Raw genomic sequence first — 144179 nt, forward strand, 5'->3', positions numbered from 1 at the left:
AATGGATGCTGCCACCACAGACGCGAGTCTGACCCCCTGCAGCTGGGAGTCCTTCCAGCGAGGGGAGCTTGGACAAAGGGTTTCCTTTCAGGGGCGGTGCTAGCACCATCCCAGACAGGGTTTTGTGTATCCTGGGTAGGCAGGGCTTTTCAGGAAGGTGACTGCAAGTGGCACCCCGGTGCTCACTACGCATCTGCCGGCTAGAACCAGTTCCAGGGGCACACCAGCCCCTGGCCTGGGGAAAGACTTTGTCCCGCATCCCGCGTGAGAGTGCACACTCTGCACCCGAGTCCCCTAGGCCTCCTATTAGTAATCTGAAGGTTCAGTAGTCAAGTCCTAGCGATTCCAAAGCCTATTAGTACAGTACTTACCTGCTAGTAATTTCCCATTCCACTTTCATAGTATATGGTTTTTCGTGCCCCTCGGGCATTTGTGTAAATTGTGCAACTTAAAGTATTTTCGTAAAAGTTTTGTTGTGTGCTTAGTACCCTGTCCTCATAAAGAGTACAGGGCTGTTGTGATCTAAATAAATACACTGTTTATTTTCATAACACTTGTGTGGTGTCCTTTCACTTGGTGTTCAAGGGGTATATGTGATGGTATAACAGCTGGCTTAACACCCCCTCTAGAGTTTAGCCCGAAGACTGCTCGTATCCACACTACTAGGATAGCTGGTCTATAAGGTTGACTTACAACCAATCACCATAAGGGTTGTTTGGACTGATACATAGTGATCACTAGAATAGTGAACACTGATTATCAGGCCAACTTTTCACAATGGTATAATTTGCTCTCCTATAAATTTTGACTGTATTGTTGACACTGCAGCCAACACTGAGAGGAGTGCAAACTGTGTACTGCATGTATCATAATGCAAAGAAGCAAACATTTCTGGGTTATGATGTAGTGTCTGGCCGTACCCTTTTCCCTGCCACACTATTTTTTAGACCTCCTCTACAATTTATCACACATTCCTAATGTTCCGTTTTGTAAAAAATGCATTCCAGCCCATTAATTATACTTTATCGGGCTCGATCCGGAGAGTACGGTCCGGGTGCGGAGAGTCCAGTCCGGGTGTGAAGATTACGGCCCGAATGCGGATGTAAAATTAGGAGTTGTAAGTGGTTTCTGTGAATACAAAAAAACGTAAGTGCCTTCTGTGAATACCAGAAGTAGTAAGTTTAATATTTTGTCTCAGATTAGTTCTGTGAATCGACCCCCAGTGTCTTACTCTTCGCTCTACGTTTTTGCTTTGTTTACTTTGTTTAACATCTGAGAAGAACTAGAATTAGAAGTAAGTTTGTTATTTAGATCAGGAAAGTGTATTCCTCCTAAAGGCATGCAAGATATCATACTTAATATAGCTCATAAAAGTCATCCTGGCATCTCGTCTATGAAACGGTTGGTCAGAAGTTTCTTTTGGTGGCCAGGCATGGATAAGTTCATAGATCGCATTGTTAGGGAATGCAATAAAGGCGAATCTAGTGAGAAAATGTTAAAAGAATGTGTGCATGATACAGCAAAAAGAGTTGCAATGAAACTGCGGGGAATGAGATTTTGATATCAATTTATGATCAATTTAATAACTTATCTCATTCATCTATTTTGGACCGCTAGTATCTGTCATTGAGTAAAAGACAACCCCCGCATAGGTTAGACAAACCCCATTAACTGACGCCACTCTGAAGAACCACTTACAACTGATAAAGTTTGAAAGTTTTATATAAAAGTCAATTTTGAATGCAAATACAATCCTCGCAGGATCAAAGTATACAAAAGAATACAAAATCAATTCCAAAATCAGTAATTTAAAGCTTCGATGTGAAGTGGTTCCTTGGCGTCATCTACAGAAAGAGAAAAGTATCACGTTAAATCTGTCCCTACTCTATGCTATGTGACATCCCTACTTCGCAAGTTCCTAACCTAAAAAGGTGTCAGCAGTTTGACTCCCAAAGAAGTTCAAACTCTCTTAGCCTCTAAAGGTAACTTAAGTTTAAGAAGCAGTACCCTCTCTGCCTACCCATCCGCTCTCTAAGGGTCCTCGGCCTACTGCTCTCTTGCGCTCTGATCTCTCTCAGCGCATCTGCTCAAGTCATCTACCCTTCGCCCTTCTCTCTGAGCTGTTCCCCTGCTGTTCCTAATCTCCAATTGCTCTCTTCACCCCGGGGTGCTGTCCCTAAATACACAATCACAGTGTGGGTGGAACGCCCCTTGACGCCCACCACGGACTTTCCCCGATGATGTCAGCTTCTAGCTTCGTCCGTTGCTTCATCTCTTTCGCCGTCCGTTAAGTTGACCTTTCTTCTTTAGATGTCATCTTCATCTTCTTATTGGCGACTTCAACTGACACTTTCAGATCAAAAGTCATATGAACTTAAACAAGACTTTAACTTACAACTGCTATTCTTGACCCTTCTAGGTCCTGTGAATGGTCGTTCAAAAACAAGTTTCAAATTCTACGCGCTTCTTATCACGTTCAGGCCATAAACCTTGTCCAGCGTTGTCACCTTAAATCTAACAAGTGCTAGACTTCTTGGCTCTCACGTCCACATCAAACTATTCACGACTCCTGTGAGTCCTCTAAATTACACACATTGAACTGTGCTCCTGCTAACCCTTGGTCAGTCAGGTTAGAATCACAAATGACCTAAACCTTTCTAACATTCTTACAAAAAGCCTTCTACACAGTATAACCTTTAACATATATTTTCGTATTTAGCAAAAGTCTGTTACATATCTGTGAATACATTGTACATAGAATATAGACTACGTAAAGTATAACTTTATATTCTCATTCGCTATATCGTTTTATACATGTTCTACACATTTCTTCACGTTTCATTTCTCGCCGCTTCTCCGTTTTAAAGGTTACACACGTACATGAATTCTACCTTGCACGTTCTACATTTCTTAAGCATTTCTACACCATTTCTACATCAGCCCACTACGTATACGGGCCTTCTAAATCTAATACATGTCCTAAAGTGAATACAATTACATTTCCTATATTATTTTGGATTATATCGGTTATCTATATGCTATAAGTGTCAACTTCACACTACGATATACATTTCATTCCTACGTTATACAATGTGCTTGTAAATATGGCCTATACATAATTTTTATTCAAATTTGCGCTCTCTCAGTCCCCCCTTTGATGACTTCTAGGAGTCATCACTAAATGCAATTTGAATAATATCTCTAAACAGAACTAGTCACAATATTCCCTCTTTTCATCGTTTCGAGAGCTCTTAAGCTTTTGTACTGTTGATCTTGTAAAGCAGCTAATCTCCTTTCTTGCTCTCTCATTGTTGGTTGTAACCGGTTCGACCTATACCATTTATATAATTTTACTAAACCTAACAATGTGATTATACAAATTAATACTATCAATACAGGCTTTATTATGTACCATACTATGCTTTTCCCAAGGTTGGCAAACCAACTCCCAACCTTTCCTACTCCATGACCAACTTTTTCCCAAACATTTATTTTTGATAAATCTTCGATCTCTTGATGAATCTGTGTAATGTTCCGTATGACTTTCTCAAGTGGTTTTGAATTATCAGGAATATAAGTACAACATTCCTGAACCTTCAAAGCCTTACAAACTCCGCCTTCTTTTGCTAGCAGTACATCTAAAGCAAGTCGGTTCTGAAGAACCATTGCTCTAATCGACTGCATCTCGCCTTCTACCAACATTAATGACCTTGCAGTACTTGCAGATAATCTATCCACAACTGTAGCCAGTCTCCTGATCTTAACATCGTTAAGTATTAAACCTAACATAGGAAACATTGCTCCAAATACATCTCCTACTACTTCTGCATCTCCTACTTCTCTTTTCGCTCTCCTCGAAGCCTTTCCTTCTATTATCGCTACATCCTTTGCATGATATATTTTGGGGAAGACAATTGCCAAGTAACACGAACCGTACCAATTGTCAGGTAGTTTTACATAGGCATTTCTTCCACATACAAAATACACATTCGGAATAACTTGCATCTCTTTCATAAAGTCTTTCGTATAGTACTCCAATCTAAAAGCATGTTCGCAATTTACTTCACCTACAAATACATTCTCGTAATACGTTTTGCTTCGAGTTAAACATAACTTTCCTTTCTGCGTTCTATCCAATGCTATTGGGCCATTGCTACCCTTCTTTTTATGTGCTTTCTCTTCTTCGGTCCAATCCGTTTTCCACTGTCCTGACATTTTTAGAATCTTCTGCCTTCGATATCTATCATCTACTTGTCCTATGAACTTCTTCTCAACCTCTGATACTTTGCAAGTTAAATTATTTCTGCGTGCATATGATGTATCTAGTGTATCCCAAGGAAGAAAGAATTTGGCTAGTCTATCCTCCTTTTTGTAATAGTCCCACTTATTCATTTGCTTATAATTCGGAACTTCAGGCAGTACCGAATCATAATTTGAAAAGTAGTACTCAAATCCTTCCCTACCATAAAATATACTAAGCAGTAAACTACATGTTATCCCATAAGTCAATGGGAGATGATGATATCTAATGCCTTCGTCTACAGAAGCCGGCAATTGCATACAAACATAGCAATCTTTGGCCTCCATGGCATCGATATATTCGTATAACAGTTTAGCATATGCGTTTGACCTAAAATTTCCCTGTGACTCGTCTACATGTAATCTACGAGCTTCATCTGCCAATAACGCCTTTTCACGTATAACATTGCTCTCCTCGTTCTTCCCCACAAGAGCAGGTCGCAAAGTCGTTACAGGCTTTACATTTGCTGTTTCTTTATCGCTTTCATGTCCTATTATGTATGATATGGTCACTACCGTAATTATGAGAAAAATTACTACCGCTATTAGTGTACCTACTATACATCTAGCTTTTCGGTTTGGGTTGCCGTTCTCTATGTTATCAAAAACAGCGTAGCTCCTTCTTTTGCGAAAAAGTTTTTCCTTCTGCAGTCTTTGTTTGAAAGTGCTTTTTATCAACAAAGTCTCTTTTTCGCAACAATGTCTTTTCTCTTTTAGCAACAGACAACCCTAACCCTTCTCCGTCCTCTAACTGTAATCCCTAATTTTATTCTTCTTTCCACTCGGCGCTAGGTTATCTTCTTCGTTATAGCTTATATACAAAAGTCTCTTATGCATCAACGATTATTCTCGCACCTGCAGCTTTCACAACAATTTCTAATAATTCAAAACGAATAACTTTTTCTTCTTCTTCTGGCATTTGCTGGCCAAAAGTTGGAAATTGTAATCTTTTCAGCACTAGATCTTGAATTTGACTCAAATATGGGGGTATGGGAAGTGTGAAAGTCAGTAACCCCTCAGTCTCGAGTCCAGGCGTCAACATCCATATCTCCACTGCCACAAATGGATCGTGATCGATTACTTTCACTTTCTTCACTCTCCCAGATTTCTGTCCCCAAGACATCTGCTAGGTAAGTCCACTCTGGGGTGGCGTACCTTCTGCAGGGCACGCGTACCCTTCTCGATCTCCTTGGACTTTCAGTTCCTGAGTCTGTAGTTTCCTCCTCCTGGTCTGATTCTTCTGCAATCGGAACAAGAGTTCTTTCTTGCTTTTCTTCCGAGCTTGGCCTTTTCCTTCTCTCCGGCCAACTGGCTTCGTCTCTCTTTGTCCTTCTGCTCCTTGTTCTTGGACCAGTCTCTTGGTCACTCTCAATTTGTTCGATATCTGTGTCGGACTCCCAATTACTCTCTTCTCCTGAGGCGACTTCGGTCTCGCTAGTGTCCTGACCTTCGTCGTCCTATTCCAACACAGTCTCAGTTCCCTCGATCACCTCCACAGCTTGGCTTTCCCCCTCTATGGCTTCTCCGCTTTCCGCTGGATTCTCATCCGAGAGAGGAGCTGTTTCTTCTAGAGGTGTTGGCACTCTTCGGGTGTGTGAGGCATGTATCCAGTTTGGCAGACCTCCACACTTTACTGCAGTATTCGTCACAAGTATGACTTGGAACGGTCCTCTCCAGCGCACTTCTAAGCAGTTCTTCCTGACATGCTTCTTCACCAGGACCCAGTCCCCCGGACTCAGGTCATGGCACAAATCTTGTGCTGATGGAACCTCTGCAGCCTGGACCTGGAGGGACACAGAATTAACGGCATCAGATAGTCCCTTACAGTAGTCCAAGATCAAATCGTCTGTGATGTTCACTAGAGCTGCAGTCGGAACCGATTGCAATCTCATAGCTCTCCCCATTAGCACTTCATGAGGAGAGAGACCTGTTTTTCTATCCGGTGTGCTTCGTATGCTCATAAGAACCACTGGAAGTGCGTCTGGCCAACTCAGGGATGTTGCTGAACAAACTTTGGCAAGTCTGGACTTTATCGTGCTGTTGATTTGCTCTACAATCCCTGAAGCTTCTGGTCGATAGCTGCAATGAAGTTTCTGATCGATATTTAAAGCTGAACATAGCATTTTCACTATTTCGCTGTTAAAATGAGTTCCTCTGTCCGATTCCAAAGAGGATGGCACCCCAAACCTCGGTATCAACTCTCTAAGTAACAATTTTGCTACTGTAAGTGTATCGCACCTACGTGTAGGGTAAGCCTCAACCCATCTAGAAAATATGCAGACAATCACTAAAACGTATCTGAGTCTATTGCATTTAGGCATTTCTATAAAATCAAGCTGCATTCTATTGAAAGGCCCCCCAGACCTCCCAATGTGACTCAATGTGACTGGCGTTCTCTTTCCCACGTTTAGTTGCTGACAGATCGTACATCGCTGACACACTGCTTCTGCCGCTACTCTAAATTTGGGATTAAACCACGTTTGTCTGAATACTCTCACCATAGCATATCTACCTATGTGCGCTAATCCATGCAAATTCCTTGCCATTGGACTAATAAGTTCATTTGGTAAAACTGCTCTCCCATCGGCGGAGATCCAGAAATTCATCTCGCTTCTGGAACAACCCGCTGTTTCCCAACTCTTTTTCTCATCATCTGGTGCATTTTCCTGAACACTTCTTAATTCATCCCACGTATCTACAGTATCCAACAACATTGTCAATTCAGTTCTTTCCTGGATTCCCCCCACTTTTACATCAGTGTGAGAATATCCCTGCTCTGCGCAATAACGTGCTACTTCATCCGCATAGCGATTACCTAGTGATACAAAGTCTACGTTTTTCGTATGCGCTGCACATTTGACCACTGCTATAGCTGTCGGGCCTTGCAATGCCTCTAACAAAAGTCTCACGAATTCTCCATTCCTAATGGGAGAACCCGAGGAGGTCATGTAACCTCTTTGAGACCACAGCTGCCCGTAATCGTGAACTACCCCGAAACCATACTGGCTATCGGTGTATATGGTGACTCGAAGTTTGTCGCCCGCTAAGCAAGCACGAGTCAAAGCAACAATTTCAGCTACCTGAGTGGAGTGTACTCCTTCCAGGCAAGCGGCTTCTATTACTCTCGTAATTGTGCAAACTGCATAAGCTGCTCTCAGCTGACCGATATTGTCTCTTACACATGAACCATCAACAAAGAAAATTTCATCGGGGTCAGTCAATGGCTCATCCACAATATCGGGTCTCGGTTTGGTGCATAGTTCAGTCACATCAAGGCAGTCATGATCTGTACAAATTTCGTCATCAATCTCGTTTGGAAGTGGCATCAAAGTTGCAGGATTCAAGACGGAGCATCTTTTTAGGGTCACATTCTCGGCAGCCAGTATGACTTGCTCGTAGCGTGTGAGCCTGCTATTTGTCAGATGCTGAGTCTTAGTCCTGGTCATTAACAATTCTACAGAATGTGGTACATACACCACTAACTGATGTCCCATGACTACGCTTTCAGAACGTTCAATGCTGACACCCGTTGCAGCTACGGATTTGAGACATCCGGGCAACGCTGCGGCTACTGGATCTAATGTAGCCGAAAAATACGCTACTGGCCTGCGCGCATCTCCATGTATCTGGGCCAAAACTGCTAACGCGCATCCCTCTCTTTCGCAGCAGTAAAGCAAAAACGGTTTTGTGTAATCGGGCATTCCTAAAGCCGGGGCACGACATAAGTCCTCCCTCAGCTGCAAAAACGCCATCAAACAATCTTTGTCCCATGGTACCGGATCACTTACTCCTTTGTGCGTCAGTTGTAATAACGGTTTTGCCTTCAGTGAGAAGTTGGCTATCCACTGTCGACAGTAACCGACCATACCTAGAAACATCCTGACTTCTCTTTGTGTTGTAGGCGCGTTCATTTTCATGATCGCCTCTATTCTGTCTGGAGACACCTTCCGCTTTCCCTTTTCAATCCTATGGCCCAAGTATTGCACCTCAGTCTTACAATATTGCAATTTACTTGGAGACACCTTGTATCCGTTCTCGGCCAAGTGATTTAACAAGGTTATGGTGTCTTCTCTGCAAGCTTCCTCAGTTTCTGACGCAACTAGGAGGTCGTCTATGTACTGGACTAGAACCGAATTCTTGGGCAGTACTAGACTTTCAAGATTTCTTTTTAATAACTGGTTAAAGATCGATGGGCTTTCTGTATACCCCTGAGGGATACGACACCATGTTAAGACGCGATCTTCCAGCTTAAAAGCGAAAAGATACTGGCTCTCTTCATCTAAAGGTATCGAAAAGAAAGCCTGGCACAAATCTATCACTGTAAACCATTCAGCTTGGAACGGTATCTGAAATAAAATCACTGATGGATTCGGTACCACTGGACAACATGAGACAACAATATTATTAATCTTCCGAAGATCCTGCACTATTCTGTATTTTCCACTAGGCTTCTGCAAACCCATAATCGGGGAGTTACATGGACTTCCCACGATCTCCTTCAGTATTCCCTGTTTAATCATGGATTCGATCACAGGCTTTATTCCTGCGATCGTCTCTGGAGTCAACTTGTATTGTGGGGTTCTTGGATACTCAGCATTGGGTCTTACCAAGATTTTTACTGGTTCTACTCCTTTGATCAGTCCTATTTCTTCTCCAGTAAAATCCCACACCTCAGCTGACACTTTCTCCCTCAAATCCTGTGGAAGTTCTTCCACTGTTAAGGTAGGATATAGTTCCACGCACTCTTGCGAGTTTACGACCTTAAAATCGGCATCCTCATCATTGGTCTGTACTTCTACTCCTTCAGGTGTGCAATGTATTGTGCAATTCAGTTTACACAATAGATCTATTCCTAGCAAACACACAGGACTAGAATCACAGATCACAAACTGATGTTCGTCACTGTAATTCCCTATCTTTACTGACACTGGTTCGGTCAGAGGATTAGTCATCCTCTTGTTTGCGACTCCTACCACCTGAATCGTCTCTCCCGATATTGGCAAACCTGGGACTACCGCTGATCTCAACGTGGATCGAGTAGCACCCATATCTACCAAAAAGGTTGTAGGACATCCAGCTACTTCAGCCTCTACGTATGGTCCTCTCTGATCTACCTCCAAGGCTGCTCCTAGAGTACAGTCTTCCTCCCTGTTTACTCGTTGCCCTGTAAGAGGATCAACGTAATAGCATTCTTCTCCTCCTACAAACAATGGCATTTGTCTATAGGTTTTCCCTCCGTTTGTGATGCGAGGTGGTTGAGGAAACGGGGCTCGAGGAGTCTGAGTCCCCCCTTTGATAAACTTTCCCTTCGGGGCTGCGGCTCCCTTAACCACGTTATTCTGTACCTCTTCCTCCTCTTGTTCTAATTCCCCTGTCTCAACATTGTAAGGACACTCGCGTCTCCAATGTCCCACTTCGTTACACTGATGACACCTAGTTGTCTTTTTCAGTGTCGCGATATCCATTCTCGGTCTCGGTCTTTCTTCCTCATCTCTGCTCTGATTATTCTGTTTCTTTGCTTGCGTTCCTGTTCCCTGTTGCCGCTGTCCACCCTTTCCAGCTGCTTGCATTTGTACCAGCATTAACTTTTCCTTGAGTTTCTTCGCTTTCGAATCTATCTCATCGCTACAGTACCTTGCATACCTCAGAATTTCGTCTAAAGGTTTGTTTTGCCAACAAATCAGATGCTGTTGTATCATCAGGCTTATGTCTGGCCTTAATCCTAGAACGAACTTCGACACAAACTGTCCTATGTCCTTAGGATCCATTACGTCTAACCCACTGTATTGTTTAAATGCTTTCAGTAGCCTCTCATAGAACTCGTGAACTGTCTCTTTGGGCTCCTGAGTTGTTCGATCTATCTTAACCCAGTCTATGTCTTGTACTGGCACTTTCTCCTTTAGCCATGTTATTACCCTTTCGTATTTCTCCATGACTCTGTCTGATGGACCATTTGTCCGAATATCTCTCGGAGGCTCGCAAGTAGGCCATTCAACATTAAGTTTGCATGCCGTCCACAAATCTCCGGGTACTACGATATCGAACAATGTGTTCAAATCGATCCACAGCACCTTAGAGATCTTCACGAACCTCTCTACCTGCTTGTACTACTCAACGGGATTTTCTCTAAGCTTTGGGAAGGAATTGGTAAATGCCGCCAAATCCCCCCTACTCCAGGGTACGTGAACATAGTTTCCATTCGCGATTTCTCGCAATGGGAAAGCTTCCATTCGCATTAGGTCTGTATCCGGGGACCTTGTAAGTGAACTCCTTCTTACGGATCCCTTCTTAGACCATCTTTCCTCCCATTTATCCAAATTCCTCCATAATCTAATACTCTGAATCAGTTCCCTTATGTGTACCTTCAGCGCGATCGTTCTACGCTCATCCAGATCCTGATCCGAGCAAGTTAACCTATGATTACCCTGTAAAGCTTTGGTTCGTGACAGGTCTATCATATATCTATTTGCCAAATTCGATAAATTTTCATGAGCTGACCTCGCTCTCCGAGTAATGTCCTTGGATAAGAACAATATTTCATCTGGTGCGTACAATTCTAATCTCTCTATTGTCACGGTGCCATCAATTATCTCATCTAAGTCGGACTTCAAACTCATTACATCGAGCCGTTTTGCTTTTATTTCGGCTCTCAGTATGTCAGTCCTAGGTGGTTCGCTCATACCTCTCTCACCTCCACTATGCGCCCTACGCCTAAACACAGGTGAGTTATGAGGAGTTTTCTTTCCATCTCTTTGTTCCCACCTCTCTAGATCCCAAGCCTTTCCATCTTCCCGTGGGGTGTGGTGGAACATTGCTCCATCCCCCATCCCTACAGTGCGCCTTTTTGGCTCGGTTTCTCCAGATATGAGATAGGATCCACCGTTCTGTTCTAAATCACTGTAACTCGCTTGCTGTCTGGTGTCGCTCAATAAAATGAAAGGTCCTCGCCGGTCTTCCATGTTCCCGTGATCTCGTTCTGGATCACCAGAAGTATGGCGGGACGTTTCGCGACTCCCTATATTCTCTTGACTTCGCCCATGATCACCGGATGCATGGCGAGACCCTTCACGACTCTCCATGTTTCCGTGATTCCAATGTTGCACCGTTTCACCCGGGGTATGGTGAGTGCATCTGAAAGTATTACGGTACTCCTGCGTCCTTCGTTCTCCTTCACTAAAGGTGACGCGAGGCACTTCGCCACACCCTGTACTCCTGTCGTCGCACATTTGCCTATTGCCGCTGATAGTAGGACAATTAATTCCTCTGCTTTCCTGACTCCCTCTCTCCCACTCCGGGCTGCTTTCGCCAGCTCCACAATGAGAGAGGATCCGGTTATCCTGATCTCTCCACTCTGCTCCTGTTTCTAAACTTTTATTCCGAGCCTCTTCGGCAGTATCCCATTCTTTCAGGTATTCCCTTAATTCTTTATGGGTTTTCGGTTTTGGTCCCCTTAAGTCCATTGGCCCTCTTTGACGCCCTTGTTCTACCCAGGGACCTGTTGCGGCATCTAATGGAGTACTCCGACTCATCGGTGCTAATATCTGTCTCTGAGGATTCATCATGGTATCCCTATTCTCCATCTCTGCCCTTTCCCTACCCCATCGGGCCTGTTCCTCCTGCTGGACCCCTTCTGGGTTGTAGATTGACACAATAGGGCCTATGGTAACCGGTACTTGTAGAGCATCCGGCATTTGATAAGACCTTGCATGTTGTGTTTCTGGCATTTTCTGGACCACGAATCTTCCCACTACTCTCTGTTCGGAACTAGATTGAGGTACTTCCTCCTCTTTCTTAGCATCCCAATCTGTTACTGGGATCGATTTATATTCCCCCCATCTAGCTCCGTCCTCTTGTGGTAATATGGGACTTGCGGCCCCTCCGCTGTACGGAGGTGGTCTATCTGTTAATAGCCTCTCTATCAGTTCCTCTTCTGTCTCGCTTTCCTCTTCTTCCTCTAGAGGTTTCCTTTCTCCCGTGGCTTCTATCATTGTGAACAGTTTGTCCGCTTCTATCTTTTGCACTCTCCATTTCTTAGCTTCCTCATCCTGTACTGCCTTTACTGATCGTCTCACTCTTTCTTGGCGCCTCTTTACGCTCTTTTCGTGTGCTGTTCTAAACCATACACTAAGTGCTTCGAACTGTGTTGGCCTCGGTAGAGGTCTTGTTGCAAGCATTACCGCTTTTAGTTCGTTCAACACATCTAGCTTAAACGTTCCGAATCTCGGAAACGTCAGTTCCTTACTCCCTTCAGTCAGCTTATTCCACTCGGAAATCCATAATATCGAGTGCAAGCCTACATTCACTGCCATATAATAAGCTGGTGTGCCTTCTGGTGGAGCTTCCTCTCCGGCATATAAGTTTCTTCTATTTCTCCTAAAGATTTTACCTAAACCCTTGAAACACTTCATTTTTGACTCTTCCTTGTTTACGTCCCGATGACAACCACCAACCAATCCCTACGCGGCTCTCGCTAACCGGCCTATCTCAGCGCGACACTATGCTGACCGACCAATCTCAGCGCGACTCTTCGCTGACGTCTGACAAACTAACCAATCTCAGCGCGGTTCTATGCTGACGCCACTCGTTCCCTTGCAGCAATTCTCCTTCTTTCTCAACTCGTCTCACGATTTCGCATGCGTTTTCATTCATACACCGAAAAATGACTACTTCCGTCCAAGCGATCACTTTTCTCTGACTGTACGGCCACAGTCTAACTGTAATTGTCACCTCAACTGACGAAACGTCTTCCCTCTTACGGTCAGACGATCGCCTCAACTGATAGGTTACTTACACACAGTAAACGTACGACCAGCGTCCGTTACTCATTCACTCACTCTTACGCTCCCCCTATCATCGGTCTGTCGGGAAATCAATGGTACCTCATGACCCCCTTTCAATGGTAGACAAATTACTCTGGGTGTTCGATACACCCGAACCACTTAAGTCCTTCCCTGGAGCTTAAGATTTCATCCGGTTGCGCGCGCTCACAACCTTCCCCCAATCACACTACAGGCATTCAACTCCGCTTGACATTACAACACAGGAACAACATAAAACACCGCAATCTTACAACGCATGACCCTTATACTCACTCTCGACCGACTCTGCTGCTTTTCTCTCTTCGCACCGTCAGCACCGTCTTCGGCTGCAATTCTTCTTCTGGTCGTCGATGACTAGGGACCTTGGGGTAAACTAAACCTGGCCTAGGTCGTCTTCCTCAAGAAGATAACCATCATTACTCTGCTACCAACTGCGGGGAATGAGATTTTGATATCAATTTATGATCAATTTAATAACTTATCTCATTCATCTATTTTGGACCGCTAGTATCTGTCATTGAGTAAAAGACAACCCCCGCATAGGTTAGACAAACCCCATTAACTGACGCCACTCTGAAGAACCACTTACAACTGATAAAGTTTGAAAGTTTTATATAAAAGTCAATTTTGAATGCAAATACAATCCTCGCAGGATCAAAGTATACAAAAGAATACAAAATCAATTCCAAAATCAGTAATTTAAAGCTTCGATGTGAAGTGGTTCCTTGGCGTCATCTACAGAAAGAGAAAAGTATCACGTTAAATCTGTCCCTACTCTATGCTATGTGACATCCCTACTTCGCAAGTTCCTAACCTAAAAAGGTGTCAGCAGTTTGACTCCCAAAGAAGTTCAAACTCTCTTAGCCTCTAAAGGTAACTTAAGTTTAAGAAGCAGTACCCTCTCTGCCTACCCATCCGCTCTCTAAGGGTCCTCGGCCTACTGCTCTCTTGCGCTCTGATCTCTCTCAGCGCATCTGCTCAAGTCATCTACCCTTCGCCCTTCTCTCTGAGCTGTTCCCCTGCTGTTCCTAATCTCCAATTGCTCTCTTCACCCCGGGGTGCTGTCCCTAAAATACACAATCACAGTGTGGGTGGAACGCCCCTTGACGCCCACCACGGACTTTCCCCGATGATGTCAGCTTCTAGCTTCGTCCGTTGCTTCATCTCTTTCGCCGTCCGTTAAGTTGACCTTTCTTCTTTAGATGTCATCTTCATCTTCTTATTGGCGACTTCAACTGACACTTTCAGATCAAAAGTCATATGAACTTAAACAAGACTTTAACTTACAACTGCTATTCTTGACCCTTCTAGGTCCTGTGAATGGCCGTTCAAAAACAAGTTTCAAATTCTACGCGCTTCTTATCACGTTCAGGCCATAAACCTTGTCCAGCGTTGTCACCTTAAATCTAACAAGTGCTAGACTTCTTGGCTCTCACGTCCACATCAAACTATTCACGACTCCTGTGAGTCCTCTAAATTACACACATTGAACTGTGCTCCTGCTAACCCTTGGTCAGTCAGGTTAGAATCACAAATGACCTAAACCTTTCTAACATTCTTACAAAAAGCCTTCTACACAGTATAACCTTTAACATATATTTTCGTATTTAGCAAAAGTCTGTTACATATCTGTGAATACATTGTACATAGAATATAGACTACGTAAAGTATAACTTTATATTCTCATTCGCTATATCGTTTTATACATGTTCTACACATTTCTTCACGTTTCATTTCTCGCCGCTTCTCCGTTTTAAAGGTTACACACGTACATGAATTCTACCTTGCACGTTCTACATTTCTTAAGCATTTCTACACCATTTCTACATCAGCCCACTACGTATACGGGCCTTCTAAATCTAATACATGTCCTAAAGTGAATACAATTACATTTCCTATATTATTTTGGATTATATCGGTTATCTATATGCTATAAGTGTCAACTTCACACTACGATATACATTTCATTCCTACGTTATACAATGTGCTTGTAAATATGGCCTATACATAATTTTTATTCAAATTTGCGCTCTCTCAAAACAAAACAAAATTGCAGAATGGGTTAATGACAAATGGGTCACATTCTGCAGCACACATAAAAAGAGGAAAAGCCTCTTGTGATTATTTTTGAACAGAAAGGTTTCCAGTGGCGGCTGGTGACTTTTGAAAGTAGTAGGGCGTAAAAGTTGGGGCTGAGTGTTACATCGGAACCTAGCAAAGCAAGCAAGCCTGATCAACAAAAGGGGATTCGGGGGTTGTCCCCTCGGTGAAAATGTTTAAAAAAAGTGCACCTTAATACAAAATTATTTTACATGCAATTAGACATGGGGTCACAAATTTTAAAAAGTTCTAGCAACCGCCTCCTTAAACTAAACGACTTGCATGCACAACTGTACCTTTTATAATGTGTATATGTAATTGTGATTGTGTGTATGTGTAGGTTGCATTGCCGCTTCTTTTACTGAGACAATTCTGTGTGTGTGAACCTTGCACTGCTGTGGCAGTACTGTACATGCAGTGTGTATGAAGCATGAGCTGCTGTCCTGTACCTATGTGTGTGTAAGGAGACGTTGTCGAGGGATGAACCGCCCTCCTCATATCTGACTCTCGCAGGGCTGACTCTGCCTGATTATCTGCTCCTCTGAGGGGTTGGAGGAAGTGGGTTTCCAAAGGCCATAATTAAGAGGCAGCCCCATCCCTATGTAATTGCTGCGCAGTGTGGCTTTTTAAACCGGCTTTCTTTCTTTTGGTCCGAGAGAGGCCCTTCATTACCAGGTCTTAAATACTTGTGTCAACTGATATGGGGGAGGCGTGAAGGAGCCGTGATAATGAAAAGCCCAGGAGCTGTGTGCTCTGCCCATCGAGGCCTCTGCTGCTGCCTGGCACCGCGGACCGGATCGAGAAAACCTACAACTAAATAAACGCGCTGATTTGATGTTGTGCAGTCACAAGCTCATGCACCAATAAGTCACGGAAGCTGAGCAGGTTTCGCTCACAATAGATTAGTCTTGAAATAAAATGCAACGTGCAGACTGCAGGCGATGGTTTATGGGAAAAGTATGCAGTCTTTCTTTTTCGTGATAGACTCTTTCACAAAACGCCATCTTGCAGTCACGGCTCGCTCACAGTGGGGGCCAGGGGGGTGGGGATAAATTAAATAAAAAACTTACCTTGTCTTCACTTGACCGGGTCCGCACCATCTCTGCTCTGGGGTCCCGTTGGCGCCTAGACTAATTAGTAATGGCTGCCAACTTGCCGAGACACAGTAGTAGCCAATCCTGATGCTGCTCTCTTTAGAGGGGAGCTGCTCTCTAAAGAGAGTAGCATCAGGATTGGGCTGAGCATTAAAAAAACGTCGTTCGTTTTTTCAGCACTGGGGTACGTTGCATTAGGCAGGCAAACCCCTAATCCGTTGTTTTTTTTAAAGCCACATAGTTTACTAGTTGGAAAAGCCCTGCCGGGCAAACACCACATGCGCAGTGAGTGCTCACTGTGCCGGCACAGAGTCAGTCCAGCGCCACCCAGTGTCAGACAGTGCATACTACTGTCCATGTCCATGACACACACACACTACGGCCGCAGGGCAATAATTATCGGGCAATTTATTCGAGCGGCGCGTTAATTTATAAAACTTTTATTAACGCGCCACTCGACTAAATTGCCTGATAATTATAGGTGGGGCAACGCCCAAACGCCCTAATGGTAAAACCGCCACTGAAGGTTTCCCTTCCTGTACAAAAATAATCATCCCCACAGCGCAGGCACCCGTGCACCATGGTGCAAAGGTGCCTGCGCTGGCGCACAGCAGCCCATGTGTGCCCCGCGCAGGGGAAAAGGACAGGAATACGCGGTATCTTATAGATATGTTGCATTCCTGCCCTTTTCTTTTGCCGTAGGGAAGCGCAGCAGGAAAGCCTGCTGCGCTGCCCCACGGCAAAACCTCATAGATGAGGCCCTTGGAATGTTTAAAGATCAGCTAAATGTCCACTTAAGGTTGTTTCTAAGTGTAACGTGTCTGGTAAAGTCAACCATTCCTGACCGCGTGAGACAATTGCCCAAAAAGTTTAATGATTTTGTATAGTCATCGGGGTCTTTTTGTTTTTGGTTTGTTTTATTAATGAGGGGGATGTGCTACATTCCTCTAAATGCTTTTACATTTCTTCTTTCCTGTTTTCTCCTCCATCTTTATTACATCACTCTGATGCTGCCAGCATCGGCATGCGGCGTCCTGTTTCTTTTCTTCTTACATTCCGTATTCTGTAAGAGTTTTTCCCACTTTTTTCTTTTCTGTTTCCCAGTTGCATCTGGAGCTGTACTTGTCTGGACCTACTTTGCTGTGCTGACAATAAATCTACATTTAATGTATTTTTGGGATACTGGATTCGATTTTAACAGTAGGTGTTAAGAGGACCCTCTAAAGGGTCTCCTGTGTGAATTTATTAATAAACCCAACACTAGCATCAGTGAGGATTTATTAAGACAAGATGTACAGTGAGGCCAACATGGAGCTACGATACTCGTAATGGTAAGTATTCAGCCTATGCACTCTTTATGCATTCCCCATGCACATATATCTCAGAATGGCCTGTACATTGTAGGGGCATATCTGCCCATGCAGATATGTCCATACATGGGATATAGAGCACCCTGCCTTAGGGTTATAAGGCCTGCAGTAGGGGTGACTTACGTATACCTCATGCAGTGTCCCATGTCGACTCTTTGGTTTTCTCGCACCAAGACACGCAGCCTGCAATGGCAGCTAGCATAGTCTTGGTGAAGGGTCTCTGGGGTGGCACAATTAATGCTGGAGCCCCAGTAGACCCTCTTCAGTACCAATGCCCAAGGTACCAGGGGTACCATATACTAAGGATTTACAGGAGTGGGTGAAGTTGTGCCAGTCGTGGTACAGTTTTAGGAAAGAGATCTGACACTGGGAAACTGGTTGGCAGGAACCCAGTACACTTTCATTTCAAAATCACTTCACACAACAGGCAACAAGTGGCACCTTCCTACATGACCCCCCAAATAAAAGAGGACGAGACCAACCTTTCCCCAGAGAGTCTTCCTCTTCTAAGTGGAAAAACACGGAATGGTCATCTGCATTGGCATTGACAGCCCCAGGTCTGTGTTCCACTGTAATGTCGATTCCGTGTAGAGAGATGGACAACCTTAACAGTTTGGAATTTTCACCTTTCATTTGCATTATCCATCTAAAAGGCCTGTGGTCCATTTGAACTAGGAAGTGAGAACCAAACAAGTATGGTCTCAGCTTCTTCAGGCATCAAACCACAGCAAAGGCCTCCCTCTCAAAGACGCTCCAAAGCTACTCCCTAGGGAGTAACCACCCGCTTATAAAAGCAGCAGGCTGGTCTTAGCCTTCATCATTGGTCTGGGACAGGACCGCTCCTATCCCATGTTCAGAGGCATCGGTCGTCACTATGAACTGCTTGGTGTAGCCTGTAGCGTTTAGAATGGGTGCTGATCACATTGTTTCCTTCAGGGTGTCAAAAGCCTTTTGATAGACCACTGTCCAGTTGACCTTTTTTGGCATCTTTTTGGAGGTCAGTTCTGTAACGTGGGATGCAATTAACCAATACCCGTCACAAACCTCCTGTAGTACTCAGTCAAGCCAAGGAAGGTCCTGACGTGAGTCTGGGTGGTTGGAGCCTCGCCGTCCAGAATAGTCTAGATCTTGGATTGAACTTGGGCTCCAGTGTTGGAAAGTGGGTTATTACTAGTGGTATATATACATCTATCCCTGGAAATAAGACCACTAACACAGTCTAGGACTCAGTACAGGTCTCAATAAATTATTCCCATGCTCAACCGCTCAACCCTGGGAAGCTTGACTGCGAGCAGGCAGTCTTAACGTCAGAGACAGGTATGTAAAACATTTAAAAACACCAATTCAGTACATAATTAAGACACAACACAAAGAAAGCCACACCAATTTATGAAAATAGTAAATATTTTTATATTTGAAATGACACTAGAACATCAAAAATCCAATTACTGGACCTGGAGATGGGCATTTTTAAAGAATTAACACTTTCTAGCACTCAGTCCCCTTATGGAGCTTTTTCCAAAGTTGCTCCAAACTTTTTCAAACTTCTCGAACTTCTTCTTGAAGTTCCACTGAAGGGTCCAAAGGGTTCATTGCACAATCCAAGGGTCTGGAAGCTCCAAGGTGGTCCTGGAGAGTTTAGGACCACAATTCCCATAATGTACCGGGACCAAACTCTCACAAATCCACTGGACGCACTCTTGGTGGCGAGGGTCCAGGTGAGCTCTGTTAACCTTCTGCTTACAGGGACTCCACTCTTTATTCCTCTTGAAGCAAGGTACATCCAAAGGGCTGTAGTTTCCAGATAATGCCTGAGGAGCAGGCAGTCTGAATGCAGAGCCTGATGGTGCACATCTTGTTTCCAGCTTTGCAATCCTTCTTCTCTCAGTTCCAAGCAGCAGAGCTGCAGCACACTCAGAATGAGGAAATCGTCTCTTATGATTGTTTCTGTGCAGGAAGGTGTCTGTTCCTGCACATAAACAATCATTAAGAAAAAATTATGTTTTACAAGTTTTATGTGTGCTTAATGCAGCACACGTAGAAGTTGAAAAACACCATTTCAGATTGTTTGTGTGCAGGAAGGGACACCTTCCTGCACATAAACAATCATCCCTGTAATGCAGGCATCCTTGCACCACGGTGAAAGGGTGCCTGCATCAGAGCTTTGCAGCTAATTGTGCGCCAGTGCAGGAGAGACCAAAGGGATCCGTCATATCATTGTAGATAGGACGCATCCCTGTGCTTTGAAAATGCTGCAGCGTTATGCAGCCAAAGGACCTGTGGTGCCGCGCTGCGGCACTTTCTTGTAAATGAGGTCCTAAGTGTTTTAGGGGATCACTGGCCCTGGTTATTCAGAGCCAAGGTTCAGTCAGCGTCAGTTACCACCAGTACCAGTCAGCAAAAAGATAGGGGTGCCCAGGGCACAGGATGACTTTGCAACATCCTCCTACAACGTGGTTGAAGTACACACCTGTGCCCTGCCCTATCTGGCACTTGATTTCCTTGATGGTGAGGCTTTCAAGATCTCTCAAAGGTATCTGGTGATCCTGCCAGGTGGAGCTAAAGACAGCAATGCTATCAAGATGAGCTGCGATAAAGGGCTTCAACCCAGCAAGGACTTTGTTCACCAGCCTTTGGAAGGTGGCAGGAGCATTCATTAGTCCAAAGGGCACCACAGTGAACTGATAGTGCCCATCAGGGGTTGAGAATTCTGACTTTTCTTTGGCTCCTGGAGTCAGACCGATCTGCCAGGACCCTGATGTGAGATCAATCAATCAATCAGGGTTTGTAACCATGGCTACTCAATGATGGTCTCAAGGCGCTGTGGGGTTGGGGGGGGGCGCGGCGGATCAGAATAAGTGCTGAGTTCATCCGAAGAGCCTGGTCTTGAGGTCCTTCCTGGATTGCATCAGCGACTGCGATTTTCTGAGGTTTATGGGCCGTGTGTTCCATGTCTTGGAGGTGAGGTAGGAGAAGGACATTCCTCTGGTTATGGTCTTGTGGATTCGTGGGACGGTAGCCTGGGAAAGCTGGGCGAGCGGAGGTGTCTGTTGGGTGCGTGGAATGTGAGGCGGTAATTCCGGTATGCGGATCCTGCATTGTGAAGGGTCTTGTATGCATAGCTGAGGAGTTCGAAGGTCACGGAGGTGTTGAGTGATGTGGCTGTGACAGGGAATGTTGAGGATTAGTCTTACTGCAGCGCTCTGGGCATTCTGGAGCCTTCAGAGGAGTTTCTGGGTGACACACGCAGAGTGTGTTGCTGTAGTCGAGTCTGCTGCTGATGAGGGCATGGGTGACTGTCTTCCTGGAGATGGTGGGGATCCAACGTTAATGTTAATGTTAATGTTATGGTGATTTGTATAGCGCACGGCTGCCCCAGCCAAGGGGCGTCCCGGCGCTGCGAACAGACAGTTTACAGAGAAATAGAGGCGCAGAGAATGGAACAGTTATTGAAAGAGATGAGTTTTGACAGACTTTCTGAAGGCTAAGAGATCCTGAATCCCACGGATAGCTTCGGGCAGACTATTCCATAACTTGGCAGCCAGGAAGCTGAAGGATCGGCCGCCCACTCTGGCCAGTCTGGTGCGGGGGATGATCGCAAGATGCTGCCCCTCTGAGCGGAGCGATCTTCTAGGGATGTACTCTGACAAAAGCGGGCGAAGCATTGGGGGAGAGGCGGTTTTAAGGATTTTAAAAGCTAGGCACAATGCCTTAAACTGGACCCTTTTGCCTACCGGGAGCCAGTGCAGTTTTTCCAAGGCTCCAGATACCGAAGAATAGCGCGGGAGACCTACCAGAGCCCTGGCTGCCGCATTCTGAACTCTCTGCAATCTAGTGATTTCAGCTAGATTTGCCCCCAATAAAAGAGAGCTGGCATAGTCCAGTCTGGAAAGGATGGTCGCCTGGACAATTAATTGGCGAGTCTGGCAGTCAAAGAACTTCAGAATGGGCCTGATGTTACGCAGGATGCCAAAGCATGTGGCAGCTACTTTTTTAGTGTGGTGAGTGAACTTTAGAGCAGAATCCACCCAGACTCCCAAATTTTTTACGCATTCCTTTGGCATAGGGGGTGGGCCTAGGACATCAAGCCACCAGTTGTCACCCCAGGACGAAGTGTTTTTCCCCAAGAGCAGTATCTCCGTTTTCCCGGCGTTTAATTGAAGAAAATTCGCCGTCATCCAGTTGGTGATGTCAGTGAGTGTCTGTTTAAAGTGATGAGCCTCCAGACCACTGTTGTCATTAAGTGCCACCACCAACTGGGTATCATCTGCATAGGATACCAGTGCAAGTCCGTTTCTTCTAGCCACCTCCGCCAGAGGGCGGACATATACATTGAACAGGGTGGGGCTCAGGGAAGAGCCTTGCGGCACTCCCTGTCCAATGTTATGTTCCTCAGAGATGTAAGGGGGGGTAGAGACTCTGAAAGACCTGTTGGAGAGGAAGTCTCTAAACCATCCCAAGGCTGTCCCTGTGATTCCAATTTCCTCCAATCTCGTCAAGAGGACCTCGTGTGACACCGTATCGAAGGCAGCACTGAGGTCCAACAGGACCAGTGCTGCCGTACCGCCGGTGTCAAGGATGGTACGGAGATCCTCAGAAACACTGAGCAAGGCGGTCTCGATGCTATGACCGGCTCTAAACCCGTGTTGGGAGTCATCCAAGATGTTGTTGGTGAGGAGGAAGTCGGACAGAATGTTGTTTACATGTGCCTCGATGATTTTGGCAGGCCAGGGAAGCAGGAAGATGGGTCTGAAGTTCTCAGGAAGCGAGGGGTCTAAAGTGGGTTTTTTTAGGATGAGGGAAACCCAAGCCTGCTTCCATTTGGAAGGAACTTTGGCGGTAGAAAGGGACAGATTGATGATGTCTCGGATGTGTTCAATGATAAATTCATGGGCTTCACAAAAGGTATCCGGTTTTAGGGGGTCTGCCGGGGAGCCAGATTTAATCTTTTTGCAGATTTTTAGGGAACTATCTCGCTCGAGCGTAGGTAGGGAGGAGAGAGAGGGCCTGGTAGGGTCAGAGATAGCCAATGGCTGCGGGCCTTTAGGAAAGGTGTCATAAATTTTCTTGATCTTATTGGTGAAAAAATTAGCCATATTATTGCAGAGGTCAGGAGAAATGATAGTGGTATTAACGTTTTTTTTTGCAGTAAGGTCTTTCAGAATTTTAAATACAGCTTTCGAGGTATTAGAGCTGTTTCTGATTTCATTGGCATAATATGCCGCCCTTGTTCTGCAAACCTTACGATGGTAGGTTTTTTGGAGCAGGACATAATCCTGTTTGAGGTTAGCATCATAATTTTTCCTCCAACCCCTCTCTGCCTTTTTGCATTCCTTTTTCAAAGTTGCTAGTTCGAAATAATACCAAGGGCTAGCTGTATGGGTGCGAACCTTGGTACATCTGACCGGGATCAAGGTATCAAGTGCCTGGGTGATCCAGAGGCAGAACTGGTCATAACCTACGTCCAGATCTTCACTTGGGTGTGGGGGATTTAATACCAGGAGATTGTGTAGGTCTTCAAGACGAAGTTTTCTCCATGGCCGTTTCTGAACTAATGGAGTAGGCACCGCTGCAGGTCTCAAGTTGCAAGGGATAGACAGAGTTACTAGATGGTGATCGGTCCAGGTCATAGGGATTGGCGGGCCTGCGGAACAACTTGTGATGTTGGAAAAAATGGGGTCAAGAAGGTGACCCGCTCTATGGGTGGGGCCAATCACAAGTTGATTAAGTTGGAAGGCCGCAAGATCTGCAAGAAAGGTGGCAACCAAAGGTATTTCAAAGCAAGTGGAGTTTGTTGAAGCAGGCCGAGAAGACAGGGTTTATCTGGTGGTCCATAGTGAGCGAGGAGTCCAGTAGGATACTGAGGTTTTGTGCATGGTTCGTGGGGGCATGGGGACTTCTGAGAGCAGAGGGTCCTCAGGAGTCATTCCAAGGGGAGGGGGAGGCTCGCAGGATGAGGATTTCAGCCTTGTCCAAGTTGAGTTCTGGCAGCTGTTCTTCATCCAGGTGGCGACTGCTTTTATTCCTTTGTGGAAGTTGTTCCTGGTGACAGTGGGTTCTTTGGTGAGGGAGAGGATCAGCTGGGTGTCGTCGGCATAGAAGATGCTGGGTTCAAGGTGTTTGCTTGCTTTTTACATGTACTCAGCCATCCTGGAACAAAAGCTAAGCACATAATCCACAATATCCTTTTTCAGTTCTTTGAGAGGTCTCTCTCATCTTTCCTTCACAAGACACAATGGTCCCCGTTCAGGGTTCCAACAAGCGTTCAAAAGGGGAAACCATAACTCCCTTTTCTGGCATCTTTGTGAGTAAAAAGCAGGAATGGCAGCAAGACATACCATCTCCTTATAAGCTTTTCAGGGAGTCTACTAATCTACCTTTTAGGGTCTTTTTAAATCTTTCAACAAACCCATCCATTTGTGGATGGTCTAGGGTAGTGAACTTATAAGTCACTGCACACTCAGTCCATACGTGTTTTAAGTATGTAGACATGAAGGGGGAACACCCATCGCAACGCATGTGTTGCATCAGATGCGTATACGTCGCGTGCTGTCACAACGCACGCGACGTTACGACGTGTGCGTTCACTACGCACAACTTTACATTGCGGGCGCCATTACATCGAAGGCGCTTTTAGAACGCAGGCGCCGGGACACGGACGGCGGGAAGACAATGCTGGAACCACAGTGAGAGACAGGTAAGGTCGAGGTTTGTGGAGGGGAGGGTTTTAGGCTTTAGGGCTTACGCTGTACTCGTAGTGGAGGGGACAGTTTAGGGTAGTTTATGGGGAGTTTAGTGAAGGGGAGGATTTTAGGCTTTAGGGCTTAGGTTTAAAAGTAGTATATGATTGTGTTTTAGGCTTTAGGGTTAGGGCTTAGGGTTAAGAGTAGTATATGGTAGTGTTTTAGGCTTTAGGGTTAGGGCTTAGGTTTAAGAGTAGTATATGGTAGTGTTTTAGGCTTTAGGGTTAGGGCTTAGGGTAAAGAGTAGTATATGGGAGGACAGGTGGGAAAATTAAGTTAATTAGGAGGTGGATTCTCACTTAGCCAGCTCCACTCCTAAGGGGCTGAAGGCAATGTGGACCCCACTTTTCATTTTCCTCCATCTTGGTTTGAGGGGGAAGTAGCCAATTAGGGTCAGGGTAGTGCCCCTTCCCACAGGAAGTGGTCACTTAGAGGATGTAAACATTCTAATGGTAGGTAGTGCATTGCCTACTGCCTGTCTCAACCTTTAACACCCCAGCATTTAGTATTTAGGTTTCATTCCTGGATCCTGGGGGGGCGAGCCCCACAGATTGAAGAACACTGATCTAAAGGGTCTCCTCTTTGCATTTATTAATATATCCAACACTGCTATCAGTGAGTAATTATTAGGACAAGGTATCATGCGGCTAAGAAACTCACAATGACAGTTATCCAGCTCATGCACTCTCTATGCCTTCCCTGTGCGCTTACAACATCTCAGAATAGACTGGACATTGCAGGGGCATATCTGCTCATGCAGATATGTCCCCACATGGGATATAGTGTGCCCTATTTTAGGGCTGTATGGCCTGCAGGAGGGTTGACTTACCTATACCTGATACAGTGTAATAGGGGCCTGGCACTCAGGGTTGTGTGCCACTTTGACTCTTCAGTTTTCGTTGCACCAAGGCACGCAGCCTGCAGTGGCAGCTTGCATAGTCTTGGTGAGGGGTATCTCGGGGGTCACAATTTGTGCTGCAGTCCCACTGGACCTTCTTAAGTATCCATGTCCTAGGTACCAGGGGTACCATTTACTAGAGACTTATAGGGTGGCTGAAGTTGTGCCAATCGTGGTACAGTTTTAGTAACGAGATCTGATCCTGTGAAACTAGTTGTCAGGGACCCAGTGCACTTTGAATTTGAAATCACATCACACACAAGACAAAACGTGGGGGTTAACCATGTCAAAAGATCGCACTTTCCTGCAAGGGGCTTGTGTTTGACCTCATCGTCAAGGGTTCAAATCTCTACAGGTCTACTCAGCCTTTCATCTTTCTGATGTCAATAAAAGGAGTACCATTGAGTTTGGTAACAATAGACATCTGTTATTCGGCGCCAAGATGTCTGTCCCAGGGGGGGTTGCTCGGCTGGGAACGGCCCTGAAGAGACTACAGGGCTAGGGGTGAACACAAAGATCGGGTCCTTAATCAGTGATTTCAAAGAGGGTTTTATTGAGATGTAGGTCTTCCTCTGCATAACAAACAGTGCTTTCTCCGTGTCCTTATGAGGGGGAAGGGGGGATGCAGTCCTGGATGAAGGGGAATAGTCACGCCCTAGAAGGACCGCGGGGTCCGTATAGAGGATAACAGTACAGGTAATCGGGGAGTTCAGAGTACTTCAGTTGTCCTACTCCGATGGTCCCGCTGACTCTGAGGAGGGTCTCCGGTCGGGTCGACCCACCGGGGCTGTAGCTGTTGTCTTGGCTGTAGCTGATGTCTTCCTCGTCGGGTGAAGGGACCACAATACCCAGAAAGCAAAAGGAGGAGGAAACGGTTACTGGGATGACCGGTTTAATTAGCGTAGGGGCCGGGGAGTGCAGGAAACCAAGTGCCGGTGTGGTTTTTCCTAATGTAACGCAGTGCTCTCAGTGCTCGTGAAGGGAGGGGCACAGGGGATACTATTTACACTTAGACCGCGGCTTTACTCGGTAGGGAGACTTCTCCGTCCCACCCACCCCGCAACTCTGCCCCGTACCTTGTGAAGCCACGCTCCTCCCTCGGGAACGTGGCGGGGCGATGCACAGAGACGTTGGCCTCCTGGCTTGATGGTATCAGCTGGGCTCGTCTCCTCTTCGTCCTCTTCCTCCGGATACTCCCTCGCGTCGCTTCTTCTCCTCACCGCACCGTCTTCGTCCTCCAGGGAAACGCCGTCCGTCGGTGCAGAAACACTTCCGCCTTTTGACGTCCCACCGCTGTAGAGGGGCGGGGCTGCGTCTTCCTCGTCGTTCCACTTAAAGGAGCCCAGTCCTGATTCTGATGCTGTCCGGCAGCCGTCCTGTTCCTCTCTCCACGAGTTCTCTGGCAGCTGTGAGGACAACGGGCAAGGTGAGAGGGGAGCGGCGGACCACCACTCCGGGGCTTTGCTCTGCAGGGGTTCTCCTAGTTCAAGTGCCCCGTCACATACCTCCCCCCTGGCATCTCCCGATCGGGGAGAGGAAAGACTCGGGACAGAAAGTCCGCATTCCCATTGTCTTTACCTTTGCGATGCTGCACAGTGAAGGAGTAGGGTTGTAACGACAGGAACCACCGAAGCACTCTAGGGTTCTGGCTACTATTCTGGTGGATCCATTTCAAAGGGGCATGGTCCGTATGGAGGATAAACTGAGTGCCTTCTAGATAGTATTTTAGTTTATCGATGGCCCACTTGAGTGCTAGGGCCTCTTTCTCAATGGTGGAGTAGTGGCACTCCCGGGGAAACAATTTCCTACTCACAAACAGTACCGGGTGTTCGGTCCCATCCGCCCCTATCTGGGATAACACCACCCCTATCCCCACATTAGAGGCGTCTGTAGCCAGTATAAAGGTTTTCTTGTAGTCAGGTGATAGCAGGACCGGGGCTGTGGTCAGAAAACCCTTTAACGCTTGGAAGGCTTCTACGGTCTCAGGGGAAGGATGTGTGAAATGTTTGGGCTGGGCATCCTTTCGTAGGAGATCTGTCAAGGGGGGCAGCTGTCTCTGCAAACTTAGGAATGAACCTGCGGTAGTATCCGACTAGTCCTAGAAATGCCCTCATGTTTCTTTTATTGGCGGGGAAGGGCACCTTCTCTATAGCTCTGACCTTTTCACTTTGGGGAGCTATTGCACCGTCGCCCAAAACATATCCCAGGTAATTGACCTTCGTGAATGCCGCTCTTGACTTTTTCGCATTAATATGTAGACCTGCTCTCCGCAAGGCTGAGAGGATGATCTGCAGGTGTCTTAAATGTTCGTTCCATTCCTTGCTGTAGATGACGATATCATCCAGATAAGCTGAGCTGAAGGAGGTGTATGGCCGCAGTACCTGATTCATGAGATGTTGAAAAGTCGCGGGGGCTCCATGAAGGCCAAACGGGAGGATGGTGAACTCGTACGAGCCGTCATCAGTAACAAAGGCGGTCTTCTTCTTGTCCTCCTCACGAAGAGGCACCTGCCAATACCCCTTCGTGAGGTCGATGGTGGTGATATAACGGGCATCTCCTATCTTCTCCACCAACTCGTCTACCCGGGGAATAGGGTAGGTATCGAAGTGGGATACCGCGTTTAACGCTCTGAAATCCATGCAGAATCTCTTCGATCCGTCTGGTTTGGGGATCATAATGATCGGGGAGGACCAGGGACTCTGGGACGGACGTATCACCCCCAATTGTAGCATCTCGGTGACTTCTTTTCTCACGGCTTCTCATCGGGCCGCCGGTATTCTGTAGGGCCGTTGTTTCACTATCTTCCCGGGTAAGGTTTCAATCCTGTGTTCTACCAAACCTGTTCTCCCGGGGGTATCAGAGAACACATCAGAGAAGGGGTCCAGGACGCCCTGCAACTCTTGTTTCTGTTCGTTGGTTAGCTCTGTATTCACCACTAGTTGTTTTAACGAGGACTGGGAAGATGCTGCCGGGACGACTAGGTGGCCATCTTGTGGGGGGGTCCCAACCACTCTTTTAGCAAGTTAATGTGGTAGGTTTGTGTTTTCTTTGAGGTTAGCCTTAATCGGTAGGTGGTTTGCCCTATGGCTTCGATTACTTGATAAGGGCCTTGCCATTCATTCTTGGAACTGTTACTGATGGCGGGTAGAAGGACGAGAGCCCACTTTCCTACAGCGATCTTGCGTAACCTCTTCCCTTTGTCATAGGTCTGTTTGTACCTCACTTGTTGGTGTTCCAGCGAGGAGTGGGCCAAATCCCTGAGTTTCCCTAGCTTGTTTCTCAGCTGGGTCGTATACTCCAGCATCCTTTTCTTGTCCTGTTCTTCCTCTGTTTCCCACATTTCTTTGATCATTTCTAACAGTGATCTGGGAAGACGGCCATACAATAGTTCGAATGACGAACAGCCTAGGCTGCTCTGCTTTTGTGAACGGATTACAAAAAGGGCCAGTGGTAACAACCTGTCCCAGGAGGGTCCTTCTGCACTCAACATCTTCTTCAGGGTCATCTTTAGGGTTTGATTGTACCGTTCGACCAGACCATCCGTCTGAGGGTGGTATACTGAAGTTTTTAGATGTTTGATGTTTAGGAGGCGGCATACGTCCTTCATTAACTTGGATGTGAAGGGGGTTCCTTGGTCGGTGAGGACTTCTTTAGGAAAACCTACCCTAGAGAACAATTCAACGAACTTTTCAGCAATGGCTGAAGTCGTGGTGGTACGTAAGGGGAACGCTTTCACAAACCTAGTGGCGTAATCGACGACCACCAATGCGTACAGGTGTCCTCGGGGTGTCTTAGGTAGGGGTCCTATGAGATCCATGCCGACCCTTTCAAAGGGCGTTCCTATTATCGGCATCCGCGGTAGAGGGGCGGCACTGGGTCTTTGGGTGTTTCTCTTTTGGCATATGTCGCATTTGGCACAATAGTCCTGAACATCCTTGTAAATCCCCGGCCAAAAGAAATGACGGAGAATGACATCCGTGGTTTTCTCTTTGCCCGCGTGACTGGCTGTTAGATGTGCATGGGCAAAGAACAGGACCTGTTCTCTGAAGGACTTTGGAACCAACAATTGGAGATCCCCGTCACACTGCGCTTGACGATACAGCAATTCCTTTCTGATCAAGAACCTGGGATATGTCGGGGCACTGGCTCCTTCACTAGAGTGGGCACTTTCCCACGCGTTATATAAGGTTCTGCCTTCTCCCTGGGCGAAGCGGAAACTCTTATCTATTACCCATGGTTCGGGGGACAGGTAGGTGGATGGCGTGTCGGCCTTCGCAGAGGGGGAGGGGGACAGGGTTTCCCTAAAAAGTGAAAGGAATTCAGGGTTATCAGTCCCCAGAATCATATCCTTGGGTAGGGAATCCACCACCCCCACCCTAACCTGGCAAGGTTCTCTATGGGGCAAACACAAGGTTAGTTCTGCTACAGGATATGGCTTTACATCACCGTGTACACCGCGGATGTACACTGTGGCAGGAAGGGAAATCTGTTCTGGGTTAACAAAGCGTTCCTGGATCACCGACTGTTGGCACCCTGAGTCTAGGAGGGCCTTTACCATAAGTCCGTTAAGCTTCATACTCACATAGAATGTGCTACCCAGTTCCGCCGAATACAGCACTGTCCTTGGGAGGTAGCCGAACTCCATGGGCTCTTCGGGTTTTTTTTTCCGGGGACACATCCTGGCTATGTGGCCCCACTCCCCGCATTCGAAACATTGGGGGCCCCGGGACATGGGGGACGTCATCCCTGTTGGTCGGGACCGACTAACTTCCGGTCCACTCTTGGGTTTCTTCTCCAGCTTCCCAGTAATTGTCTGCTTATGTGATTTGTCGGTTTTTTCGGTATCCCATACTATCGTCCGGGGCTGGGCTCGGGCGTAATGAGAGGCCATCGCAATGGCTTGGTTAACGTCAAGACTGGCATGCTGACGTAACCAACGCTGGGTGGCGTAAGGCAGGGCCTCCATAAACTGCTCCAAGTATACCTTGTTCAGAATTTCCTCCTTGCTGCACACATCCGGTCGTAACCATTTATCGGCGGCCATTCTTAGTCTGAAGAAGAGGGTCTTCGGGTTCTCTCCCGGTGCTCCCCGCTCCTTCCTAAATCGTACTCGATAGGCCTCCTGATCTAGGCCCAAATGATCAAGGATGACTTCCTTAATTGTCTTATAGGCGGTGTTCCCTAGGGGGTTCGCAGCTTGATAGGCTGATTGGGCCTCGCCAGTGAGGAGAGGAGCTAGGAAAAAAGGCCATTTTTCTTCGGGCCATCCCATTGCCCGGGCCGCCCTCTCAAAATTGAGGAGGAAGGCGTCGGGATCCTCTCCTGCTATATACTTTTGTAGGGCCACCCCTGCGTGATGAGGGGCGATTTGTCGTACCTCTCCGGTGATGACCTGTGTGGGAGGCGGCACATTCCTAAGGCCTTCGAGTTGGGCGGTAATGGTGGTTTTAAACAGGTCCCTGTCTGCTTGGGCGGTCTGTATCTGTTGCTGTACTGCCCATTCCTATTTCTCCTGGCCTTTAATGATGTGGTCAATGAGGGCTTCCATCTCGGGGTGGCAGATGGTTGATGTGTCTGATCCCACTTCTGACACCAGTTGTCCCAGGGGGGGGGTTGCTCGGCTGGGAACGGCCCTGAAGAGACTACAGGGCTAGGGGTGAACACAAAGATCGGGTCCTTAATCAGTGATTTCAAAGAGGGTTTTATTGGGATGTAGGTCTTCCTCTGCATAACAAACAGTGCTTTCTCTGTGTCCTTATGAGGGGGAAGGGGGATGCAGTCCTGGATGAAGGGGAATAGTCACGCCCTAGAAGGACCGCTGGGTCCGTATAGAGGATAACAGTACAGGTAATCGGGGAGTTCAGAGTACTTCAGTTGTCCTACTCCGATGGTCCCGCTGACTCTGAGGAGGGTCTCCGGTCGGGTCGACCCACCGGGGCTGTAGCTGTTGTCTTGGCTGTAGCTGATGTCTTCCTCGTCGGGTGAAGGGACCACAATACCCAGAAAGCAAAAGGAGAAGGAAACGGTTACTGGGATGACCGGTTTAATTAGCGTAGGGGCCGGGGAGTGCAGGAAACCAAGTGCCGGTGTGGTTTTTCCTAATGTAACGCAGTGCTCTCAGTGCTCGTGAAGGGAGGGGCACAGGGGATACTATTTACACTTAGACCGCGGCTTTACTTGGTAGGGAGACTTCTCCGTCCCACCCACCCCGCAACTCTGCCCCGTACCTTATGAAGCCACGCTCCTCCCTCGGGAACGTGGCGGGGCGATGCACAGAGACGTTGGCCTCCTGGCTTGATGGTATCAGCTGGGCTCGTCTGCTCTTCGTCCTCTTCCTCCGGATACTCCCTCGCGTCGCTTCTTCTCCTCACCGCACCGTCTTCGTCCTCCAGGGAAACGCCGTCCGTTGGTGCAGAAACACTTCCGCCTTTTGACGTCCCACCGCTATAGAGGGGCGGGGCTGCGTCTTCCTCGTCGTTCCACTTAAAGGAGCCCAGTCCTGATTCTGATGCTGTCCCGCAGCCGTCCTGTTCCTCTCTCCACGAGTTCTCTGGCAGCTGTGGGGACAACGGGCAAGGTGAGAGGGGAGCGGTGGACCACCACTCCGGGGCTTTGCTCTGCAGGGGTTCTCCTAGTTCAAGTGCCCCGTCACAATGTCTAAGGGTGAATGTGTGCTTTACAAGTGCATCTTATGTTGTCTGTTTGTTTCTAATGCTTGTACTGCTCCATTCAGTCTCTGGTTTTGCGCGTTTGTCCCATGCCTACATCCTTTCTCCTTTGCTTATCTGTGCTTGTTTACCAAGAGCAGTTTTCTCTCTGCTGCTCACCCTGTGCTCCTCTTGGGCTCTTCGTGTTTGGTAAGTGTGCTATTTGGTCCTTACCTGTGTATAAGTGTATTTCTTTGTACCGAGTTTGCCCTGTTTCCTGCCCCATCCCTTGTCGTGTGACACGTGTAGCCTTAAGTTCTGTAGTTGTGACAGTGTGACATTGCTGTTTTCTTAGAATTCTCCAATGTGTTTCCAGCTGGACCCATGGGGGCTTGTCTCATGTATGTAATTAAGATCCTAGTTTGCGTCTACGTGTTCAGATGCAGAATCCCTTCTTCTGCCCCCTTTCTATGTGGCTTTTAGAGTAACTAGCTATAAGAACCATCTGCACCGGGACGTTGAGCCTTACTACTGGTGGGCAAGTTCTGAGACTGACCTGTGTACGCTCCTAGAGGTGTCTCAGTGTTTCTGTCCAGCTATTGGTTCCTTCTCTTGCTTGTATTTGATTTATTTATTTTATTTTATTTAAAGAGTTTCATAGAGCGCTGGCTAGACCCGAAGGTATCAGAGCGCTTTACATGAGAATCAACAATGTAACAGAAGAAGATCAACAATTACACATTGCATCAAAACAAATAGGCAATACATTAGGAGAGGAAAGAAAGGAGAGAGAAAAATAGTGGGGGGGGGGCAGGGGAGGCGAGAAAGGGAGGATAAGGGAAGAGACAACAAGGAGAGATGAAAGTAAGTCTGTCTAAAGACCGACTGGGTAGGTGACATCCAAGGAGGGAATCCACGGCCCATCTCCCCTATAGCTAAACCAGGTAGCTCCATCGGGCATCAGACAAAATAGTTCAGTCTCAGTACATTGAGAGCGGAGAGAAGGAAAGACATAAATAGAGGGAGGATGCGGGAATAGACGACAGGAGAGACGAAAGGAAGTCTGTCTAAAAACCGACAGGGCAGGTGACGTCCAAGGAGGGAAGTACACATGAAGGTTGCCTTGCCTCCTCTGGCCTTTTACTGCCCGTACTCTGTTTGTGCCTGCTCTGTCCTGGCGTGTGTCACTGCCCGCTCCTCTGTATCAGTACGCCAACTCCCTGTTCTGTAGTCTGATATTCAATGACCATACCCCGCCCTACTTAAAGCCCAGGATAAATATTCATCTTACATTAATAACTGAAATACTACATGTAGCACATTATAGCTCTAGTACGGCTGCAGAGAGAGTCGCATAAGAGTTGAGTGTCTCCAATAGACAGGGTAATGGTGGGTGCCTCTATCCCATAGTTTTCTTAGTGAGCCAAAGAGTTAATGGCTCCATGAGAGGCAAGGGCTGCATGTGACAACTTCAACCCGAAAAATATGTTGGTGTAAAAATATCCAGGAAAAAATATTGATAGGTAATGAAAGTCAATATTTTGGCTATTATATAAATGACAAAAAATATAAATTACCAATCTGGGAAAAATATGACAGGTAGAAAAATATCTACAACAAAAATATATTATTACAAAATAAAAAAAGACTTACACAAAATATCTACTTCAGAAATTCTTAATGAATATAATTATTTACATTTCATATATAAGCATATAAAAAATGTAATATTCATTCACCCATTAAAATTAATCTAAACAGTAATTCAGTAAATTGCAAACCTACTTAGAATTGTTTCAGAAATAACATAAACATCTATAAAAGAATTCTAAGATCCGAAGTACAACAAAATAATAATGTCAATAAAATAAGAAAAACTGTTAAAATCAACCATAATAATTACAATACTATAAACATAAAAAATACATACTTTTACATGATGAGGTAAAATGTAGTAGTATAACTACAGAGCAACAAACATTGGGTAACTCACATTAACTATGAAGGAGTCACGTGTGTTATTGTAACTCACATTTTTACAATGCATACATTAAAGGGGTGATACTGAGGGCCTCACGTGAAAGCAGCGATGCGTCACTTCTCAGTGCGCCCTCCTTGCAACATGATTGATGCGTAATACTTACTGTATGATGCATCATGTCGCAAGAAGTTACAGATACGTCAGTATTTATGACGTATCTGTAGGCGCAAAAGTGACGCATTGCTGGAGTGTGTCACAAAAGTGACGCTATTCCAGCAATGCGTCCTTTCACATGGGGCAAGCCCCATGTTGTTAGTGCCTGCATCAGTCTTACACCTGCTTTGAGGCAGGTGTAAGATATTGACGCATTTGTGTCCTAGAAGTGGCGCATTGAAATCTTATAGATTTCACTGCATCACTTCTATGACCCTTTCTTGCGCCAGAATGCCCCCCTAGCACACATTATACCTGGCGCAGGTATAATGTGGCGCAGGGGTTTACAAAGTGACGCATCTACCTAGATGCGTCACTTTGTAAATATGGTGCAACAAGGCACATTTTTTACGCTGCTGGTGCGTCACAAAAAGTGATGCACCGGTGGCTTAAAAGTGACGCACAGCCTCATAAATAAGGCCTAAACTCTTTTACCTCCAGCCTCACAAAATTGGGGAAAATGTATAAATAAAAAGGGTGAAATGTACTTTTCTATCTCTAATCTACCTAAACTTTGGTAAAGTGCATAAATGAAAGAGGTGAGATTTATTATTCTAACTGAATTCCAAGAATAATTGAATAAAGTGCATACATTTAAGGTATAAGATTTACAGCTCTAACTCCAGTCTCACAAGTCTAGGGAAAGTCCAGGAATCATCAGGGAGAGATTTAGTATTCTAACTCCAAAACAGGAAAGCTGTAGTAAGTGCATTCATGAAAGGAGGGAGATTTACTGTTCTAGCTCCAGCCCTACAAACATGGGTGGAAGGGCATACATTGGGAGAGTGAGATTTACTGTTCTAATTTCAATTCAATAAAATTGGAAAATGAATAAATTAAAGATTGTGGGATACACAAACCTAGCTCTATCCTCAGAAACACGGGGGAACATGCATGAATCATAGGGGGGGGGGGGATTTACTACTCTAAATCCAATCCGAAAGAAATTGGGGAAAGTGCAAAAATAAAACGGGGTGGGATTGAATGTTCTAACTCAAGTCCAACAATATTTGGATAAAGTGCATACATTGAAGGGGTGAGGTTTACTATTCTATCTCCAGCCCCACAAACATTTGGGAAGGTGCATAAACCAGAGGCTGAGATTAACTTCTCTTTCTCAAACCCACATAAAATTGTTGAAAGTGCGAAAATAAGGGACTGAGACTTACTAAATTCTCACAAACAGTGGGGAAAGTATATAAAACAATCAATCAATCATTAACACATTTATAGAGCATGGCGAATCACCCGTGAGGGTCTCAAGGCGCTGGAGATGTTGCCTGCGCCGTGATGATTTGATAATTCCAACAGCCAGGTCTTCAGTTCTTTCCTGTATTGCTAGAACAACGGTGCAGTCCTGAGGTGCAGGCGGAGGTTGTTCTAATCCTTGGCTGGCAAGTGCGAGAAGAGCGTCCTCCGATATTGGTTCGGCGGATCCATGGTGTGTCTGCAATGAAGAGGATCAAAAGTGTCAGGTCGGTTGGTGGAAGGTCAGGCTCCAGTTGATGTTGTTGTAATTTAGTAGTGACAGGGTCAGCGTTAGCAGAAGCCATCCTGTATTTAGAGATTATCTTGACCGTTTAGTGGAATCCATTTTGTATTTCTGTCAGCCATTTTGTTTGCCATGTGCTCACCATGTGCTCTGTCCTACCTTGCTGCTCTCTGCTCTTGAAATCTGCCTAGAGACGAGATATATTTAGCCTCCTCTGCTCTGCACATGCTCAGTTGAGCTTGCAGCTGTTGTCAATCCATATCTGTCAGGATGTGTTTACTAGAAACTAGCCACTGTTAGCTCCTCCTACTTGTCGACCCTGCATTTTCTGTATGACCCTATATGTACCTAAAACCAGCATTTGTACTTGTACCGCCTTCTTTTGAGCCCCTGTGTGGGTATGAATGGACCAAGCTCCTTCCATTCAGTGTGCTACTTCATGCATTACCAAAGGGTGCTGTGTGCATGTAGTTCCACCTCATGAGGTTTAATAAACTCTGTCTTTTCTATTCCAGTTTCTGTGCCAACTTCTTCCTATTGGTCTGAGGACTCTGTGCAGAGAAGGGCGAACCCCTTGCACTGGTAGGCCTTGCTGAGGCTCACCACGTCAATGTATGCTGGTCCCTCGTTGTACAGTGGCTTGAAGGCTTGGGTCAGCATCTTGAACTGGCTTCTCTTCTGAATTGAGAGCCAGTGTACTTTCTTGAGATGGGGTGTGATATGGGTCCTTCTGGGTAAGCCAAGGATAAGTCTTGCCGCTGAGTTTTATATTATCTGGAGTCTTTTCAGGAGGTGTGCGGTCATTCCTACATAGCCTGTGTTCCCGTAGTCAAGCCTGCTGGTGATGAGTGCCTGCATGGCGGTCCTTCTAGTCTTTACCAGGAGCCACCTGAAGATCTTTCGGAGCGTGCGAAGGGTGTGGAAGCAGGTGATGAGATTGTGTTGATTTGTTTCTGCATGGAGAGCCATGTCGAGGTTGCGAGTTTGGTCTGTTGAGGTGGGTGAAGGGCCGAGTTCCGCAGGCCACCAAGTGTCATTCCATGGTGAGTTGTTCTTCCCAAAGATGAGGCATTCCATCTTGTTTGTGTTGAGTTTGAGACAGTTGTCCTTCATCCAGTTTGCAATGTTTATCATGCAGCTGTGGAAGTTGGCTTAGGTGGTGGAGGGGTCTTTGGACAGTGAGAGGATGAGTTGGGTGTTGAGTCTGTGTGATCTGATGGTGTCAGCCGGGGGGTCATGTAGGTTTGAAGAGGGTGGGGCTGAGGGACGATCCTTGGTGGGCTCCGCAGATGATCTTCTTGGGCTTTGAGATGAATGGTGGGAGACGGATCCTTTGTGTTCTGCGACGAGGTATTGTCGCAGGGATTCCGTTCTCATACAGAACTGTGCATAGAGACTTGGAACCTCAGTGAATTAGGGTGTACCAAAACTCACCTTCGTACACAAAATCCCCTACCAGACTAGCTACAGTGTCTCATTGGTTATCAAAAACTCCCAATGCTTAGACAACCAGAACATGGACTTAGTACACCTCAGGTAACATGGAACACATGAACACTCTTTCGTTATACAATCATTCCAATCCAGAACAAGGAGTAAAAGAGGACACGTGCATATTTGAAATGTTTATTCACTAATGCAGTGTTCTCAAACGCAGTATCTTAGCTAATACAAGCAAACATATTATAAGAAACAAAGTAATCAGCATAGTCACTAGTCCATAGAATACAAACGGTGACAGCATGGTATTATGCTAAAACGAATAGGGTTTAGTAACATCTAATTCTCACCCTCCCTAGCTGGTAGATTATATTATATCTAGGAAGGTCTCTTTGGGTTTTAGCAGAGCGGCCCCATACCTCGAGATCCTAGTGGTAAGGGATCACATCATCTGCCACCAGCTCAGCATGCGAAGCACCATGAAGTGTGTTTGTATGCTCTTGTGCAAAGCAATATAAAACGCGCCTAAAGCCAGAACTTGGCCGCAGCTGCATGTATGTTATGTCTAGGAACGTGCGAAGATCAGACCTCACAACAACCACTGTGTTGAGATATCCTTGAAGGTTTCTGCACTCACTGTAGAGACGCAGCTCACCAAGCAAGGCTGATATCAGAGTAACAACATATTATTCTCGCATGAATCAAAACATTCTACTAGGCTCAAAGCTAAAGCAACAGCTATGTGTCGTGTGCAGAAGCAGCAGAGAGGTAAAATGGACGAGAGGAACCTGACATCCCCGCAGAAGACTACTGGACGCCACGAAGACCAACCCAAGTACAACACCTTCACCGAAGTGGATGAGGACGACGTTGCCACCGGTGAAACTGAGACCTGGTTTGAGGATTGGTGAACGCCCCCGGAGGACGCCTGTGTGCCGCCGTAACTCCGGAGAGTTACGGCTTTTGCGGTACGTGAATCAGGCGAGGGGGTTGAGGGGAGGGAGGCAACGTTACTAGGAGTCTGGGCACGGGGATTTAAAGTGTTGGTTTGTTTTCCTTTCTTCCATTTTGGGGAGGGGAGCGGGCGCACCTTTGACTTCATTTGCCCTGACTCACTGCACTTGTTTATTGAGGTCCCGACTTGTGTCTGTGGCCGTCAATGCCTCCTAGACTGTAGTATTGGAAGTGCCGTATTCCCGCTCCCTAATATTTGAAACTCTGCATTTCGGCTCTCGGGTATTGGAAGGCCCGCATTTTAAGTACTTTGGTATTTGAAGTCCCACATGTAGGCTCGTGTCCTGAAGCAAGGGCGAGTTAAGACTTCTACACCACTTACCTCATAATTTTGCGCACCCTCTTTACCTAGCCTCTGCACAGCCCCAACTCTTCGTGCACCCGGGGTTCCGTACCACCTTGGTGATGGTACTCTTTTACCCAACATAGACCTGTGATAGCCATACTTACCGCCTCCATTTCTTCTCTCTCCACGCTACCCGGGGGAACTTCATCAACATCCACCTGGAGAAGAAGAAATCCGCAGAGGAAGTTCAGCGCCATCCAGAAAACCAACCCCAGGAAGACTCCCCTGTGTTTTTTTGTGTTTGTGCACTGTGATTTGAATAAATACGCCAAAATAGATCTACGCATAAAACCTCCTAGCTTCTTTTTCCGCCCGTCCCTCTCACAGTGAGTTCCTGGTTGAGCGCTTTGTGTAGGACTTTAGCTGGATAGAGGAGCAGCGAGATGGGTGGGTAGTTCCTCAGTTTGTCTGGGTCAACAGATGCTTTTTTCTGGAGGGGCTCACTTCCACATGTTTCCAGTCCTCTGGGAAGGAGGTGTTCAGGGCCTTCCTTAGCTTGTCACTGATTGTCTTGCATCAGAGGTTGAAGATGTGGTTGGGGCAGGAGCCACTGGGGACTCCCGAATGCACTGAGTTTATGATAGAGATGGTGTCTTGTGTGGCGAGGAGGTCCCAGTGGGTGAGCAGGAGTTTGGGGTTTGTGTTCTAGGGTGTGAGATGGTTGATGCTGTTGGCGTTGGAGGGTTGGCATTGGAAGGATTCGTAGATGGCTGAGATCTTGTCATGGAAAAAATGCAAGGTTGTTGCCCAGTTCCTGGGAGGGTGCAATATCCTTGTTTGTGGCTGAGGGATTGGAGAATTCCCTCACAGTGGCTAAGGGTTCCTTGCTGTGGTTTGTGCTAGCTTTGATGCGTTTGCTAGGGGGTTCTTCTTGGTGTCTTTCAGGAGGCGGTGGTACTGGTTGAGAGTGGTCCTGAAGACGATGGGATCTTCTGTCTGCTGATGCAACACTTCCTTTCTAGTTGCCAGCAGTTGCTTTTGCTGGAATGAAATTTCTCGGTGATCCAGCTTGCTCTTTTGATTGGTCCTTTGGCTTTCGCCAGAAAGTTTGAGATTTACTGTTCTGACTTCAATCAAAATAAAATTGGGGAAGTGCATAAATATAAGGGTGATATTCACTGTCCTAACCACCTCAATTAAAAAATAATTGGTTAAATTGCATACATTAAAGGGGATGAGATATAATGTTTTAATGCAGTCTCACAAATATTAGGGAAAGTGCATATACATATATTAGAGGAGTGAGGTTTACTCTTCTAACTCGAGGCCAAACAAAACTGGGGAAATGCAGACATGAAAGGGGTAAGATCCACAATTCTAACTCCAGCTCAACAAACGCCATGGGGGTGGATGGGCTTCAGTAATCCCAACCCGATCCAAATCGAATGGTTTCTAAATTATAGGAAAGGTGGTGGGTGATGTTCGGGTGAAGTGAATGTAGTTTAAATCATTTTTTTTATATTTATGAGTCACATATAATATACCTTCAATTTAAAACAAACACCTTATCTATATTAAATAGGAAAGTAAATGAACCGCAAGCCAAAACACACAAAATAATAGAAGCAGGTTCTTTACGAGGCCCCTGGGCTCCAGTGCGGCACTGTTTGTATGTACCAGCCACGCAATGGGCCGACTCATATGTACAAGACCACATAAAGTCACCCTACGCGACTTTTCAGGCCTTGTAAATATGGGCCCCTTTCACGCATTGCTCTGCATGAAAGGGGCGTTCCATGGGTGTTGCTGTGGGTGTTCATGCATATTATACAGAACACTGGTCCCTACATGTGGAGAGAATGAATTACAAACAAATAATCAGAACACCTGATAAGTGTAATGTCTTTTGTCCAGCCGGACAAGAAGTTTTAATTAAGCGTTCAAGTCAATAAAACAAAAATATAAGGACACTTAAATAACAAATGGGCACAGCCGTGACCCACAACATACAAGACAAAACAACGAAAGCAATGGCCAAAAGGGCAAGGCTACAATAAGTCTGTGAACTTGTATTCAGTATTTACAGACGTGAATTTTCATAACCACAACTTTGCATTTTTACAATAGTTCAGTATCATATTTCATAAGGGTTTTTAGGTCGAGCAGACCTACCCTCAATGCGTGAGCATTGAAGGTGTCTGCTTCAGACCTATTGTGGCCCGTATTTAGGAATGTGGACAGCTACCAGACGCGTGCTTTGACGAGGTCAGATTTCACCTCGGGAGCGAGCGTCTGATAGCTGCGCATGCGCGGTGCAAAGCCCTTGCTCACACACAGACACAGGCAGCCCTCACCCCTCTGCATGCACGCACGCACGCACACACACACACACAGGCGCGCGCATGCACACGCAGGCATACGGCACACATACAGGCACACATACAGGCACACTATCCCCTACCTTGCATTCTCTCTCAATCACACACAGTCACGCATGCGCACACACATTCCCTCGCGCACACACGCGCGCACACACTCCCACCCCTCCCCAGGCATACACACAGGCACGCACACACTTCACATCAGCCCTGGGCCCCACTCACCGACTGCGCTCTTCCGGCGGGGCTCCTCTCGCGCTCCGCTCCTCACGGCGCGGCGCGTCTCGTCTCCTCTTCTGAATCGGGGCTCCCTCAGGTCAGAGGAGCCCCGCAACAGGCGCCACACTCCTCCTTCTCCCCGGCCCCCTCCTGGGGACCCTGGCTACCCCGGACCGGCAGGGCGCTCCATGCGCCGGCATGCCTGTTCACTGACCTCGGGAGGCGGGACTTCCGGTCGGCCGCGAGCGGATTGGCCGGCCAGCCAAGAGCATCTGGGTCGCCGCGGGCAGCGCGGCGGCACCCTCCCTATCACTACAAGGGCAGGGTCTCTGCTCTTATTGAACTATGAAGCAGCCCGTGGATTTATTTTTGGATTTCAAGCCTGCTAATTAAATTGCTGAAGCGTTGGGCATCTATTAACTCACGTAGTTATACTTTTTTTTTACTATTCATAACTCTTCATATGAAAACGCTTTTTACATAATATTAGTTTTGAAGTATAATTATATATACGGCCCGCTTCCTCCCACAGTGCCTTAAAATAGGTTATAACAGGGGTCTTATCTTGTTATGCAGTGAAGTCACACAAATAAAACCTCTGGGGCCTATTTTTCTTACACTGTTCTTTGGCCTCTCAACTAATGTTGATGCAGATAACGTAGCTAATTTGTTTTAGCATATAAAACATTCATGGCTTAATTTTATTAATTGTGCTTCAAGGCAAGTTACCCTATCGTGGAGCAATGTGTGTCTACCGCTCTGGTTCTACATACCTTATTAAGCCTGCTTTCAGAGCAATGCCAGAAATTGCAATGTGTGAGTGGGTTAAGGATCTTCAAATAGGTAACAGTGTATGGGAAGACCTTTCAGTAAATATAGATTGGATGTTGCTGTCCATTCCTCCCTAGTCGCCACCCCCTCACCCTCACACCCCCTCACCCTCACTCACACACTCACCCTCACCCTCCCACACACCCTTTCACCCTCACACACCCTCTCACCCTCCCTCTCACCCACCCTCACCCACCCACCCTCACACCCCCTCACCCTCACTCACACACTCACCCTCACCCTCCCACACACCCTTTCACCCTCACACACCCTCTCACCCTCCCTCTCACCCACCCTCACCCACCCACCCTCTCACCCTCCCTCTCACCCACCCTCACACCCCCTCACCCTCACTCACCCTCTCACCCACCCTCACCCACCCACCCTCACACACCCTTTCACCCTCACACACCCTCTCACCCTCCCTCTCACCCACCCTCACCCACCCACCCTCACACCCCCTTACCCTCACACACCCTCACCCCCTCACAACCCCCTCACTCTCACACACCCTCACTCTCACTCTCACACCCCCTCACTCTCACACCCCCTCACCCTCACACCCCCTCACCTTCACACGCCCTCACCCTCACACACCCTCACCCTCACCCACCCTCACCCTCACCCACCCTCACCCTCACCCTCACACACCCTCACCCTCACACACCCTCACACACCCTCACTCTCACACCCCCTCACCCTCACAAACCCTCACTCACCTTCTCACCCTCACTCACCCTCACACACCCTCACCCCCTCACCCTCACCCCCTCACCCTCACACACATCCGCACACACCCTCTCACGCTCACACACATCCTCACACACCCTCTCACCCTCACACACCCGCACCCACCTCACCCTCACACACCCTCACCCTCACACACCCGCATCCTCACTCACCCTCACCCCCGTCACCCCTGTCACCCCCCTCACCCTCTCACCCTCACAACCCCACACCCTCACCACCCCATACCCTCACAACCCCACGCCCTCCCCCTCACACCCTTGCACCCCTCACCCACACTCTCACACTCACACCCCCCTCACCGTCACACCCCCTCACCCTCACACACCCTCGCCCCCACACACCCTCACCCTCACACATCCTCACCCTCACACACCCTCACCCTCACCCCCCCTCACTCACCCTCACCCCCCCTCACCCTCACACACCCTCACCCCCTCTCACCCCCTCACCCTCACACACCCTCACCCCCTCTCACCCTCACACCCCCTCACCCTTACCCCCCCTCACCCTCACACCCCCTCACCCTCACACAACCTCACCCTCACAAACCCTCACTTCCCACCCTCACACACCCTCACACCCCCTCACTCACCCTCACACCCCCTCACCCTCACACCCCCTCACCCTCACACACCCTCACCCCCTCTCACCCTCACACCCCCTCACTCAACCTCACACCCCCTCACCCTCTCACCCCCTCACCCTCACACCCCCTCACCCTCACACACAGCCTCACCCCTCTCACCTTCACACCCCCTCACTCCCCCTCACCCTCACACCCCCTTACCTTCACACACCCTCACTCACCCTCACACCCCCTCACCCTCACACTCACAAAATCACTATGCGCTACCACAGCATCACTGAACGCCACAGCATCACTCGTTTGCCATCACAACATCACTCAGCGCCACCACATCATCAATCTCTGCGACCATTCAACAACACCTGGTTCAAATATGCTCTCTCAATGTTTGAAGCTTTATTACAAATGTAACAAAAACATGTTAATATTTCACTTCTGTTCTTGGAATTTCGTCACAATAAAATACACTGAACATAATCTTCACAAAAGTTATTTACAAAACTTTAAGCTATTGTCATTATAAATTACAATAACTTTTATTTAAATATTAACTATTAAAAAAAATTAAAAGCCATTGTTATTTGTAATATCAATACATGTAAGTCACGTAAATATAACACATATTGCATTACAAATGCTATAGGTGTCACATTTGCGAAAGTTATAACTATTGGCATTGTAAATGACAAAGCTATTAATTTCGTTATTTTCAAAAACAAAATATAAATAAAAAAATTGTCATTTACAATACCAATAGCTCAAACTTTCCTAATGCGAGACCTATTGCATTGCAAATGCTTGTTTTACAAGTCGACGACGTTTCGATGCCTTATTTAATTATGGGCATCATCATCAGGACAGAAAGTTAATCAATGTTGTCTTATTTCAAACAATATTATCACTATGCCTTTCTGCGAGCATGGTGCTGTAATCGCCACCGAGCCGCCAGTCTCTCAAAACGAGCTTTCATGCTCATACCCGACCTTGGATACAGACGAGTTAATCTCGGATAAGGCTGTTTTTGGATACCACCACGAGTGAATTTTATCGCTCTCATATCCCTTTGAATTTTGGTTTCCCCATGCAGCAAGGACATGTCACCATGCACCCAGAGGCTGGCTAAACATCTAACACCATGAACAAAGTTAATATAGAGCCCCGGACCCCTTTCGACTGGACTCTGTGGTGTTGGCACGGCACCCTGGGGTTCTCTTACTGGGGTTTTCATTTTCTTGCCTCAGATGCCCTTTCAATGCCCCTTTCTTCGGATTCTTCGGTCTTTCGGATGCAGCTGATGGCGACCAGCGCCCCCGGGGGCGGTGGCATCCTGTGGGCACACACAGGTGGTGGCTCTGTGCCCTCTCCCATCCCTGTAGAGGTGAGAGCTGGCTGGCACAGTTCCACCTGGCACCGCCGCCCCCCCCCCCCCCCCACACTGGATTCCACGGTGGAAGCGAGCACAGTGTTGGTGGCACAGGCCGGATGTGCAGGCCTTGCCAAGAGTGAGAAGGTAAACAGGCACCAGAAGCCCTTCTCGGGGTGTGTGCCTGTGGGGGAATCTCACCTGTGTCTTGCTTCACACCTCGGTTCGACACCTGCACACTGAGCATCAGAGCCAGCCCCGCAGCGCCTGGGGCAGGAGCCCGCGCCGCCTGCGTGCCTTGTGTAACTCACAATGTTTACATTGTTATTCATCTCTGAGTTTTTATAGGCAACTCCGGCCTCCAAGAGAAGAATATAGAAGTGGAAGAGGATAACATTGATGTATGGGTGGATGAATGGGTAACTGTAAGGCTGGATGGATGGATTGGTGGGTGGGAGGTGGGTGGGTAGATGGATGGGTAGCTGTAGGGCTGGATGGATGGGTGGGTGGGTGGATTGGATGGATGGATGGATGGGTAGATGTAGGGCTGGATGGATGGGAGGGTGGATGCATGGGTAGATGTAGGTCTGGATGGATGGGTAGATGTAGGTCTGGATGGATGGGTAGATGTAGGTCTGGATGGATGGGTAGATGTAGGTCTGGATGGATGGGTGGGTGGGTGGGTGGATGGATGAGTAGATGTAGGTCTGGATGGATGGATGGATGGATGGGTTGATGGGTGGGTGGATGGATGGGTGGCTGGATGGGTGGGTAGATGTAGGTCTGGATGGATGGGTAGATGTAGGTCTGGATGGATGGGTGGGTGGGTGGGTGGATGGATGAGTAGATGTAGGGCTGGATGGATGGATGGATGGGTTGATGGGTGGGTGGATGGATGGATGGGTGGCTGGATGGATGGGTAGATATAGGGATGGATGGATGGGTGAGTGGATGGATGGGTAGATGTAGGGATGGATGGGTGGGTAGATGGATGGGTGCATGGATGGATATGTTGTTGGTTGGTTGGGTGGGGGTTGGGAAGATGGATGGATGGAACAATGGATTTGCGGATGGGTGATTGGATGGATGGATGAATGGACAGACAGACCGACGGACCGACAGATGGACAAATGGGTGGACAGATGGATGGATGGGTGGATAGATGGATGGATGGATAGGTGGATGGCTGGGTGCATGAACCGAAGGATAGGTGGTAAGAATAATATCTACCTCACACCTTTGGCTTCTTTGGTTAAATCCTTAGGGGCGAAACTTGTGTCTTATGCAGATGGCACCCAGCTGCTGTTCACGTGGAAGAACAACGATCCCTGCCCAGGCAAGTTAATTAGTACTTGCCTCCCAGCAGTATTTGGGGGGCTGTCCGTGAACCAACTTAAATGTAATGCAGGAAAGACAGAGCTGCTTTTCTTTGGTTCGGATGCGGAAACACCTTTGCAGTCCTTCTGGCCACCAGATGCACCCACCCACTTATCAAAAATCAGGTATTGAAAAACTTTGGCTTTAAATTTGATAATCTGCTACTATTACTTACCCAAGTAAATTCGGTAGTGGGCCCTTACTTTGCCGTTCTGCGTCTTCTTCTGAAGTTTCTGTTCCTTTTGTCTTTGGCGGCCAGACCACTAGTGATCCAAGCCCGGATCCTATCTCACCTTGATTATGGGAGCGGCCTTTCCTTAGGCATGCCTAGGTATCTGACGGACGGGCTTCAGCTTGTCCGGAATGTAGCAGCTGGTACTATCTTCAAGCCCCCCCGTGAGGCTCACGTGTCAAGCCTTTCGAGGAGTCTTCACTGCTTCCAGTATGGAAAAGACTTATCTTTAGGACACTACTTGTGACTCAGAAAGCCTTATACGGGATGGGCCCTGGCTACTTAAAATACAGGCTCTCGTTCCATGGCCCACTTAGGAATCTCTGCTCCTCTATTCTTTTCCTAGCCAGTACCCCACGTATCAAAAAGACCAGGTCAGGAGGAAAGTCCCTTTCCTTCCTGGACCCGTCCTTTTGGAAGAAACTCCCACTGACCCTTAGAAGCATTAATTCAACGCCTGTGTTCCGGAAGCAGAAGAAAACATTTCTTTTCTCCAGCCCATAATCTCCTTCCTACTCCTGTTAGAAATGGGATCTCTGGTTGGCCAGGGCTTGCGCCAAAGCCAGGCAGAAACCACCACTCTAGTCAGGGCAAGGAAGTCACCCGCCAAGATAACCCCTGCTCACTCCCTTGGTAGCTTGGCACGAGCAGTCAGGCTTATCCCGGAGGCAATGGAAGTTAAGTGTTTGCGCATGCACCCAGCAACAACACCCAAGGCCCACCACAAAGGACACTCCACACAAGGTTATACATAAAAATAGCCTTTGTATTATACCAAACACATTAGATAATAAACACACAATGTACACTGTGCCACTGGCACGGGCGGAATTTACAAGGGATTATATACATAGGACAGGGCCACATGGACCACTCTCAGGAATAAGCACTTGGTAGAACTAGCACTTTGTAGAAATATCACTTTGTAGGAATAGCACTTTGTACATAGAATAATTGTAGCACCAAATAGCAAATGTAGCAAACACCCAGTAACCACTGGTAGAAGGTAAGTACACCCTACGCAATCCTAACAACCTTAGGCATATATCACGCAGGGCACCAGGAACTCACTAGCATAACTATACTAGGTAATGCAACCTCCTAAGCATAAACACATTTAGAGGTATCAGAACACTGGGTGAGCAAAACATACTGCACACAGTACATTTCCTAACACCCAAAGCATTGGCACATAACTCACATCAAGGTCCAGGTTGCGCCACTGCGCCAGAACCTAAACGTAGCAGCTGCCCACTACTTGCTGGGCAGCTGAGGACAGAACAGGGGGCCTAAACGCTGCAGCTGGCACTAAGTGCTGCGCAGCTGGGGAAGGCCAAAGTTGGGGCGAAAGAGTGCGACTCACTCCTGAGTCCAAAGACATGTCCCTAGGAAGGAAAACCTAAACGGAGCAGCTGCCCACTACTTGCTGGGAAGCTGGGGATGACAAACTGCGGCATGGGCTCTCACTGGCACTTAGGACAGAGGCTGCGCCAAAACGGGGGGAGCCATCTGGCTCTGAGATCCTGATTCACAGCGTTGGAGCCCTCTAGGCTCTAAAAGAAAACATGTCCCCCAAGGAGCACACTGGCTCTCGAAATGAGGAGAAAATCACGGGCGTCTCTGGGCCGGCCATAAAATAATGTGACCCTCGCTGGAGCTCTCGGGCTCTGGACATAACTGGGGGGGGGGCTGACACTGCCCCTAAGTAAAAGGAATGCTCCAACGTTGGAGCGCAATGGCTCTGGGGGGGGGTACACGGGCCACCGGGACTGCAGGACCCCCACAGGGCCCTTGAAACAAAAGAGGGGCGGCGGTGGAGCGGCCCACAATTGCGGGCCCGCTCAAACAATCAGAAAGAAATTTGTGCCACTCTGGAGCGGCCCGCTCTTCTGGCGGGACCACTCCCTCTCTGCCTCTCCCCACCCTGACTCCTTGGCTGACTCACCGGCTAGGGGGGGCGGAGGCAAAAGTCCTCAATCGGCGGCGGTAGTGGAGCTCTCCCGATCCCTGGGAGCTCAGCCCGACAGCGCCCTTGTTGACCCGGTCCCCCATCTCAGGACCAGGACTCAGAGTGGAAGCCTGCGCGGCTCGGCGGCTTCTCCCCGGCCGGGGAGAGAGCGGAAGTGGAGCCCGCGAGGCCCCGGCTCGAACTGTCGCCCCCCCCCCACAACCAGGCGGCAGGCCAGACATCTTCTTCTGGCGCTTCTCCTGGGCTGCGGCGGTGAGATTTGGGGGCACAAAATGAGGGGTAGGCTCCCTCGGTGAAGAAAGTAAGCGGAAAAGCAGGGTGGGCACCAGCTAAGGTGCACATAAACGGGGTGGCACCCGTAAATAAAAATATAAATTCAGGCATAATCTGGGTAGGCACCCGAATTTAAAAATACAAATGCGGGCATAATGCAGGGTAGGCTCCTGCCAGCAAAATATATCAATGAGTGGGGTGGGCACCTGCCAGGCAGGAGTCACGGGGGAATCCCTCCCCAGGGGATTCCCTCTTAAAGGGCCTCAAGGAAAAGGAGCACAGCGCTCCCAGGGGCATTCAGTTAGCATAAAGCCCCGAAGGATAAAGAAATAAAGCCAAAGTCTTTACAAGGTCCTGAAGTAGAAGCCAGGCAGAAGGGTCCCAGCAACAAAGTCCATCAGCAATCCAGGGGCTGGGCAGGGCCCAGGGAGGCAAGCCTTCCCCTGGGCCCCAGCAGCAGCAGCCCCTGGTAGATTCAAGTAGGAACACAAGAACATTTTTTTTTTTTTATTTATTTTTTATTTATTTATCAGAAAACAGCACATTACAATGCATACAGAGCCGTTCGCCTACATCCCATCACGGGCCGGCGGTAGGCCCGATCATCATATCAATGAGGTAGGAGAATGTCAGTTGAGAATCACAAAAAATGAGTACTAACAGAGGAACAGTCCTGTGTACTAGCCAGTCGGCCTCGGCTCCAGAATGGTGATATCATCAATAACGTAACGTGCACTGTGCAAAGTTTAACATATCCAAAAATTTTACTTTTTCTCCCCCCCAACTCGTCCCCCCAACCCCAACTTCCAACCCCCTACAACCGGTCCCCAGTCTGCGTGTTCCCTGAAAGTTACGCGTGGTCTAATGGAGCGACATGGCGTGTGGTGTGTAGCACGGCCTACCGAGTGCGCGGGCGCTCGCGCGGGGCTGCTATGTTGGGAGAGGTAGAAAGCCTACAGGGTTTGGTGATGCTGGCTATGGAAGGGCGCCGCTGCTGGAGTCAAGGCGGGTCATAGGTCGCTGCGCCCCCCTGTTCCTCACCCTCCCCCGATGCTGTGTTATCCTCAACCACCCTGGAGGTGAGATAGGTCCGATAGAGTTCCCAGAAGTTCTTGGGGCGACTTCGGGGAGGGAGGAGTTCGCTATACGCCTCCGCCTGCGTGTTGCAATACAGCATATCGCTGGCCCACCGCTTCAGAGTCGGGAGCGGGCCTCGCATCCAGCAAGACGCGACTACCCGTTTGGCTAGTAGCATGCCCATGCTGACCATTTTGCGCACCGGCGCCGGGACATTCCTCGCGTAGCCCAGGAGGGCGAGGGCGGGATCTACGTCCAAATCCAGGTCTGCTATTCTGCTCAGGTCTGCAAATATTTCGGTCCAGAATCTCTGAACACCCGGGCACAGCCAGGCAACGTGTATAAAGTCCGCCACCGGGGCACGACATCTCTCGCAGCGGGGCGAGTCGCGGAGGCGATATCGGTGTAGCCTTTCCGGCGTGTAGTACACTCGTTGTAGAAATTTAAAGTGAACCAGGCGGTGTCTCCCGTTTAGCGAAATTCGCCTGGAGGCCGCGCAGCAATACGTCCACATTCCGTCGTCTATGTGCATATCTAAATCGGTCTGCCAGGCCAGTCGCGCCCTTGTGTATCGCTGTGCCGTGTGTGCGTGTCCCATGCTGTAGAGTTTAGAAATAAGCTTCCTCGGAGATTCAGCGTGTATGACGTATTCTAGTTCTGGGATTTCAGGGGGTTCCTCCATGTCAGGGCCTAAGTGGTCCAGGAGAGCGCTGCGTACCCTGTGATATTGAAAGCGGTGTAGCATGGAGGGGGGATCGCGTCCCCGCACAAGCTGTTCCCACGTCTTCACCGTACCGTTTTCAAATAGATCGCCCAGTGTGCGTACACCCAGCTCACCGAGAGCTCTGTGTACACCCGGTTCTGTCAGTGTAGGAAGCCAGAGCGCCCATTGTGTCGGCATGCTAGGGGCGTACAACAATACCTTATCTTGCCTCTGCACTATGGTATGCCAAGCGTGGTTAGTAGAGCGGATGGAGTCCAGTACTCCTACTCTGCGGTCGCCAGGGCTACAGATAGTCGCCGGGAGCGGAGTAGGGGCAGCGAATAGGCGTTCCAGGATCACATGCGGTATGTCCGGGTTGCCATGTATCCAGGTATGGAGATGGGAGGCCTGCGCGATCCTATAGTAACGTTCAAAGTCCGGGGCTGCCAACCCCCCCTGCTCATATGGGAGTTGAAGCACCGTCCAGCGAATTCTAGGCTGTTTGCCGGCCCAGGCGAGTCTGATAAGTAGCTTGTTTAAGGTCGTAAAGAAAGCTTTAGAGAGGACGATCGGGAGATTATTGAAGAGGAACAAAAATCTCGGGAGGGCTACCATCTTCATCAAGGCTATGCGGCCCATCAATGAAAGTGGGAGCTTGATCCAGAGCTCGACATCATCCGCTAGTTTGCTATAGGCTACCCCGTAGTTCTCCCTCAATACGACATCAGGGTCCGTGTGTATCCGTATGCCCAGATATCTGATCGGGTCTACGGACCACTGTAGTGGATATTCCATCTCGAAAGGTTCAGTCACAGGGGTCAGGGGGAATGCCACGGACTTTGGCCAGTTGACTTTCAGCCCCGAGAGGGCCCCAAATCGTACCACCTCCCTTAAGACCGACGAGAGGTTATTCACTGGATCTCTAACGTACAACAGCGTGTCGTCCGCGTATGTGGAAATGCCGATTTTGTAGGTCGGATAGCTGATTGCCTCATAGGAGTGGTATTCCCGCATCGCGCAGGCCAGCGGCTCCGCTACCAGTGCGTACAGTAGCGGCGAGAGGGGGCAGCCCTGTCTCGTGCCCCTACTCACAGTAAAGGCCTCAGAGACCACATCGCCCAGTCGAACTCTCGCGGTCGGCCGGTGGTAGAGGGCGCCCAGCAGCTGGAGGAACAGGTCTCCCAGCCCCAGTTTTCTGAGGACTTTACGCATGAAAGGCCATTCCACGGAGTCAAACGCCTTCTCCATATCCAAGAAGACTGCAATGGCCTTGGTATCATGTTTGGTGTGTTGCATGGCTCCCAGGACCGTCCTGATGTTGTAGGTAAGGTTCCGGGCAGGGATAAAGCCAGCCTGCTCTGGGGCCACCAGTTCCGGGGCGACAAGCGCTAGTCTGGTTGCCAGAACCTTAGCGTAGATCTTCGCGTCTACGTTGATAAGAGACAAGGGGCGGTACGATCCCGGAAGATCGTGTGGCTTTCCTGGTTTCAAGATCGTCACAATTAGTGCTTCCCTCATAGACGGGGGCATGGCGCCATATTCGCAGATTTCATCGAAGAGGGTGGAAAGATAGGGCAGCAGTTTGTCTTTGTACGCCTTATAGAAGGTCACAGTTAGGCCGTCGATTCCAGGCGCGCTTTCCGACCTCATGCTGTCTAGGGCGTCCGCTATCTCCTCCTGAAGTATGGGAGTCGCCAGGAACTCCCTCTGCCAGTTCTCTAAGAACGGCATTTTGATGTAATCTAGGTAATTGTCAATTTGCCCCTCTACTCCCGAGATTTTGCTAGAGTACAGCTCCTGATAGAATCCCTTGAATTCCGCCAGGATATCCTCCTCGGCCGTTAACGTCGCCCCGGCCGCTGATTTTAATTCTGAGATTGCCTGTCGTCGCCTGACTCCCTGCATAATTCTGGCTAGCAGTGCACCCGGCCGGTCGCCTTCACCGTACGTACGGGCCGTCGCGTATTTTCCCAGATGCCTAACCTCCCTGTCGGCCTCCTCGTGGAACTCTGTCAGGAGCTCCCGTAGTATCTCGTCCCCATCCGGAGACGGGTCTGCCAGCTGTAGGCGTTCACATTCCGCAATCCGACCCTCAAGATGTGAGAGTCTGTTCCTGATGGCTTTCAGGACACTGGAGTGCTTGGCCATGACCACTCCTCTAACGTAGACCTTGAATGTTTCCCACACCGTCCCGAAGCTATCCACTGTGCCTATATTATTAGAGAAAAACGTGTCAATGTCCTCTCCTAGCTCTGCCCGAAATGACTCATCCAGCAGGGAGTATGGTGGAAAGCGCCAGGTGAAAGGGGGTATTCTCGGTTGTGGAGTGTTCAGGACTAACAGTATGGGGGAGTGGTCTGATAGTGTCCGCGGGAGCACCCTGCAGTCTCTCACCTTATGCAGCAGGGGAAGTGCCGTCAGCCAGTAATCGATCCTGGTATGGATGTTGTGATACGCAGAGTAGTGTGTGAAACCCCCCCGCTCGCTGTGCCTCTCCCTCCAGACGTCTACCAGTCCCAGTCTCACCATTTCCGCTTGCATTCTCTGCGCAGCCGCTGCCGGACGCCTGAGGGGTCCCCCCGACCTATCCAGTTCTGGGTTAAAAGTGAAGTTGAAATCCCCCCCCCAGATCATGCTACCTGCGGGCCAGTCGACACAGTGTCCCGCTACCGCTGTATAAAAGTCAGGGGTGTCATAGTTCGGGCCGTACACATTCATGACCAGGAGATTATGTCCCTTACCCGTACATTTGCTCAGCACGAATCGACCCTCCGGGTCCGCCTTCAGCAGTGTGAGGGATAGCTTGGATTTAGGGTTTACCCACGTAAGGACACCCCTGGCGTGTGATGTGAAGCCAGCATATGTGGCGTGACCCTGGAGGCCTCTATGTGTGTGCATTCTACTGGTATTGGGTAGGTGTGTCTCCTGTAGCAGGGCCAGGTCTACGTGATGTCTTTGGAGATAGTGCAGTACCTTACGGAGTTTCCGATAATCATTCAACCCCCGAACGTTCCAAGTCAGTGCCGTAAGGGTTCCAGTTTCATTCAGCGACCCGCCGGGTAGTGTGTCAGCCATAGAGAGAGTAACAACATCTGATGATTACCAACAGTACCTGTCGCGCCCTCCGGCGTGTGCCACCACCTCCAGGCCCCTCCAAGATACATAACTGTGTGGAACACATTGTGGACCCCCCCCCAAACACCCCCAAACTCAGAAAGAATACCCCAACCCTCCTCCCACAGCCCACCAACCCCAACCTGGTGCGACCGAGATCCTCACGTCCCTCCCCCCCACCCTTCAGCAACCCCATTCAAGAACTCCCCAAACAAGCTCTGTCCGAGCCGTAACAGCTAGAAGCGCCGGGGCAGAGGTAGCCTACTCTCTACTTCTGTCGTGTACCGTCCCTTCCGGACCACCACACTATGAATGTAAACTGCTTCCGCGGCAGCGCCCCGTTAAAGTAGTCCAGCAAGAAAAAGAATCAAACATTAGGGTCCGGCCCATTGCCCGGGCCCCCGCCCCCCGCCCCCCGCCCTCCAAACCGCATCTGACCTGTCTCGTGTCCAGCCCCAAGGTGGGGGATCCCGCCCAGGGCAGCATCGTACCGCAGCGTTGTGGGCCCAGGAGCACTAGTCCAGAACATTCGGATCTCACCCACTCGATGGTGTCCAGTAGATCAAACAGACCCGTAATAAGGGCCAAGCGGGAGTCTGCCTCGTGTCTGGGCGGAAGGGCGTCCTGGATGCCCCCCGTGGGAGCAGGTCACCGTTGTGCCCCCGTGCGTGCTCTCCTTCTCAGTCCTGTTCCTCCAGGTCCTCGGCGCCAGATTGGTCCGGTGCGAGCGTCTCCGAATTTCCTCTGTTCTCCCTTATCCACACCTTCAGGGATTTTTGCAGTTCCTTGGGGTCCGTGAAAAAGTGCGAGTGGCCCTGTCTGTTGATGCGCAGCCGCGCCGGGTACAGCATAGCATAGTCCAACCCAAGGTCCCGCAACTGTTGTTTGTACGGGAGAAAGCGCCGCCGTTCCTCCTGCACTTTAGTGGTGAAATCAGGGTATAAGGATATGGTCATTCCCTCGTACTGGAGTGAGCCCTTCTCACGGGCCGCTCGGAGCGCTGCGTCCCTGTCCCTGTAGTTCAACAATTTCGCTATCAGCGGTCTAGGGTTTGCGCCTGGTGGAGGTCTTGGTCCGAGGGTACGATGGGCGCGCTCCACGATGAACATCGGGGAAAACGTGTCGTCTCCCAAAGTGTCTTCAGCAGTTTTTCAACAAAGAGCTCCATCTTACCCGTTTGGGTCGATTCGGCCACTCCCGTTATGCGTATGTTGGAGCGCCTGGAGCGCGCCTCCAAGTCCTCCGACTTCTCCTGGATCACTTGGAGCAGGCGGCCAAATTGCTTTCGATCAGTGTCCCACTCCGTCTGCGCCTCTTCAGCCTCCGTCAGTCTGCGCTCGGCCATATCAAGTCTCTCTGCGTGCTTATCCTCTCTCTCCGTCATGCGGTCCATTCGATACGCCAGCGCGTCTATCTTGTTGCCTATGGCCGACATGCCATCCTGTAGGCCCTTCTCCATAGTCGTGAGCATACCTTTTATTTCCGCGCAGAGTGAGGAGCCCGGATCATTGGTAGCCCCCGAAGCCTGGGGGGACGGGGGGTCCGGTCCCTTCTGTCTGCGTTGGTCGAACGACAATTTCGACTGGGTCCTGTCCCCTTTCACCATCTTTGCTGCCCTCCGACGATCTGGGGGCCTCGTGGGCGCAATGAGTGCCAGTCACGATCAGGCCGTGGCCCGTCCCCGCCGTGTGCCAGCCGCTGGGGTGGGTGCAAGGGTCTGCTACCGTGGCCAGGTGGACGTGCCAGGCTCCGCTAGTGGCGTCGGTAGGGCCAGGCTTCCGCTGGGCGTTCGCTCTCTTGACTCAGTGGCACTGCTCGAGTCCCCTGAACAGTTCAGGACAAGCGGAGGGGGGGCTCTCGTCTCGCTCCAGGCCGCTCTGCAGGCCCCTATGCTGGGGGGGGGCTCGATCGTTGGAGGGCCTTGGGTGTTCGTGTGTCGCCGGGATTAGACTGTCGCCATGAGGCGCGCCACCTCCCCCACAGCTGTGCCGGCGTACCTTCAATCCTCGTGCCTCCAGGAGCCCCCACTAGGTGTCTGACTGGGCACCTCCACGTGGCCGTGTAACTGCGGTGAAGCAAAGGGTCCAGCTACGTTGGGACCCGGAAGGGGCCGTGTCGTCAGGTCCGCGTTGCCGCACGTCGGGGCACGCAGCCCGGTCTCGGTGCTCAGGAGAGGTCGGGGATCCAGGCCTGGTCCCGCGTCACCTCGCAGGCGAGGAAAAGTGGTGTTTCCGAGCGCGAATCGCTCCCAAACTCCGGGCGGAGGCGCAGCAGGGGCTGGGTCGGCAATTGCTGCCGTTTTCGGCTGAGTTTCGCTGCCGGGTGAGGATAGTTGGCGAATATTCAATGGCGCCGCCGCTGAGCTCTGCTCTTACGCGTCCACCATTGACGCCGGCTAGCTCCGCCCCCCGAACACAAGAACATTTAACATGAGGTCACAGCCTCTTTTTATACACAGGATCCCTTTTTCTCTAGGGTGCAGGGTGGGGAAAACCAGACACAGCTGGTTTTGGAGCACTCTGTTGTGCTCAGCCCCTCTCCCCATTCACAGGACAGGGTAGGGTCATCAGTGGCACCACAGGGGGCGGAGCCAGCATTGTGTATGAAAAGCCCAGCACTATTCAGGTCCCAGGTGCACCCCTCCCTCACATCAATCATGCAGATCTCTCCACTCACCACCGGGGCAGACCCATCCTGACTCCTGGAGCCAGGCTCACCAGCCAGCTCCAGCCAATCACAAGCCAGACAGTCATTTCACCTTTATTACACAGACATGCCAGCTTCTAGAAGTGGCACTTCCACACTAGACACAATCACGCCGCACGCATCATCGCGCAGCATTTACTCTCACGAGTTTGCACATGCCAAACTTGCACCTGCACTCCCCACACATCAGGAGCTACCATGGACACACATATTCCCCATGCATTCCTATGGGAGGGCAGGCGACTCACACACGCACTCAGAGAGCGCACGCACTTTACACTGGGCCACAGTGCTAAAGTGCGCAAAGACCAGAAATCACTATAATGAGGTAACATTAAAAGGCAAAAAGTTCACCTGCCAGAAGGGCCAAGTCCAACAACTCCCATCGTTACTTTTCAGCATCCAGCACTGGGACACTCCTTGAAGTAGCATACAAGCTCTACGAATACCCCCACATAGACAATAGAAGGGTGGATGGAGAGATTGTTGAGCAGATGATCCAAATGATGGAGAGAAAAATAGATGAAAGGAAGGTTGGAGAGGGTAGCGAAGAGGTGGATGGATAAAGAGAAAAACAGAGCCACAGTGTGTAGGAGAGTAGGGTCTGTTTCCTATGGTCAACCCCACTTTTTGCTGTGATTCTCTGGTTTTTCGACTTTAGTGTGGCTGTGGGCTGTGGGCTGTGGGCTATGGCTGTGGGCCTGCTAATCAGACCCACAGCCCAGCTGTTCTCTCTCTAAATTGATACCATGTACTTTAGGTACATACCTCATTGGGAATTGGGTCACCTTTGTGAGCCCCTGTATAGTGTACCCTAGGTACCCAGGGCATAGGTGCATCCAAGGCCTACCAGGAACTGCAGCATGTATTATGCCACCCCTGGCTGGCTATCCAAACTGACACAACTGGCTGATCACTCAGCTGGGGCAAGGTGGTGTAATCACCCCTTACTTAGAAATAGTATATCTATATCTACCTTATATATAGACACATAGTAACCTATAAGTCACTCCTATGGCAGGCCTTATCGATCCTGGAGGCAGAGTGCTTATAGCTATTTTATGATATAGCCATACCATATAATCTTAAGTGCATTATAATCCTCGCGGTTAATGCTAACTTTAGTTTGGCTTTACCAAAACATGTTGTGTAATGTGTCAAAAACTTTGGAATACTACCCCCCCCCCCCCCCCCACAAGTTCTGGTGGCGGGGGTAGCATTCCTCCCTTCTAGAGGGAGAAGACATGTAGTTACTGATAACCCTGGTTAAAGTAAAACAGAGCCTCAGCATCACAAAATGGATGCTGCTGCCACAGATACGAGTCGGACCTCCTGCTGCTGGATGAAACTCTGGCAGGGGAGGCCTGGACAATAGGTTTCCTGTCAAGAGAGGTGCCAGCACCTCCCCAGGCAGGCTGATGTGTATTGGGGCAGGGAGGGTTGCATCAGCAGATGCTTTTCCAGACACTGCCTGGGGCACACAAGGTGCTCCATGCATAGCCCGGTTCAAACCAGTTGCTGGGGCACTCAGCCCCGCTCTCGCGCGAAACTGTTCAAAGGGAAAGGGGTGTAACCACCCCCTTCCCAGGTTCACCCATAGGAGGGACCTAGCAGGTAATCCAACCCCTTAACTTGGTATTAGTATAGGAGCTGTGTCCCTAGGACTTTAGATAACCCTGGAACGAAACTTTGATACAGAACTCTTGGACCTTCGACATTCCACTCGACTGGAAGATGGAAGACATCTCCCTTGTGGTCAAGGAGTGACCACCCTGTGCAAACAGCCACCACCAGTAACTTGCCGGTCTGCATTGTTGAGGCTCCCGCCGGAACTCGAAGACTCTGCAACACAGGACACACACTTCCAGACATCTCTGACCCTGCTCGATGATCACAGCGAAGCAGAGACTCGTAGGGGACACAAGAGACGTGGGACCGGAACTCATGGACATCCTGTATTTTGCTAACTGCATCGACTCATCGTGCATTGGGGTACGAGAAGCCCCAGACCCAAGCACCATTTGCACTGAAGCTCAGCCCTCCACACTCCACGAGTGCCGCGTGTGGCCTGCTCTTGCATTTCAGCTTGACGCGTCTTCCCGGTTCCTAGTCCGTTGGCTGCTGAGCCCCCCGAAGACTTTCCTTTGAATTTAAACTGCTGGCCTGGTTGCTCCAGGTTTGCTCCAGCTTCCCTGCAAATAATAATAATAATAATAATCCTGTATTTATAAAGCGCACAGCTACCAGTATGTTTCCCGGCGCTGGGGGCTGTCGGGAAGATTAAGCAAGCTATTGCCCAGAGTCACATGGTGCTGGGCAGACCCCTGCCACCGGTGCTGGGGATCAAACCATGAGCCCCCAGCGTCCGCAATCAGTCGCCCTGGCCGCTGCGCCACACCTCTTCCTGTGTCTGTGGCGCAAAGGAGAAGATCCCCAGACCCTGCTGGTCTGCACCGAAGCCAATCTTCATCTCCTGCGTGGATTGTGTTTTCTAAGGCTTGTTGAGTTCAATCCGGATACCGACACCGCAGTCAACTAGATCCTTTGTGGGACAGCTCGAATCCAGCTCCTGGTCGTCGTCGACACCTCCTGGACCACATGGCTGAAGAGACAAGCTTCACCTCTTCACCTGAGATCATGGCTACATCGCCTGGTTCCTTCCTGATTTCTTCCTGGTCACTGGCTAGTGACCCAGACTCTGTCCCTTCTGCTTTCAGGTTCTTCAGATCTTCGATCCACCCTTGGATCCACCCAGACACTTTTCCTCTGGTCTCCTGCAGCACTTCTTTGCAGATCTCCATTGAAAACATCGACAAAACCCGACACCAAAAGGCACCTATGCACCCGGCTTCCCTGGGTGAGGTAACACGAGTTCTCCGGTGCTCCCGTGGGTCTTGACTCTAGAAGTGTCCTAGTCTAAAGGGGTTTTGTCGTAGTCCATCCGGAAGTGCCCTTAAACAGTAACTTTTGCCCACATGCATCATTGAGAATTGCATTTGCAAACAGTGCGAATCGCAATTTTCGGCCGTTTGCGAATGCAATTCTCAAATTTGGGATGCATCATGCTTTTCGCAATTTTAGGAATCGCAACCATGTTGCGATTTCTAAAATTGCGATTGCATTTAAGAAATCTCAATTTGAGATTTCTAAAATGCAATGCATGAACATTTTTTATTTGCGAATTCGCAAATAGGAAGGGGTAAATTAGCATGAAGTTGACCTTCATGCTATTTTGCGAAAACTTTCAAAAATGCACAAAAACGCATTTTTGAGAGTTTCATGTTACACACACACATGTCCTTGGGACATGTGTGTGTGAAACTTGAACTTAAAGTTACATTTCAGGGGTGCAGGGGGGGGGTCCTTTGGACCCCCCCTCTGCACCCTTGAAAATGCATTCACAAATTGCGATTCGCAAAATGCGAATCGCAATTTGTGAATGCCTTCCCATTGATTCCTTTGGGCCTCTTGGCCCATAGGAATCAATGGGAAGGGATTCCTTAATTGCGATTCGCAAATTGTGAATCACAATTAAGGAATTTTTAGAAATCGCAAATAAAAATGCGATTTTTTGATGCATAGCAATTTGCGATTTCTTAATTGCGATTCCTTATTTTTCTCAATTAAGAAATCGCAAATGCTAACTTTGATGCATGTGGACGTTTGGGACTTTTAAGTTTCCCATAGAATCTCAATGGTAACTTGCAACTGTGTTTAGACACTGCACGCGTCTCCCGTGGGCCTCCTACTTCCTAACCTTTGGTTGTTTAGTGTAGCCCCAGCGATTCCCCAGGCCCTAGGCCTACTTTCTATTTGTGACGTGGTTCTTACACCACTATTTTAGTATATGGTTTGTGAGGCCCCTAGGGCAAAACTGTATTTGTGCAACTTATCGTATGCTAATTAAGTAACTTGTATTGTGCTTTTTCCTCTGACCTCATAAACAGTGCAGATGGGTTGTGTTTAGAATAAATACATATATATTTGATATATACCTTGTGTGGTGTCCTTTCATTTGGTACTCAAGGGATTATAATTGGTAAAACAGCTGGCTTCACATGCCCTCTTGAGTTTAGCCTAAGACTGCTTTGTCCATGCTACCCCTAGAATAGCTGGTCTATAAGGTTGACTTTACAACCACCATCAATAAGGGTCGATTAGATTGGTGCAAGGTGCCCACTAGAACTAACTTCTCACACAGTGGATAAATGGAGAAGAGGAAAGGGGGAGGAAACAGACGGAAGAATGGACGGATACACAGAAGAAAAATATGAAGTTGAGTGGATATAAGAAAGCATGATGGGTTTGAAAAGTATGGCTGGTTGGATGTAGAGTTGGATGATGGACAGATAAGACCAAAAACAAGATAAGAAAAAATGGTGGAAAAGGACAGAAATTAGGGCAGAGAAACTGAAAAAAACTAGAAAGAAAAAAAAGAAAGAAAATATCAGAGAATTATGGAAGGAAGGGTGAAACCAGGAAGAAGAGAAATAATGAAAATTTAGACAATGAAATAAAGAAGGGATAAAGTACAGCGGGAAGATGAGGTGGAAACAAAAACAGAAGAAACAACAATGGAAAGAAGGAAAGATGAAAGCAAGTAAGCAGCAAATAAGAAAAAGATGAACAGGAGTTAAGATGAAATGGAAGATTGAAAAGTGGAAATATAGATAGAAATATATTATTTATTTTATTTTGAAGGTTTTGTATAGCGCGAACAAGACCCTTGCGGGTATCAGAGTACTTTACAGGGCATATGTAGGTGATAGACATGTACACAAAAATACTATAGGTTATGTTAATACAGCAGTGGTAACTATTACAGAGTAGCAGATGTCTAAAAGAATGTATAACATAGTTCAAGTGAATTTGGCCAAGAGAATCGATTTCACTTCTTTTTTGAAAGATGCCGCAGCTGGCTTCTGTCTTGTTTCTTGGGGCAAGGCATTCCAAATCCAGGGGCCATTCCTGAGAAGGTACGGTTATAAGTCTTTTTCCTAGTAAATCGTTGTGGTTTCAGTAGAAGATTATAGGAACTCCTAGTGGTTCTCAGGGTTTTGTGATGTAGCGCCTTGTGTGTCATACAGGCGATTTTCAGATGGATTCTGGCCTCAAAAGGTAGCCAGTTGAGGGCATGAAGGTCTGGGGAGATATGACAGGTTCTTTTGGAGCCTGTGATGAGCCTGGCAGCTGAGTTGATTGAAGCTCTTAGAGGGGCCATCGTTGATCTGGGAAGGCCGCAGAGAGCGACTCGTCCATACTTCACTTTGGAGATTACTAGAGTCTGAACTGCCTGTTTAAAGTCGTTTGCGGGTATGAAGGGTTTCTATCTTCTCAGGGTGTTCATCTGAAAACGTGCTCCTTTAGTTGCAGCGCTGATATGATTCTGCATATTTAGCTTATTATCCAGAGTTATTCCTAGAGATTTAGCAGAGTCGATAATGAGAGGTTGACCGTCGAGTGCTGTTAGGTGCTTCATCCACTCGCGGATGATGGTTGTTTGGCTGGGGGGGCGATTAAGAGGAATTCTGTTTTGAGGGTGTTTAGTTTTAAGTGGTTTTTGGCCAGCCAGGTCTGCGTTTTTTGGAGCGTTGCGTTGAGGGATTTCGTGTCCTCTAGTGAGTGGACCTTAATGTAGAGTCGTGTGTCGTCTGCGTACATGTGGTAATGGACATTTGAGGAGTTGAGAAGCTCGGTGAGTGGTTCCATAAACAAATTGAAGAGTGTCGGGGAGAGGGAAGGTCCCTGGGGTACTCCTAAAGTGACAGGGGTGGGCTTGGATAAAGATTGATTGATCTTGAATCTTTGTGTTCTGTTTTGGAGGAAGGAAGTGAACCCGTTTAGAACCGTACCAGATAGTCCCATTCTATATTTCAAGAGGTCTAGTAAGAAAGAAAGAAAGATTTAAAGAAAAAACAAGAAATGAGCAACAGAAAAAAAGGAAAGATAATCTGAATGAAAGAGAAGAAATAAATATATTTTTTTAAATGAGAGAAAGATAGAACTAGTGATGATGGATGAAGATTGTGTGGTGCATGAACGCCCCTCAGAGCTCCCTGCAACACTTAAAACCGTTCAGCTAATTTAGGTAAACATCTGTGACCGCCAGTGCACGCCGTTTGTTCAGCATTTTGTTCGAAAGGAGGGATAACTTCAAACTCTATGAAGAAAGTCGCCCGGAGTAGTCAGCCTGTGATGGATTTGATCATTTCAAGAGGAGCCATCCAGAACTTTCTGAAAAACCTCTAACTTGTTGCCCAAATTATTGGAGAGGAAGAGCTCCTGGTGGAGTGCCGGGTTTGCTTGCCTCAGTCGCTTGCTCGGTCCCATTTCGGATATGGTTCAACGTGGCGGGTACTTTAGTCCCGTGACTCCTTCCTTGCTGCGAACGGCTGTCCCATAAAACCTATAAGATCCCTGAAAATCAAGCAAATGCATCTTTGTTCCATGTAGTGACAGAAAGAAATGTTAGAGCGAGCGAGGAGAGGGTACCGTCGAAGCAGACGGGCTCTCCTGTCCGGGAGGGTACTCTTTTCTTGTCTAGGGGCTCTGAGGCGCAGCTGAGGCTCTCCAAGAAGGTGGTGCCTCCCAAGACGGTAGAGTAGAGGTTTGGTGCTCGAAGAAAGTGGTGCTATCCAAGGTGGATGAAGGTATGGTGCTTGAAGGTGGCAGAGTATACTTGTTGTGCTTGAAGAAGGTGGTGCCATCCAAGGTGGTGGATTAGAGTTGTGGTGCTTGAAAGTGGTGCCATCCAAGGTGGCGGAGTAGATTTGTGTTGCTTGAAGGTGCTGCCACCCAAGGTGGCTGAGTAGAGTTGTGGTGCTTGAAGAAGGCGGTGCTACCCAAGGTCGCGGAGTATACTTGTGCTGCTTGAAAAAGGTGGTGCCACCCAAGTTGGCATGGTAAAGTTGTGGTGCTTGAAGGTGGTGCCACCCAAGGTGGTGGAGTAAAGTTGTGGTGCTTGAAGGTGGTGCCACCCACGGTAGCGGAGTAAAGTTGTGTTGCTTGAAGAAGGTGGTGTCAGCCAATATGGCAGAGGAGAGTTGTGACGCTTGAAAAGGTGGTGCCATCTAAGGTGTCTGAGTAGAGTTGTGGTGCTTGAAGAAGACGGTGCCACCCAAGGTGGGGTAGTAAAGTTGTGCTTGTGAAAACCGGGATTGAGGGCGTTGGCGCATACCACCCAAGACAGAGGAGAATGAAAGTGCATGAGAAGAAAGATGAGCATTGGGTGAATGAAGAGAGTGGCCACAGCTGTGTACAGCGGAGGCAGAGTAGGAGGAGGGACTTAAGGGTCACAAGCAGCTGTAAGGCCAATAAAAGATTGATAAGAGCTGGACCGGTGCTTCCATGTTAGCTTAAGTAGACACAGCAGAGCAGATGAATGACCTCACAACTGCATTGGTTGAACGTCTCTCCGTAGTGTTGGTTCTTTCACCCTTGGGGTTTTGTTTGCTCTGAAAATTTGTCCTGGTTTTTGGGGATCCCTGCTAACTGGTGTTTGGGGTCTACATGCGTGGGACTGCTCATGCGCCCAGGGTTCTGGAGAGGGCAGGGACCTCTCTGGGGTCATCACCAGCCCTTTCACTGGATCAAGGGGCCCGCGGGGCTGAGGATCAGGGGCACACCTAGATGGGAACTTTGTTGGGGGGTCTGACACATCATGTAATGAAGGCAGAGGTAATACCTCAAACTGTGGGGCATATTTACAAGAAAGTGGCGGAGCGCAACGTTCGCCTCCTTGGCTTAAAGCTGCGCTTCGTCACTTCTGAAATGCAGGACTGCACCGTATTTACAAGAATTCTGTACAGCGTTGCGTTTCCCCCTGCACTGGCACTAATTTAGCTGCCTAGCGCCAATGCAGGCACCCTTGCTCACGGTGCCACTGGATTTAAACTAGCCGGGCTGGTGAGGGGTGATACCCCAAAACCGGTCCCGGGATGGTTGGTTCTGGTCCAGGGAAGACCGGTCCTGGCAGTTCGACTGGACTCGTCCCATGAGGAGCAGGCTCAAGACAGATTTGCATGTGGCTGCATCTAAACTGGGGTTGCATGGTGAGCAAAAGAAGGATGGATTTAACCCAGATCTCTTGACAGGGGTGAATGTTCGATTTGTTCCACATCTCATCCATCATTTGTGTATCTTTTGGTTTATTGCTTTCGGTGCACTTTGAATGCCCAGACGTGGATACCTTGCACACTGCGCCAATAGATTCAAGCTAGCCTGGCTGGTGAGTGGTGATACTCTGAAACCGGTCCCAGGATGGTTGTTTCTGGTCCAGGGAAGACATGGCTTTGGCAGTTTGGGCTGGACTGTTCCCATGTGGCACAGGGTCAGACTGATTTGCATATGTCTGAACCGGGGTGGCATGGTGAGAAAAAAAAGATGGATTAAACCCAGATCTCTTGACTGGGGGGAATGTCTTTTGCACTCCTAGAAGGAGGCGTCTTGGGCTGGGGTCATTGTGGAACTGAACTGTGTGTGAAATGAAAGAAATTCCAGGCCGAGGAAAGCAAACGTTCAGTGTCGGAATGATCAAAATCTTGGAAATCTTTGGCCTACCAGAGCGTGTTGCTGTTTTCACGCTGCCCATGAGGAGCTGATGATTTGTTCACCCAAACTTAAGGAGTCCTTACACATGTCTGTATTATTTATTGTGCCTCCTGGGCTGCCATTTAAAGTGCCAGAGGGAGCATGCACGATCCAATGGAATGTTTAGATGGTTTGTCACTTTACTCTCCACAGCTCTCAGTTGAAGCCACGATTCCCTTCTCATCTCTCAGACATGTTTCACCTTCTGGAGGGTTCTGGGAGGTAAGTTTATCAAGGATTTGCACCACTGTAAAGGAATGCATTGTGCTTCAAAGTGATGCAAGGTGATTCAAAGTGATGCAAAGTGCTTTAAAGTGCTTTAAAGTGATTCAAAGTGATGCAAAGGGAAATAGAATGCAGTGGAGAAGAGTGCAGTTGTGCATTGTAAAGTGGTGTAGAGTGTGCTGGCAAAGAGTAGAGTGGTACAGAGAAGAGAGGTGTAGAGTGAAGTGGCGTAGAGTGTAGTGTTCTAGAGTGCAGTGGTGCACTCTAAAATAGAGTGGCATACAGTGTAGTGGTGCAGAGTGTAGTGGTATAGAGTGCATCGGTGTAGAGTGCACTGGCATGGAGTGATATAGAGTGATGTAGTGGCGTAGAGTGGTGCAGAGTAGAGCGGCACAGAATACAGTGGCATAGAGTGCAGTGTTTCAGAGTAGAGTGCTATAGAGTGCAGTGGTGTAGAGTGCAGTGGTGCAGAATAGAGTGGCATAGAGTGCAGTTGTGCATAGTAAAGTGGGGTAGAGTGTTCTGGCAAAGAGTAGTGTGGTACAGAGAAGAGAGGTGTGAGAAATTAGCCTGGCATATGATGTCCACTATTCTAGTAGGCACCTTGCACCAGTCTAGACGACCCTTATGATGGTGGTTATAAAGTCAACCTTATAGATCAGCTATCCTAGGGGTAGCATGGACCAGCAGTCTTAAGCTAAAACTTCGAAGAGCATGTGAAGCCAGCTGTTTTACCAATTATAATCCCTTGAATACCAAATGAAAGGACACCACACAAGGTATATATCAAAATATATTTGTATTTATTAATAAGACAACCCCTCTGAACTCATTAAGCATACTTTAAGTTGCACAAATACAATTCTGCCCTAGGGGCCTCACGAACCATATACTAAGTAAGTGGTATAAGAACCACTTCAGGAATAGTGAATAGGCCTAGAGCCTAGGGAATCGCTGGGGCTACACTGGACAACCTAGGGATTGGAAGTAGGAGGCCCACGGGAGACGCGTGCAGTGTCTAAACACAGTCGAGAGTTACCATAGAGTTATAATGGGAACGTAAAAGTTACAAAGTAGTTGAATAAGGACACTTCCGGATGGACTACGGTAAAACCCTTTTAAACTAGGACACTTCGAGAGTCAAGACCCACGGGAGCATCGGAGTACTCGTGTTACCTAACCCAGGGAAGCCGGGTGCATAGGTGTCTTTTCGTGTCGGGTTTCGCGATGTTTCCTATGGAGAGCTGCAAACAGGCGACCAGGAGAAAAGTGTCCGGGTGGATCCAAGGGTGGATCGGAGATTAGAAGAACCTGAAAGCAGAGGGGACAGAGTCTGGGTCACTAGCCAGTGACCAGGAAGGAATCAGGAAGGAAGCAGGCGATGTCGAGTGTTTCAGGTGAAGAAGGTGAAGCTTGTCTCTGCAGCCACGAGGACCAAGAGGCATCGATGATGACCAGGAGCTGGATTCGAGCTGTGCCACAAAGAATCTAGTTGACTGCGGTGTCGGTCTCTGGATTGGACCCAACAAGCCTTGGCAAACGCAATCCACGCAGGAAGTGAAGATGGGCTTCAGTTCAGACCAGCAAGGTCTAGGGAGCTTCTCCTTCGCAGGGAAGCGGGAGCAAGCCTGGAGCAACCAGGCAAGCAGTGTAGTTTCAAAAGGAAGTCTTCGGAAGGATAACTAGCCAACGGGCCAGCAACCAGGAAGACGCATCAAGCTGAAATGCAAGAGCATGCCCCACGCGGCACTCGTGGAGTGTGGAGGGCTGAGCTTCGGTGCAAATGGCGCTCGGGTCTGGGGCATCTCAAACCCCAATGCACAACTGCGAAGGTGCCTCGGTAGTTGCACTGTTAGAAAAGAGCAGGTAGTCCAGGATGTCCGGTCCCACGTCTCTCGTGTCCGCTACGGGTCTCAGCTTTGCTGTGGAGGTGGGTTGGAGTCAGGGAAGTCTGAGAGTCTAGTTCCTAAATCGCTGAGTCTTCGGGTTCCAGCAGGAGCATCGAGAAAGCAAACCGGCAAGTTACTGGTGGTGCCTGTTTGCACAGGGTGGTCACTCCTTGACCACAAGGGAGATGTCTTCAGTCTTCTAGTCGGTATAGAACGTCGAAGGTCCAAGAGTTTCATTTCAGAGTTTCAGTCCAGGATAATCTAATGTCTCTAGACACAGCTCCTATACTTATACTAAGCTAAGGGGCTGGATTACCTGCCTAGGTCCCTCCTATGGGTAGACCCTGAGAAGGGGGTGCTTACACCCCTTTCCCTTTGTCCAGTTTCACGCCACAGCGGGGCTGGAGTGCCCCAGCAACTGGTTTCAACCGGGCTATGCATGGAGCACCTTGTGTGCCCCAGGCAGTGTCTGGAAAAGCATCTGTTGATGCAGTCCTCCCTGCCCCAATACACTACAGGCTGTCTGGGGAGGTGCTAGCACCTCCCTCGACAGGAAACCTATTGTCCAGGCCTCCCTTGCCGGAGTTTCGTCCAGCAGCAGGAGATCAGACTCGTGTCTGTGGCAGCAGCATCCATTTTGTAATGCTGAGGCTCTGTTTAACTTTAACCGGGTAAAGCAGTAACTACATGTCTTCTCCCTCTAGAAGGGTTGAATGCTACCCCCGCCGCCAGAAGTGGCGGGGGGTGGGGTAGTATTCCAAAGTGTTTGACACCTTACATGACATGTTTTGATAAAGCCAAACCAAAGTTAGCATTAACCACGAGGATTATAATGCACTTAAGAGTATATGTTATGGCTAGATCATAGAACAGCTATAAGGACATGGTTCCGAAAGCTGCAGAAGGGCTCAGCTCATGCTAGGGCACCCTCTCACACAAAACCAAGCACTCTGCCTTCAGGATTGTCAAGGCCTGCCGTAGGAGTGACTTATAGGTATATATGTGTCTCAATATAAGGGTAGATATAGGTATACTATCTCTAAGCAAGGGGTGATTACACCACCTTGCCCAAGCTTAGTGATCAGCCGGTGGTGTCAGTTTGGATGGCCAGCCAGGGGTGGCATAATACATGCTGCAGCCCCTGGTGGGCCTTGGGTGCACCTATGCCCTGGGTACCTATGGCACACTATACAGGGGCTCACAAAGGTGACCCAATTCCCAATTAGGTATGTACCTAAAGTACATGGTATCAGTTTAGAGAGAGACAGCTGTGCTGTGGGTCTGATTAGCAGGCCCACAGCCACACTAAAGTCAAAACACCAGAGAATCACAGCAAAAAGTGGGGTTGACCATAGGAAACAGACCCTACTCTCCTACAAGAGGCATAGAGTGAAGTGGCGTAGAGTGCAGTGTTCTAGAGTGCAGTGGTGCACAGTAAGACAGAGTGGCATACAGTGTAGTGGTGCAGAGTGTAGTGGCATAGAGTCCCTCTAGAAGGGTGGAATGCTACCCCGCCGCCAGAACTGGCGGGGGTAGTATTCCAAAGTGTTTGACACAGGATTATAATGCACTTAAGAGTATATGTTATGGCTAGATCATAAAACAGCTATAAGGACATGGTTCCGAAAGCTGCAGAAGGGCTCAGCTCATGCTAGAGCACCCGTTCACATAAAACCAAGCACTCTGCCTTCAGGATTGTCAAAGCCTGCCATAGGAGTGACTTATAGTCATACATGTGTCTATATATAAGGGTAGATATCGGTATACTATATCTAAGCAAGGGGTGATTACACCACCTTGCCCAAGATGAGTGATAAGCCTGTGGTGTCAGTTTGGATGGCCAGCCAGGGGTGACATAATACATGCTGCAGCCCCTGGTAGGCCTTGGATGCACCTACTCCCTGGGTACCGATGGTACACTATACAGGGGCTCACAAAGGTGACCCAATTCCCAATTAGGTATGTACCTAAAGTACATGGTATCAATTTAGAGAGAGAACAGCTGGGCTGTGGGTCTGATTAGCGGTCCCACAGCCACACTAAAGTCGAAAAACTAGAGTTTCACAGCAAAAAGTGGGGGTGACCATAGGGAGCAGACTCTACCTACTCTCCTACACAACTCCCCCCCCCCCACCCAACGCAGGGACATTAAACTAACCTTGACCAGTTGAGTCTTCATGTTCTAAGTGGAAATATCTGGAGAGTCCATCTGCATTGCCATGGTCAGTTCCAGTTCCCCAGTAGGGAAATGGACCACCTGAGCAGTTTGGGATTTTCACCCTTCATCTGATTAAGCCATAAGAGGGGCTTATGGTCGGTCTGAATCTTGAAGTGAGTACCAAACAAGTATGGCCTCAGCTTCTTCAGGGCCCAAACCACAGCAAAGGCCTCCCTCTCTATAGCTGACCAACGTTTCTCTCTAGGGGTCAGCCTTCTGCTAATAAAAGCTATTGGCTGCTCTTGAACATCTTTATTCAATTGTGAAAGAACAGCTCCTACCCCCACCTCAGAGGTATCTGTTTGAACAATGAATTCTTTGGAGTAATCTGGACTTTTCAGAATAGGTGCAGTGCACATGGCCTGCTTCAGGTCATCAAATGTCCTTTGACAGCTTACTGTCCAATGAACTTTCTTTGGCATTTTCTTTGAGGTTAAGTCATTAAGTGGTGTCACAATGGACCCATAGTTCTTAACAAACTTCCTGTAGTAACCAGACAGGCCCAAGAAAGCTCTGACCTGTGTCTGGGTTGTTGGAGGAGCCCAGCCCTTGATGGTCTGGATCTTACTCTCCAGTGGTTGAACCTGACCCCACCTACAAGGTGGCCCAGGCACACAATCTTACTCTGCCCTATCTGGCACGTAGTAGCCTTGATAGTTAGGCCTGCCTTTTGCAGTGCCTCCAAAACTTTCTTCAGGTGGATCAGGTGATCCTCCCAGGTGGAGCTGAAGACAGCAATATCACCTAGATAAGCTGCACAGTAGTCATCCAGACCTGAGAGGACTTGGTTCACTAACCGTTGGAATGTGGCAGGTTCATTCTTCAGACCAAAGGGCATTACCGCAAATTGATAATGTACTCCTGGGGTTGAAAATGCTATTTTGGCTTTTGCATCATCCACTAGTCTGATCTGCCAGTAGCCAGCAGTCAAGTCAAATGTGCTCAAAAACTTGGCAGAAGCCAATCTGTCAATGAGCTCATCTGCCCCTGGTATTGGGTGGGCATCTGACCTAGTGACAGCATTGAGACCTCTGTAGTGCACACAAAACCTCATCTCTCTCTTACCATATTGGGTGTGAGGTTTAGGCACTAGGACTACAGGACTGGCCCAAGGGCTCTCTGAGGGCTCAATAACTCCCAACTCCAACATCTTTTGGACATCTGTCCTGATACAGTCCCTGACATGGTCAGGTTGCCTGTAGATTTTACTCTTCACAGGCAGGCTGTCACCAGTGTCCACCTTATGGGTGCACCAGTTTGTCTGACTTGGAGAAGTGAAAACATATGTCTATAGGGCTGGAGAACTTGTCTGCAGTCCTGCTGCTGTTGGCCAGTGAGGCTGCCTGCCAAGGCTACACCTTTAACTGAACCATCGTCAGGGTTCTGAGAAAGCGGGTCTGGGATAGGGTCACTCTCCTCCTCCTGTCCCTCACCTGTAGCCATGTGCACACCCATGTCCGCCCTGTCAACATATGGTTTCAGCCTGTTGACATGAAGCACCCTGTGGGGCTCCTGTGAGTTCCAAGGTCAACCAGATAGGTTACCACTCCCTTCTGTTCAACAACAGTGTGGGGTCCAGACCATTTGTCTTGGAGTGGTGCTGGGGCCACTGGCTCCAACACCCACATTTTCTGTCCTGGCTGGTAAACAGTCAGCACAGCCTTTTGGTCATGCCAGGCTTTTTGGAGTTCCTGGCTAGCCTCAAGGTTTTTGGATGCCTTTTTCATGTACACAGCCATCCTGGAGCGGAGACCAAGTACATAGTCCACAATGTCTTGTTTAGGCTTTTTGAGAGGTAACTCCCATCCTTCCTTCACCAGACAAAGGGGTCCTCTTACAGGATGCCCAAACAGAAGTTCAAAGGGGCTGTAGCCAACCTCCTTCTGTGGGGTCTCTCTGTAAGCAAACAAAAGGCAGGGCAGAAGGATGTCCCATCTTCGCCTAAGCTTTTCAGGTAAACCCTTACTCATGCTCTTTACGGTCTTGTTAAATCTTTCAACCAGACCATTGCACTGTGGATGGTAGGGCGTGGTGAACTTGTAGTTCACTCCACACTCTTTCCACACAGCCGTTAGGTACCCAGACCTAAAGTTTGCACCTCTGTCTGAGACAACCTCCGTCGGAAAACCTGCTCTTGAGAAAACTCCCAGGAGGGCTCTTGTCACAACAGGTGCTGTTGTGGTCCTTAGGGGAATAGCTTCTGGGTTTCTGGTGGCATGATCCACTACCACCAGAATAAACCTGTGCCCAGATGCTGTTTGGGGATCCATTGGTCCCGCAATGTCTATACCTACTCTCTCAAAGGGAACCCCCACCACAGGTAGTGGTATTAGGGGGGCCATTGTGGTGCCACCTGATTTGCCACTGGCTAGGCAGGTGACACAGGAGCGACAAAACTCCTTGGTATCTTCTGACATGTGGGGCCAGTAAAAGTGAGGGATAAGCCTGTCCCAAGTCTTGTTCTGGCCAAGATGTCCTGCTAAGGGAATATTATGGGCTAAGGTAAGAAGGAAGCCCCTGAATGCAAAAGTATGACCAACCTCCTGGAAGCACCGCGCTTGGGGTCTCTAGCCTCTTGATACAGGAGCCCTTCATCCCAATAAGTTCTATGGGTACCTGTAGCATTCCCAGCAGCCTCAGCTGCTGCTTGCTGTCTGAGGGGTTCAAGAGAGGGGCAGTCCAATTGCACCTGCCTCAGGTCTGCCCTTGAAGGTCCCTCTGCCCCAAGAAACTCAACCTGATCAGGCTCAAGCTCTTCTAGGACAGTTCCTTCTTGGGTCTCACAGTCAGCTTCCTTGGAAGACTGATCTTCATCCAGAGGCAAGGGGGGAGGCACTGCCATAACCCTACTGCTCTTTCTCTTGGTAGGCAACTGGTCCATAGTTTCAGGATCCAGGGCCTGTTCATTTTTGCACTTTTTGGGCTGTGACCTGGTCACAGCAAGGACATGTGCTGATATGCCTAACATCTCTGCATGAGTCCTATACTCCACTTCAGACCAGACTGAAAAATCCAGATCATTGCCCAACAGACATTCTACAGGAAGGTCTGAACTAACAACAACTCTTTTGAGGCCAGTTACCCCTCCCCAGGAGAAATTAACAATTGCCATACTATGGGTGGTAGTGACATTGCTTGCATTGGTCACTAGGTAATTGTCACCTAGAATTATCTGTCCAGGGTCCACAAAGTTAGGCGTCATCATGGTGACACTGGCACATGTGTCCCTGTAGGCCTGAGCCACTTTATTATTAATCAAAGGAGTCTGTCTGTACTTGCCCAGGTTACTGGGGCTCACAGTAGAGGACATAGCCATGTCCACATCACAGACAAGAACAGCTTGAGTTGGTATCCTGACTAGGCCAGAATCCATCTCAGTTCTCATGGTTAACCCTACTACACCCTTCTGTTGAGAACCACCACTATTATCTGTACTAGGGGGATGTGAGGAAGAACCGGACGTACAATCGGAAAAGCTTGCATTGGACACCGCGGAACTGTTTCCCCCTTACCTATCCCCGTCTTCTCTCATGTTTCTGCAGAGCTGGTCCGGGGATCACTGGCCCTTAAGGCGTCAGGCTTCACGGAGGAGAGGTGCATGTCACGTGGGGCGGAGTCCTTGAAATGGGATGGCCCCGAGGAGATTCGTCGTTCGCCAAGACCAACGGCTGCGGAACGCCACGGGAGGACGCTTGCTCGAACCTACTCGGTCTTTCCGGAGGACAGCGCTGAAGACCTGCGGACAGAAGGTGACGACACGGAGGAAAAGACTCGCCGAGACGAGGAAACCAAAGCTGTAACAGACGGGCAGCCAGACCCTACCTGGCAACGCGTCAACTCGAGCCACGGCCCTGGAGGGACGTGGCTCCACAAGGTACAGGGGCGTATTTCGTCTGCCTGGGGCCGTGCATTGGAGGGTGTTAAGGGAGGGGAAGCTGCACAGTAACGGGGCCAGTTGCCAGTGTAAGATTACAGGACACGCATGTTCACCGGTGATGGTTGAGGTGATTGCTCCCCACACTTTCCCTGCTCCCGCGTCTACATACGCTCCGGAATAGTCCCCTTACAGGTTCTTTTTTTTGTTTCCTTTTTCTTCTGGGTAACGCTGACCTACGGCCAACATCAATCCTGACCCAAGAAACTATTCGATTAAAAGTCTAACCGAAGAGGCCAAACCAACTACAAATACCAGAAGGCTTTGCACCGGAAGAGTGCTGTGTTCCTTATTTCAAGAGACTGTACTTATAAAGAGACTAGATGACTTGTTTTCTAGAAGCAACCCCTTGTTAAGAATAAAATACACTAAACTAGAGGTTACCGAGTCCTGGTCTGCTTCTGCACCACCCCACACGTGGTGTCAGAAGTGGGATTCGAACCCACGCCTCCAACATGGAAAACTTCATCCAACAGTTAATTCGGGGACAGGAAAAACTAGAATGGGCAGTGGAAAAACAAATGTCCTCTGCCAACGCAGACCAGGAACTTATAAAAGACGGACTGGCAAATCATGCTGACCAAATGTTAAAAGTGGCTGACGACCGGGGAGAGCTAACCACACAACTACAAATACAAGCAGGTACTGGTCCTAACGTTTCACTCCAGAAGTACACAGCTGGAGAGGACCCAGATGCCTTCCTTCTCAATTTTGAAAGGGCGGCACGAGCCTCTGGGTGGCCTGAAGCGAAGTGGCCTTTCTTCCTTGCTCCCCATCTAACCGGAGAAGGCCAGGCTGCTTACCAAGTGGCTAACCCTAACGGCAACGCCTCTTATAAGGAAATTAAAGACCTTATCCTAGACCACATGGGTATGGATGCTGAGGCATATAGGGTAAAATTCAGAAAAGAGAGGGGAACGTCATCCGACAATCCAAAAACCTTGTATTTCAAGTTAAAGGGAGCTGCTGATAAATGGATGCAGCCTCATAAACATTCCAAAGACGAGATCATGGCGATGATATATTTGGAGCAGTATCTGGAGGCTCTCCCGTATCCTATTCAGAGGTGGATTAAACAACAACATCACCTTAGCCCAGAACAAGCGGTAGAGATGGCCACAACATTTTACGGAGCACAACCTAGAGCTTTACCTTGGAACACAGAAAAAAAACCAAAAGTCACAGCTGCTCAGGGTAAACCTGAAAAGAAACCACTGAAGCCAAATCTGGAACCTGCGAAGCCTAGACCTTTCAAGTTAGACCCTCCTCCATTGCGTAACCCACAATGCTTTGAATGTGGAGAATGGGGCCACATTGCTAGGAACTGTCCCAGGAAGAGACCGCAGGAAGAACCTATGGACATTGGATGCATACCCCGTTCCATTTTGTATTCAGCAGAACTGGGTCCTAGTTTTCACGTAAGTGTACAAGTGGAAGGGACAACTGTAAAAGCTCTCCTTGATTCTGGGTGTAAACAATCCGTCATCTTAGAGTCATTGCTTCCTCCCTCCAAGGGGGTAGAGAGGGGAGGGGAACAGTACCTATCAGGTGCGTCCATGGGGATGTAAGGGCCTATCCTTTGTTAGAAATTTCAGTCCTCCTTCCTACGGGGCAGACCTTGGATATTAGGCTTGGGGTTGTCCCTACCCTCCCAGAACAGATGATAATAGGTCAGGATAACCCATCCTTCCTATTCCTCTTGCAGGAAAGACTACAAAAATACCCATGGCCACAACGTTCCAACCTCCTTACTCAAGCCCCTTGGCTTCTAGACACAAGTTTTAGGTATGCCCAAAAAATGACCCAACCCTTCGAGCAGCTTGGGAACAGGCAGAACGACCCTCTTCCTCCTACCCTTCTTTTGTACTACAGAACGAATTGTTATATAGGGTAGCGAAACAGGGAGATACTCCTCAGTTGTTAGTTCCTCAAGCCTTTAGGGAACAGGTTCTTTTTTTTGCACACTCTCATCTCTTGGCAGGGCATAGAGGAGCACAAAAGACCACACAAATGTTGTTACAACATTTTTACTGGCCAGGGATATTCACACATGTCACAAAGTTCTGTCAAGAGTGTGAGGTCTGCCATAGAAAGAACCCATACACACCTCCAGCAGTTCCCCTGCAACCTCTTCCAGTTATAGGCAACCCTTTTGAAAGGGTTGGAATGGACCTTAATGGACCCCTTCCATGCACAAAAAAAACGACATGTATATGCTCTGGTCGTAGTGGACTATGCGACAAGATATCCGGAAGCTTTTCCATTAAGAACCCCTACCACCCAGAACATTTCAGAAAAACTGATGGAGTTGTTTTCTCGCGTTGGGTTCCCTAGGGAAATCCTCACTGATCAAGGAACCCCTTTTGTTTCAAAGTTGATGAAACAAATATGTAAAACGCTAGACATCTCCCACATCAAAACATCCGTATATCCCCCACAAACGGATGGTTTGTGTGAACGTTACAACGCCACTTTAAAGCTAACCCTAAAATAACTCTTATCTGTAGAGGGGAGAGAGTGGGACATGTTACTTCCTCTGGGGCTTTGTGCGTGATACGGAGTACAATCTAGTTTAGGATGTTCTCCTTTCCAACTCTTGTATGGAAGGGAACCCAGAAGTCTCCTAGAAATAACAAAAGAGGTTTGGGAACAAGAAAAGGAGGAAGAAACGAAGTTGTTTCTTGACTATACCAGGGGACTACGTTCCAAATTACACAAACTAAGAGAGTTTGCGGACTCTAATTTGGAAAAAGCCCAAACTAAACAGCAAATACTCTACAACAAAGGGAAGAAGTGGAGAGAGTTGTCTGTGGGTGACTGGGTCTTGGTTATGTTGCCCTCTGCCATAGGAAAAACCAGATCTGGTTGGCAAGGTCCCTATAAAGTGACAGAAAAGGTCGGACTTACGTCCTATAAGATACAAATCATTCCCAGAAAGTGCCAACTTTACCACATAAATCTTCTTAAGAAATGGCTAGGTCCTCCTCCTCAAGACGTACAACACGTCGAGGATCTCTCTTCCTCCACTTCTACACTCAACCAGTTGGTCATTAATCCAGAACTAACCAAGGACCAGGAGAATACCCTGCAGAAGGCCTTAGCCCCTTTTGCACAGATCTTCTCTGATTTACTAGGAAGAACCTCCTTAGCAGAACATACCATCACCACTCAGCCAGGAAAAATCATAAAACAAAAACCGTATAGAATATCAGCTGCTAGAAGGATGGCGATTGAGAAAGAAGTAGAAAATATGCTAGACTTGGGTGTTATCAAACCCTCAACCAGCAACTGGTCTTCCCCTAAGGTATTAGTGCCAAAACCGGACGGGTCTGTCTGCTTTTGTATTGATTTTCGCGCTGTGAATTCCATTTCAAAGTGTGATTCCTATCCTATCCCTAGGGTGGACGAGCTGATAGAGAAATTAGGAGAAGCCCAGTTCATTACCACACTTGAACTTACTAAAGGTTATTGGCAGGTGCCACTTAAAGAGGAGGACCAAGAAAAGACCGCCTTCGCTACTCCCAATGGCCTTTACGAATTTACGGTCCTCCCCTTTGGGTTGCATGGGGCGCCTGCTACTTTCCAACGATTAATGAACCAGGTATTGCAAAACCACCAGCAATATTCCTCAGCTTACCTGGATGACATAGTCATCTTTAGTCCTGATTGGGAGACTCATCTCCAACACTGTACCCAAGTGTTTGCCGCTCTTCAAGCCGCTGGCTTACATGTGAACGCGAAGAAATCAAAAGCCGGATTTAGGAAGGTGAAATACCTAGGCTATCTTTTGGGTAACAGAGTCATAGAACCCCAGTCAGAAAAGGTGAAAGCTATAGTAGAGGCCCCTTTTCCATCTACCAAAAAAGAAGTCAGGGCGTTTCTGGGGCTCCTTGGATATTACAGGCGTTTCATTCCCCAATATTCAGAGTTAGCGACACCTTTAACAGATTTGCTACAAAAACATGTCAAAAACAAGGACCTACAACAACCCACACCTGCTGCTAGGAAAGCCTTTCAGGACTTAAAGAAAGCCATGACTTCTGCCCCTGTTCTCCACTCTCCTGATTTTTCACAACCCTTCCTTCTACACACGGATGCCTCCGAACATGGTCTAGGTGCCGTGTTATCACAAACTGCGCCCGATGGTATTGAACATCCTGTCATTTTCATCAGCCGGAAACTGTTTCCTAGGGAGCAAAGATATCCTATAATTGAGAAAGAGTGCCTCGCTATTAAGTGGGCCATTGAGAAACTCCGGTATTATCTGGAGGGTACCCATTTCCTGCTTTTTACGGACCATGCCCCTTTGCAGTGGATGAGTCGCAATAAGGGAAACAATCCGCGCATCCTCAGGTAGTTCCTCTCGTTGCAACCCTTCTCCTTTGAAGTTATCCACCGCAAGGGTTCTGAGAACGCAAATGCTGACTTCCTGTCCAGGTTTCCATTGTTCCCCGATCGTGAACAATCTGGGGTAGGGGTGTGTGAGGAAGAACCGGACGAACAATCGGAAACGCTTGCATTGGACACCGCGGAACTGTTTCCCCCTTACCTATCCCCGTCTTCTCTCATGTTTCTGCAGAGCCGTTCCGGGGATCACTGGCCCTTTAAGGCGTCAGGCTTCCCGGAGGAGAGGCGCATGTCACGTGGGGCGGAGTCCTTGAAATGGGATGGCCCCGAGGAGATTCGTCGTTCACCAGGACTAACGGCTGCGGAACGCCACGGGAGGACGCTTGCTCGAACCTACTCGGTCTTTCCAGAGGACAGCGCTGAAGACCTGCAGATAGAAGGTGACGACACGGTGGAGAAATGTGGCTCAGGGGTTAGAGGCGGCAGACCCGGAAGCTGAGATCGGCCCTGGACCAGGGTTCAATTCCCCGCCTCGACGGGGCTTGGGCTCAATAATTCCACGGACTCGATAATTCTCGCTCCTGTGCCTACTCGACTCACGGGTTCACACTCTGCGACTCTGGGCAATAGCTTGCTTAATCTCCACAACGGCCCCTCGCGGCGGGATGCCTGGCTTTCACCTTGTGGATACCCTGCCGGGGTTATCTCACAGGGGAATACCAGGACGGGTTCCCTAAGCAAGCGCTTAGATGCCTGCGATGTGGGTGGTTTGCGCTATATAAATACATGTACATTTACATTTACATTTACGGAGGAAAAGACTCGCCGAGACGAGGAAACCGAAGCTGTAACAGACGGGCAGCCAGACCCTACCTGGCAACGCGTCAACTCGAGCCACGGTCCTGGAGGGACGTGGCTCCACAAGGTACGGGGCGTATTTCGTCTGCCTGGGGCCGTGCATTGGAGGGTGTTAAGGGAGGGGAAGCCGCACAGTAACGGGGCCAGCTGCCAGCGTAAGATTACAGGACACGCATGTTGACCGATGATGGTTGAGGTGACAGCTCCCCACACTTTCCCTGCTCCCGCGTCTAAATACGCTCCGGAATAGTCCCCTTACAGGTTCTTTTTTTTGTTTCCTTTTTCTTCTGGGTAATGCTGACCTACGGTCAACATCAATCCTGACCCAAGAAACTATTCGATTAAAAGTCTAACCGAAGAGGCCAAACCAACTACAAATCCCAGAAGGCTTTGCACCGGAAGAGTGCTGTGTTCCTTATTTCAAGAGACTGTACTTATAAAGAGACTAGATGACTTGTTTTCTAGAAGCAACCCCTTGTTAAGAATAAAATAGACTAAACTAGAGGTTACCGAGTCCTGGTCTACTTCTGCACCACAGGGGAACAGTTGCCTATGGGGCAATGGTGGCTGGAGCTACCTTCTTCTTGGTGCAATCACTGGTCCAGTGAGTATTACTCTTATAAAAATTACACCAGGGTTTCTATGGACCTTCTTTCTTTTTGGATTTCTTGGAACCCCCCTCATTAGAAGCTTTTTGGGGACCTGGCGAAGACTTCTGGTCTTTTGCTTTCTCCCCACCCTTTTGGTCTTGCTTCTTCTGATCACCGCCTTGGTTCTGTACCTTCTGCTTCACCCTGGTTCGGACCCATTTATCTGCCTTCTTTCCCAATTCCTGGGGAGAGGTCAGATCAGAGTCAATCAGGTGTTGATGCAATAACTGGTTCTGACAATTGTTAAGTATTTGTTCTCACATAATCAAATTATACAATCCTGTATAGTCTTTGACTTTACTGCCCAGTCACCAGCCTTCAAGAACCTTAGTGGCACAATCTACGAAGTCAGTCCAGTCCTGAGTCTGTGTCTTCTGGGTGTCTCTGAACAGCAACCTATACTGTTCAGTGGTTTGGCCACTCTTCAGGACAGTGTAGTTGTCAGCATCCCCATCACTAACTGTGAGGAGCTTGTCTCTGCCTTTATCTGAAAAGGAGAGCCATAGTATAGCTGCCCACTGACTCTGGGGTACCCTCTGTACTTTGCAGGCCCTCTCCAAAGCAGTTATCCATTTGTGGATGTCATCCCCAATCTTGTAGGGAGATACAATCTTACTTAAGTTTCTAGGGTCCTGCGACCTTTCCCTATGTCTAGGGATGTTGCTGCCACCAGTGGACTCTAATCTACACAATTTTCTCTCTCTCTCAAGAGCCAGGGTCTCTTTCTCAAGGGCCTCTTGATTCTAAGCTTGTTTTCCCTCATCCTAGCCTCATACTCCCTTCTCTTAGGGGGAAGTCATTCTTCTCAGAGCCGAGGCATCTGACCCTAATGAGTCACCAGAGTGGTGGGATTCACTGGAAAGTGATCTCCTCCTTCTGTGCTCAGTGTTAGGCCTGCTTGGGGGCCTGGATGGGATTCTCTCCCCTCCAGCCCGATGTAGGCTTAGGTTGACCTGGTTCAGTTCTCCAAATTGGACCTGATCAGCATCCTCTTCATCATCATCACCCCCTAGATAGTCATCATGGGAATCTTCTGTTGAGGGATGGCCCCCCTCCACACTACCGGTCTGATCTGGGGTTGCTGCCTTTTCTGCATCATACTCCACTAAAAGATCTATCAGGTGTCTCAGGGTTGGACTCTGTCCTTGTCTCATTTTCCTGAGTGAACATAAACTTCTACGTTCATTAAAAGTAAGTGTGTCATAGTTAGAAGGTGCCCTGGGAGGGTCAACTTCTACTGGGAGAGACACACTAGGCTCTCCTCTTAAGGACATTTTATAGTGAGGTGTGGTGTGTGCACGACCTACACTAAATGTTATCTACTAGAACCTCTCTAGGAGTTGTAGTCAGGGTGTGCTAAGGCCTTTGCTCTACAACAACTAAGTTCAGTAGAACTTAAGTATTATATGAACTTGATTTATATTTACCTCTAGGTACCTTAATGTGATCTTTCAAATGATAATTTAAGATTATATGGTAAAAAACCAGCAAGCTCTTATCCCACTGCTACCACCAATGGGAGAAGTTAGCCTGGCATATGATGTCCACTATTCTAGTGGGCACCTTGCTCCTGTCTAAACCACCCTTATTGATGGTGGTTGTAAAGTCAACCTTATAGATCAGCTATCCTAGTGGTAGCATGGACCAGCAGTCTTAAGCTAAAACTTCAGAGAGCATGTGAAGCCAATTATAATCCCTTGAATACCAAATGAAAGTACTCCACACAAGGTATATATCAAAATATATTTGTATTTATTACTAAGACAACCCCTCTGAACTGTTTATGAGGTCAGAGATCGAGATACGTTACAAGTTAATCATTAAGCATACTTTAGGTTGCACAAACACAATTCTGCCTTAGGGGCCTCATGAACCATATACTATATATATATATATACTACGTAAGTGGTATAAGAACCACTTCAGGAATAGTAAGTAGGCCTAGAGCCTGGGGAATCGCTGGGGCTACACTGGACAACCAAGGGATTGGAAGTAGGAGGCCCACGGGAGACGCGTGCAGTGTCTAAACACAGTCGCGAGTTACCATAGAGTTATAAAGGGAACGTAAAAGTTACAAAGTAGTTGAATAAGGACACTTCCGGATGGACTACGGTAAAACCCTTTTAAACTAGGACACTTCGAGAGTCAACACCCACAGGAGCACCGGAGAACTCGTGTTACCTCACCCAGGGAAGCCGGGTGCATAGGTGTCTTTTTGTGTCGGGTTTCGTCGCTGTTTCCTATGGAGAGCTGCAAAGAAGGGCTGCAGGCGACCAGGAGAAAAGTGTCTGGGTGGATCCAAGGGCGGATCGAAAATGTGAAGAACCTGAAAGCAGAGGGGACAGAGTCTGGGTCACTAGCCAGTGACCAGGAAGGAACCAGGAAGGAACCAGGCGATGTTGAGTGTTTAAGGGAAGAAGGTAAAGCTTGTCTCTGCAGCACGAGGACCAGGAGGCATCGACGATGACCAAGAGCTGGATTCAAACTGTCTCATGAAGGATCTAGTTGACTGCAGTGTCGGTATCCGGATTGGACCCAACAAACCTTGGCAAATGCAATCCATGCAGGAAGGGAAGATTAGCTTCAGTTCAGACCAGCAAGGTCTGAGGAGCTTTTCCTTCACACGGAAGCGGGAGCAAGCCTGGAGCAACCAGGCAAGCAGTGTAGTTTCAAAAGGAGGAAGTCTTCAGAGGGCTAACTAGCCAACGGGCTAGCAACCGGGAAGACGCGTCAAGCTGAAATGCAGGAGCCGGCCCCACGCGGAACTCGTGGAGTGTGGAGGGCTGAGCTTCGGTACAAATGGCGCTCAGGTCTGGGGCTTCTCAAACCCCAATGCACAACAGCGAGGGTACCTCAGTAGTTGCACTGTTAGCAAAGAGCAGGTAGTCCAGGATGTCCGGTCCCACATCTCTCGTGTCCGCCGCGGGTCTCAACTTTCCTTTGGATGTGGATCGAAGTCGGAGAAGTCTGGAAGTCCAGTTCTTGAGTCGCGGAGTCTTGGGGTCCGGCGGGAGCATCGACAAAGTAAACCGGCAAGTTACTGGTGGTGCCTGTTTGCACAGGGTGGTCACTCCTTGACCACAAGGGAGATGTCTTCAGTCTTCTAGTCGGTATAGAACGTCGACGGTCCAAGAGTTCTGTTTCAGAGCTTCAGTCCAGGATAATCTAATGTCTCTAGACACAGATCCTATCTTTATACTAATCTTAAGGGGTTGTATTACCTGCTAGGTCCCTCCTATGGGTGGACCCTGGGAAGGGGGTGCTTATGATAGAGCGCGCAGTTCTCCCGGGCCACCTGGGTTACCAATTCTTTACACGCACTGGGCCCTGGCGTGCGAATTTTCCAAACACCACACTAATAATTTGGGTGAACCGGGAGAGGATTACTATATTTCTCCTCCTGCACGCTGCTATGAGCAATTAAGGTTTGGTTTCACCTCTGCATTCCATGTACCTGACTTACCACAGGTACAATTCTTACGACGGACCTGGAGCTATAAGGGAAAATAGTAGACAGGCCTAACATCAGATACTCTTTATAATCAGTAAATACTTTCCACAATTCTGTAAAATGACCACAGACACCTGAGGATGTTTAAAACTTTATATAAGTTTTAGAGAGAATATGACAAGGCAATAAGTGATAGACAGAATAATGCGTCTAACATCAAAATCAACACCATGAAATAGCTATAGATTAATGCTAAGACCATTTGAGTATATGGGAAGACTAAAAGGTAGGAAATTTAGAACAAAACTAGTCACTGCAACTTTATACTAGAACATAGGATGTGGATGGGACCTAGAACACGTACTTAACCTAAGTGATTAAACTATTCTTTCTATGTTCACCGCAATCAGGCTAAAGGTAAGGGAAAAATTGGAACATACTAATATAATATAACAGTTGGTAATTTTCTAAGGGAGGGGAGAGAAGGGAACAATTCTAAAACAATTGCATATAACTCGTTCTCAAGGTGATAGAGCTATATCACAGTCAAGAGTGCTTTATTAAGAAAATAGAGAGAGGAGATGAAGAGAGAGAGACGCAAACCCACAGGTTAATATTTACCTAGGTCTGAGAGAAGACTAACCCTGGCCACGGGTCAGTTTGAAGGACGGGGACAAGGACCCTCAGGAAGGAATGCCAGAATGCGAGCAGGTACAGCTCACGGACAGTAAGGACAGGATACCCCTCAGGTTTTGGGATCAGGACTGGGCACACCAAGGTACGACCAACACCCACAGCTTCAGAAGCAACGCCAACGTTACCCCTCTCTGCAAGTAATCCGCCAGTAACCCCGATTGGGTTTTTCGAATTCCCAGCAAAGTGCTTCGCCAGCACTTAGGATTATTTCCACCCCTTAGGAGTTTGTGGAAAGTATGGACAGAGTGCTCCGCAGCACTTCAGATTGAGTACCTATAGAGTTCGTAGGGTCAGTGACAGGTCTGCTACTCGGACAAGTCGGACAATTTTCCTCAGCTAAACTAGGGCAATTATACTGTTTTGGGGGCCCTTAGACCACCCACTAATGTTGCAAGTGACAGTTTCTCACATTATGATTGGTCAGAAGAGGTGGTGCGGTCATTACCACCTCCTAGAATTCAATTTTCTCATCTCAAATATTAAAATTTTCCTACCCGCCCCTTGGGTTCACGTTCCCATGCATAGAGTACAGCAATATAGAAAAAGTTCACAATAGGTAGCAACAGTATTGCTTCTTCCAAGGTAAGGTTTCGTCTTCCCAGAGATGTTCCCAGGCGCATTGTGCTTCAGGAGCCAGCTGGCTTGTTTCAGCTTCTGCGCAGTGGAGGTTTTCTCCAGTCATGTGACGGTGCCCAGCAGAGCCTCAAGTATGGCTCCGCTCCCGATTTCCCAGCCCCAGAGACGCGGTACATGAAAAGTAAGCGAGAACGAATTAAAATCACATATAAAACGATTACACTTTATACCATGATAAAATACTAACCAACCCTTATTTTATAATGACTATAGCATTATTGGTTTAATGCGAAAAGACAGATAGGCTGAAGCAGCGGTAGCAAGCGGAGAGCGTGGTGAGAGACAAGCGGCCATGTTTGCAACAGTGCGCATGAGCACAAACTCCCTCCAGAATGCGAGTGCGTCACATCACATGGGTATGACCGACGCATGCGCAGACTGAATTTCAGCGAAGCAGCCGTTTTTAGTGCAAGCTTCGTTAGTATGAGGAAAGACATACAAGCAAGCATCCTGGGGACACCCGCGTGTTTGGAAAAACACTCAATAAATGACGAACAATAGTGTTAATATGATTATACGATTTAGGCAAGGGTTTTGTATGAGAGCAAGGCGCTTGCACGCGAATCCCAGCTCCATCAATCCCCTCTTTGATGATATTTACTATCATCACCACATAGAAGGAAACAGATGCCAACTTTTCTCATTCATCCATATCATTCATCTGAATTTCAACAAATTTATCGTTGAGTTTTCTTGCAGCTTCTCTATGAGAGTGGTGATTTTTCACCTTTTTGTAAATTTCACTCTTTAACTCCTCTAATTCTAAATCATCAATATTTCTTTTCACCCCCCTCTTATTTACAGTATATTTCTTTTTGCACTTCTGGCATTTGCAGCAGATAAAAATGATTAATACAACTACACCTATTGTAACTATTGGCATCAGTATTTTCCACAAAAGACTTCTACCTAGGTTAGTAAACCAACTACCTATAGAGGAGAGACCTCCAGTCAGTCTCGTCCAAGCACTGTCAACCTCCAATGGTTTGAGTTCCTTTTCCAAATTAGTTATGTTTTTCACATATTGCTTTAGTTCGATACTTTTATCAGGAATGTAGGTGCAACAATGTTGCGCTTTCAGCATTCTACAGACTCCGCCCTCTTTTGCTAATAGGGTGTCAAGGGCAAGACGGTTTTGCAAAACCATTGATCTGATCGCAACCATTTCAGTATTGACCATTAGAAATCCAGCAGCAGTGTCCGTTGATAACCGGTCCACTACTGTAGACAATTTGCAGATTCTATGAGTGTTCAGAACTACCCCCATTCCAGGTATCAGTGCACTAAAAATATCACCTATAATTTCACCTACACTTTCACGTTTACTACGCACTAAGCCATTAGTCTCTTCATCGCTTCCAGCTGCATTATTCACATGGTATATTTTCGGGAAAACAATGCCAAAGTAGCAGCTTCCATACCAGTGATCCGGCAATTTGAAATAAGCCTTGTTCCCACATATATAATATATTCCGGGGAACACAGGTTCTGACCCATTTTTGAAACCCCAACCTCCAATTACCTTGTAATTATGTTCACACTCGCTGGAACCGATGAATACATTGTTATAGTACTCTGTCTTTTCCCTATGGATACAAAGTTTCCCCTTTCGTTCAAAATCCAGCAACAAGGCAGGACTAGCTTCGCCTTGCGAGGTGTTATCCAAGTGCTCAGCCCACCTAGGGACCCTATCCTTTTCGTCATTTGCCTTCTTCTGAAACTTTTCTCTCCTTCTGTCTGCCATCTTTATGAACATCTTTTCCTGCTCTTGCAGAGAACAGGTCAGATTAGCTTGTCTTGCTTCATCTAAATCTATGTTACCTATAGTCAGAAAATATTCTCCCATATAACGGGTCACGTCACTTTTAATATGTACACGGTTCAAGTGTCCTCTAATAGGAAGTTCAGAAAATACTACGTCAGCATTTGAATAATAATACTGCAAAGTGCTCCTATAAAACAAGCTAGCTAATATGCTACAGGAAATTCAATAGGTTAAAGGTAGATGGTGATATGTCACACCTTCAGCCACTGAAGTTGGTAGCTTCATGCAGACATAACAGTCCTCTATTTCCATAGCTTCCACATAATGCACTAACAAGTTAGCAAAAACATTCAAATGCGTCTTGTTTCTCATTTTGTGAAAGTGTAGTCCATCCTCATCTGATGCTTCTAAATTAGGTCGTGTGTGTGTCAGTCCTACTCGTTTGTCGCGTCTTTCTAGGTTTCGTGGTGTTTCTGCAGTCTGCACAACCCCTACGTCTACTGCTTCGGGTTCAGTAGGGGACAAGTTGGGATTTTTGCTTATCATAAAAGGTAGAAAAACTGTTAGTCCTATCCACATTACTATTAACATTGCTATACTACACACGCATATTTTACAACATGTTTTAAGACACCCACACCGGGATCTTCCAGAGACACTCGGATCAGACATTTTTAGCTTACAGGTGGCTTTTGCTACCCCTCTTCGTTTCTTTGCACAAAAGGCTCACTTCAGGGCTCTCTCAAGGAGGGTCTTCGTCAGAACTCCGATCAGCGATGGACTCTTCGTCACTGTTACCACTGTGGTGTGGCTCGTCAATTTCCTCCAACACAAAGTACGTCCACTCAGGGCTCCGATACAGTCGGTTCTGTTTCTTTATTCTGTCGCTCTTTCTTAGCGATTTGCCTTGGGCTGCCTTTCTTTCACTTTCAGCCCTTTTTCGGTCTTTCAGTTTTTCTTCGACTGTCTTTAGTCTGAGCCTCAGTCTCTTGACGTATCGGGGTGCACTTCTGCCTCTGTGCCTCCCAGTTGTTGAGGAAACTTGGCCTTCCTCGTGCACTCTTTTTACTTTTTGATGTGGCACCTCTGTTTCCCTGCCTGTCTGACTTGTTCCAGGTCTTTCGTCTATTTCTTCTGCCTGGTCCCTAGTCTGTCCCTGCTCAGATTCAAATCGTACTTTCTTTTTACTTCTGGTTACTGTTGTTTCCGTTGTCTGAGCACTTTGATCTAATTCTATCTGTTCCTGTTCATGCTCTTCGATCTCTTCGCTTTCTTCTGCATGAACGTCAGCTCTAATTTCTAACTGTCCCTCTCCAATTTCTGGAGTTTCAGGAGGAGTTTCGATGCCTTGATCTGACCCTACTTGGCCTACGTCCTGATCAGGTGTGTTGTGATTTTCGTTGACCTGACCTTCTTCCTCTATTTCTAACTCACCTGGACTATCCCACTCTAAATAGGAATATTTCCTGGTTCGTATTGGGTCATGAACCGGGTCGTCGGCGGGGTACCATTCAACGTCTTGACTTGTGCTCGGCAGTTCAATGTCAGCTAGCTCCGGACTTTCCTCCTCGGAAGCTTCTTCAGCTGTGCTGCCTTCAGCTCCAGTCGCGTTTTCTCCAGACACCCGCTTTGTGTGGCTGGCGTGGATCCACTTCGGTACACCAGCACACTTTACAGCAGTTGTAGTGACGAGGATCACTTGTCGTGGCTTTCCCCACCTTGGTTTCAGGCAACTGCTCCGGGTGTGTTTCTTTAACGCCACCCAATCTCCTGGTTGCAGTTTATGTGCCGGAGTCTTTGGCCACTCGTCTTCAGTCTCTCCAATCTGCTGAGAGAGAGAACGCACTTGGTCACCCAGCTGCTTGCAGTATTCTAATACCATATCATCAGAAATGCTTAGCAGTTTGTGTCCGGGTACCCAAGCCTGTCGCATCACTCTTCCCATCAACACTTCATGGGGACTTAGGCCAGTTTTTCTGTTCGGGATACTTCTCAGACTCATCAGCACAAGGGGTAAAGCCTCTATCCAGTTCATCTTTGTGGAATCACACATTTTGGCCAGTCTGGATTTCAGGGTGCCATTTATTTGCTCTACTACCCCAGAAGCCTCTGGATGGTAGGCACAGTGCAGTCTTTGCTTCATTTTGAATGCTCTACAGAGTTCCAATAGGACATCGTTGGCAAAATGCCCACCTTGGTCCGTTTCGATTGTCTCTGGAATTCCGTACCTAGGTATCAACTCCCTAAGCAATAATTTGGCTGTGGTGAGAGCATCATTTTTCTTCGCAGGATATGCTTCCACCCACCTGGAGAAAAGGCAAACTATGACTAGGATATATCTATACCCTTTACATTTAGGCATAGTTATGAAGTCTGCTTGCATTCTGACAAAGGGACCTACTGCCTTTCCAATAGTACTTTGTTCCACTACAGTCCTCTTTCCTGCATTAAATTGCTGACACATCAGGCACCTCTGGCAAAGCTTTTCCGCCTGGTTCCTGAACTTTGAATTACAGAACACCTTGTCAAACACCCGACACATTGCGTCCCTTCCCATATGTGTTGGCTCATGTATCATTCTGACCATGGGGTCTATCAGGCTGTCAGGCAATACAGGCATCTCAGTCGAGTTTACCACCACACCATCATCTCTCAGCTTGCATCCCTCTTCTGCCCACCTTCCTTTCTCTTGTCTGTCTACTGCCTGTTGCAAATCCTTTAATTCTTCCCACGTCGACACATTCTCAAACAACATAAGTTGGCAGCTGGTTCCATCCCACAGCGCAATTTGGAGTGACATATGGTATCGGGCACAAAACTGTGCAATTTGGTCAGCGTACCTATTACCGGCAGTCACATCATCATTTCCAGATTTGTGAGCCGCACACTTGACCACAGCCAATTCTTTGGGCAATTGGATAGCTTCCAGTAAGTTATGCACCACCTTTCCATTTCTGATAGGGGTGCCTGAGGACGTCATGAATTCTCTTTGCAGCCACAATTGGCCGAAGTCATGAACAACCCCAAAACAATACTGGCTGTCTGTGTACACAGTTATTCTCTTGTTCTTACCCCTCTTACATGCTCTGGTTAACGCGATGAGCTCTGCCACTTGTGCAGATTTCACCTCGCGCATGTAAGATGCTTCGATGGTTCCTGTCAGTGTAACCACAGCATAGGCAGCACTCAGACTCCCACTCTCATGTCTTAAACACGAGCCATCCACGAACATTGTTTTATCCCCATCAAGTAACGCTATTTCACGGATGTCAGGACGGGGCTTGGTACTGAACTCAGTTAGATCGATGCAATTATGCTCCCCTTCCTCTTCCATTTCTACATCCAGAGGGATAGGTAACAATGTCGCAGGGTTTAGGACATTGCACCGGGAAATAGTGACATTTTCGGCACCAATCAAAATTCTCTCATACTTAGTCAGCCGACTAGGTGTGAGGTACTGGGTCTTAGTTCTAGTCAGTAGGATGACAACAGAATGAGGAACATATACAGTGACATGATGTCCCATGACAATGTTCTCACTCTGTTCCAGACTGACGCAAGTAGCAGCAACTGCTTTCAAGCATCCAGGTAATCCAGCAGCCACCGGATCTAGGGTGGCCGAAAAATAGGCCACTGGTCTTCTAATTAGTCCGTGCTCCTGGGTCAGGACTGAAAGAGCACAATTCTCTCTTGTGTCACAGAATAGCTCAAAGGGCTTGGTGTAGTCAGGCATACCCAATGCAGGAGCAGAACATAGACAGTTTCTCAAAGTCACCCAAGCGTTCATGCTCTCACTGTCCCAACTGACGGGGTCTTCTACGCCTTTCTTTGTCATATTTATCAGGGGTCTGGCTAGAGCTGCGAATCCTACAATCCATTGTCTGCAGTAACCCACAACTCCCAAGAACATTCTCACCTCCTTCTGAGTTCTGGGCAATTCCATTGCTTTAATTATTTTGATTCTTTCGGTAGTAACTTTCCTGATTCCTTTTTCAATCTGGTGCCCCAGATATTTCACTGAATTTTTACAAAATTGTAACTTGTCAGGTGACACTTTATGTCCTCCCTTTCCTAGGTGATTCAACAAGGCAATGGTGTCAGTAACGCAGTCATTTTGGGTTTTAGATGCCACTAACAGGTCATCTATGTACTGCACCAAAACAGACTCTCTGGGCAGCACTAGGGATTCAAGGCACTTTTTTAATATCTGGTTGAAAATCGATGGACTTTCGGTGTACCCCTGGGGGACACGATTCCAGACATAGATATGGCTGTCAAATTCAAAACTGAAAAGGAACTTGCTTTCTGGATGCAATGGGATGGAGAAGAATGCATGGCACAGGTCGATGACAGTGAACCATTCTGCATTCCAGGGAATCTGATATAGTATCACGGCAGGGTTGGGTACAATAGGGCAGCATGGCACAACAATTTGGTTTACCTTGCGTAAATCTTGCACCACCCGGTACTTTCCACTAGGCTTTTTGATCCCAATGATTGGTGAATTACAGGGACTGCTCATTACTTCCTCTATTATCTCTGCTTCGAGTAGCCGGGTAATTTCAGTCGCTACTCCAGCTTTTACTTCTGCACTCATTTTGTACTGTCTGGTTTTGGGGTATACAGCATTTGTTTTTATTGCTATCTTAACTGGGTCCACATTTGCCATTAAACCTACATCTTTTCCTGTGAAATCCCACACTTCTGGAATTACTCTTAACTGGAGCTCTTCAGGTAGATCTTCAACTGTTAAAGGTTTGATATCAGAATCTTGTCTGACTAACATCAGCTTGTACACACCATCTTCATCGGGTGTCTGAATTTCGACGCCTTTTGGTGTGCAATAGATGGTACAATTCATCTTGCACAACAAATCACGTCCTAGCAGGTTCACAGGACTAGAATCACAGACTACAAATCTGTGCATTTCTTTGAAATTTCCTATAGAAACTTCCATTGGTTCAGTTACTGGAGTACTTATTATTTGATTTGAGACGCCCACTACTTGGATCGCTTCTCCCGAGAGGGGTAGGTTAGGAACATCCACTGTTCTTACAGTAGATCTGGTAGCACCAGTGTCCAACAGAAAGGTGACGTCTTTTCCCTCAACCTTTCCTTCAATGTATGGTCCAGTCTGGTCTACCGGTAAGGAGGCGCCAAGCACGCACTCCTCATCCTCCCCTCTCAGGCCCCGTCAATCTTGATCTTCACAGAGGAAGGTATCATTTAGCAAGTACTGTGGAATGATTGCGTTTCTTTCACTCTCAACTTCCCATACTTCCGCCCTCTCATTCTGCTGACCCTGACTCTTAAAATTCTGTCTAGGAGCGCGAGGTACGGGAGGTAATTTTACCTGTTGCTGGTTCTTTCTTGTCCCCTCTTTCGGCACCTGTGGATTTAAACCATTTACAGGGGCATTACCGGCCTGCAGGTGTGGACACTCGTCTCGCCAATGCCCTATCTGGCCGCACCCATGGCACGGAAACCTTTTCATGGCTTCTTCCCGACTCATTTTAGCTCGGGGCTATCCTCCTCCCCCAGCAGTGGCATTCTGAGCATTATTACTAGAAGTCAATTTACTTAACTGTTTTTCTTGCTGTTCAGCTAATTTCACCTGTGCCCACATTACTTTTTCCTTGAGGGCTTTCTTTTTATTTTCGATTTCATCTTCGCAGTATTTTGCATATTTTAGGACATCATCTATGGGCTTTCCCTGCCAACTGATTTTATTATCTCGAATCCATTGTGAAATTTCAGGTCTTAATCCTAGCACAAATCTGTAACTGAAATGGGTCATGTCTTTCATGTCTACGTTATCGATACCACTGTAAGTTTTGAATACCTGTAGTAACCTTTCATAAAATGAGTGCACCGTTTCATCACGTTCCTGGGTGGTTCTATCTATTCGGGTCCAATCTGTCTCCTTTGCTGGCACCTTTTTCTTGAGGTATTGTATGACTTGCTCATACTTCCTCATTACTTCAGGTGCGGGAGCTCCTGTTTTCTCATCTCTGGGGAATTCCTCACTGGGCCAATCAATTTCAATTTTACAGTCGGTCCACAAATCTACAGGGACCACAATGTCGAAAAACCCATCCAGGTCTTTCAAGAGGCATTTCTGAACTTTTATGAAGCGTTCTACCTGCCTGTACCAGTCAACTGGCTTCTCACGTAATTTCGGGAAGTCATTTGTAAATGACACAATATCCTGTCTGGACCAAGGGACATGGACATATTTTCCTCCCGGGACCTCTCTCATAGGGCACAATTTTTCTGTTGGTGTTACTTCCTTTAACACGAATTCTGAAGCCTGTGACTTAGCCCTGCTGTCTTCCCTTTTCTTTGCCCACCGGGTTCTCCATTTTCCCACCTCGCCCCATTTCTGCAGAAGCTTCAATAATTCCTTTATTTGGATCTGTTTCCCCATCACATTCAGGCTTTCTAAATCTTTATCTGAAAAATCTACTCTATAGGGTTTCTGAAGAATTTTGGAGCGACTAACATCAATTCCCATTTCTGTGGCGGTATCCATTATCCTTTCATGGAGCAACCTAGCACTCCGGGTAAGGTTTTTGCTGATAAACAGTAATTCTTCTTCACTGTACGAGCTTAGGCGCTCAACTCCTACATTCCCAGCCATCATTTCTTCTATTTCTATCCTTAATTTATATATTTCTAATGCTTTAGGTTGGGGAGTGGTCTCCTTCTCTAGCTCCTTTGTCCATCTGTCCAATTCTTCTGGGGAAACTACGGTGGCACTCCTAACCCCGGATGCACCCTCAATCAACACCTCCTTTGGTCTTGTCTGGCTTCTTGCCCCCGATGTACTAGTTCTAGACTCTCTTATGGGCAAATCCATCAAAACCACAGATTCACACTCACTTTCCTGATCCTCATCTATGAATACTTCCTTCCTCGGGGTCGGGATGCTAGGAGTAGGCAGTATTGGGGTGATAACAGGAGGATGGGGACTAGTCAGGTCATTTCTATACAGTGGAATAGCTGGACCAATAGTTACTGGAATAGTCAGAGAATCAGGATGGGGATGTATCTGGGCAATGGTTCGAACTAAATCCTCTCGCTGTCTAGCCAGGGCTTCTTTCTCTTTTTCCCGCAACACCTTTTCTGCAGAATTGTCATGCAATACCTGAGGTACCAAGGGAGGATAAATACTTGGGGCAGTCGGAGTGACCAATCGGGGTGGACCTTCTCCGAACGGCTGATAATTTGGGACCGTGGGTCTAGGTCTGCAAAACCCATCTCCCTCACTGGCTTTACTGTCTGTACCTGTTCCATCTGTATCACTATCCCTCCCACATCTGGGATATTTGGCAAAGGGATTTGGAGAATGCATAGGCTCTGACTCTGCAACATATGGAGGTGGATTTTTCATTAACAAATCTTCCAGGTGCTCATCTTCTGAGTCCCCTACGGGCATTAGGTGATGGGTCTTTTCTTTACATTTTCCTTTTCTCTCTTCCAATACCCCCATCATAGGGAATAGCCCTTCAGTCAACATAGATTGCCTCCATTGTTTCATTTTCTGCTCTTTGGTCTGCGCTTGAACCCTCGGATACCATTTGCTCACTCCCTTATCCATCCGGGGTTTATCTCGCTCTGCAGCCTCAATCTCCCATTCCTCCAGGGCTTCGTACTGTGTCAACCTAGGTCTAGGGTGTAATTCATTCATGCGGGTCCTTAAGTTGAACAGAATCCGACCATTGAATGTACCTTCAACAGGAAATGCTAGGACTCCGTCATCTACAGTATACTTTGCCCAATTTTCTAACCAGACACAAGTGTGGTACCCTTTATCAAACAGCATGAAGGAGGCAGGGGTATTTGGCGGGGGAATGAGCACGCCTTCCCTCGTTCTAATGGGCTTGTCAGTTTTGAAAAAATTCTTTATTTTATCAGAGAAGGACAGTTTCCTCTTTACTCCATACATCATGTGCGGTCTACCTCGTATAAGCTGATCCTTATGAAATCCTAGGTACTTTGGATTCGGTATGAAATCTGGATACCACATGCAACTCTCCAGACTCGCTTCTAACTCGGCTTGATTAATTTTGTTTACCTTTGTGCTTCCAATGCTAGCGCGACTTTTATTTCGCACTACCCAATCAGGTCAGAGAATACAAACACCCTTGACCAATGGGTGCGCGGCCTTTTCGCAAGACAGAGTCTCACGCTTCGGCACTCACCCCTCCTTTACAAATTCAGCTCCACTACACACCCGCTGTCTTGACCAATGCCAGCACGGCACGGAGTGACGTCAGAGCAGCTTTCCGACTGACTCCCTCCTTCACAAGGTAACAGAAACTTTTTACTCTCTCTAAAGTGCAAGTGCACGTTTTAGTCAACAACACACAACGTTTGCCACTATGTCTGAGTGTTCTAAAGAGAGAAAAGACTTTTCTTTCGCTACTAGTAAACCACTTCTGTCTACTTTTCATTCACTCTGGATAGACTTCTTTGCCTGTCCCTTCACACTAGTAACATAGAACCCGTTATTCTTCTGACTCATCCACCTTAGTCGGGGATATGTACTGAGCCAGGATTTCACCAGCGAACTATCTTACTTACCAGACAAGCCTCGGAGACCCTACTACTCCTTCCGTATGCGACCCTTACTAGGTGATATCGCAATGAAAGTTTTATAAAGGACTCGCAGCTATCATTCACTCCAGAAACAAAGGTCCTAATTAGTGCTTCCAGTTCTCCTTAACCCTGCACTAATACCTCAAACCTAGTGACTTCAACAGCTAACCGGATTCTGCTCACCGTTAGCTAAATACTTCCCCGGGGATTCGGACTACACTGAACATTCACAAACAATGGTTAATATAACATTTATAGCAGCAATGCAAAAAATCATGTACATTTACATATAAATCCTTAAAACATTTCAAAATTTTTGAACCAATACAATAGAAAATCAGCAGCACATTTTATTTTCACGGTTTGTTTATGACCTATCCTGTCTACCTAATCTAACTAGTCCAAACCATCCTCTGGCTGCCAGAAAATTACTGATAGAGCGCGCAGTTTTCCCGGGCCACCTGGGTTACCAATTCTTTACACGCACTGGGCCCTGGCGTGCGAATTTTCCAAACACCACACTAATAATTTGGGTGAACCGGGAGAGGATTACTATATTTCTCCTCCTGCACGCTGCTATGAGCAATTAAGGTTTGGTTTCACCTCTGCATACCATGTACCTGACTTACCACAGGTACAATTCTTACGACGGACCTGGAGCTATAAGGGAAAATAGTAGACAGGCCTAACATCAGATACTCTTTATAATCAGTAAATACTTTCCACAATTCTGTAAAATGACCACAGACACCTGAGGATGTTTAAAACTTTATATAAGTTTTAGAGAGAATATGACAAGGCAATAAGTGATAGACAGAATAATGCGTCTAACATCAAAATCAACACCATGAAATAGCTATAGATTAATGCTAAGACCATTTGAGTATATGGGAAGACTAAAAGGTAGGAAATTTAGAACAAAACTAGTCACTGCAACTTTATACTAGAACATAGGATGTGGATGGGACCTAGAACACGTACTTAACCTAAGTGATTAAACTATTCTTTCTATGTTCACCGCAATCAGGCTAAAGGTAAGGGAAAAATTGGAACATACTAATATAATATAACAGTTGGTAATTTTCTAAGGGAGGGGAGAGAAGGGAACAATTCTAAAACAATTGCATATAACTCGTTCTCAAGGTGATAGAGCTATATCACAGTCAAGAGTGCTTTATTAAGAAAATAGAGAGAGGAGATGAAGAGAGAGAGACGCAAACCCACAGGTTAATATTTACCTAGGTCTGAGAGAAGACTAACCCTGGCCACGGGTCAGTTGGAAGGACGGGGACAAGGACCCTCAGGAAGGAATGCCAGAATGCGAGCAGGTACAGCTCACGGACAGTAAGGACAGGATACCCCTCAGGTTTTGGGATCAGGACTGGGCACACCAAGGTACGACCAACACCCACAGCTTCAGAAGCAACGCCAGCGTTACCCCTCTCTGCAAGTAATCCGCCAGTAACCCCGATTGGGTTTTTCGAATTCCCAGCAAAGTGCTTCGCCAGCACTTAGGATTATTTCCACCCCTTAGGAGTTTGTGGAAAGTATGGACAGAGTGCTCCGCAGCACTTCAGATTGAGTACCTATAGAGTTCGTAGGGTCAGTGACAGGTCTGCTACTCGGACAAGTCGGACAATTTTCCTCAGCTAAACTAGGGCAATTATACTGTTTTGGGGGCCTTTAGACCACCCACTAATGTTGCAAGTGACAGTTTCTCACATTATGATTGGTCAGAAGAGGTGGTGCGGTCATTACCACCTCCTAGAATTCAATTTTCTCATCTCAAATATTAAAATTTTCCTACCCGCCCCTTGGGTTCACGTTCCCATGCATAGAGTACAGCAATATAGAAAAAGTTCACAATAGGTAGCAACAGCATTGCTTCTTCCAAGGTAAGGTTTCGTCTTCCCAGAGATGTTCCCAGGCGCATTGTGCTTCAGGAGCCAGCTGGCTTGTTTCAGCTTCTGCGCAGTGGAGGTTTTCTCCAGTCATGTGACGGTGCCCAGCAGAGCCTCAAGTATGGCTCCGCTCCCGATTTCCCAGCCCCAGAGACGCGGTACATGAAAAGTAAGCGAGAACGAATTAAAATCACATATAAAACGATTACACTGTATACCATGATAAAATACTAACCAACCCTTATTTTATAATGACTATAGCATTATTGGTTTAATGCGAAAAGACAGATAGGCTGAAGCAGCGGTAGCAAGCGGAGAGCGTGGTGAGAGACAAGCGGCCATGTTTGCAACAGTGCGCATGAGCACAAACTCCCTCCAGAATGCGAGTGCGTCACATCACATGGGTATGACCGACGCATGCGCAGACTGAATTTCAGCGAAGCAGCCGTTTTTAGTGCAAGCTTCGTTAGTATGAGGAAAGACATACAAGCAAGCATCCTGGGGACACCCGCGTGTTTGGAAAAACACTCAATAAATGACGAACAATAGTGTTAATATGATTATACGATTTAGGCAAGGGTTTTGTATGAGAGCAAGGCGCTTGCACGCGAATCCCAGCTCCATCACTTACACCCCTTTCCCTTTGTCCAATTTCGTGCCAGAGCGGGGCTGGAGTGCCCCAGCAACTGGTTTCAACCGGGCTATGCATGGAGCATCTTGTGTGCCCCAGGCAGTGTCTGGAAAAGCATCTTTCCATTCAACCCACCCTGCCCCAATACACTACAGACTGTCTGGGGAGGTGCTGGCACCTCCCTCGACAGGAAACCTATTGTCCAGGCCTCCCTTGCCGGAGTTTCATCCATCTAAAGGAGGTCAGACTCGTGTCTGTGGCAGCAGCATCCATTTTATGATGCTGAAGCTCTGTTTAACTTTAACCGGGTAAAGCAGTAACTACATGTCTTCTCCCTCTAGAAGGGTGGAATGCTACCCCCGCCGCCAGAACTGCCGGGGGGGGGGGGGTAGTATTCCAAAGTGTTTGACACCTTACATGACATGTTTTGATAAAGCCAACCCAAAGTTAGCATTAACCGCGAGGATTATAATGCACTTAAGAGTATATGTTATGGCTAGATCATAGAACAGCTATAAGGACATTGTTCCGAAAGCTGCAGAAGGGCTCAGCTCATGCTAGGGCACCCTCTCACATAAAACCAAGCACTCTGTCTCCAGGATTGTCAAGGCCTGCCATAGGAGTGACTTATAGGTGTATATGTGTCTATGTATATGGTAGATATAGATATACTATATCTGAGTAAGGGGTGATTACACCACCTTGCACAAGCTGAGTGATCAGCCGGTGGTGTCAGTTTGGATGGCCAGCCAGGGGTGGCATAATACATGCTGCAGCCCCTGGTAAGCCTTGGATGCACCTATGCCCTGGATACCAATGGTACACTATACAGGGGCTCACAAAGGTGACCCAATTCCCAATTAGGTATGTACCTTAAGTACATGGTATCAATTTAGAGAGAGACAGCTGTGCTGTGGGTCTGATTAGCAGGCCCACAGCCACACTAAAGTCAAAACACCAGAGAATCACAGCAAAAAGTGGGGTTGACCATAGGAAACAGACCCTACTCTCCTACAAGAGGCATAGAGTGAAGTGGCGTAGAGTGCAGTGTTCTAGAGTGCAGTTGTGCACGGTAAGACAGAGTGGCATACAGTGTAGTGGTGCAGTGTAGTGGCATAGTGTGCATCGGTGTAGAGTGCACTGGCAAAGAGTGATATAGAGGGATGTAGTGGCGTAGAGTGCTGCAGAGTAGAGTGGCATAGAATTCAGTGGCAGCGAGTGCAGTGTTTCAGAGTAGAGCGCTATAGAGCGCAGTGGTGTAGAGTGCAATGGCATAGAATGCAGTGGTGCAGAATAGAGTGGCGTAGAGTGCAGTTGCATAGAGTGCATTGGTATAGAGTGCAGTAAAGTGGCATAGAGTGGTGCAGAGTAGAGTGCAGGGGCATAGAGTGCAGTGGTGGAAATACAAGTGGCTTCGATTTCAGTGGCAGAGAGTGCAATACTGCAGAGTAGAGTGGCATAGAGTGAAGTGGCATAGAGTGGAATTGTGCAAAGTAAAGTTAAGTGGTGCAGGGTAGAGTGCAGTAGCATAGAGTGCAGGGGCAGAGAGTGCAGTGCTGCAGAGTAGACTGTTGTAGAGTGCAGTGGTGTGAAGTAGAGTGGCATAGAGTACATTAGCATGAAATGCAGTGTCATAGAGTGGTTCAGAGTAGAGTGACATGCAGTGCATTGGCATGGAGTACAGTTGTATAAAGGGGTCCGAGCAGAATGGAGTAGAGAACAGTGCATTCAGTACAGATGTGCAGATTAGAATAGAATGGTGTAGAGTGCAGTGGTGTTCAGTGTTTCAGAGGTCAGTATAGTGGTGTAGAGTGTTCCAGAGTAGAGTATCGTGGCAAAACGTGCAGTGGAGCAGACGTGTTGGCATAGAGTGGAATGATGTAGAGTGCATTGGTTTTAGGTAAAGTGGTGTAGAGTAAATTGGTTTAGAAAGCAGTGGTGCAGAGTAGAGTGCAGTGGTGTACAGCACAGTGGGGTGTTGCAGAGTGGAGTGGTACAGAGTAGAGTGCATTGACAGAGTGCAGTGGTATAGGGTGTAGTGTTGTAGAGTGGAGGGACATAGAGTGGAGTGGCATAGAGTGGAGTGGCGCAGAGTGGAGTGGCATAGAGTGGAGTGGCGCAGAGTGTAGAGTGCAGTGGTGTGAAGTAGAGTGGCATAGAGTACATTAGCATGAAATGCAGTGGCGTGGAGTGATGCAGAGTGTAGAGTGCAGTGGTGTACAGTAGATTTGTGTGAGGTAGAGTGCATTGGCATCGAGTAGAGTGGTGTAGAGTAGAGAGTCATTTAGTGGAGTGGCGTAGAGTTGGTGGTGCAGAGCAGAGTGCAGTGACGTAGTGTGAAGTGGAGTGGCACAGTGTGGAGTAGTGCAGAGTAGATTGGAATGGCGTAGGGTGGAATATGCATGTCCATTGCAGACAACACATCTTCAATTGAAATCACCATTATATTTGCACAGACACACAGTTTTATGGATAAAAGTAAACAGCGCACAAACGATAACATGTGGAAATATAATCCTCTAGTGTATTTATTTTGATCATTTTAAAATATTTGTTTCCACCACACGTCATAATTACCAAATAATGTGCTTCATTTGGGCTTTTCCAATTCTGAAATATCTGCACAATTAATTTACCGACATTAATATTTTTTTTGTGTGTTTGAAAAAAATAACATCTTGCAGCCTTTCCGTCTCACACAGGTGCCCAGCAGGATTGTTACATAAATCTTCTCACTTTGAAGTCAGAGAAATAAAAGTAAACACCAAGCTCCCTGGAAGACAGAGCCTGTCATTTGACATTTGACCCCTGTTTTTGAATGCAGAGCAAATGTGACAAGATACCAACAAGATTTAAAGTCTAAGCACAGTGGAACAATACAGTAAACAAGGTTTGGGAAAGGAAAGGACAAACTCAGGCTGGACAGCCTAAAACTAATAAAGCCAAAAAACAAAAAGCAAAGAAGTGTGAGTTACAAATCACAAGCCAATGGTAAGCAACGGGCGGAATGCTTTCCCAGGGAAGCTTTCCGAATATCCCCAAGATGTCATTAGCAAATCAGTTGTGCATTGTGCGATAGACTTCAGCCAAAGGGAATAGAATAAAGAAGTGAGGAAAGGTAAACAAGAGCGAAAGAAGGAAATAAAAGAAAAGTGAAAGGAAGGACTGAGAGGAATGGAGAGAAAGAGAATGGTGAAAGCATGTAGAGAGCATATAAAAAATGCGGATAAAAAGCGGTGACATTTTCCAAACCCGATGTTGCGATTTTCGTGCTAAGGCCTTGCCAGCAGGTGAAGAAATGTATTTGTGTCTCAGTTAAGTGCCATCTGTGAGGGTGGAGATGCCACCTCTTAGATCAATATTTGCTGTTCTGAGTGTGGGGAGTTCAAGCAGAGGTGATGTGCTCCTGGTAGGATAGCTTTCGCTGTGTGGATCCGGCAGGACGCGAGCAGATTCAAGACTGGGGTACACAAGCCTGCTCTATGGCCTTTTTAGGGGTGACTGTGCCATACTTTAGAGGATGACAGTGATGGGGAATATGCCAGACCCCGTCTGGTCAGCCCTTCGTGCAATCACGCCACCTTATTTAGAGTCTGGAGAACCCCTGAGTTTCTGATGCTAAAGCGTCAGCTGGTTCCACTGTCAGAAACACCTCCCTCGCGGTACTACCTTCCCTTCACTGAGAACCCCTTCACCCCCACTGACAAGCCTCTGCCATTCACTGAGAACCGCCTGCTCCCCTCCACTAACAACTGCCTGCCCCCTACTGACAACTGCTTTCCCCCCGACTGACAAATGCCTGCCCCCATTGACAACCGCCTGCCCCCCACTGACAACTGCCTGCCCCCACTGACAACCGCCTGCCCCCCACTGACAACCGCCTGCCCCCACTGACAACTGCAACTGCCTGCCCCCACTGATAACCACCTACCCCCCTACTGACAACTGCAAATGCCTGCCCCCAGTGACAACTGCATGCTCCCACACTGGCAACCACCTATCCCCACTGACAACCGCCTGCCCCCACTGACAACCGCTTGCCCCACTGACAACCGCCTGCCCCTACTGACAACCGCCTGCCCCACTGACAACCGCCTGCCCCCACTGACAACCACCTGCCCCCACTGACAACAGCCTGCCCCACTGACAACTGCCTGCTCCCCCACTGACAACTGCATGCCTCCTACTGACAAACTCTTGCTCCCCCCACTGACGACCTCCTGCTTCCCCATTGACAACCGCCTTACCCCCAGTGGCAACCACCTGTTCCCCACTAACAACTGCAACCGCCTGCCCCCTACTGACAAACCTCTGCCAGTCACTGAGAACCGCCTGCTCCCCTCCACTTACAACTGCCTGCCCCCTACTGACAATTGCTTGCCCCCCCACTGACAACTGCCTGCCCCCATTGACAACTGCCTGCCCCCCACTGACAACTGCCTGCCCCCACTGACAACCGCCTGCCCCCCACTGACAACTGCCTGCCCCCCACTGACAACCGACTGCCCCCCACTGACAACCGACTGCCCCCCACTGACAACCGCCTGCCCCCACTCTGATAACTGCCTGCCCCCCACTGACAACCGCCTGCCCCACTGACAACTGCAACTGCCTGCCCCCACTGACAACCGCCCTCCCCCACCCCACACTGACAACTACCTTCCTCCCACTGACAAGCCTCTGCCCCTCACTGACAACCGCTTGCTCCCCCCACTGACAACTGCAACTGCCCCCACTGACAACGACCTGCCCCCCCACTGACAACCACCTGCCCCCCCTACTGACACCTGCAAATGCCTGCCCCCACTGACAACGGCATGCTCCCACACTGGCAACCACCTATCCCCACTGACAACCGCCTGCCCCCACTGACAACCTGTAGGAGAGTAGGGTCTGCTTTCCTATGGTCACCCCACTTTTTACTTTTCGCTTCACTGGTTTTCGACTTAATGTGGCTGTGGGCCTGCTAATCAGACCCACAGCCCTGCTGTTCTCTCTCTAAATTCACAACCATGTACTTTAGGTAAATTACCAATTGGGTATTGGGTCACCTTATCAGCCCCTGTACAGTGTACTATAGGTACCCAGGGCATAGGTGCATCCAAGGCCTATCAGGGGCTGCAGCATATCTTTAGCCACCCCTGGCTGGCCATCCAAACTGACACAACTGACTGATCACTCAGCTGGGGCAAGGTGGTGTAATCACTCCTTGCTTAGATATAGTATACCTATGTCTAAACCTATATCTGGACACATATACACCTATAAGTCACTCCTAAACAATCCTGGAGGCAAAGTGCTTGGTTTTATGTGAGATGGTGCTCTAGCATGAGCTGAGCCTGTCTGCAGCTTTCGGAACCATGTCCTTATAGCTATTCTGGGATATTGCAATACCATATACTCTCAAGTGCATTATGAACCTCGCGGTTAAATGCTATCTATGGTTTGGCTTTATCAAAACATGTTGTGTAAGGTGTCATACACGGTACACAGTCAAAATATCGAATTTTTAATTTCGACTTACACTTATATCGAGTTGCTAATATCGATGAGACAGAATATCGATGTCCAGAATATCGATGGCCAGAATATCGACCCTAAGGTAAGTAATATCGAAATTACTTATATCGATAGCATATATATCGATGTAAGTAATTTCGATTTACTAATATGTGTTAGAAATTTTAGTTAAGTATTTAAATTAATTGTTATAATATGTGTTTAATATGTTTTTATAAATAAAAAATATATAAAAGTAAATAATATGTTTTACTACCAGAGCGGGTTGTGAGTTTTTAGGGGAATAGGGTGGGAAGTAATTTATTTGTAATTAAATAATTATTTTTTAATGATTAATTTATTTTGCAATTACATATTAATTGGCAATGAATTATTTTAATTGATTAATTGATTAATTAATTGATAATTTACGTATATTTTTAAGTAAATTATATGTTTTACTACTGGAGCGGGTTGTGGGTTTATAGGGGAATAGGGTGGGAAGTAATTTATTTGTAATTAAATAATTATTTTTTAATGATTAATTTATTTTGCTATTAAATATTAATTGGCAATGAATTATTTTAATTGATTAATTGAATAATTAATTGATAATTTATGTATATTTTTAACTAAATTATATGTTTTACTACTGGAGCGGGTTGTGGGTTTATAGGGGAATAGGGTGGGAAGTAATTTAATTGTAATATTAATTAATTTTGGGTAAAGGAGTATTTTTAGGGTTCAGGGTCAGTTTTGGGTTTTTGGGAAAAGGGGTATTTTTAGGGTTCTGGGTCAGTTTTGGTTTTTGGGGTAAAGGGGTATTTTTAGGATTCAGGGTCAGTTTTCAGTTTTTGGGTAAAGGGGTATTTTAGGGTTCAGGGTCAGTTTTCAGTTTTTGGGTAAAGGGGTATTTTAGGGTTCAGGGTCAGTTTTCAGTTTTTGGGTAAAGGGGTATTTTTTGGGTACAGGGTCAGTTTTCAGTTTTTGGGTAAAGGGGTATTTTTAGGGTTCAGGGTCAGTTTTCAGTTCTTGGGTAAAGGGGTATTTTTTGGGTTCAGGGTCAGTTTTCAGTTTTTGGGTAAAGGGGTATTTTTAGGGTTCAGGGTCAGTTTTAGGTTTTTGGGTAAAGGGGTATTTTTAGGGTTCAGGGTCAGTTTTCCCTACTGTTGCACCCACTGGAGTGGGAATAGTAATTATTGTTAAGTAAGTATATATTATATATGATTCGTAAATATTTTTTTTTTTATTAAATATGTATTATTATTTTTTTTTACCATTATTACATATATTTAAATATGTTTAAGTAATTAATAAGTATTATTTATAGTATTTTTTATGTTATTTTAAATAAATAAAAAATCGATATATTTGACAACGATATTTTTAACATCGATATTATTTTTTCGATATTTTGGTACTTACCATGTTGTACATAGGGCGTCGATATTTTTGCTATCGATATAATTACGCCGATATTTGTGTAGGTCGAAATTCTGTCTGTCGAAATTCTGTCATAGATCCGTCATACACTTTGAAATACTACCCCCTCGCCAGTCCGGGCGACGGGGGTAGCATTCCACCCTTCTAGAGGGAGAAGACATGTTACTTTCCTTAAATGCGGTTAAATCTAACCAGAGCTTCAGCATCACAAAATGGATACTGCTGCCACAGACACAAGTCTGGCCTCCTGCTGCTGACCGAAACTCCAGCAGGGGAGGCCTGGACAAAACGTTTCCTGTCACAGGGAGGTGTTACACCACCCCAGACAGGAGATAGTGGATTGGGACAGGGAGGGCTGAATGAAACTAGACACTGCCTCGGGCGCACAAGGTGTCCCAGGCAAAGCCCAGTTCAAACCGGTGCTGGGGCACTCCAGCCCCAGCTCTGGCGCGAAACTGGACAAAGGGAAAGGGGTGTAACCACCCCCTTCCTGGGTCCCACCCATAGGAGGGACCTAGCAGGTGACCCAGCCTCTAGATTTGGAATAAAGGTAGGAGCTGTGCCAATGCACTTTAGATCATCCTGACTGAAACTTTGATACAAAACTCTGGACCCTTCGACATCCTACTCGACGTAGAAGACTGAAGAATCTCCCTTGTGGTCGTGGAGAGGCCACCCTGTGCAAGCAGGCACCATCAGCGCTCAAAGGTTTTCTTTGCTGTTGCTCCCGCCAGAGCTCGAACGACAGAGACCGACAAGACCTGGACTCCCAGACTTCTAACAGCCAGATCCACAGTCCTAGCAAAGCTGAGACCCGTGGAGGCGACGTGAGACATGGGACCGGCCATCTTGGAAAGCCAGCGAAGTGCTTCCTGTGCAGCCCCCAAGGCTCCCTCGAAGCTGTGCATTGGGGATTGAGAAGCCCCAGCCCAGAGCAGCTTTTGCACCAAAGATCACCTCTCCACACTCATCGAGTACTGCGTGGGGCCCTTTTGCATTTTTCCTGCTCGACGCGTTGTTCGGTCACTTGCCCATTGGCTAGTGGCCTCTGTGATGACGATCCTTCAAATTTGCTGGTCTGGTTGCTCCAGACTGGCCCTCGCTCCCCTGAAAAGGAGCCACCGATCTGACCTTGCTGGTCCGATCCAGAAGACATCTTCGAGTCCTGCATGAGTTGCATTTGCCAAGGCCTGCTGACTCCGATTCGAGAACCGACACCACCGGCAGCGAGAGCCTTCGTGGGACAGCCCGTGTTCAACTCCTGGTCATCATCGATACTTCCTGGTCCACGTGGCAGCGGAGACAAACTACTCAACATCACCTAATCGCAACCGGACATCGCCTGGTTCCTTCCTGGTTCCAGTTCAGTTCAAACGTCTTTATTTCGGGGTTTTTAACCATAAAAGACTTCATAGACAATACATACATTATTCTTAAAATGCAGAACAGTATAAATATCCACAACGTTCATTAAAAACATCATCAATACATTAAACATTAAAACTTGATTAAATATACTATAAAGACGTACAAAAATTCATTCATATGAAAGATAAAAAATATCATCCAATTATGTGACTGACAGGTGCCTAGCTCTGATCACTGGCTAGTGACCTAGACTCTGTCCCCTCTGCTTTCAGGTACTCTACATCTTCAATCCACCCTTGAATCCAACCCGACTCTTCTCTCCTGGCGGCCTGCAACATCTTTTCCTCCAGGCTCCATAGAACTCCACGACGAAACCCAACGCACTTTGACACCTATGCACCCGCTTCCTGTGGGTGAGGTAACGAGAGTACTCCGGTGCTCCTGTAGTAGTTTGCACCTCTAGTGTCCTAGTTTTAAGTGGTTAAGTTCTAGACCAGTCGGAAGTCTCCTAAAACAGTAACTTTCTAACTTTTACGTACCATTGACTTCTATTGGTGCAACGGTTGCCTATAGACACAGCACCCATATCCTGTGGGCCTCCCCCGACCTAACCTTCGTTAGTCCAGTGTAGCCCCAGCGATTCTCAAGGCCCTAGGCCTTACCATTGTTTGTGACGTGGTTCTTGTACCTCTATTTTAATATATGGTCTGAGGGGCCACCCGGCCTATCCATAATTGTGCAGCTTTTGTATGTTATATGAAGTTCTTTGTTTAACGCTTGTGCTTCTGTGCTCATAAAGAGTATAGGGGATTCTTCTAGTAATAAATACATATATTGTATAATATATAACTTGTGTGGTGTCCTTTCATTTGATATTAAAAGGATTGCATATGGTAAATCGATACCATCTCCCACTTAATACTGATACGTAGACTTAGAGATATCGGAATTGCAGATGTAGTACTGGATTGGATAATCGCTTTCCTGACAGACAGATCCCAAACCATTGCTTTGGGTCCCTTCCTCTCCAAGGAAAAAAAGGTGCAGTCTGGAGTCCCTCAGGGCTCTATTTTGAGCCCATTATTGTTTAATATCTATATGGTCCCCCTCATCTCCTTAATTGAGTCATACGGCATCTTGTGACATCGTATGCCGATGATACTCAACTCATTGTCCCCCTTGATAATAACTCCACCAATGCCGAGCAATATTTAAAGAACTGCCTTAAGGATGTCTTCCTTTGGATGGAAAATAACCACCTTAAATGCAATGCAAATAAGACGGAAATTCTTCCCATGGGAAAAAATCCCCAATTCTGTCCTAGCAAATGGTGGCCAGAGGATTCCCCTAGGCCTCCACAAGCTGTGGTGTCAGCCAGAAATTTGTGCGTCCTATTTGACGCCGAATTATCATTTGGCCAGCATGTGAGGAATGTGGCAGGAAGTTGTTTTAATATTATTAAATGTTTAAAAAAGTTTTTCGACTTCCTTCCCACTGACTCGAGAAAGGCGGTGGCAGTGGCTTTAATCCTCGCACGCCTTGACTACTGTAACGGACTGATGGCAGGCGTGAAAAAGGCCACACTGAAAAAACTCCAAGGCGTTCAACATGCCGCTGCCAGACTGGTACTAAAATTACAGAGGAGATCGTCAGCTTCGGCCGCCCTGAAGATTCTCCATTGGCTACCTCTGCATAAGAGGATACTGTTTAATATCCTAGTCATAGCCTTTCGTGCATTCAATTGCACAGGCCCAAAGTACCTCATCAGGCGATACCCTCATTACAAGCCCTTTAGGGCTCTAAGATCTTCAGGCCAAAATCTGATTAAGTTGCCTAAATTTAACTACAAAACTAAGGGAGGCAAGACCTTATCCTTCCTATCTTCTAAAGCTTGGAATGCAATACCCAAGACTCTCAGATCCCTTAATCAGGAAAGCCAGTTTAGGTAGCAACTTAAAACCTGGATTTATACTCTCCCAGATGATTATGTAATGGCCGTTATCTAGTTTGTAACCATAACTCTTGCACACTGTTTATCTAGTGCCAGGATGCTCCTTTCGGAGCGACAGTTGCACTCTACAAATACATAAAACAAATAAAACAGCTGGCTTCACATGCCCTCTTGAGTTTAGCCTAAGACTGTTCGGTCCACGCTACCAATAGGATAGCTGGTCTATAAGGTTGACTTACAACCAATCACCATAAGGGTCGTTTGGACTGGTGCAAGGTGCTCACTAGAATAGTGATCATCATATACCAGGCCAACTTCTCACACAACCGCTTGCCCCACTGACAACCGGCTGCCCCCACTGACAACCGCCTGCCCCCACTGACAACCGCCTGCCACCACTGACAACTGCCTGCCTCCTACTGACAAACTCTTGCTCCCCCCACTGACGACCTCCGGCTTCCCCATTGACAATCGCCTGCCCCCCACTGGCAACCACCTGTTCCCCACTGACAACTGCAACCGCCTGCCTCCTACTGACAAGTCTCTGCCACTCACTGAGAACCGCCTGCTCCCCTCCACTTACAACTGCCTGCCCCCTACTGACAACTGCTTGCCCCCCCACTGACAACTGCCTGCCCCCCCATTAACAACCGCCTTCCCCCTACTGACAACCGCCTGCCCCTACTGATAAGCCTCTGCCACTCACTGAGAACCGCCTGCTCCCCTCCACTTACAACTGCCTGCCCCCCACTGACAACTGCCTGCCCCCCATTGACAACCGCCTGCCCCCTACTGACAACCACCTGCCCCCACTCTGACAACCGCCTGCCCCACTGACAACCGCCTGCCCCACTGACAACTGCAACTGCAACTGCCTGCCCCCACTGACAACCGCCCTCCCCCACCCCCCACTGACAACTACCTTCCCCCCACTGACAAGCCTCTGCCCCTCACTGACAACCGCTTGCTCCCCCCACTGACAACTGCCTGCCCCCACTGACAACCACCTGTCCCCCCACTGACAACCACCTGCCCCCCTACTCACAACTGCAAATGCCTGCCCCCACTGACAACTGCATGCTCCCACTGACAACCGCCTGCCCCCACTGACAACCGCCTGCCCCCACTGACAACCGCCTGCCCCCACTGACAACCGCTTGCCCCACTGACAACCGCCTGCCCCCACTGACAACTGCATGCTCCCACACTGGCAACCACCTATCCCCACTGACAACCGCTTTCCCCACTGACAACAGCATGCCCCCCCTGACAACCACCTGCCCCACTGACAACCGCTTGCCCCACTGACAACCGCCTGCCCCCACTGACAACCGCCTGCCCCCACTGACAACCGCCTACCCCCACTGACAACAGCCTGCCCCCACTGACATCTGCCTGCTCCCACACTGGCAACCACCTATCCCCACTGACAACCCCTTGCCCCACTGACAACCGCCTGCCCCCACTGACAACCACCTATCCCCACTGACAACCGCCTGCCCCCACTGACAACCGCCTGCCCCCCACTGACAACCGCCTGCCCCCACTGACAACCGCCTGCCCCCACTGACAACAGCCTGCCCCACTGACAACTGCCTGCTCCCCAACTGACAACTGCTTGCCTCCTACTGACAAATTCTTGCTCCCCCCACTGACGACCTCCTGCTTCCCCATTGGCAACCGGCTGCCCCCCACTGGCAACCGCCTGCCCCCACTGACAACTGCCTGCTCCTCCACTGACAACTGCTTGCCTCCTACTGACAAATTCTTGCTCCCCCCACTGACGACCTCCTGCTTCTCCATTGACAAAAGGCTGCCCCCCACTGGCAACCACCTGTTCCCCACTGACAACTGGAACCGCCTGCCCCCTACTGACAAGCCTCTGCCCCTCACTGAGAACCACCTGCTCCCCCCACTGACAACCGCCTGCCCCTACTGACAACGACCTGCTCCCCCACTTGCAACTACCTGCCCCTACTGACAGCCGCCTGCCCCCCACTGACAAGTCTCTGCCCCCCACTGACAACTGCCTGCTCCACAATGGCTACCACCTGCTCCCCCACTGGCAACTGCCTGCTCCCCCCTGACAAGCACCTGCTCCCCCCCACTGACAACCGCCTGTTCCCGCACTGACAAGCACCTGTCCCCCACTAACAAGCGCCTGTCCCCCACTAACAAGCGCCTGTCCCCCAATGACATCTGCGTGCCCACCTCACTGACAATTGCCAGCTCCCCACTGACAAGCCTCTGCCCCTCACTGAGAACCGCCTGCTCCCTGAGGTTCCGTGACGATTCGAACCCGTGTTTTCGACATCGTCGTAGACCTATAATTCCGGTACCAGTGAACCGTAAATGATCCATATGGTATATCCTGGTGTTTTCGCTATGCTACGAGCAAGAGCACTCTTGTTATGAGCACATTTCCGGTACACCAATGGCATCCATTTTAGAAAACGGCATCCATCTTGTATTCTTGCCCTCACATAGTCAATGAACAAACAGTGACCTCTGATCAATTCATTTTCGCCAAAGGACACGTAGGCTTTAGCCGGCGATTCCCCTTGTTAATGACACGTACACCTTAGTTCAGAAACGCTGTGGCCGCATGACTCGTCAGAAGCTGCCTCCTCTGCCTGAGGCCAGTCCTGCTATACTGGTTCTCGTGCTCGTTGGCCTGATCATGATTAGGCGGCAGAAGTGGGTAGCCTTGCCCATTTACGACCCACAAAACATCTCTTAACCTGTTTTTCTATCTCCTACACCTGGCTCTGCTCTTTTCCTTCTGGGCCTTTATTATGGGGAGGTAACGAAATGTACGATGAGGCGGTCCGGCTCTTGAATGAGAAGATGACATGAGATTATGATTGAACAGTGGGAACCCCTCATTCGAAATGTTTGATATTAGAAACCTTTTGTTGACTGTTCCTGTTTAACGCCAAATATTTATTGTTTAGGATACAAAGTTTAAGAAATGTACGAGTATGAGAAGAATGTTGCCTACAGCTAAAAATCGTGTATTTAAGGAGCAACCCACTTAGTACAAATCGAACAGGCTCCTAGAATCTGCCCGTGTGTAGTTTCTGTGACTTCTGTATCCCTGCAGTAATAAACCTTTGGTCTTTGACGCCACCATCGAGAAGCCCGTGTTTCTATTTATTTGTGCACCGAGACAGGTAGAACTCAGGGGTCTTTGGGTGTTGTCCCTGACACCTCTGGACCTTAATTAAGTCCAGAACTCCAATTGGCGCCCAACGTGGGGCGACGTCATTCGGTACCGGTCCAAAAGCCTGAAGATTTCGAGAAGCTTCCTGTGAAGATTCCAGAGGGAGGCGCCCCACTTCATCAATCCCGGTATATCGCAAAAGTGTCCCGACGTTCTCTTCCACGAGGGTTCCCGTTCAGACGGCTGCAGAGGTCCGCTGCCTTGACTGTCGCCCTGTCTTGGACCCGAGGTGCAGACCTTAGTACGGCGAGACGTAGACGGGTTTCTCCTTGGTGACATCTTCTGTGCCTCAGTTAAGTATTAAGTGGTTGCTAGTTGTTATTGGTTACTTTGTAAGGATTTATCAATTGGTTACTCCTGTTCGGATACATCCTTTCAGTTCTCTGATTTGACTTGGTTTTGTAGATTATCACTGGTTGTTCTCGTTACGATAATCTTTGGTTTGGTTTGGGTATCGATACATTTGTTCATTTGGTAGGCCTAATTTCTAAGTTCGATTGCGTATCTTTGTTTGTGTTTGTTCTGTGTTCCGGTTTGTAAAATGGTAAGTCGGAAAAACTGTATGTTTTCATGTTTTGGTTGCAACAGGGATTCCCGGTTGGAGGACTCATGTCCGGCTCCTCCGATTGGAACTCCTACTTACGAGCTTTATTCCAAACATGGTGTGGGTCCTATATCTTATAATGAGGTATGGGTCCGTTACACGAAAAAGGATGGTGTCCTTAGTTGGCCACTACATGGTAGTTTTGAACCTGAAATCCTTGATAATTTAGAAATAAAACTGTTTAAGAAGAAAGCCCGGCCGGCAATGTTTGATTCTTTCCGTTGTTGGCGAAAAGAATCCAAACAAAGAAACCTTAAGAAATTGAAGAAAGAGCAAAAAGAACAAGAGTTGACCTTAATACAGTCTGCTAAGCAGCTGCAACTCAATGAAACTGAGAAAGCGATAGAGATATCTGATAGAGAACGTAATTTGGCGATTGACAAGTGCTACCCTGCCTTGCCATCGAGTGCTGCTAAGCCAGTAGAGGACCCTGAAAAGGATCCCCTGTTGTCTTACTTGTTGAGGTCACCCCCACCGTATGCACAGGGTGCTACGGCTCCACCTTTGCCACATGTTTTGTTACCGGCTGCTGGACAGCCTGGGATGCCTGCTCCCGTTCCCTTGAATCTAGCTCCTGCACTCCCTGTGGTTAACAATATTCCTCCAGCACCCCCTCTTCCAGGGTTGCCCGCTCCTCTGCCTATGCCTGCTCCGCTCATACCTGTTGTTTCGCAAGTTGCTTTGCCTGCTACCCCTACTCTTGCTGTTTCATCTGTTCCAACTACTACTCTACTCAAAACTTCTGCAAGCTATATGACTCCGCTTTCTGTTTGTCGGAAAATCACTGAATCTGTCACTAATATTCTATCTCCTTTTTACAAAACTCTAATCAAGACTCCTGCCTCTGAATCTACTCAGAGACGTAGTCAGCTTCCTAACGTTGAAGAACGAGGAATATTAGATTCTACGGCCCTTAGGTGGATTTCGAAAGTTGGAAGGTATGATGTACGAGATGTATTGGAAACATTTATGCAATGGAATGAACCGACACAGCGCTATGTGTTCGATGTAATGTGTTCCCTCTTGCGTGAGGATCGGGAGGAGGACGACTCTGAATCAGTTCCGGATGATTTAATTCATGTTCAGCAAAAATTTGCTGCAGGTATGATAATAGGTCAGGACGTAAAGGAAGCGATGGAACTGATCTTAAGCTATAGGTTTGATCCTTCTCTCCGCTCACCAAGAGACCTAGAGAAACGTAGCACAAAACAAGGTCGTCAATATCAGATGAGGGAGGTTCCGCCAATATGGCGCGAAGCCATTCAAGCTGATGCGGTCAATGGTATTGTAGCCGCTCCAGCACAATTCCAGAGAGTGTGGACACACATTCCGTGGAAACGAGCTGAAGTGTTAGCAGTAAAACAGGCTTTGCCAGATCCGCGTAAAAATCCAGCCGGATATTATAAAGAGCTGACTCAGACGGTTCAAGCTTGTGTAATGAATTTAGCAGACATCGACATGCTATTTGGCAATGTAGTGCCGCAACCTATTTGGGCTAAAATTCGTAACGAAAATCATCCAGTTGCCCTTGGTGGTGATTGGCCAGCTATAATAGCGGCAGATGGTCAACAAATTGGTGGTTCTAAGCCCGAACCCCTAATTGCTAATTTACCTGGTAGGATAATTGATTTAATGAAAACTTTGATGCCAGCATTGCGTGTTAATTGGGACAAATTGTCCGCATGCAAGCAGAAGAAAGACGAAAGCGTCTCCGACTTCTTCACTAGATTTGAAGAAACTTTCGTAGATCACAGTGGTCAGGATATGAGCACGGAGGGAGGCCAGAGATTGTTTGTTGATAAATTTGTGCACAATTTGTTACCAGAGCTTAGTAATAAATTACAAGATTCTGAAAGTGCATGGGCTGTCTCTACGACTGCGCAAATACTTGCAACTGCTCAGTACTATGAAAATAGGGATAAAGAAGAGAAAGAGAAGTCAGAAAAGAAAACTAAAGATTTAAAAACTAAAGTCCTTTTGCAGCAGGCATATCCGCCTCGCACGAATCAGACAAACTCACAGCAAGGGCCATATCAGAGGACCGATTACGGTTCCCAAAGACCGCAGTACCATTGGAATCAATGTGCTTACTGCAAAAAGGAAGGTCATTATAAGAATGAGTGTCCAGTCCTAAATGCACAAAATAATGGTGTTCCAGCTCAGAGAGGTCGTGGTGGTTTTATGCAAACTGCTAGAGGCCGAGGACGAGGTACTATGCCTCCGCAGACTAATGATCGTCCTTCTAATTATTTCGATCAGCGAAACGGACAATCTGTACAGCCTGGTAGATCTCAACAGTACCATGTTGAAGATTACTGTGAGGTTAGCGAGGAAATTCAACAAAATGAATACTAGGACAGCCATGGACAAAGAGAGGGAGTAGTATCAGTTCCAGTAGATCAGAGTGGGCCTTATGTCGCAGTAGCTACATCAGGTGTGGTCGAACCGTTTCTGTTAGATACTGGTGCAGCAAAAAGTTCTATCATGCATGCAAAACTCCCTGGCGCACCTTTGTCTGGCTTAACGAATGTTTCAGTAGGTTTCTCAGGCGCCCCTGTTCACAATCCTGTTTCTGGTCCTTTGTCTATTTCTGTTGGGCCTCGTCAATTAAAAGCACCCCTGATTTTGACGACCGGTTGCAATGAAAATCTGCTTGGTTTAGACCTGTTAAAACGCCTGTATGCGACACTGTACTGTTCTCCGTCAGGAGTACAGCTTACGTTGGGTAAGAGAGTCATCTCCCCAATGTACTTGTCAATGGATGCGCTCCCACTTGAGCTGCGTTCTCTCCCTGATACTCTTTGGGCGACTGGTCCTAATGATGTAGGTCTTTTGGAAATTCCTCCTTATGTAGTAAGTTTGAAAGCAAATGTTAAATTCCCACGAATTCCACAATATAAGATCTCTAGCGAAGGTGAACGTGCGCTTTTATTGATAGTACAAGATTTGATCCAGAAAGACGTGATAGAAGAAACTAGAGGGAATGTCTGTAACAGTCCTGTCCTGCCGATTCTAAAACGCACTGATCCTTCAAAACCTCCAGTCTACAGATTTGTAATTGACCTTAGAGAGGTTAACAAAATTGTGATTCCACAGTTTCCTGTGGTTCCAGACATCACAGCATTGTTGACGTTGATTCCTGCTACAGCCACATGGTTTTCAGTGATCGACTTGAAAAATGCCTTTTTCAGCATTCCGATAGACGAGGAGAGCAGAGATATTTTCGGCTTCTCTCTAGGAGGTCGTAGTTTCAGGTTTAAACGCGCTCCACAGGGCTATTGTGAAAGCCCATCCATTTACAGCCAGGCATTAAAAAGTCAGTTAGATTCTTTTGTGCTTCCTCCTGGTTCTGCTTTGGTGCAATATGTAGATGACCTTCTAGTGGCTGCTGATGACGAGGAAACTTGCAAAACAGCCACAATTTCCCTACTGCATCATTTGTCGGATTTACATCACAAGGTGTCACCTTCCAAACTGCAATACTGATGCCAAGAAGTGGCCTACTTAGGTCATCTCTTGTCAAAGGAGGGAAGAAGGTTGACCCCGGAGAGAATAAAAGCAATTACGTAGATGAATGTTCCTAGCACACAGAGAGAAGTGCGTGCGTTTTTAGGTATTACTTCATACTGCAGGCAATGGATCCCAAATGTTTCTCTCTTGGCAAAACCATTGGTGGCCCTCACTGGAAAAGGTGTCCCGAGTCCGGTGCCATGGTCTGACGAATGTCAGCAGAGTTTCTCTGAGTTACGAAATGCACTGTGTTCAGCTCCTGTGTTGGGTACACCTGACTACAGTAAGCCATTTACACTCTATGTTCACGAGAGAGAAGGTTGTGCGTTGAGTGTCTTGACGCAACGATTTGGTGATAAACAACGTCCTTGTGCGTATTTTTCATCAACATTAGACCCGGTAGCCAGAGCGTTGCCAAGTTGCTTAAGAGCTACAGCAGCAGCTGCAGTGTCCATTCGACAATCTGCTGGTCTGGTCATGAACAATATGCTGGTGGTCATGGTTCCACATGCCGTGGATACACTCATGAACCGAACGAAGACTCAGCACCTCACCAGTGCTAGATTATCAGGCTATGAGCTGACACTGCTAGCGAGTCACATTCAGATTAAAAGATGCAATGTACTGAATCCAGCAACACTGTTGCCGACTAGCCAGGAGTCGAGCGATTCTGAACCCCATGACTGTTGTTTTAGAACCGAGGAGGAGACAAAAGGACGGATTGATCTTAAGGACACTCCGTTACCAGATCCAGATGGCACGTTATATGTTGACGGGTCTTGTTTTAAATTGGAGAATGGTGATGTGACAGCTGCCTACGCAGTAACGACTTTGAGTACGATTGTGGAGACTGCAAGAGTGAGTCAGAATTCTGCCCAAGCTGCATTAATTGCATTGACTAGAGCGTGTGTTTTAGCAAAGGGAAAGAGAGTGAATGTGTTCACAGATAGTCAGTATGCGTTCGGCGTAGCGCATAGTTTTGGTCGACTGTGGAAGGAAAGAGGTTTTATTACGTCCCATGGGACTAAGATCCAGCATGGTCAGTTAGTCAATGACTTGTTGGAATCTCTAACCTTACCGACTGAAGTTGCGATTGTAAAGTGCAGTGCTCATCGAGCAGTTACGGATGATGTCGGTCGTGGAAATGCTTTTGCTGATGAGATAGCTAAACAGACAGCTAGGAATACGATGAGTGGGATGTATGTTGCGACGTCTGCGAGAAGGATTGCTGAATCGGGAATGTGTGAGGACACAGTGGAAAGTGTGAAAGCAATTCAGGAAGAAGCGACTGAAGAGGAAAAGATTACATGGAAAGAGAAAACGGGTAAATTGGACTCGAGTGGATGTTGGATTGACTTGTCGGAGCATCAGCGTTGGATGTTGCCTGATGCGTACGTGCTTGCGGTGGTAACGATGGCGCACGGAGCAGCGCACATCAGTTCAAAAGGAATTTGTAAAATGTTGGCCCCAGTCTGGAAGAATGATGGAATCAGTAAGTGTGCAGAAAGAGTGGTTAGGAACTGCATGGTATGCCTGATGCATAATCCTGGTAAGGGAACCCCCACACCCGCTGGACACTTCGCTCCTCCTTCTTGCCCCTTCGAAGTGATTCAGTTGGATTTCATCCACATGGACCGATGTAATAACCTTAAATATGTCCTGGTGGTAGTCTGTGCTTTTTCGAGGTGGATTGAAGCATATCCGTTAAAAGATAACACTGCCTTGTCCACTGCTAAAATCCTCCTAAAAGAATATTTCCCCAGATATGGAATGCCACGGATTGTATGGTCAGACAATGGGAGTGAGTTCGTAGGGAAAGTTATGCAGAGTGTGTGTGCAGGCTTAGGGATTAAGCAGAAGTTTCATAGTGCGAACCACCCCCAGTCAGCAGGTTTAGTTGAAGGGTACAATGGTACTCTTAAACTGAAACTTGCTAAGATCCAAGCCTCCACGGGTTTGTCCTGGCCAGATGCACTACCGCTGGCTTTGTTATCCACTAGAGCGACTGTGCACTCTCGAGTAGGACTTAGCCCATATGAGATTGTGTTTGGTCGCCCTGCAAATGTCTGGGGGTACCGAGACCACGAGAATTTAAGCAGCTAGAGTACCCAATGTTAATTGATTACCTTTTTGACTTGACTGCTAAATTGAGTCTCATTCACCAACAGGTTTTCGATGCATTGCCAAAGCCTCCGGAAAGTCCAGGTCACCAGCTGAAACCCGGAGACTTCATCGTCATCCGGAACTTCGGACGGACCAGGAATCTCCAACCGAAGTTTGTGGGCCCCTATCAGGTGCTCTTGGCGACAAGGACTGCTGTACGGGTGGTTGGCCGGAAAAATTGGGTCCACGCTACTCACACTAAGCGTGTACCCCTTCCACTCCCTTATGACAAATGGGTTAGGCAAGGAATTGGTGCCTCTGACACAGAACCTGTTCCTAGATATGTTCCTTTCAGTGATGCAGAACTGAACACTGATTCACCGAACTCTGACTCCCCCCCTGAAGCTGTTTCTTTGATTACTGACCAGAACACTGCATCGAACGAACATTTGTCATCTGCAAGTTCGAACATTGTTGCTCCTGCTGAAAACAGACTATTCCCGGATCAAACGAAGCCAGGAAAAGTGAGATACAACCTTCGTTCTCATTCTAAGGACAAATAAAGCAGGAAACTGCATTTTTCATATTTGATCTATTACATTGCCTCCAGCCAGGAAGTTTACTGAACATTTTTGCACTTCCCTGTTTTTTTTTCTGTTGTTTCTATTACCTTACCGTCTGGGTCGCCGTAGGGTCGTGGCTTTGTGCCTAGTTGAATCTGCGGGGGCCAGACACAAGGTCGGCCTTTCTGTTAGTTTTGGGAACTCCCAGGGCTGATAGAGGCATTTTCAACTACGTACAAATCATCAGTGGTCACGAACGGTCGTAGAAGATGGAGGTTCCTGGGCTGCACCGAGAGAATGTAATTTATGTTCGCAGGAATAGATTATACAAAATTTTACATAACAGATGCTTTCTGATACAATGTGCAATTACATTTTTGATTATTTTAATAACGTTGGTGGGTGGAATTGCCTTTGGTATTCATTTAATCTTTGCACCAATCACGACTACAGTACCTCCCCATGTTCCTGTTTCTCCTACTGATGCTTCTCTTCATTCCTTTCATCCGTTTCCTGAACATGAGCAAGCTCGACGCTCAGAATTTATAAATAACACTTTTGTACAGCTCCTGCACCAACACCAACTGGTAGTTAACACAACGAATTGCTGGGTGTGTGGTTTGATACCACATACCATGGATAAAGGCATTCCCTATCTGGTCTTGCCTTTTAGCTATAATGGATCATGTCGGGCCTTTCAGACTGTATTTGTCTATGCCCTCGAGACCTATCCCCCGCGTCCTCCACGTTCCACCAAGTATAACTCCGCTAATAAAGCCTTGCTAAAGGGAATAACTGACATGATTAAAGACGTCAATAACACCCCATTTATTCCTAAAGATGAGCTACGAGTTTATCTGAGTTGGAATGCTACGGAGTATCACATTAGTTTGGGTGAAAACAAGCGTAAGAGCTCCACTCCAGTTTGGGTCGGACCTCACCGAGGTCAATTCTGCTTGCAAGGTAATGGGAGAAACCCAAGAGCTCGGCTAGGGAAGAGTGACTGTGTTGAAACTTTTGTGTATCCATCAAACTCTTCCCCTGCCTTCCTAACTGCTAAGGGTACCTACTTCATCTGTCGAGACAGAGCATATACATGGTTGCCTGCTGACTTTTCAGGTTCATGCTATATTGCTCGACTGTTACCTCCGACGTACACAGCTGCCCCAGATTATCACAAAACCAGAGTGGTAAGAGGTGTCTTTAGCAAGGAAGACACCGCTGGTCAGGAAGCCGGAGACTTCTTCAAAGGTTTCCTTCCGTTCTGGGGGCCTATGGCCAATAGTAGAAATCTACGTCAGCTAACACGGGTAGTTGAGTCTACTATTACAGAAACTGCTGGCGCCCTTAGTAACTTAACAGCTGAGCTCCAAGCGGATCGTCTCATGACATTACAGAACCGTATGGTTCTTGATGTAATACTTGCAGATCGAGGTGGGGTATGCAGAATGATATGTTTATATCCCCAATAATGCTCCGACAGTGTACGAGGCGATATCTAAACTACACAAGATCTCCGACTCTATTCATGTAGACAAGGGAAATTGGTCATTCATGGAATGGCTTTGGACTCTGTTATCAGCGTGGGGATGGAAGGTTCTGATGGTCATTGGTATTGTCTTAGTATTCCTATTCTCGTGCTGTCTTGTTATCCAGTGTGGTCCGGCCTTGTGTAGCCTCTGTGCTGCAACCTGTTTAAGGAAACCGCCTGTGTTGGGAGACCAGGTACGAGAAAGAATAATGCTACAACAACATATCACTGACCTGATGAACATCGAGATAGACCCTGACATAGAGTGAATAATTGCCTATGTAAGGGCAAAAGGAGGGTCTGAGGTTCCGTGACGATTCGAACCCGTGTTTTCGACATCGTCGTAGACCTATAATTCCGGTACCAGTGAACCGTAAATGATCCATATGGTATATCCTGGTGCTTTCGCTATGCTACGAGCAAGAGCACTCTTGTTATGAGCACATTTCCGGTACACCAATGGCATCCATTTTAGAAAACGGCATCCATCTTGTATTCTTACCCTCACATAGTCAATGAACAAACAGTGACCTCTGATCAATTCATTTTCGCCAAAGGACACGTAGGCTTTAGCCGGCGATTCCCCTTGTTAATGACACGTACACCTTAGTTCAGAAACGCTGGGGCCGCATGACTCGGCAGAAGCTGTCTCCTCTGCCTGAGGCCAGTCCTGCTATACTGGTTCTCGTGCTCGTTGGCCTGATCATGATTAGGCGGCCGAAGTCGGTAGCCTTGCCCATTTACGACCCACAAAACATCTCTTAACCTGTTTTTCTATCTCCTACACCTGGCTCTGCTCTTTTCCTTCTGGGCCTTTATTATGGGGAGGTAACGAAATTTACGATGAGGCGGTCCGGCTCTTGAATGAGAAGATGACATGAGATTATGATTGAACAGTGGGAACCCCTCATTCGAAATGTTTGATATCAGAAACCTTTTGTTGACTGTTCCTGTTTAACGCCAAATATTTATTGTTTAGGATACAAAGTTTAAGAAATGTACGAGTATGAGAAGAATGTTGCCTGCAGCTAAAAATCGTGTATTTAAGGAGCAACCCACTTAGTACAAATCGAACAGGCTCCTAGAATCTGCCCGTGTGTAGTTTCTGTGACTTCTGTATCCCTGCAGTAATAAACCTTTGGTCTTTGACGCCACCATCGAGAAGCCCGTGTTTCTGTTTATTTGTGCACCGAGACAGGTAGAACTCAGGGGTCTTTGGGTGTTGTCCCTGACACCTCTGGACCTTAATTAAGTCCAGAACTCCATCCCCCACTGTCCACCTACCCTCTCCACGCACCACAAGAATTGACGTGTCCAGGGCTGCGCTCTTCCTGCTCAGCGCCACCGCCCATGAAAGGAAAAGGCACCACGGCCTCTCGTACACAGGGTTCTTGCATCACAAATCCTCTAAATCAGTACATCAGAGGGCTGCAAACACTAAACAACTTTGTGAAATGCACTAAACCCATCTAATGATCGTCAATGGGGTTCATCAACCCCTTAGGAATCACTCTTTGGAAGGGGAGCGTTAGGGGGGTCTCTTTCACAAAAGATTCATATTTTCCTACAGACTCCAAGGAGGCGGCAACCCCGCACAGACGGGAGGGATCCGAAGGGAACCACTTGCCTTTTGCTAATGTTTAGAAAACCTTTCATTGGGGGGAGGCGTGGACCAGCACTTACTAACAAAACATTTTTGCAAAACTTTTCATATTTCTTTTTTAAACACATCACATTTTCCTTTAAGGAATACAGGCTCGATTATAATAAAAAAGATTGATTTATTGAAAAGCAGTCACAGACCTGGTGGTCCCCTGACCCCGGCAGGCCGCTGTTCCTGTGTTCAGAGCCAGTCGTGGTGGTTCTCAATATCAGGCCTACCTCATGCATAGGAACGAGGCAGGTCAAATTGAGACCCACTTTAAATGCATTTTGCAAATCGGCCTCTTAGTACAGAGATCAGTTCGCAAAATACAAATGCATTCGGTGCAAGTTGGTGTGCAAAGTGAGACCCTTTTCCCCAAATACATTCTTCGCACATGAGGCTGGGGCTCTTCTCTGGTGAACCCCTAACAATCGCTAATTAAGACACTGGACTGAGTACAGAACCGGCGCTTCATGTGTAAAAGTGCTCCAAGCCCTGCTCAGAAGCCTGCAGCACTTTAATCAAAAGTGGGCGCACGTAATACCCAGGCTGGGAGCCTTAAACCACCGTCTGTCCCTCTGATCCACCACGGACGTCCCTGCCCCTTTATCTCACTCTCGCAGGTTCCTGCTTTGTGTTTTCTTTTCCCTCCTTCTGTTCCTCGTCTTTCTGATTTGTGTGTTTTCTCTCTCTTGCTCCCTGTACATATCTGATGCGGAAAAATAAGTGGTGGTCGCAAAAAATGTGTGCCAGTGGCTCCCACCGGCACAAATTAAGCACTGCACATTACATTTTGCGATTTCTAAATAGCAAATCACTATTATTTGACATTTAGGAATCAGAAAAGGAAGCTTTTGTACTTGAGAACAATGTTCCCAGCGAGCTGGGACAAAACTCCACTCATTTTTATTTGTTCATTTTTCAGAAGGAAAACCGGCTATGAGACTATGGCATAGATGCATCAAGCTAATAAAAACCGCTCGCAAAGGGGCAGATTCTCAGAATCTGCCCCTTTGTGACCGGTATTTTTGTATTTGGGATGCATCATCCCAAATGCAAAAATCGTAATTTAAGAAATCACAAAATTGCGATTACTTAAATTGCGATTGCATTTAAGGAATCACAAATTGAGATTCCTTAAATGCAATGCATTAAAGTTAAAAAATTAGCGATTTCGCTAATAGGGGGAGCAAATTACCATGAAGTTGAACTTCATGGTAATTTGCAAAAACTTTGAAAAATGCACTAAAGTGCATTTTTCAAAGTTCCATTTTACACACAAACATGCGCTTAGGGCATGTGTGTGTGTGCAAGATGTACCCATATGCAGATTTCAGGGGTGCAACAGGGTGTCCTTTTGACACCCTGGCACCCTTGAAATTGCAATCTCAATTTTGGATTCTCTAATTGAGAATCGCAAATTGAGATTGTCTTCCCATTGAGGCCCATAGGAATGAATGGGGAGGTATTCCTTAATTGCGACTCGCAATTTGAGAGTTGCAATTAAGGAATTTTAAGACATCGCTATTTTCTAAGCGATTTCTTCATGCATAGCCTTTTGCTATTCCTTATTAGCGAATCCTTATTTTTCGCTAATAAGGAATCGCAAAATGAATGCTTGATGAATCTATAGGTATGTGTCCTAAAAGTCAGAACAAAAAAATTATGACCCGGCCACCATGAGGGTCACCAGACTTTGTTCACCAAAAGCGACCCCACTGAGTCTGCGGAAGGACTTTCAGTGAAAATCAAGACATAAGCGCTTCGACTCCGGGTAGGGGTAGTAAGTGCTACATAGATGGAATTACAATAACGTCCATCAGACGTCTTTCATTGTGCAGATGGGTCCCTGAAGGAGAGGGGGGGAGGCGGGGTCTCTGCCACACCTGCAGGTTGGTGGGCCGCCCACCAGATGCAAAAGGTGCCCTATTTATCCAAAGTGGCCTCAGCCAAAGGTGGGAGGGCCCCACTCTTGGATCCCTTTCACTTTACCCTCATCCCTGGTCTGTGGACTCTCATTATGGGGTTCTGCTTTGTCCTGTGCATAGTCTGAGGGGGACAGAAGTGGATGTCAAAGGCACTATGAAGACTGAGGGGGTCCGTCCGAGCCCCCTCCTTTTATCCTTGCTGGAGGTATGTCAAAGAGTTGTGTGATCAGCAAGGGTGGCCCTGCTCCTCAACTCCTCCTTGTGGTCAACGCAGCATGTTTTCCTTCTCAGATGATTTGTGTCACGAGTCCCCAAATAGTTAATCTACGTCAGTGGTTCTTAACCTTTTAACTTCTGCGAACCCCCACATAATCAGTCCTGGAATCCGGGGACCCCCACTGAATCATTATTGGGATCCGGGGACCCCCACTGAATCATTATTGGGATATGGGGACCCCCACTGAATCATTATTGGGGTCTGGGGACCCCCACTGAATCATTATTGGGATCTGGGGACCCCCACTGAATCATTACTGGGATCTGGGGACCCCCGCTGAATCATTACTGAAACAGTAAGTAAGTAGGTTTATAATGCATGATTAATTAAAACCGTTCCATACACATGATGATACAAATTCCATATCGATAATTTAGTGGATATAAACAGAGTTAAAAAGTCATCAATCTGCATTATGTTAAAATTCACATTTAGACATTGCGCTCTTCAACAATTCTAAAGTGCATTGTGCGTCAAGGAGAGCTGAGACAACGGGCGCTTTGCCAAGTCACGCAGCCATCATTAAACATCCAATCAAAATTCAAATTTTTGTGCTTATAATCTTCGTCAAGTCTGATGTGCCTGAGTGTCCATAAGGGGCAGTAACAAAAGCTTACCAAGACAAGCAGCAGCCCGGCCCAACTGTTTTTACTTAACCAATGTCCACTTGCGATGCATTTTTGAGTCTCGCTGTTACACTGTAAAATAATTTTGTGAAAACAACAGTTGATGGACAGAATGCAGAACAATGTCATACATTCACCCCAGTACAAAGATCTAGGACTAAATCCATCGTTTTTTTGCTCACCATGCCATTCCACTTTGGACCCAGGTATATGCAAATCGGTCTTGACCCTGTGCCTCATGGGAACAGACCAGCCCGAACTGCCAAGCCAGGTCCTCCCTGGAATGGAAACAAGCATTCTAGGAATTTTGTGAGCCAGCAGTTTAACTGCAAATCCATATTTGTAAGGAGCGAAGTACTCACCCTTACGGGTCTCAAGGTGCTGAGAGCCATCATGGAAATTAAGTGAGCTATTGCCCAGAGTCACATGGAGCTGAACGGAGCTGCCGCCAGAGCCGTGGATCAAACCGGGAACCCTGTGCTCCGAAGTCAGCTGCCCTGGCCGCTGCACCACACCTCTCCTTCCTTTTTAGGGCTCGGGCCTACGTCACAACGAAGTGGGGGCGGAGTTTCCGAGATCTTTTGAGTTCGAAAAAAAAAAGAATTTTGAAAGGGGTCCGGGCTTCCGCATTCTTTAGTGCGCGCCGCGTTTTTAATGGCATCTGCCTAGTGATTCGTCTTCGCTGTGCTGTCTATTTAGTAGCCTTGACGTGAGAGGCTATATTTACTTTTCGTCCGTCATTTATTGCAGTGTATGGCATATTCTGTGCGCGAACGAGCACGGCAGAGTGATTAATCTTAATTAGGAGCTGTCAGAGTGCCCGTGTAATGCAATCCAGATGGTGCAAGCGCGTTCACCATTGCATTGCATGTATCATGCGCGCGTTTAACATTTACCTTTCGTGCACGGCAGTCCATTCATTTTAATTATGAGCTGTCAGGGTGCCGCGTTCATGGCGGAGATAATGGAAAGAAGTTTACTGTAGCTTCAAGGGCAGGCACAGTATTTTTTAAGATACCTCGCATACAAGCACCCTTGCCTTGCCAATCCGCGTGTCTTGTAAAATAAAAGTGCGCAGTCTTTCAAGATTTCTGAAAAGATATTTCTGTTGTTGCACGAACATTTGCCTCTTCTCTGCGAGGAGTGATTTCCGTAGCTGTTTTCTCCTCCCTTCAATATGGTAGAGTTTAACAGAGATTGTCGCAATAAACAAAAACACCTATGTAGATTGCGGCGTGTTTTATTTGCCATCACCTTGAGTTGATTTTTACGTACGTTTTTCACACACACACAGTAGTGAGGGCAGAGTAGTGAGGGCAGAGTGTAGAGTAGTGAGGGCAGAGTAGTGAGGGCAGAGTAGTGAGGGCAGAGTAGGGAGGGCAGAGTAGGGAGGGCAGAGTAGGGAGGGCAGAGTAGTGAGGGCAGAGTGGTGAGGTCAGAGTAGTGAGGGCAGAGTGCAGAGTAGTGAGGGCAGAGTAGTGAGGGCAGAGTAGTGAGGGCAGAGTAGTGAGGGCAGAGTGCAGAGTAGTGAGGGGAGAGTAGTGAGGGCAGAGTAGTGAGGGCAGAGTAGTGAGGGCAGAGTAGTGAGGGCAGAGTAGTGAGGGCAGAGCAGGGAGTGCAGAGTAGGGAGTGCAGAGTGCAGAGTAGTGAGGGCAGAGGAGTGAGGGCAGAGTAGTGAGGGCAGAGTAGTGAGGGCAGAGTAGGGAGTGCAGAGTAGGGAGTGCAGAGTAGGGAGTGCAGAGTAGTGAGGGCAGAGTAGTGAGGGCAGAGTAGGGAGTGCAGAGTAGGGAGGGCAGAGTGCAGAGTAGTGAGGGCAGAGTGCAGAGTAGTGAGGGCAGAGTGCAGAGTAGTGAGGGCAGAGTAGGGAGGGCAGAGTAGTGAGGGCAGAGTAGTGAGGGCAGAGTAGTGAGGGCAGAGTAGTGAGGGCAGAGTAGTGAGGGCAGAGTAGTGAGGGCAGAGCAGGGAGTGCAGAGTAGGGAGTGCAGAGTGCAGAGTAGTGAGGGCAGAGGAGTGAGGGCAGAGTAGTGAGGGCAGAGTAGTGAGGGCAGAGTAGGGAGTGCAGAGTAGGGAGTGCAGAGTAGGGAGGGCAGAGTAGTGAGGGCAGAGTAGTGAGGGCAGAGTAGGGAGTGCAGAGTAGGGAGGGCAGAGTGCAGAGTAGTGAGGGCAGAGTGCAGAGTAGTGAGGGCAGAGTGCAGAGTAGTGAGGGCAGAGTAGGGAGGGCAGAGTAGTGAGGGCAGAGTAGTGAGGGCAGAGTAGTGAGGGCAGAGTAGTGAGGGCAGAGTGCAGAGTAGTGAGGGCAGAGTAGTGAGGGCAGAGTAGTTAGGGCAGAGTAGTGAGTGCAGAGTAGTGAGTGCAGAGTAGTGAGTGCAGAGTAGTGAGGGCAGAGTAGTGAGGGCAGAGTAGTGAGGGCAGAGTAGGGAGGGCAGAGTAGGGAGTACAGAGTAGGGAGTGTAGAGTAGGGAGTGCAGAGTAGGGAGGGCAGAGTAGTGAGGGCAGAGTAGTGAGGGCAGAGTGCAGAGTAGTGAGGTCAGAGTAGTGAGGTCAGAGTAGTGAGGGCAGAGTAGTGAGGGCAGAGTAGTGAGGGCAGAGTAGGGAGTGCAGAGTAGTGAGGGCAGAGTGCAGAGTAGTGAGGGCAGAGTGCAGAGTAGTGAGGGCAGAGTAGTGAGGGCAGAGTAGTGAGGGCAGAGTGCAGAGTAGTGAGGGCAGAGTAGTGAGGGCAGAGTAGTGAGGGCAGAGTAGTGAGGGCAGAGTAGTGAGGGCAGAGTAGTGAGTGCAGAGTAGGGAGTGCAGAGTAGGGAGTGCAGAGTAGTAGAGTAGTGCGTAGAGTAGTGAGTAGAGTAGTGAGTAGAGTAGTGAGTAGTGAGTAGAGTAGTGAGTATAGTAGTGAGTAGAGTAGTGAGTAAAGTAGTGAGTGCAGAGTAGTGAGTAGAAAGTAGTGAGTAGAGTAGTGAGTGGAGAGTAGTGAGTAGAGTAGTGAGTAGTGAGTGCAGAGTAGTGAGTAGTGAGTAGAGTAGTGAGTAGAAAGTAGTGAGTAGTGAGGAGTAGAGTAGTGAGTAGTGAGTGGTGAGTAGTGAGTAGAGTAGTGAGTAGAGTAGTGAGTAGAGTAGTGAGTAGTGAGTGCAGAGTAGTGAGTAGTGAGTAGAGTAGTGAGTAGTGAGTAGAGTAGTGAGGTGAGTAGAGTAGTGAGTAAAGTAGTGAGTGCAGAGTAGTGAGTAGTGAGTAGAGTAGTGAGTAGTGTAGTGAGTGCAGAGTAGTGAGTAGTGAGTAGAGTAGTGAGGTGAGTAGAGTAGTGAGTAGAGTAGTGAGTGCAGAGTAGTGAGTAGAGAGTAGTGAGTAGAGTAGTGAGGTGAGTAGAGTAGTGAGTAAAGTAGTGAGTGCATAGTAGTGAGTAGAGAAGTGAGTAGTGAGTAGAGTAGTGAGTAGAGTAGTGAGTAGTAAGTGCAGAGTAGTGAGTAGATTAGTGAGTAGTGAGTAGAGTAGTGAGTAGTGAGTAGAGTAGTGAGTAGAGTAGTGAGTAGAGTAGTGAGTAGTGAGTGCAGAGTAGTGAGTAGTGAGTAGTGAGTAGAGTAGTGAGTAGAGTAGTGAGTAGAGTAGTGAGTAGTGAGTGCAGAGTAGTGAGTAGTGAATAGAGTAGTGAGTAGTGCGTAGAGTAGTGAGTAGTGAGTAGAGTAGTGAGGTGAGTAGAGTAGTGAGTAAAGTAGTGAGTGCAGAGTAGTGAGTAGAGAAATGAGTAGTGAGTAGAGTAGTGAGTAGTGAGTAGAGTAGTGAATAGTGAGTAGAGTAGTGAGTAGAGTAGTGAGGTGAATAGAGTAGAGTAGTGAGTGCAGAGTAGTGAGTAGAGAAGTGAGTAGTGAGTAGTGAGTAGAGTAGTGAGTAGAGTAGTGAGTAGTGAGTAGAGTAATGAGTAGAAAGTAGAGTAGTGAGTAGTGAGTAGAGTAGTGAGTGGAGAGTAGTGAGTAGTGAGTAGAATAGTGAGTGCAGAGTAGTGAGTAGTGAGTGCAGAGTAGTGAGTAGTGAGTGCAGAGTAATGAGTAGTGAGTGTAGAGTAGTGAGTAGTGAGTAGAGTAGTGAGTAGAGTAGTGAGTAGTGAGTAGAGTAGTGAGTAGAAAGTAGAGTAGTGAGTAGTGAGTAGAGTAGTGAGTAGAGTAGTGAGTAGTGAGTGCAGAGTAGTGAGTAGAGTAGTGAGTAGAGTAGTGAGTAGTGAGTGCAGAGTAGTGAGTAGTGAATAGAGTAGTGAGTAGTGCGTAGAGTAGTGAGTAGTGAGTAGAGTAGTGAGGTGAGTAGAGTAGTGAGTAAAGTAGTGAGTGCAGAGTAGTGAGTAGAGAAATGAGTAGTGAGTAGAGTAGTGAGTAGTGAGTAGAGTAGTGAATAGTGAGTAGAGTAGTGAGTAGAGTAGTGAGGTGAATAGAGTAGAGTAGTGAGTGCAGAGTAGTGAGTAGAGAAGTGAGTAGTGAGTAGTGAGTAGAGTAGTGAGTAGAGTAGTGAGTAGTGAGTAGAGTAATGAGTAGAAAGTAGAGTAGTGAGTAGTGAGTAGAGTAGTGAGTGGAGAGTAGTGAGTAGTGAGTAGAATAGTGAGTGCAGAGTAGTGAGTAGTGAGTGCAGAGTAGTGAGTAGTGAGTGCAGAGTAATGAGTAGTGAGTGTAGAGTAGTGAGTAGTGAGTAGAGTAGTGAGTAGAGTAGTGAGTAGTGAGTAGAGTAGTGAGTAGAAAGTAGAGTAGTGAGTAGTGAGTAGAGTAGTGAGTAGAGTAGTGAGTAGTGAGTGCAGAGTAGTGAGTAGAGTAGTGAGTAGAGTAGAGTAGTGAGTAGGACATCACAGGCAGCAACAGTGCAAGCTTCTTACACTCACAAGAACGACATCACAGGCAGCAGCAGTGCAAGCTTCTTACACTCACAAGGAGACAACAGGCAGCAGAGGTGCAAGCTTCTCACACTCACAAGAAGGACATCACAGGCAGTAACGGTGCAATATTCTCACACTCACAAGGAGATCACTGGCAGTACACACCACATGAACACACTCCATAACACATAGCAACAATACATTGGCATTTACAATGCCATTAGCTCAAACTCAAATAAATCCGAGCCCGATTGCATTTCTAATGCTTGTTCCTGTTGTAATAGTTTACTGCCATGATTTTTGTTTTCTTAAGTTGCGTTGGGAGAAGCTGTTGGTAGTGTTCAAGAGGTGTTGTAGGCCGATTGGGGTCCGACTTATCAACACTAGGCCATTCTCGCATATAACAGATTAGACAACAAGGTTTTACCCAGTTTCGGGGCGTGTGATGTGCTCTTGTCCAAGTCCCCTAGTAGGTCGGCTAGGAAGAGATTGAAGCATAGGGGCTCTAAGACGCACCCTTGCTTGAGCCCTTTAGAGGTGGTAATTTGCATTGAGAGGTGTGGCGCTGCTCCCGGTTTAATCCGGAACCAGGTATCAGTGTGCAACAATATCAGCTGGTCTAGAAGGAATTTCAGAAGCCCCAATCGTCCAGTTTTTGCCATAGTTTGGCTCGATCCACGTGGTCGAAGGCTGCGGTGCAATATATAAATCATGAAAATATGGGATACTTTGCTCGCGTCCATCAGCAGGGCTAGCGCCAAGATGTTGGTGGTTGTTCCTTATCTGCAGCAACCCAATTTGATTTGTTGGGATGATGGAATTTTCTGATACCCAAGATGTTAATTCTTTCAAGATTGTTCCTGCATAGTACTTTGCCTCAATATCGATTAGGGCAATTAATTGATAGTTGTTTGGGGCTTTCCTGTCACCCTGTTTGAAGATCGAGCTAATTATCAATCCTTTCCAGGACTCCGGAGGTGTGAGTGTGCCTTTTATATCCTTAAAAACTGGTACTAATACTTTACAGTATTCCACGTCGTGTTTATACAGCATTGAGGGGATTCCGTTAGAGTCTGGGGCTCATGCAAGTCTACCCATAGCTATTTGTCTCTTGATCTGCTTTGTGGTTATTTCATAGCACTCTTCATTGTTAAGTCATTACTGGAATCCGGGGACCCCCACTGAATCAATATTGGAATCCGGGGACCCCCATTGAGTGATTATTGGGATCCGGAGACCCCCACATAATCCCATGATCCACGTGACTAATCTCTAAACTCAGCAGAGTTTAGACTCATGATCCCTATCATCAAACTCCAAAAAGCTTTGACCCATCGTGAGTTTAAGCCTGCAGGGGTCTAAACTCTGGAATTTGGCGATAATCGACATTAGAAGATGGATCGGAGGGGGGTCTTGTTATTCTGAAGACTTGACTCCCCAGAGCGATAAAATGTTGTCAGTGTTGCTGACCCCTGGGCAGTGATGTGTGACACGGTGCATGGTGCTCTGTCTCTGTGCACCCCAAATCTAGTCCTCCGCAGTGTGTACATTACTTCCTTGCAGAGGTCAGGATTCACACTTCTTTAATATTTCTCTGGTCTGTGGGGAGCTTTTCCTTGGTGTTTTGCTGCCCTCTAGTGGAATCTGTGTGCAATCTCTTCATTATGTAGACAGTTCACTGCTGTCTTCATTATGACAATTTAACACAAGCATTGGCAATACTAATAGGTCTAGTTTAGTATAGCATGGGAATGGATATGTTTCTACATTTCTTGCCAACTCACAGGGCGCTACAGTGTGGCTCACGATATCGGCTCCATTCACACGGTCACACGACGAGTAGCCGATATCACATGGTGGCAGGGAACAAGAGCTGGAAATCCACTGGAAATAGTGGTTTTTAGGTCTCGCAGAGAGACCTATTGCAACCAAACCACAAAACTGACTTTTTACGATGAGGATTTCCAACAGTTCACGTGAATCACGTGACCACAAGCTCCTCATGCACGAGCTTCCATTCGATCATCAAAGGCAGCCCACACACAAGCTTCTCCCAGCAGGCAGCCCACCCCCTTCCCTCTCCATATGGCCGCTCGAGTTGCAGGCAGCCCACCCCCTTCCTCTAATCTGACATCTGCCCGAGCCTTCTGCCTATCAGCCTCCTTCCCACCTCCCCCCTAATTGCTTTAATTTTCACGTCCTCAAGGCGGGAGCTACTTCAAAGAGATCCGCTCCACAGCTAATCAGCCTGCCCACCCCCTCATCTGACAGAACAATGCAAACGTGTCCTGCAGAACTTGTTTTTAAATCCGTGCTTTTTGGCCACCTCCCCTCCCCCCGCCACAACAATGCCGAGAGCTTGTTTAATCCACAACTACAATTAAATTTTAAATCTACATTCACGTGCTGCTAATGTTCCTGGGTTTTATTTTCACCGTTTGTTGAATTGCGTACTAATGATAGCAAATACACTCCATCCTGCCTGCCTTTCCAACCCGTTCGAAATTACTAAGTATGCTCCTTCACAGCTGTGTCCTTTCCTTACATCCCCGGGCAAGATGTGTTCTTCACAGCCTTCCCACCCTAAACATAACTTCCGGTTCCCCTTTCCCCATCCCTAAGCCTAATCCTATTCAACTGCACTTCCTGGGCCGAACCTTCCTTATGTGCAGCAGAAGCAGTTGCCCTGTGCACCAAAAATCCACGGAATCCAGATTACCGCTTTATTTCATAATTCAAACAGACACAAGAGCCCATTTCCTTCCCTGTACTACATGCAGCCCATGACACATTGACTATGCCACTGCGTATTTTTTTAAAATATATATTTTGTGGTGACTTGCGCTGTCACCTACAACGTCCTACAGGGTCCTTCTGAGTAAACACCAACCACAGCTCACCATGCCTCTCCCCTCCCTTGCACCCACTCTTTCAGAGACACGCTTTCCGTTCGTGCAGCAGGTGCAGTGGCACCGGGACACAGGCCTCAGGGATCCATGAAATCAAATAATTTCTTTATTTTACACTAGGCAGGAACCAAGGGGCCCATTCACTTCCTTGCACTTGGGCCCAACAACACACTGGAAACCACTCTGCGCACTTTATACTGGTTTCCGTTTGAGGTACAAGCTATGCCATTTCAAAGTGGTCATCGTGAAACAGCCCCCCACTAAGATTCAAGGATCCCCCATCCCAGGCCTTTGTCTTACGTTTTAACCGTGTCCTTCTTGTACTACCCCCTATGTGCTCCACTGTTCAGTCTCCCACATGCTTCTGATATCAACCCAGGCATGTGGCGCTTTTTGTCATCTGTGTTATTTGTAATTCAAAAAACCACCAATCCTGGCCATTATTTTTCTCTAAACTACCCACCAACAAATCTCCATTCATGTTCTTTTAGCTACCACCCGCGCTTGGCCTCACTCGGCCATCTGCTTTAACTGCATTCCTTTGTGGGCATCTGCTTTTCCTGCCTCTCACACCTGCCCCTCCCTCTCCCCCACCACAGAGCAGCCTCAGGCTCAAAGTACGTTGCACGCTGTGATACTGATTTTCCGTCTCCTTCTTCTGCCACCTTTTCCCCTCTTTCGTTACCTCCTTTTCTCTGTCTCTTTTTTTTCTCACTTCGACCACTGTAAATAAATAAAAACCCCGATCACAGAATTTCAGTAACTCTCCACAACCTGCCTGCCCCCCCCACACTCTGACTCACTGTCTTCCGACCTTTTCATTTGTAAACTTCACAATCTCCCTTCGTGTTTTTTTTAATCCACAACGGCAATTACATTTTAAATCTACATTCACGTGCTGCTTATGTTCCTGAGTTTTATTTTCACCGTTTGTTGAATTGTGTACGAGCGATAGCAACTACACTCCATCCTGCCTGCCTTTCCAATGCACCACCACATCACTCTGGGACACCACCACAACACTCAGGGACACTACCACATCCCTCAGGGACACCACAACATCACCCGGGTACACCACAACATCACTCAGGGATACTACCACATCACTCAGGGACACCACCACATCACCCGGGTACACCACCATATTACTCAGGAACACCACCACATTACTCAGGAACACCACCACATCACTCAGGGGCACCACCACATCACTCAGGAACACCACCACCTCACTCAGGAACACCACCACATCACTCAGGAGCACCACCACATCACTCTGGGGCACCACCACATCACTCTGGGACACCACCACATCACTCGGGAACACCAAAACATCAGTTTCAGTTTCATAAGTCTTTATTTCGGTAAAATTGACCATAAAAGACATCACAAAATAAAGCACAATAAAACATTAAAAACCAACATAATACATAGTTTACATAGTACATAGGACTTCACTCATAAGATATTCAAAAAAAATCTGACTAACACTGTGGATAACTAACTCTGATTAACCAAGACCAGCCTAAAAATGTAGCTACTGATATAACCACAGGGAGTGATGTTACCAACCCTAACAACCTTAGGGCCTCTTTGGCCCCCCCTAGTGTTAAGCTTTTGACAAATTGGTTTTAGCCATTTTTTCTGTGGGGCGACATATGCAGGACAAACAAAAATGAAGTGACCCACAGTTCCTCCTGGTCTTTGCACCATGGACATGAATTCCCTAAACCCACCCCTCTATTTATGTGTGAACGATCTCAGAGGTAGCGTTCCTATTCTAAATTGATGGAAGAGTTTTCTATCAATGCTCATTGCTATGGCGTCCCAGTAACTTTCCAGAACTGGGTCCACCTTATGTCTCAAAAACCTACCAGAAAGGGTTAGCGAGCTATGTTCCATAATCAACTTATTTCTATATGCAGCCCAAAACTGGTCCTTAAGGTCCTTTTTTGAAGGGAACACACTAGTCCTGGGGTCGGACCATAGCTGGATAAGGCCCATATCCGACAGGATAGATTTAACAGCTTTGAACCAAGGGAGATTACCACTACCCACTATTCGTCTAAGATCTTCTATTCCCACGGTAAACATAGCCAATTCAGGGGTTACCCAAATTCTCCTCCATAGTAGAATAATTTTCAGTTTTGCCAATTTCTCTATTGGATGACAACCCACGTCCAACATTAAAGGAAGCATAGGGGTCGATTGAGGAAGACCCACCAAGTTTCGTAAAAACATCACTCGGGGACACCACCACATCACTCGGGAACACCACTACATCACTCATGGTCACCACCACATTACTCAGGGGCACCACCACATCAATCAGGGGCACCACTCAGCGGCACCACAACATCACTCAGGGACACCACCACATCACTCGGGGACACCACCACATCACTCGGGGACACCACCACATCACTCGGGGACACCACCTCATCACCCGGGGACACCACCACATCACTCAGGGACACCACCACATCACTCAGGGACACCTCCACATCACTCCACCACATCACTCGGGGACCCCACCACATCACTCAGGGACACCACCACATCACTCAGGGACACCTCCACATCACTCCACCACATCACTCGGGGACCCCACCACATCACTCAGGAACACCACCACATCACTCATGGACACCACCACATCACTCCACCACATAACTCGGGGACCCCACCACATCAATCAGGGACATCACCACATCACTCGGGGACACCACCACATCACTTGGGGACACCACCACATCACTCTAGGACACCACCACATCACTCAGCCCAACCACATCATCACTCAGCACCACAACAGCACTGTCCTTGCTTGCTACCAACAAGCATTGCCATAGCCAATAGGACACGCATTAGGAAAGTGTAAGCTATTGGCTTTGTGAATAACAATGCTATTAATTTATATATTTTCAGTGCCAACACATATTAAAAAAATGTGTCATTTACAATGCCAATAGCTCACACTTTCCTAATGCGAGACCTATTGCATTGCTAATGCTTGTTCAGCTTGTTTTCAGAGACTTTGAACTGCTGACGTCCTTTAAGAGGTGTGAAACCCCCCCCGCCCCCCCTCCCCCAGGACATCGGCACTAGCCTCAGAAGCTTTATCTCTGGTCTTGGAGGAGGGGTATTGGGGACGGGGCAGGGGAAAAAGTACCTCTCAGGTGCTCACACCACTCCAAGGGCCACGCCCCTCCAAGAGCCCAGCTCCATTGGTTGAACATTTTGTGGAAAAGGGTCACTTAGAAAATGATTTCTCGTGGCAGATTATCGACATCCTAAAACCACAATCAAGAGGAAGCAGCAGTAGGCGCTACTGGACAGACCGGAGTGCAAATGGATCTTCAGTTGCCAAATGATCAGCAATGGACTCAACACACATGAAGAATGGAATTCTATAATAACCCCTCTTTTACTCAATACTTCAGTTACTCACTATAATAAACCAATAATTGTTCAGCAACCTAGGTCTCACTGCCTTTGCGACTCCTCTTTCACGGCAAACTAAGTGTAAATGTCACTCATTCTGTCTCACTGGTATATTAAAAATGTTAACTATACATGTATATTTCTGAGTTTCTGACCTTTCTCTAAAATCTCTTTTCCTTTGAGGGTCAGAATATCTTTGAAGTATTCCTATTTTCTATCCCTTTGTTGCTAAAGTGGATAATTTGCAACTGTTGTCCCCTTCTCAGTACTCTAGTCCATCTTTAATATGTGCTGTGTGGGCCTTGAAGTATCCGAGCGCTACTGAGGGGCATGCACTGGTGAGAACATGGGCAGCGCTGCAGTGCCCCAGGACCTAGCGCCACGCGTGCTCACCTCCGCTGTTGCATGATTCAATCTCTTTTCCCTGAGGCTCACCTTATACACTAGCTAACCCTCTTGCCACCCCCTTGCTGCCAAAGTGGCCTTCTGAACCAATTGTCTGCTTCAAATTAACCAAACCCATCTCAAATATGTGGCTGCGTGGCTCCCCAGTGTTCGGGCGCACCCGAGGCTCGTGCACGGGTGAAAACACGGCCTGCACTCTAGCGCATACAGCACGGTGCACCACGCGTGCTCACTCCCTGGGGTTTAGGGGTTCCCACCTCCACACCGACTCCGCTGCCAATTCAATCGGAGCTAGGGTCCGAGAACATAGGGCAGTAATCACTCGACTGAGTGAGTGTTAATTCCCTGGACTTGTCTATGGACTCGGGTGATCTATCACCCTAATACAACACTGTTAGAAGGTGGTTCTGACAATCTCAGCCGCCATGATTTTTCGCTTTTTGAACACCTAATTGTTGAGCTTTTACTGTGGGAGAGCCTCATAAGTTGGGACTCGCCCACAGTGAACTGAGGATGAAAGAGACTGCATGTGGGTTTTACTGGTGCCCCCCCCCTCCCCTAGCTTGACTAGGCCGCTGTGCAGCCGTGGGTGTAAGGGGCACTCGACTGGTTACATGCAGATACATGTGTACCTTCATGTGCACACGTGTACGGGCTGCGAAGGGTACATTCCTGGTGTGCGCAGCCCAGGAGCAGCTACAAAGTGAATGGTGTGGCAGGACTTATGCAGAGCTCAGTGGTGACTTGGAATAGGCTTTATACAATGGGAAGAAACATGGAAGGGAAAGTCAGCGCACTTTAATGTTTTCACTGAAAGACCGCTTCATTATTCCCCTATGAGGACGGGGACCACATGATGTATTTTCACTTCCCCAGGGCCTACAAATTCCAGACATGCACTAACGTCCACTGTAACTTGGGTGAGAAGAAGTATTCTGCAGAGTCCAAAGTCATATCTGAACTGCTTTTGGGTCATCCAGAAATATCATATTTCTTGGAGTCGGCTCATAACTAGAGCCTGGCTGCAGCTGACCCTGCCAGGCTGGACTAATGACCTTCCTCCCGAAGCTGTAGCATCAGAGGTCGAGCCCTTCACAACAAGCATTCCAAGGGTGAAGGCCTCCTCTCCAAGAGGAGAAGATGGGTGGAGCCACAGGTTTATCCATCAGCAGCTGTCACCTGGTGCCAGGCACCAAGCTGCTCTATAGAGGAGGCAGCGAGGGCGGAAGGGGCTTTTCAGAGACCATGTGGCATGAGACCCCTGGACGACGCCATTTTGAACAAACCCAGAGGCCTGGGCAGGAAGGGGGGAGCAGGGGCAGAGAAGTGATGTGTCGCTGTGTGATAGGGCAAACAGAGACTTCCTACCAGCCCCCTGCAAATTATTTTAAAAGAGTTTGCACCAGAAGAGGAGCTCTCTCTGGGATGGGGTCTGCTGAGGAAGACTGACGCAGGAGCCCTGGCACCATGGGCAGCTGGAAGGAAAATCCTCCAGACTGGCCCAGGACCCTGACTTGCACCAAAAGGGGAGACCAGGACAAGTGACCAGGAGCCTGAGCCACTGCGCAAGGAGAAGAGTCCAGGACCAGTGTGCAGAAGCAGGGGCCTCTGCGCAGGGAGAAGAGAGGCCCAGGAGGAGAGCCAGCCTGTGAAGCCCGCTCCCTGCTGAGTTCTACCTCCCAGAGACCAAGAGGGCAAAAGAAAGTGCTCCCAGTGCCTCGGGAGCGCCACCAGGAGCAGGAAGAGGCCAGAATGGAGCCAATCGGACGCCTGAGGGCCGAGTTACGCACCCCAGAAGGTAGGCGGCCTTTGACCTCTCTGCGGATCGACGGAGAAGCGCGTGGTGCTCTGCTGCCGGTCCAAAATCTGCCCCCGGTGTGGGTCAGGTCCCGGGGGCTGCCCACAGAAGAAGTAAAGCCGGGCGCCGTTGCGCTCCCCATGAAAATGGCCTATCGGGGTGCCAAGAGCCCACCCTGACTCCCGACGACACCAAAGGGCGGGGAGCGCCATTGCATGCCCGCAAAGATGTCTTTGGGACCCGGGATCCCACTCTGGGCCCTGACACCAAGAAAGGAAGCCGGGGAGCGCCGTCGCGGTCCCCGTGAAGATTAAGCAAGAGGGTCCCGGGATCCCCAACTCTGGGCCCGATACGCAGACTACAAGTCAGGGTGCGCCCTTGTGCTCCCTGTGAAGATTGCCCAGAGGGGGGCCCGGGATCCCAACTCTGGGCCCCCGAGCAGTGGAGAAGGAGGGGGAGTGCCGCCGCACTCCCCTGCGACTGTTGGAAGGGGTGGAGTGCTGTTGGACTCCCACCAAGATTAGCCAATGGAGAGGCCGCCTGCGTGTCTGCCCGCCAGAGCGGGCAGACCGAAATGCTCACCCCGGCTCCCGCGGTCGCACTAGAGGGTGTGGGCCAATTGGAGAGCCGGCATGAGCCGACGGGAGCCACCGGGGTGGGCTAACCAGGTGGCTTTCCAACAACACTTGGGGACATGGAGTAAAGCGAGGGGCCCGGTGGGACCAGACCACCGAAGAACAGCCAGAGCAACTGGGGGTGGGCTCCCCGAGCTGCTTAACTCACCAGGGGGTCTGGGTGGGACTGGGCCCCCCACGAGGCCTAGGAACAGAGTCAGGCAACCCACAGGGGCAGCACGGTTCTCGCTGAGCAGCGGGGAGCCGCTGGTCCATTATTCACAGGGCTGGAGAAAGCGCCCCATAATGCTTTGCGGGCCCGGGCAGGCCTGCAGGAAAATGCCTGTTTTTGTGCGTGTGGTGGCCCCAGGAGGACGGGGTCACCATCAGGTGTGTGCCAAGGCGCAGGGGGAGCTGCAGGCGCAACACAGACTCCCCCAGCACGAAGAAGAGAAGTCCCCCCCACTAAGTCTCTAGGGGAAGTAAAAGAAATAACCCCTCAAGGGCTCACCTCAAAGTCCAAGCATCCCGGGACTGGAACTTTGGTTCTACAGCTGGGGGTGTAGTAGGGGGGGCTGTGCTGGGGATGTCTGAGGAAGGGCATCACCTGGAGGTGAAGAGGTGCAATTGAACAACAAGTGCCGTTACCAATGTTATTTCTATGGTGGGATTGAAAGTACCTGTTTAAGGGGAAATCATAAGCCAAGTGGGGTTATGTTGCCAGACATTCCTCCTAGGGTGTCTGGCTGTATATGCCTAAACCTGTGATTTTAACTGTGATACCTTTTAGGGGCTTTAATTGCAATGAATTACAACTGTTATTGTATTGTAAAGTATTGTATTGTAAAGGCTCTTCTATAGCGCATGGCTACTCGGGTGCATCCCAGCGCTTAGGACTGACCAATGGGAAATGGATTGCAGAAGATGCGGAGGCCCAGACCCTAGATCCTGGGAAACAGGACAGTTTTTAACTTTTTTCGAAATGCAAGTAAGTTAGGCTCTTGTCGGAGGGATGGAGGAAGAGCATTCCATAACTTAGCCGCATTATACGAGAAAAGACGGCCCCCTGTGCGGGCCCTATTAATCCTGGGAATTGCTAAAAGATTTTGCTGATTGGAGCGAAGTTTCCTAGATGGTTTATAAGGCCTAATCATGTCATCCAGGATGGGGGGACGTCTCCCATAGAGTGCTTTGTGGACCGTACAGAGGGTCTTGAAATGAACCCGCTCCCTTATCGGAAGCCAATGCAAAGTGCTCAACGCAGGTCTGGCTGATGCGCGATAGCCAACACCCGTAAGTAGCCTCGCTGCAGAGTTCTGGGTGACCTGGAGTTGCCGAATAACCGAAACAGGGGCTCCTAGATAAAGCGCATTCCCATAGTCCAGCCTAGATAGAATAAGAGACTGGACTATGGTTTTCTTGGCTTTTTCGGGTAGCTGAGGAAGAATTTTGCGGATTGTCTTCAACAATCCAAAGCAAGTAGCTACTGTCTTCCTTGCCTGGGTTTTGAATGACAGCTCCGCATCCAGCCAAAATCCGAGGCTCTTAATCTCGGTCTTTGGAGTGGGCCCAGGTCCCATGCAGGAAGGCCAAAGTGTCAAGTTGTTAAATGTGGCTCGTTTCCCCAATAGCATCAGCTCAGTTTTCCCCCGTTCAACTTAAGGTGGGATGAGTCCATCCATTTTGCAACTGCCTCCAGGCAGTTGCAAAGATTGGTCGGAAGGGGCTCCACCTGATTCAAGGAGACTACTAGCTGGGTGTCATCAGCGTAGCTTACTAGTTGGATTCCAAAGGGGGCCACTACCTCTGCCAGAGGCGCCATGTACACATTGAACAGTGTGGGGCTAAGGGAGCAGCCCTGTGGCACCCCACACTGTAATGGTACTGGAAGGGAACAGCTGTTCTCCGAAAAGACCTTAAAAAATCTATCTCCAAGAAAAGACTCGAGCCACATAAGGGCCTTGCCCGTGACCCCGATCTTTCCAAGGCGAGATAGGAGGACACGGTGGTTAACCGTGTCGAAGGCGGCCCTGAGGTCCAGGAGGATATGTTATCCGGAACTGTTATCAGCTACGCTGAGTGCCTAATTTAAAGTGATGCCCAAAGATGTATTCTTGCTACTGCGTTATGGGAAGAACAACCTTGACTCTTAGCCACTAAGATGTAGAGGTGCATACTGGATTCTCAGGATGAGATGCTGTTATGGCTGTCTTTTTGCTAGCTCTTTGGAGAAGGAGAATGATGGAGAGTGACTCCAGCCTATCACCCCCATAGCATAGGGATTAGGCCGATAGACAGGGACCCTGTCTTATATATATTAGGGCATTTTCGTACCATTTTCCTTAGAGTAAGGCTTATGAATTTAAGTTAGGGGATAGATATATAAGTATTAGTCATGATTTGCTCATTTGCTAACATGTTGAGCTGTTTTTCATGGAACTATGCATATTATGGGCTCCGTAGGCCTTAAACGAGACAGACTCCATTTTGCTTTCTGCCCGGTAGCTCGAGAAGGCTTTCTAGGTGAAGAGTAATGTTTTAGTTTCAAGCTGTTGTTCGCTTGGAGAGAACCGGTTCAGGCTGACCCTTATCGAAGGAATGTATTTTTCTCCACTCCGAAGACACAACTTCAGGCCGGCCGGCTGGGAAAGTGTCCTTGGTACGGGGAGGTACAAGAATTTGGTGGGCGGCAGGTTACTGGCCGTAACTTTCCATGAAGGAACGGGCTTTGATATTAGCAAAGGTGTTAGTCAGTTTGTCAGTTAGTTCGTAGGCGGCATCTAGCCGTTAGCATCTCTGCCATTATTCACTTTCATGGTGGATGAGTCGCCATCTTTGAAGTCGGAGAAAGATTTAAGACCGAAACTCTCTGAGATAGACTGAACGAGAAGTAGCGCGGAGCGCACTGATACAGAGAGAGAGAGAGACGGTAGCTAATAAACAGCAAGGTTCCGAGGTCCTGAGGGGAAGCAGACGAGATTGAGCTTAGCGGTGCAGACGTGTACTTGTGACGGCTGAGGGTGACTGCAAGACGAGCCAGGACCCAGAGACGAAACAGGAGCCTAGATGACTGCCGAGTCCAGACTTCCCACTAACCAGGTGACACCCGCCCAACTTATCTAGGATGTGCACTCTAATCTTTACCTTTTTCTTGCAAATGTTATACTGCATAGTAATGTGATTTATGTCTATTGTTAATAAATACCCTAATTCATATAGAATTATCGTGTGCCTGGTGCTCATGTTCAATCTCGGTAAACTGCACTTCTAGTCGAAAGCTGTTTGGGTGAACGGATGAGAAATCCCGATCAGGTAAATGGTGATTGAATAAGGGAGTGGGTGGACCTTTGATGCCAAGAGCAGGGAGTACACTTTACAATCTGAAACCCTATTCAAAGTTATTATAGTAGTTTTATCCCAAGTAGACCACTGAGATAATACCCCAAATAATGGTTCATAGGAATGTGGTCGTCGTTGATATGCGGCGTTAGTGACAACACTGGGTGGGAGACCAGTGCCAATACCCACAGGATTGTGGCTTGAATAAGTGAGAACGCCAGGGAGGATACTGGCGCTTAGTTTCGCAGGATTGCGAACAGTTTGGAAAAGGGAGCATTGGGTTCTGCAGGCCCATGTGTAGTCGCACCGGATTGTGCGCAATATCTGCCCTAGGGTAGACCGGTCTGGGTCTGAGTGGCCGCGAGACCAACTGATGTGAATAAGATATTGTAGAAAATCTGTACATACATATATTGTCATTCCCCATCCTTAGGTGCAACCTGCATATTTATCTACTCATTGTGAATACGATCTGAGGAGGGAAGGTGAGTACGTTTTGGCTGGGTCATAGGGGCCCCTGGGGGCTGATCCCATCTAAACAGAAAATCCGGCCATTACAGATGCTTAGTCGGGGTTATGTGTCCCCAGGGCAGGTGTGCCTATTATAAATACTTTTTGAGGTAATTGGGTGGTCGCCACTGGGATAATGCCAGTGTGCAGGTTGCTCGCTCCAGGTTGTGTGAAGACTGCATTAGGGGGCAAGATGATGTGCATACATGGGAGTGGTGGTACTAGACTCCACCCCCACGGGAGGGGTGGAGATGTTAGGTAATGTCACAAAGTAATTCCAACAACTTATGTATATATGTAAATTGGTGCATAGTATTGAGTAGTGTGCGTGTTTAGTGGAGTGGTGTGGCTCACTGGTTAGAGGCGGCAGACCCGGAAGCAGAGGTCCGCCCGGGACCAGGGTTCGATTCCCGACGCGGCAGGGTCTTGGGCCATGGTCCGCGGGCTCGATAATTCTCGCCTCGGTGCCTACTCCAACCATGGGTCCCACTCAGCAACTCTGGGCAATAGCTTGCTCAATCTCTACTAACGGCCCCATTAGAAGGATGCTTGTCTTCACCTTGGAGATTCCCAGGAGGGACCATCTCACAGGGAAAGCCAGGATGGGTACCCCAGCGGTATACAGCGCCGGGATGCCCCTTTGCTGGGGCAGCTGTGCACTTTACAAGTATACGACATTTAACATTTGTTTAATAAATGTACTCTTACTTTTATAAAGCAAAGTACAGACTGGACAATCCATTATTGAGTGATATTTCTGGGCACCTGTAAAGGCGATTACTAGCCCACACCACCTCCCTTGAGTAAGCCTCAGCCTGCTCGGCGACGCTACCCTCTGCGAGTCAGGCGCTACAAGTGGGTGTTGGTTCCCAGTGATGGACACATGTGACAGCCGGACTTTTCTATCGATGATTCCTCCATCAATCAAGGTCCTTTGCGCTCATGAGCCCCGTGGAGGGACATGACGTGAAATATATACCGTAATAACCCGGCCCTTCCAACAATACGCACAAGATGTGAACAGAAAATCCCCAAACGGGATCCATCGGCTGCCCTGCCCCAGCACAGCAGGACGCCGGGGTGCCTTGTGTAAGTGTAAATCGTCTCCTTCAAATGCACCCATGCCTTGAGAACAAGACCCGGCCTTAAAACCGTGTCCTAACACCCCTTCTTCCTACTTTTATTCTAGACACACCTGGTGCTCCCACACCTGTCCTGATGACCATCTCCACTGAATGAGATCGAAACGCCGTCCACCTCAGAACTGCCCAGCCCCTGGTTCTAGTATATAAACTTATCAGCAGGAGGTCTTGTTGCGTGCTTATCTAGGTTCCTGATCGATACTGTGACCTTATGCCCCTATTCGGCTATAAATCCATTTATTCCCTATATTGGCATAACCGTTCAAGTGCGATTTTCTGTAAAGTCATCTCTGGCCTCACACGAACAGAGCCACATTCCAGCATGACTCTCTGCTACTTCCTTTGCGACCAATTAGTGCAATGACAGAGCAGCAGTCACTATCTGATATTCCTAGATAACACTCCGAGTTCTTCAACAAGATAAAAACTTAGCAAACCTGGAAATCCCCGCTTGCTATGTTTTGATTAGTAATGGAACTCTAATGAGCAACTGATAACTGTCACTTCCTAGTGACATCTTTAATTGACGTCTTATGTCCAGCAAACTTGCATCAAACCCGGCACCTGTCAGGTATAAATATTACCAACGTTGCCTTAAGCAATGAGCGAACATGTTGCTGATGCCAGCTGCCTGCATGACCCCGTGTTGGTAAAAACTAGCACTCTGTCGCTGCAGCCTGCTATCCTGTGGTGGTGAAGCTGCTGATTACCATTATCGCCGCTACAGCGCGACCTATGATGCAGTACGCTTGAGGAGCCGTGCAGCCGTCTCTGCGAAGACATCCAGCCCAGCTGCCCGCGGACGCTGTCACCCCTCCTTCCTCGACGCGCTGAGAGAAGCCGCTGCATTTCTCGTGCAGAGAAATCCAGTCCCGGCGCTTCCAGTTTACCCTCGCGGGTGACTGGGATATCGAGAGAGACCCCTGAAGGAGATACCAATCCTCCATCATTCTATTCAGAGGTATGGTGTTGACTAAACCCTTAGACGAGAATTCTTGAAACAAACCTTGGCAAAACCAACTTAACTTAAGCTACTTACTTACTCCCCTTACGTGTTAGGCTTAGGTCAGGCACACTGGGGTAGGCTTAGTTAGAAGCACCAGTTGAGTATGTTAGCCTAATGTATATATGAATGTATATATGTTTTATTTCTTTTAAACCATTGTATGGCTAAGAAACCATATCAATGCTTTTACAGTTCTATTTCGCAATACTTATCTTACTGTACGTACTTTTTATAATAACAGTTATTGCAATTGTGGCAATACATTTCTCTTGTACGAGAAGAAAGACTGTTCAATAAATGTTAACCCTTTATTGATAAACGCCCGTCTCTCTATTCTCTACATACTGTGAAAGTAAACTGCACTAGACTGACTGAGTGAAATCTATGTCTATTGTTTCACACGACCCTAGAGATCGACTCTTGATCTGAGGAGCAAAGTTGTCATGTTGCACGGTTGTTGGAAAGCTGAATCCCTTCTTGTCTGTGCCAAGGAAGCTGATCACTTCCTATGCAGAGAAGAAAGTTTCCAGTGACCTCTGAGCTAGTTGGTAACACAACCCAATTAAGTTTAGCATAGTCAGTGGAGGCCTGGAATATCCGCAGTTCCACGTCTATACTACTGTTTATGTTATTCCAATGCGCAGGGCCTAGTGGGAAACTAGGAACTACACTACATGGCGCCCTAACGTTTGGTAAGGCGATAAACTAACGCAAGACTTGTAGAGTAACTCAGTCGTGCATATTTCACACCCCTTTCTCCCGTAAATACTCCAATAGACGTCTGGAGTGGGTGAAAGGTTAAAATCCGCCCGACCTTAGTAGGAAGAGATTCCTATGTAAAGCTCTGGTTTATTCAACGTTGAAGGATACAGTGTTCCAAAATATTGTGCATCTAATCTTTGTCTCCTTGGAGACCTACTCTGCAAAAACTGCATTTTTACAATGCCAGAAAACGGAACCTCTGGGGCCGCAGCAGATGCGACTCAGCAAGGTCCCGAATACACAGACCCGGGTGCTATTATCATCCCGGTCCAGTTAAGAAGATCTATAACTTTAAAACTTATAGAAAACGGACTGCCACCTCAAGGTGGTACAGTAATTTTCGTGATAGAGGCTCACGAGTATCGGCAGACAGAGGTATTCTATTCATGGATAAACTTTCCAGCGGTAAACGCTATAACACAAGAGTTTCACTATTACAAAATAGAGGAACCTCCGGATGAGTACGCCCCTTTCGAGGAGGTTGAAATTCCACTTAAATTTCAAGAGCACCTGCTCTGGTTTAATGGCGCCCTAAAACACAATGATCACATTACCAGGCTCGGTCCACTAGGTAGACCAGGAGCCACGTGGCCGGTTCTAGCCAGCTACACACCACATCCTGACATTATAAGAATGTCTAGAGAAGAGCTGTTAGCACAGCTAAACACATTAATAAAAATACATAGGCAATTAGTCCAATATGTAATACGGACTGCAACAGTCCAGTCAGCTGTTAATACACCACAGCTGACCCCTCATCAGGGGAACACAAAT

The sequence above is a fragment of the Lissotriton vulgaris genome, unplaced genomic scaffold (assembly GCF_964263255.1).
Source record: "Lissotriton vulgaris unplaced genomic scaffold, aLisVul1.2 SCAFFOLD_542, whole genome shotgun sequence".
NCBI classification, from domain to species: domain Eukaryota; kingdom Metazoa; phylum Chordata; class Amphibia; order Caudata; family Salamandridae; genus Lissotriton; species Lissotriton vulgaris.